This window comes from Nycticebus coucang, chromosome 7 (assembly GCF_027406575.1).
Source record: "Nycticebus coucang isolate mNycCou1 chromosome 7, mNycCou1.pri, whole genome shotgun sequence".
In the NCBI taxonomy this organism is placed as follows: Eukaryota; Metazoa; Chordata; class Mammalia; order Primates; family Lorisidae; genus Nycticebus; species Nycticebus coucang.
Genome location: NC_069786.1, coordinates 96915079 through 97059257, shown reverse-complemented (window position 1 = coordinate 97059257; position 144179 = coordinate 96915079). Strand labels below are relative to the sequence as shown.

General features: G+C 39.5%; 3 protein-coding genes, 1 long non-coding RNA gene and 1 pseudogene across 5 annotated transcripts in view; 3 read left to right on the top strand and 2 right to left on the bottom strand.

Annotated features, from left to right (window-relative positions):
- Positions 1-17722, top strand: part of LOC128590571 (uncharacterized) — a 17904-nt gene extending 182 nt beyond the window's left edge. Inside the window, exons 2-4 of the long non-coding RNA XR_008381294.1 lie at positions 14446-14712; positions 15823-16022; positions 16501-17722. This is a non-coding gene — a long non-coding RNA (uncharacterized LOC128590571). The remainder of the gene's footprint in view (positions 1-14445; positions 14713-15822; positions 16023-16500) is intronic.
- A 66175-nt stretch (positions 17723-83897) lies between these two features.
- On the top strand, positions 83898-85736 carry LOC128590707 (probable ATP-dependent RNA helicase DDX52; annotated as a pseudogene).
- Positions 85737-91194: 5458 nt separating this feature from the next.
- MAIP1 (matrix AAA peptidase interacting protein 1) lies at positions 91195-101525 on the bottom strand. The gene is made up of 5 exons (XM_053596852.1): positions 100897-101525; positions 95966-96037; positions 95409-95535; positions 93088-93235; positions 91195-91498 (listed from the first exon to the last, which is right to left on the bottom strand). The coding sequence occupies exons 1-5, from the start codon at positions 101344-101346 to the stop codon at positions 91420-91422; spliced, it is 876 nt and encodes a 291-aa protein (XP_053452827.1). The 5' UTR covers positions 101347-101525; the 3' UTR covers positions 91195-91419.
- Positions 101526-101600: 75 nt separating this feature from the next.
- TYW5 (tRNA-yW synthesizing protein 5) lies at positions 101601-128934 on the top strand. Of its 2 annotated transcripts, XM_053596850.1 has the most exons (8): positions 101601-101737; positions 106603-106757; positions 113502-113571; positions 116537-116581; positions 117302-117439; positions 119397-119484; positions 120873-120989; positions 122957-128934. In XM_053596850.1, the coding sequence occupies exons 1-8, from the start codon at positions 101660-101662 to the stop codon at positions 123211-123213; spliced, it is 948 nt and encodes a 315-aa protein (XP_053452825.1). In that variant the 5' UTR covers positions 101601-101659; the 3' UTR covers positions 123214-128934. The 2 variants fall into 2 exon arrangements, with proteins under 2 accessions (XP_053452825.1, XP_053452826.1); XM_053596851.1 differs by lacking the exon at positions 120873-120989.
- Positions 128935-129239: 305 nt separating this feature from the next.
- C7H2orf69 (chromosome 7 C2orf69 homolog) lies at positions 129240-141290 on the bottom strand. The gene is made up of 2 exons (XM_053596838.1): positions 140587-141290; positions 129240-131457 (listed from the first exon to the last, which is right to left on the bottom strand). Exons 1-2 carry the CDS (start codon positions 140917-140919, stop codon positions 130633-130635), a joined length of 1158 nt encoding a protein of 385 aa, XP_053452813.1. The 5' UTR covers positions 140920-141290; the 3' UTR covers positions 129240-130632.
- Between the last annotated feature and the right edge of the window lie 2889 nt (positions 141291-144179).

The window sequence follows — 144179 nt, the reverse complement described above, 5'->3', positions numbered from 1 at the left end:
ACCCTCAAGCTAATTAATGTTCAGATAAAGTTGTCATTCTAATATCAGGACAAAAGGCAAAGATGTTCATAAATAGAAAACTATATAAGTTATGGTTTGAGCAAACAGCTTTTCCTGACACCTATGAAAAGTCTTAAAACTTATTTCTTTATTGACTTTTAACATCTGGGAAGATATTTTATAGCTAATAAAGCAGTTTTCCAAACAGTTTTCTAATAAGGTCAAGTCCATTTCCAGGGCTTAAATCAGAATGTCTGCTAGAAAGTCGGAGAGAAAAGAAGTCTTAATATGAAAGCTATAACCCAGTTATAATCTAAGAATATGGGGCAGGGGGAGAGGGAGGAGAGGGAGGGAGGAGGATGGGTGGAGGGAGGGTGATTGGTGGGATTACACCTGCGGTACATCTTACAAGGGTACATGTGAAACTTGGTAAATGTAGAATATAATTGTCTTAACACAATAACTAAGAAAATGCCCGGAAGGCTGTGTTAACCAGTGTGGTGAAAATGTGTCAAACTGTTTATAAAACCAGTGTATGGTGCCCCGTGATTGTATTAATGTACACAGCTATGATTTAATATTAATAAAAAACAAAAATAAATAAATAAAAATAAAAATACATATATGGAAAAAAAAGAGTTAATTGGGAGAGCTCAAAAGGTCTCCAGCGACTAGACAGCAGGGGTCCACGGGCAGCTCAAGTGTAACTCACTTCACTTCGGTGCTCTGTGGAGTCAAAAAGGCCCGTCCAGCAAAATAGTCCAGGGGGCTGGTGCCTTCTTCCCCACCTTGCACCTCCATCACACCCAGGCACTGGTAGCCCCACGGGGCTGTGGCCAAGTTCCCTCCAATGAGCAAATGCAGCAGGGAGTTGGGCCTGCCAGAGTCAGTGGGAAGTCAATGCCTCTTTGGCCAGGCGACCACACTCTGCCACCTGCTGGCTAGGGGAGCTGCAGTCTGACTACCTCGGGTGCTCAATGGAAACTGGGGAGTGTTCCACCTGAGCTTGTTCCAAACCAGAGGTTAACAAAGCAGCAAATGTTTTTCACCCTCAGAGACTCGGTCTCTGCCCCAGCTGCTCTGCTCCTCTGGTATCCCAGCAATGCGAGGTCTAGCTCCCTCTGGCAGTCCACAGAATTGGGCAGATGTCTCTGCAAAATTTGACCCCGGTGGGATTGCTCTATTAATGCTGATGCTGGGTGGGAGGTGTCTCCGCTCAGGTTCCACGCCTCAACGTTCCTGAGTCTCCATCCATCGCATGGAGACCCAAGCCTCCACCTGCTGCTGAGTTGCATGTTCTCAGAGCCAAGCCAGACACCTTCCCCCTTATGCCTTCCTGCACTGTTACCAGATTCACAGATACAGCGTAGCTGTGCTGCCGCAGTCCATGCAATGCCCCGTTCTAACAAAGAACCGCAGACAGGGCCTTGAACAGAAGCTTCTCTGAAGAAGATAGGTACATGGCCTACAGACACATAAAAAAATGTTCATCATCTTTAATCATCAGAGAAATGCAAATCAAAACCACTTTGAGATATCATCTAACTCTAGTAAGAGTTAGCTCACATAACAAAATCCCAAAACTACAGATGTTGGCATGGATGTGAAGAAAAGGGAACACTTCTGCACTGCCGGTGGGAATGCAAGCTAATACGTCTCTTTTGGAAAGAAGTATGGAGAATACTCAGGGATCTAAAAGTAAGCCTACTGTTCGATCCTGCAATTCCTCTACTACGAGTATATCCAAAAGACCAAAAAATCACTTTATAACAAAGATATTTACACCAGATTGTTCATTGTGGCTCAATTCTTAATAGCCAAGTCATGGAAGAAGCCCAAATGCCCATCAACAGTGAATGGATTAATAAATTGTGGTATATGTATACCATGGAATATTATGCAGCCTTAAAAAAGATGGAGACTTTACCTCTTGTATGTTTATATGGGTGAAGCTGGAACTATCCTACTTAGTAAAGTATATCAAGAATGGAGGAAAAGTATCCAATGTACTCAGTACTATTGTGAAACCAATTTACAATCATTCACACTTTTATATGAAGAATAGTTCATAACTATGGCCCAGGATAAAGGCGGGGGGGGGGATGGAAGTGGAGGATGGAGGCCAGATGGAGGGAGGGTGAATGGTGGAATCACATCTATGGTGCATATTGCAAGGGTACATGTCAGATCTATTAAGTATGGAGTATAAATGTCTTAACAATAACTAAGCAAATGAGGTGAGGGATATATTAGCCAGTACAATGTAAACATTCTAAATTGTATATGAAATCAGCATATTGTACCCCATAAATGCATTAATGAATACATGATCTACCTCTTTATGATTTAATAAAGAAAAAAAGGAGAAAAAATTGGCAAATTTGCATGAAAAAAAGAGTAATTCCCTTTATCTAAGGTGCTGATTCATGTAGCTGATTCTCATTTGCAGCGTTTTTGAATTCAGCTTTATACTTACTATAAGGAAGCTCTTCTAAGTTGACTTATTTGCTGCTAAGTGGATTCCATGAACTAGTGTAGTAAGCACAGATTTTTAAATACAATAGAACTACCACTGAAGTGTAAGATGGTAACTTATGTTTAGCCCTCTGTGCTAGAGAGAGGGTAAAGTATGCCATTCTTTCAAGGCTATGACTTGACGGGATCTGTCATTTCCAGGACTTTGTCACAGTTTGGCAAGTGTTAGTATATATACAGCTCCAAAAACACATCTCCCATTGCACAACAAATATTTACAACATTTGACATGTCATTTGTATAACCGACATTCATATTTATTATTTATAAACAGAAACACATGCTCACAGTTATTTAATTTGTCTTCATCATAATTTCAACAAGATAGGCACTAAAATACATTATTGTGTATTCTAGAAAATGTTCCCCAAATCCACGGCCCTGCGATAATGTATGTGTCCTAAGAAATTGCTGTTCCTGCTTCCTTCAGACACTTGATTAATGGCACAGACTCTGAGTCACTCAAAAATTCTAGTTCTGTCAGTAATTGACTTCTCTAAATCTCAGTTTCATTTTCTGTAAATGAGGATAATCAGTCTACCTATAGAGTTGATAAAACAATTCAATGAGATAATGCATGTAAAGTGCTTTGTATAGTGCCTTGGAAAAAATAAGGGTTTAATATGTGTTGGTGTTATTGTTACCAAATTTACATCAAACCCAATATGCCAGTGATTATAAGATGTACCATTCTTGAATATACTACCATCAAAGGAGAAAAAAAAAACACTGCCAACTCAACTATACAACTTACGGTGTAAAGCTTTTGCTTTTTCATTACTTAGAATTTTATTTTATATTTATTGAGAAAGTTTTTTTAGATGGAAACATAGATTTTTGTTATATGGCACTCTTATGCATATATATAATCAGGAAAATGCAAGTGAAAAAATTGGTTCATATATTTCTAAACTTCTTCACATTCAAAGCCTGACTCCGTTAATCGCTTTTTGACTCCTAACTGTGGATGGCTGTGTTTTTGTACACAGTTCTCTTCAGACTTCCAGAGTGCTGGTGATGTTGGATAGTATTTTCACTCCCGACACCCTTGCTGCAGGCTTCATGCTGATGCTTCCCAGATCGTACCAAATGATGAGAGAAGGTTTTCATTCATAAGCCAGGAAGTTTAGCTCCTTCTCAGCGACCACTGAATCATCTGATGACTTTAATAGCAGAGAATTGCCTTTGTTTTGCTTTGCCATCAGGAATAATAATCCAGATGACATATGCACAGCAATGAGATACCAAAGGGGTATATTAGAATTGATAGGTACAGAGTTTTCCCTGTCACTGTTCCCCTCTCTCACATGAGTAAGGTAATACGTGTGAGCATCTATAGTCCAAATGAAAAGTGAAAGGTAGGCAATTTCCTATAGAATCCAGATACTGCTCCAACAGTTACCACGAAAACACACATTGTTATTTATTCATTTACCAGACATTTGTTATAAGTCTCTTCTATGGGTACATGTTAGGTAAGGTACAGGAATTTAAAGAGATTAAGGCTTGGTCACTAAAACAAAGCGATAGACCTAGCCCTCAGTTAGTGAGGGGAAGCAAATTTGTAAGTAGATGCTGCGTGCAATGACCCCAGAGACATGAGAGAGAGATACACAAAGGATCTTGGAGGCACAGAAGGCATCTCTGTGAGCAGGTGGGTCTGAGATGCAAAAATACACGAGCACTTTAGGACAGCAAAGGGGGACAAGGGACTGCAGGCACAGGGGGCATTCCTCCAAGGGATGTTTTCTTATGTTTCTTATTTTTTATTTTAAACCTCCTGCCTGTGTTAAATTAGAATGAGCCGTTTCTCTTGCTGCTTCTGGGAATTGTCAATTTATATAATAACTTTGCCTATTTTTCTCTTGGGTTATGTTCACTTATTGACTCATAGAAACTTTTTATATATTACAAATGTCAACCCAATATAAATTATGTATTTTGAAAACATATTCTTCCATTTTGCACTTATCTTTTAATGTTATTAATAGTAACTTTTATAAGTCAACAATTTAAAATATTTCCCCATTCAAATGCAGGGTGTCCATAAAGTTTATGTGCAATTTAAAAGAGATAATTGTTGGATGTGAACTTTATGGACTCCCTGTATATCAGCATTTTGTTCATGGTTTCTGGGTTTTAGATTAATTTATGAAGGCCTTCCATACCCTAAGATCATATTCTACAATTTCTTATATATTTTCTTCTCTCTTAAGGGTTTTCTTTGCAGAATTATTTAGTATTGTACTTATCACCAAATGTGTATATTTTTTAAAAAATTATATTGTAAATTCACAATATATACTTGTATATATTTATGGGGTACAAAGTGATGTTTTGATTTATGAATAAAATATAGAATAATTAAATAAAGCTAATTAATGCATCCATCACTTCAAATACTTAACATTTCTGTGGTGAGAACATTTGAAATTTGCCTTCCTAGAAAATTTGAAATGTGTAATATATTATTATTGACTATATTCACCACATTGTGGAGTATATTTAAAAAAAAAAAAACCACACACATTTAGTTTTCTTGTGTGAGGCTTTGTACTCTGTGACAATCATCTCCCCAGTTCCCCCAGCTTCCATCCCCATTCTGCCTCTATGAGTTTAGTTTAGATTTGACTATAAGTGAGAACAGGTGGTTTTTTTCTTTCTGTGTTTGGCTTATTTCACTTAGTGTTCTCCAATTCTATGCAGGTTGTTAGAAATGACATAATTTCCATCTTCTTAAAGGCTGAGTAATATTCCATTGTGTATATACACCACATTTCTTTATCCATTCATCTATTAGTGGACACTCCAGTGGATTCCCTAAGTTGGCTACTATGAATAGTGCTGCAATGAACATGGGGGTGGGGGCATCTCTTTAGCAAACTGATTTCAAATGATATTGCTGGATTATAATAATTCTATTTTAGTTTTTTGAGGAATCTCTATATGGTTTTCTATACTGTACTAATTTACATTTCCACCAACAGTAAACAAGGGTTTCCTTTCTCCACATCTTCACCAACACTTGTTATCTTTCATATTTTTTGTAATAGCCATTCTGGCAGGGGTAAGATAGTATCTCACCATTGTTTTAGTTTGTATTTCTCTAATAATTAGCAATGTTGAGCATTTTGTTATATGTTTGTGGGGCATTTATATGTTTTCTTTGAGTTTCTTGCCCATTTCTTCTCGCTATTAAATTGAGTTCCTTATATATTTTGGATAGTAACCCCTTATTTATGGCTTAAAAATATTTTTTCCCAATCTGTAGGTTATCTCTTTACATTGTTAACTGATCCCTTTGCTGTACAGAAGTTTTTATTTTGAAGTAATCCTATTTGTCTATTTTTGCTTTTATTGCCTGTGCATTTAAAGTCAAATAAAAAAAAAATCATTGCCCAGACCAATGTCATGTGGTTTTTCTATTAAGTTTTCCTCATAGTTTTATGGGTTTTTTTTCTTATGTTGACGTCTTTAATCCATTTTGAGTTTCTTCATATATTCTGTAAGACAAGGGTCCAATTTCATTCTGCGTATGACTATCCGTTTTCCCAATACCATTTGTTGAAAAGGTCATCCTTTCCAATTGTGTATTCTTGGCACTTTTGTCCAAAATCAATTTCCTTACATGCATGGGTTCATTTCTGGGCTCTATTCTGTTCCGTTGTCTGAGATGTGTATTTTATAACACCACCATGCTGTTTTAATTACTATAGCTTTGTGGGATAGTTTAAAATCAGGTAATGTGATGTCTCTAGCTTGTACTTTCACTCATGATTGCCTTAGCTATTCAGAGGTTTTTGTGGTTCCATATGAATTTGAGAATTTTTTCTATTTCTTTAAAAAATGACATTAGAATTTTGAATCAATAGATTTCTTTAGGTAGTATGGACATTTTAACAATATTAATTCTTCAAATCCATGAACACAGGGTATCTTTCCTTTTCTTCGTGTCTTCTTCCATTTCTTACATCAACATTTAATAGTTTTCAGAGTCCAAGTCTTTCATTCTTTTGGTTAAATTTATTCTTAAGTAGTTTATCTTTTGTAGCTAGAGTAAATGGGATTTAAGGAGCTTTTTTTGTTAAAGCCTATAGTTAAAATTTGCATTTGATTATTGCATGAGGTTGGTATAATTATTCCCCTTAAATGTGTATTGAATTTAGATTTTCTGTCTAAAGCTATTACCAGATTGTTATTAACTTAGACAATTACAAGCAGGCAAGTTACAATGATCCATGCCAACAAAGAAAAGTAGTATCACAAGTAAAATCAAACTATTCTTTTAGTTTTAAGCATCAGAAACTTGCATCAAAATAACTTTGGTAAAATAATAGGGTTTTTTTGGCTTTTGTAAAGGAAGAAAGGGGATGGATGAATCTATGTTCAAGAATATGTGGATCTGGGGATTGGGAAGTCATAAATACCAAGTCTTTCATTTGTTTCTGCTTCTCTCTTTGCATCGGTTTTACTTTTCTCCAACTGAAGATATAATTTTTTCCTATATGGTAGGAAAAATGGGTTCAGAGTATCCAGACATACATCCTCCCAATTCAATAGCCAAGGAGAGAAACATGTTCCCCATCACATCTAATAAAAAGTAAATCTCAGGAAAGGAGTCTAATTATATTACCATTTAGTCACTGGTTTTTTCTTTGTCAGGGAATAATAAACCCATTTTTAGACCCTTCTCCCTTGTGAGAGAAATCAGGTTCAATGACTGACCAGGCTGGGTTTTCCCAGCCCTGTTCCCAAAGCAGCAGGGCCTCATAGCAGAAAAAAGAGGGTGATGCTAGACATAGATACTGAGAGAATGACTAAGAGACAATCAATCCTTCCAATTTGTGATTTGCTACAATCAATAATCATAAAAGCAATATAAGCATTTACATTTCCCTATTGACCACATTAGATTTTTGGACATAAAAGTTGTCTTTCTTGTTTTTTATTATATCAGGCTTATTTTTTAAATTTTATTAAATCATAACTGTGTAAATTGATGCATTTATGGGGTTCAGCATACTGATTTGATATACAATGTGAAGTGTTTACATCAAACTGATTAACACATCCATCACTTCGCTTGCTTATTTCTTGTGGTAAGACAATTATACTCTTTTCTTAATAGTTTTGAAATGTACCATTGCATCATGCACATTGGGTGAGGTCCCCCCAAAATACCCTCCCTCCACCTAGTCTCTCCCCTCCCCTCTTTCTCCTTTTCCCTTTTACTTCTGGACTATAGCTCTGTTTTATCATTCATATGAATGTGTACGTGATTACATATTGATTTCATAGTAGTATTAAGTACATTGCATCTTTTTTTCCACATTCTTGAGATACTTTACTAAGAAGAATATGTTCCAGGTTCATCCAGGTAAACATAAAAAATGTGAAGTTTTCATCTTTTTGTGGTTGCATAGTATTCCATGGTATACATATATCACAATTTGTTAATCCATTCATGGGTCTATGGGCACTTGGGCTGTTACCATGTCTTGGCAATTATTAATTGGGCTGCAACAAACATTCTGGTGCAAATGTCTTTGTTGTAAAATGATTTTTGATCATCTGGGTATATACCTAGTAGAGGAATTGCAGAATCGAATGTTAAGTCTACTTTTAGTTCCTTGAGTATTCTCCATATTTCTTTCCAAAAACGCTGTATTAGCTTGCATTCCCACCAGCCGTGCAGAAGTGTTCCCTTTTCTCCACATCCACACCAACATCTGTAGTTTTGGGATTTTGTTACATGGGCTAATCTTACGGGAGTTAGATGATATCTCAAAGTGGTTTTGATTTGCATTTCTCTGATGATTAAAGATGATGAGCATTTTTTCATGTCTTTGTAGGACATGCACCTGTCTTCTTCAGAGAAGTTTCTGTTCAAGTCTCTTGCCCATTTAGAATGGGGTTATTTATTATTTTCTTTTTTTTTTCTTTTTTTTTTTTTTTAATAAATCATAGCTGTGTACATTGATATGATCATGGGGCATCATTCACTAGCTTCACAGACCGTTTACCAAGTTTCACATATACCCTTGTAAGATGCACCGCTGGTGTAATCCCACCAATCCCCTTCCCTCTACCCACCTCCCCCCTCCCTTAGTTTGAGTTCTCTGTGAATTCTAGTTATCAGACCTTTGTCAGAAGCATAACCTGCAAAAATCTTCTCCCATTCTGAAGGTGGTCTGTTTGCTTTACTTACTGTGTTCTTGGCTGTGCAGAAGGTTTTTAGTTTGATCAGATCCCAGTAATATATTTTTGATCTTGCTTCAATTGCCCGGGGAGGGGGGAGGGGGCGGGGGGCATCCTCCTTATAAAATATTCTCCCAGGCTGATTTCTTCAAGTGTTTTCCCTGAACTCTCTTTTGGTATTTTTATAGTTTCATGTCTTAAGTTTAAATATCTTTTCCAGCGAGAATCAATTTTTGTTAATGATGAAAGGTGGGGGTCCACTTTCAGTCTTCTACAGGTAGCTAGCCAGTTCACCCAGAACCATTTGTTAAATAGGGAGTCTTTACCCACTGAATGTTTTTGATAGGATTATCAAAGATCAAATGATGATAAGCAGCTGGGTTCATCTCTTGGTTCTCTGTTCTGTTCCATAAATCTATCTCTCTGTTTTTGTGCCAATACCATTCTGTTTTGATTACTATAGATTTATAGTATAGCCTGAAGTCTAATAATGTGATACCTCCTGATTTGTTTTTATTTCTGAGTAATGTATTGGCTACTCAAGGTTTTTTTTCTGATTCTATATAAAACGAAGCACTATTTTTTAAAGCTCTAAAGTATGACAATGGTGCTGTAATAGGAATTGCATTAAATCTGTAGATTGCTTTTGGTAGTATGGACATTTTAACAATGTTGATTCTTCCGACCCATGAGCATAGTATGTTTTTCCATTGGTTAACATATTCAGCTATTTCTTTTCTCAGAGTTTCTAATTCTCTTTATAGAGATCTTTCATGTCCTTTGTTAGGTAAATTCTCAGATATTTCATCTTCTTTGGCACTACTGTAAAAGGAATTGAGTCCTTGACTGTATTTTCAGCTTGACTATTGTTGGCTTATATGAAAGCTACTGACTTGTAAGTATTGATTTTGTAACCTGAGACACTGCTATACTCCTTGATCACTTCTAAGAGTTTTGTAGTTGAGTCCCTGGGATTTTCCAGGTATAGGATCATATCATCTGCCAAGAGTGAGAGTTTGATCTCCTCTGACTCCATTTGGATACCCTTGATCACCTTCTCTTGTATGATTGTGATGGCTAAGACTTCCATTACTATGTCAAATAGCAGTGGCAACAGTGAGCATCCACTAGTTCCTGATCTGAGTGGAAATGTTTTCAATTTTACTCCATTCAATGTGATATTGGCTGTGGGTTTGCTATAGATGGCCTCTATCAGTTTAAGAAATGACCCATCTAAGCCTATTTTCTTAAGTGTTCTGATCATGAAAGGATGCTGGACATTATCAAAAGCTTTTTCTTCATCAATTGAGAGAATAATATGGTCTTTGTTTTTTATTTTATTTATATGATGTATTATATTTATAGATTTATGTATGTTGAACCAACCTTGTAACCCTGGAATAAAACCAACTTGATCATGATGTATAATTTTTTTGATGTGTTGTTGAATTCTATTTGCTAAGATCTTATTGAATATTTTAGCATAAATATTCATTAATACTATTGGTCTATAATTTTCTTTCTTTATTGGATCCTTTCCCGGTTTGAGGATCAGAGTGATATTTGCTTCATAGAATATAATGGGAAGTATTCCTTCTTTTTCTATGCTTTGGAAAAGGTTATATAAGTACTAGTTCCTCTTTAAAGGTTTGGTAGAATTCAGATGTGAAGTCATCTGATCCTGGACTTTTATTTTTGGGGAGATTTTGTATAGTTGATGCTATTTCAGTGATTGACATAGGTCTATTCAAAATTTCTAATTCTTTCTGGTTGAGTCCAGTAAGGTGGCATCCTTCCGAGTATTGGTCCATTTCCTTCAGATTTTCATATTTTTCTGAGAATAGAGTTTTTTGTAGTAATCATTGAGGATTTTTTTAATTTCTGAGGTGTCTATTGCTATTTTCTCCTTGATCGTTTCTGATTGACAATTTTAGAGATTTTACTTTTCTGTTTCTGATTAGGTTGGCTAAAGTTTTATCAATTTTTTTTTAATTTATTGTTGGGGATTCATTAAGGGTACAAGAAACCAGGTTACACTGATTGCATTTGTTAGGCAAAGACCCTCTTACAATCATGTCTTGCTCCCAAAAGAGGTTTATCAATTTTATTAATCTTTTCAAAAAACCAAATTTTGTTTTGTTGATCTTCTGAATGATTCTTTTTTTTTTATTTCATTTAATTCTGCCCTAATTTTGATTATCTTTTTTCTTCTGTTGGGTTTGGGGTTGGAATGTTCTTCCTTTTCCAGTTGCTTGAGGTGACCCATTCAGTTGTTGGCTTTTTCTCTTTTTGTTTTCTCAATGAAGGCTTGCAACACTATAAATTTCACTTTTAGGACTGCCTTTGTAGTATCCCACAGGTTTTGATAATTTGTGTCTTCATTATAATTTAGTTCTAAACATTTGGTGATTTCCTTCTTAATCTCATCTTTGATCCAGCTATCATTCAGCCCAGTATTATTTAGTTTCCATGCCTTTGTTTGAGTATGAAGATTCTGTTGCTGTTGAGTACAACTTTTATTCCATGGTGATCTGAGAAGGTACAGGAATAATTTCTCTTCTTCTTCTTTTTTTTTTTTTTTTTTTTTTTTTTTGTAGAGACAGAGTTTTACTTTATTGCCCTCGGTAGAGTGCTGTGGCATCAAACAGCTCACAACAACCTCCAACTCCTGGGCTTAGGCGAAATTTCTCTTCTTTTAAATTTGCTAAGGTTAGACTTGTGTTCTAAGATATGATCAATTTTGTAGGATTATCTGTGGGCTGATGAAAAGAATGTTTATTCAGTATTATTAGGATGAAATGTTCTGTAGAAGTCTGTTAAGTCCATTTGTTGTAGGGTCAGGTTTAAGTCTAATATTTCTTTGATTAGATTCTTCTTGGAGGATCTATCCAAAACTGTCTGTTAAAATCTCCAACTATTATAGTACAAGAAGATATCAAATTGTTCGTATCTGTTAGGATTTGCTTTATACATTGAGGAGTATTCTAGTAGGGTCAATAAATGTTAATTATCAAAAACTCTTCATGTTGAGTGTTTCTCTTGACAAATATGTAGTGACCATCCTTATATTTCTTTATCTTTGTTGGTTTAAAGCCAATTATAACTTCAAATAAAATTGCAACCCCAGCTTTTTTCTGATTTCCATTTGCCTGTATTATAGACATCCATCCCTTCACCTTGAGTCTATTTTTATCCTTTAAGGTAAGAAGAGATTCTTACATGCAGTAGATATGTGGTCTGAGTTTCTGTACACAGTTAGCCAACCTATGCCTCTTTAGAGGACAATTTAAACCATTCACATTAATTGAGAGAATTGATAAGCATGGTAGTGTTTTGCATGACATGTTTTTCAAGTGTCCAGTGGATATTTTTAATCCTTTCACCACTGTGGAAGTTGGGTTTTGTTCAAAAATTTCTGGGTGAGTTTACTTCGGTGGTAGAGCATTGTGCTGGTCATTGTGGAGGATGGGTCAGAGAATATCCTGGAGAATTGGTTTAGTTATGGAAAATTTCTTCAACATGTGTATGTCATTAAAGTATTTGATTTCTCCATCACAAATGAAACTCAGTTTAGCTGAATAAAGGATCCTGGGCTGAAAGTTTCAGGAGATTGAAGGTAGATCACCATCCTTTTATGGCTTCAGAGGTTTCATCTGAGAGATCTGCAGTCATTCTGATATTTCTCTGTTTGAGCATTTGAGAACATTCAAAACTTTGTCTTTAATTTCAGAGATCCTTTCTTCTGCCAGGTGAACTCTATTACTGAGGTATTCTACTGTATTGTGGAGCTCCTTGAATAATTTTTTCATTGCCTTAAGCTCTGCTATCTTGTTTCTCATTACATCCATGTCTTTGGTGATTTTGTCTTTGAATTCATTAATTTCTTGAGAAAACTTTAGAACTATTCTTTGGATTTCAATTTCTAACTTTTCTTCCATTCTATTCATCTTTTTTGCCATCCATATTCTGAATTCTATTTCTGACATCACAGCCATTTGTCTATGAATGGCCTCTTCAGTAGTATCTCCTTTGTCATTCCTTGGAGGGGTTGATCTATTCTGGTTATTTATGCTGCCAGAGTTCTTCTGTTGGTTCTGTCCCATGTTTATTTTCCACCATTTGGTTATTAAAATTGGTAGGGTAAGATTGAATCGGGTGTTCCAGGTAGTAGAATTAATCAGCCCCTTATCAAAGTGCTAGGCTTTGTAATTGTGGCTTATCCCCTACAACCTTACAAAGGCCCCTTTCAGAGTTTTGGCAGAGACTCTGGGGACCTACTTGGTGAGATAGTGTAAGCTGACTCTATTTTGAAATCAGCCAACCTCTACCTTATCCTAAGAAGTCATGGTATTAGGTTTAAAACTCAGCTAAGGAGAGATACAGACAGCTGAAGTGCCCCACCACCACCATTCAGTTCTTTTCTGCTACAGAACTTCAAAGACCAACCTCAGAATGTCCCAGGTGGACAGCCCCAGACACAAGTTCCAATCAAATTGTCTTGGGCAGTACAAACCCTGCTCAACAGAGAGGGATCCAAGGGTGTCCAACTGCAGATAGAAATCCTCAGTCAGTTCTGTCCCTCAACCCCAAGGGTATGGCTCCCAGTCCCCTCTAGTTAGCCACCGATTGTCCATCAAAATCCCAATTGGGCATCAACTCCCCTGTTCCCTGGGCACAATCAAAGCTGGGATTCTGGGACCCCACCCACCAGGTTCAGTCCACACTGGCAAGCCTCTGCTAGCCAGCTCAGTTGGAGCCAGGGATCCTCACCCCCACCTGCCAGATTCAATCCACACTAGTGTTCAAGTCTCTGCCTGCAAGCTCAGTTGGAGCCAGGGATCCTTGCCTACCCACTGAGCTCAGTCCACACTGGTGACCATTTTCCTGCTTGTGGGCATTGTCAGAGCTGGGGGTTCTTTAATCTCTCCCACCAGACACAGCCCAAACCAGGAGTTAATGGCACTGCTGGCCAGGCAAAGTCATAACCAGGGGACTGCTCCTCCCCCCCAACCCTCTTTCTTCCCCACTACTCACAGAATCCATCCTGATGTTAGGCGGTCCACACTATGCCCAGATCTCCCAGGAACAGACCAAACATTCTGGCCTCTGCAGGGGACAGAACTTTAGACCACCATGGGATGGGGGAAGGGTAGACTGGGAGTTCAAAATTGTGGGGAAAATATTTGTTCAATTTTATGACGGGGAAGGGAGGGTGGTGCCTGAGTTCACAGTTGGGACCTCCCTGGAGAAGGAGACTTGACGTTTAGCAGCTCTCTCCAGTGAGGTAAAATGAGATGTCTTTTTTCCCCTTGCTCACTTGCAGAGAGCCCCCAGCAAGCCTCCCACTTGGGGGAGGGGGTCTCCGGTCCCCTGGACGATAGGCTTTGTACCTGTAATTTGTTTTCTTGAATGCTCTTCCTTGGAGTCACAGTTTGTCGAACTTCTTTCTTGGCTCAGCTCCCCACCTTTGGTTTCATATAGTCCGATTCTGTCCAGTTTTTCGCCCTCTGATAGGGAGCCTCTGTCAAATTTTGCTACTCATTAGTCATCTTCCATATCAGGCTTATATTAAAATTAATTTCTATAACCTCAGTACATAATAATTGATTCAAACCCTGGGTTTTAGCCATACAGTCTAAGACAAGCTGTTTAATTTCTTCCTGATTACAATTTTTCATGTGTAAAATGAGGGCCTTTGATTTTATGTTCTAGAGAAGTGGAAAGAAGACCATCTGAAAACAGAAGAAAGGAAGCTGGGATTCCATTTTTTGCCACAGTGATTCTTCACTGTGCAAGTGGAGAGCAGAAGTGGACTGTGCCCATGGTACCATGCCCCTCCATGCTGTGTGCTCTCCCTACTCCACTTATTACTTAAGGAAAACATAAAGTCCAGAGAAGAATGGAATTCTCTACATATGAATCAGGAGTTCTTTCAGAAACATGTAACAGAGACCTACTGTTGGGAACTCAAAGCTACAGGTGATCTCTGTGCCCATTTTGTTCACTGCTCTCTTGGCTTCTCTTTGCTTTTTGGTCTCATTATTTTGTAACAAAGGATGTGGCTACCAGAAACCCAAGGTTAGCAATGACAGAGCACATGTCCACCCAAGAAATGACTCTAGTTCTGGGTTGATGGTATATACTTGACTTGGACCAGTCTCTACTGGAATGGGAATTAGGTACATATTTACCTGTGGCCAGGGAGATGGTATCTGTTAAGTAAAAAATGAACTGGATGAGGAATAGGCCTTCCAGGCTTAGCAAATAAAAATTATGTCCTATATTTAACCTCACAACCCTAGGTAGAAAAGTTTTCAAAACTGAAAAAATTCTTACCCACCACAGTCCACTACATTGTTTCCTCAAGAACTTGCCCATGGGGCCAGGCATAGTGGCCCATACCTGTAATCCTAGCACTTTGACAGGCCATGCCCAGAAGATCCCTTAAGCTCAGAAGTTCAAGATCAGCCTGAACAAGAGCAATACTCACAATACTCTCTACTTAAAATATAAAAAAAACTAGCTGTGCATCTGTGGTGGGTACATTTCTTCCTAGCTAGTTAGGAGGCTGAAGCAGGAGGATCATTTGAACCTAGGAGTTTGAGGTTGCTGTGAGCTAGGTTGATGCCATGGCACTCTTAGCTTGGGGTAACAGAATAAGACTCTTTCTAAAAAAAAAAAGTTCTTTGTCATTTTGCTCACTCCAGTGGGCAGACAGACAAGGGTGGAGAGTGTACTTTTTTAATCCTCCTTGAGAAATGCCTTCTTAGCCTTTTTTTTTTTTTTTTTTGTAGAGACCGAGTCTCACTGTACTGCCCTCGGTAGAGTGCCGTGGCATCACACGGCTCACAGCAACCTCTAACTCTTGGGCTTCTTAGCCTTTTTTAAAAGTAACATGTCTCTTCCAAAAGCTTACAGACTTTGAAAGCTTGAAGGCTTTTGGTGGCTGGGAATTGTGTGTTCTCTAAGAGTCATAGAATCACATGCTGGAGGGAGGCCTGCAGATCTCGTCCAGTCTTCCTTTGTAATTTGTAACTTTGGGACACAGAGAATAAACTATCCGAGAATTTCACACACGGTCGTTTCTAGGTGATGAGTCCCTATAGACTATATGTGTTTCTGGAATGTAAGGAGAAAGACGGAAGAGGAAAGAGACAAAGTTGGAGAAAACAACACAAAAGGGCTGTGACCGTTCGTGAGCCAGCGGAGGTCCTCAGCAGAGTGGACATGAGCAGCCTGCATGGAGACAAATCATGGTGTGGAGGGGAGACCAGCGGGTACAACCAGAGGTGAGGAGCTGGATGGGAAGCAGAGGGGACTTGTCCTACTGAAAGGTGTTGAGGGCATCAGTTGGAGTTGGGGGGGATAGGAGAGAAAGGAGTAGAGTGGGAGATCCATTTCTGCAGTTCAGAGTGATAAGTTAGCAGGAACTGAAGACCACTATTGCCCGTGTTTAACTGCACTCCTGCTTTTAGCTTTAACCAGTGACAGATCAGTTTCTCCCACCATCAAGAATCCATAAGCAGCACACACCACAATATTTTTTTAAAGGCCATATTCAAATATTTGTGGAAGATACTGCCATTAGCAAGTTCATCATATTCTCACCATTTTAATGATATTTTCAAGTGAAAGTACTTCTCATACATCTGTCCTCTTGATGTTTATTTTTACTGTGGGAGTTATGTGCGCAAGGATGATTCGACCATGGTGTCAGTTTGGGTGATGTTTCTAAAACAATGAAACAATCCAAATTCGTTATTTCAGTTCATATGATTCCTGCTCTGATCATCTCTCCAACATGAGAAGATGGAGACAGCGTTGGATAGGATGTCAGCGGACGTGTGCCTGACTTGCCTCTTGCTTCCACAGGTTAGCCAAACGACCACAGGTTCCCACCTGAAAATAAAGTTGAATGAACCAGGTGATCTTTCGGGAGCCTTCTAAATTGAGATTCAGTGGCCAGGAAATTATAATGGAGACCAGGAAAAGTATGTGGCGTTTCACTGAGTGTGACCTCTTGTTAAGCAAGCAGCAGCCTCGGATGTGGGTTGAGAACACAGGCTTTGGAATCCAGCAGACTTGGGTTTGAATCCTGGTCCTGCCACTTTTCATCTTCCGGCTTAAGTCTTAGGCTTCGCATTTCTGAGACAGAAAAAAAGTACCTACTTCAACGTGTCTTCATGAAGAATGCACTAAGAGGGGCTCTGGGAGTACCCCGCCCAGGGCTAAGCACGGAAGGAACACTTCCTACACAGAGCTAGCCCTGCGGGGGGAGCGCAGGGGCAGAGCTGATGCGCTTGGGCACAGACTGCCTCAGTGCAGAACCGAAAAGCTTACTCCAATCATTTATTCTTCTGTACATTCATTCAATTCATCCTACATCTGCCCAGTGAGTATTCGCACGGGCATGCAGACAGCCATGACCTGCGGCTGCAGCCTCCACCAGGCGGTTTTTATATTCTCACTCCAGCTTCCCCCAAGGTGCTGGGATTGCAAGAATGAGGAGTGTTTGGAATAGTTATCATTATGTTATCTTTAAAAGTATCAAGCTCCTGGTTTTAATTAGTCTTGGCCCCCGGACTTTTACATGAAACGAAAAGTCAGTGAGCTCATGCTGTGGTGTCTATTTCCGGAGCTGATGTGTTTAGTCATTTGCGTGTGAAACTGCCAGAGGCAGACTGGGTTACTGTCCTATGGAGCATCTGCACAGTGTTTATCATTTTGGCATTTGCGAACTATGTAAATACGTGCAGACCCATGACAACCTCAGGATTTTGTTTCCAAATGTGCCATCAATGAAAAACGGTGCAAATGAGCAAAGTCATCTAGACACAATTTGGGTGGAGAGTAAGGATGGGAATTACAATGTGTTTCCAAGAGCTCTGGGAGTGAAAATCCGTTCCCATCATTGCAAAACAATAAAGTCTTTGGAAGCACAATAATGTGGAGAATGGCTTTAGAATCAGGCTCGCCTTTATTTTGGAAGCACAGATTTAAGTCTAGGATAATCACTGGCAGAGGCAGCTGGTTAAGACAGTCTCATGAAAGGATATGCATCTTTATTACAGAGAGCACCTTCTCCTGGTTTCTACCTTAGCAGCCAAGGTAGCTCACAGCTCTCTCTACCTAGGGCTCAGTCCCTCCATCTCACAAATTCAACTCCCACTGTCTCTGTTAGTCTAGTGATTCTGTCTCTTTTCAAATGACTTGATCTTTTGTCTTCAACTGATATCTCAGAGATGAGATGCAGAGGTGCTCAGGTGATTATTTTTGGTCATCTCCTTCCGGGAACTTCAGAAACTCCTTTATAGAAGGTTGAAACCATGCCTGGTCATTTAGTCTGACTAGACTTTAAAAGGCATCAAATACAAGTAGATTCTGGGAAATAAATCAACTTTAGGCCTTTTACTGCTGAAGGCTTAAAATAATTCCCAAAAAGGCTAATTATGTCTTTCTTTGCTCAGTAGTTGGGCTTAATAATAAGCACCAAACATATGGCAGAGATTGGGCTGCATAATCCATCATGGCCTTCTGTTTAGCAGCAAGGGTATTGGTCTTAAAGGAAATTATATCCAGAAAGCTTATACATATTAATAGTTGGAGTACCTATTACTGAAAACAGTAACTGCTAACCTGGCTTCTAAAAAAATTCTTTCAACTCACTAGTAATCAAAAGAGCATAATGTAAAATACACGTTGAGCATCTCTAATCTGAAAATGCAAAATCTAAAATGCTCCAAAATCTTAGCCTTTCTGAGTGCCCACATAACACCATAGGTGGAAAATTCCACACTTGACTTTATGTGACAAGTTGCAGCCAAAACACCACCAAAACTTTGTTTTGTGCAAAAATTTATTTAAAATATCATGTAAAATTATCTTCAGGCTACATGGATAAGATATATATGAAACATAAATGAATTGGGTCCCATCTCTAAGACAACTCTCATCATATTTAATCAAGTATTCTAAAATCCAAAAAATCCAAAATTCAAAACATTTCTGGTCCCAAGTATTTCAGATAAGGGATACTCAACCTTTAACACTAACAATCTATTTTTCTTTTCTTTCTTTCTTTTCTTTTTTTTTTTTTATTGTTGGAGGTTCATTGAGGGTACCAGATGTGTCACACACTGAGACCCTTAAGGAGAATTTGATAAAATAAGTATGTTTATACCTTACATTGAGAGCATAAATTTGGATAACTTTTCTGGACAGTAATTTGGCAAGAGGTATAAGGGCTGCAAAAATATTCATATATTTTGATCTAATTGCTGCATTCCCAAAAATCTATCTTAAGGGAATAGTATGAATTGTGGACAAAGATTTAAATATAAGCATGTTAATTGCAAAATTATTCATAAGAGTAAAATATACAATGAGAGAAAAATGATCGAACCAATTGTGTCCATCCACCACATAATGGGACATTAAAAGTCGTGTCTACAAACATTTTCAAATATAGAGAGGAAGTAAAAACAGGATATACAACAATGGTCTTGACTATGTAAAACAACATATCCAATACATACTGGAGATGAAAAGATGTTATTTTTAAAACTGGAGGCATTTCTGAATCCCGGGACAGAAGCAGGAATGTGTGTGTTAGGGATTTGGGGGGATGGAAAGGTACCTAGACCACTGGCCTTGGGCAAGCTCCAAATCAGCAGAATAATCCAAATCCAATTGCAAAAGATGGTCTGTGTGAAGTCTGCCTTCAGTGTGCCAGGGTGCCTCCATGCATTATTCACGTGACAGTATGGAGCCCACTTATGCCAAAGCACTGTGTTGGGTGAAGGGGGGCAGGGCCAGTGAAGACTCCTGTCTTCACTCAGTTGTCATCATCATGCTGTCTGCCCATATTTTCCTCTTGGTAGCAGCAACTGCTCAGGGTTTCAGAAAGGAAATGGCCAGTGGGATAGTGGACGCTGAGCACAGCAGTGTCAGGCGCTCAGCTGTAGGTCCCCTTTCCCACTCTGAAATTCCCTGTGTGAGCTTCATTGAAAGTCTGTCAGACATAACTGCCTGTGCCAGCTAGGCTCGGGGAATGCGAGAAGGAGCAAGTCCCACACTGCACTCCAGAGGCAGGAGCCTGACAGGCTCTCACAGGAGGTGCTGGGCGAGGGCCTGGGCACGGAGCGGCCCAAGAGGCTCGCACAGGAGGTGCCAGGCTGGGGCCTGGGCACGGAGGGGCCCGAGAAGCTCTCACAGGAGGTGCTGGGCCAGGGCCTGGGCACGAGAGGTGCCAAGTGAGGGCAGAGCTGGCTGATGACGAGGTGGGACACGCAGCTTCGTCTCCCTGGCCCTTGGAAATATTTAAGAAGAGACTGATCCTCTTTCATTCACCCTGACCGGAGCTCAAGTGATTATTTTAATATTAAAGGAAAGGCTGGAAACACATAGGAGGCATCTCCAGAACACATAGGCGGGGAAAGACATAGATGTAGTAATAAAATCATGAAAAGAAATACAGCAAGTATGCCCGAGGTACGTGAGCCCTAGGTGTGTTCATTTTGTCTTCACTTCATATATATTATCATTTTATGTAGGACATGTCCTGCCCTGACCTCACGCTTGTCATGTATGCATAATTCTACTCTGTCTCTTCCGCCTTCATCCTTCCCTCTGTTTCCTCTTCTCTTTCTTCCATTTCTCCTTTCCCTGACCTCTTTGATCACAGGTCTTGTCAGCCAGCCACATACAAGCAGCCTCTTTCTGCCATGACCTATCTTTGGTGTTAAAATAACACTCCTCTTGCCCTGTTCTAAGCATCTCACACTATTGATTGACTCCTTTCTTCAACAACCCTACTGGGATGTAAGATCACTGTCCCCATTCAGCAGATGGGGAGACTGAAATGCAGGGACACCAGCCAACCTGCCCAGGTGCCCGGTGCACCGACAAATGGCAGGACTGAGCTCTGCCCCTGGGCACCGAGAGGCTCAAAGCACCGCCACGCAGGCCACTTCTCCATAGAGCTCTGCACAAAGATGAAGGACACGAGTTACAATCCCTGTCCCAAGACTACTAGCATCTCTGCTCTCATATGAAATTGAGGGTACAATTACTGGGGTCCTGAGCTCAATGAGTTCCTTGTGGTGGGACAGAAACATAGACTACTGCTTCAGAGTCTTGTCAGCCAGCCATCACGCTACACTTTCACTAACACAAAGGCAGGGCACAGGGCTCCTCTGCATAGCTGTGTGATCTTAGGAAAGTTAGCCTTGTTTCTCAATCTACAAAATGAAGATTCAACCCCCACCTCATTAAACAGTGTTTGTATACCCTTAGCACAATGCCTAGCACATAGTTAAGTACTTTAAATAATGACAGCTATTATTTTCCATCAATCATTAGCACCCTACATGTTAGAGCAGTGGTTCTCAACCTTCCTAATGCCACAATCCTGTGTTAGAGAATTTCTTTGTCCATATGTAGCTTACACTCTAAATGGAATTCATAGAGGGTCAGCAAACTATAGCCCATTGATTAAATCTGGTCCACTGTCTGTTGTTGTAAATAAAGTTTTATTGGCACACAGCCATACTCATTTGTTTACATATTGTCTACGTTTTTATGTTACAGTTGCAGAGTTGACTAGTTGCAATAGAAACCATAGGGACTACAAAGCCTAAAATATTTATGCTTTGACCCTTTACTGAAAAAGTTTGTCAACTTTGGCTATAGATGGACACACTTATCAGATGAAGTAACCAAACAAACATATGAGTCAGTATTTTTGGTCCATTTTAGAAGATAATTGCTTTGCTTACTTTATTGGGAGCCAAAGTGGGAAGGTTTATTTTCTAGGCAAACACAGTAAACACAACATGGAAATAAAAAGTTATCTTTATAAAAAGTCACAAATACACAAAGTCATCTGGCAAGATGTCAAACAGTTTACAAACTCCCTCCATCATGTGTCCCTCCGTGTGTCATTTCAGCTTTGCTACCAAAGGCATCTTTCCCGGGTGCTGATAATCGTATCAGGGAGGCGATAATGTATGGTTTGGCTCTTTTGTTCATATGTTGAGGGTATCATATGCCTTGCTCTGAGATGAATCGAAATGAAACACTATAGGGACTAGAATGGTGGAAGTTATGACTTCCAGAATAAAATAGCAGCCTAGTGATCTATAGAGTGTCTCCAAAGGATATTAAATTAATCAGCCAAGGATTATTTGTTTTCCTGAACATCTGTGGGCCCTCTCTTTAGGGTGTTTTGAATGGAGTTTCTATTTTGAGATTGTGGCAAGGAAAGCATTGTTACTGTCACACAGATGAGACGCGGACAGAGACTCCGGGTGGGCAGCAGGGACTCAGCATTGGGAAGGCCAGTAGGTTCTCTGGGAATATGATTATATGTAGGCCCAAGAAAGGGAGCGTGTGCTCCAGCTGTGTTGAGAGAAGAGAAGGCTTATGTTGGTAGGAGTGGAAACTCTGTTTTCCCTATGTTATTCTTCAGAATCAAATGGCAGCCAAAAATCCCAGAAATAAAAAGGAGACCTCTTTTTAGAAAGATAATCGGGGGCCGGGGGGAGCAGACCAAAAATTGATGGCAGTCATACGTAGTTACCAAGAAAGTGAGAGATTCCTCCCGAATTAAAGTTCACATGGGCAACAAAGATCACAGATCCTAACCAACCAGGGACTCTGGGAAACAGTTTCGAGACAAAGCAATGGCTGCGGAGAAGGGGCAACAATTAAGTTTAATGTAAAAAGCTGTCGTGTCTCTATCATCTATCAAATTAATTGTGACAAAAAATTACTTTTCAAGAAGGGTACTTAAGTAGGAAGGCATAATATCAGAACTTGATTAGACAACACTGCGCAAAGCAAAGACAGTGGATGGCATCACTAAAGTCAGAGAAAGCTTAGAGAAAGGATGGCGACAAACCTGCCACTCACTATCCAAAAGCTCAAAGAAATTGTTTCCTCTCCCAGAACCTTCCACTCCTCACTCTCTGCATGAGCCCAGGCCCCATAGTCTATTCTGTTGAGAAATTGCCACCCACAGATGTGGCCTCAGGCTGTCTGGGTCTCTCTCCATTTTCAGGCACAACTGCATCCATGCCTGTGTTCATCCGCTTTCTTCCAGGGGATGGAGGGTCCCTCCTTTTGTTCCCCTCAAGCCCACCTGTGTCCTTGGCCTTCTTCCCTTCTACCTTCCCTGGAATTCCTGTTTCTCCAGTCCCTTCCTCCCTACCGAAATCCCCATTAATGTGAGTAAATACTCACCCTTGCTCCCCTAGAATTCCCTGACCCTCCATATACCTCCTAATTCTGGAGATGCTTCTCTGGATATTCTTTGGATGTTGTTCTAATTTAAATAAGCTATACTTGTTAATATTTTCCCTAGGTTGTTCATTTTAGGAGGTGTGTAAACACTTTTACACTTCCTGGATGTGTAAACATGAACACCGCGCCCCTTCTCCTGTGTCCGCTGCTTTCCCTGTTTGTAAATTTCAGGTAACAGGACCTACTTTGACTTCAGGGCTAATGAAAAAATATAGGCCAATGAGTAGATGTATAAAATCAACCAATATATGGCACTAAACTTGGACCAAAAAATGAAAGAAAGAGAAACCTCTTTCCACCATACGTATTTGTATAGGAAGACACTTTTTGGAGATTGTGTTTATAAAATACATGTAAACTTTCTCCTTTTGTTGACATGACTTTTGCCTTGTGAATCTTTTCTCTCCCTTTCTCTCCCCTTGCTACCCTCTCTCCTTGGATAATAGCACATTATAAATAAAACGATGATAGTTTTCCACCATGCCAGGAAGCATGTAGGCTGGGTGGAATGGATTCTCAATCTCATCACCAGGGATTCGGATTCAGTAGATCCAGAGTGGGCCCTGAGGAATTTTGTGTTTTGAAATTATTTTCAAACAATTCAAATATTTACTCTTTTCACCCTACCTTGACTCCTAAATGAAAACCAAAGCTTTGAACTGAGGTGGGTTCTCCAGAGCAGGACTGGAGTCATTCCCCAGACACCTGGAGTCCCAGCCATACCCATAAATACATAAGTGTATTTATGTCTAATTTCTCACTCTGATACAGTTGTAAATCTTTAATCCATGCTTACAGGTTCTGGCCCTCAGATCCCAACAAAATCCCTACCAAGGATCTCTGGGAATTCCCAGAGGTGACTCATTAGAAACTTCTGATACAAAAAAAATAGTCAGGCGTTACGGCAGGTGCCTATAATCCCAGCTACTTGGGAGGCTGACGCAAGAGAATTGCTTAAGCCCAAGAGTTTGAGTTTGCTGTGAGCCATGACACCATGGCACTGTACCAGGGATGACATAATGAGACTGTCTCAAAAAAAAAAAAAAGAAAGAAAGAAACTTCTGGTATTTTTGTTCTTTCTTATCCCCATCCTCTAGGCTCCCTCCTCTGAGAACTGCCATGTTCTTCAAACTGTCCTGAACCTGTTAGGCCTGAAGGCTTCCTCAGGACTCTGTTGTTTCTGTCCCCTCTACTGGGTACCCAGGCTGGATGCCACCTCCACTTTGACCATTCCCCCTTCCAATAGGCTCTGCTGTCCCCTTGGCCCCATCCCACCAAATCTCAGGCCTCCAGAGTTGATTCAAGGGGACCTTGATTCCCAGGCTGCTGTCAGGAAGTGGGAGGAAATGTTTCTCTCTCTTCCTTTGGTATAAGACTCTCTTACCAGGAACATTAGATCAATATGACTTTGCCAATTAGCATAAAAGATATTAGAAATAATTTTCAATAGTGAAATTAATGGTAGTCAATATGTGTGGTTGCCTAGATTTTGATGAGGATAGTTGAAATTCTTTCTTGGCTATTTCTGGAAAGAAGATTAAAGAATAGGGAATTTCAAATGCTAATCAAATAATATCTTAAACTTTATATGTAGGGTAAAACTAACTTAAATACACATTGATCACTTTGTTCATATTGAACTATTTCAAAGTAAAATACTACAGCGGTGACGTAGCAAACTCAGACGTGTTCCTAATGTTCCTAAAACTGAGACGCGTTCTCAGACGTGTTTCTCAGATTTGTCTCCTGATCCAGAATCTGTACTTAGGATTTAGGACCCTGATGTGGAAGCCTGACTTCTTCTGCTGCTAGAACACATTTGTTTTCTCTCAGATCATTTAAAGACAGCCCAGCACCCATCTACACGTAGATTGGAAATTTGGCTACCACATGAGTGTGTATATATTCCTCTTCTCTTTTTTTTAAGTCAGATTTCTTTCCTCTCAATAACTGGACTGGCCCCTTCTCCTTCTTGTTCAAGAGTTGTTTATCACATTTGGGGTTCAGTGACACTGCTGTTGGAGTTAAGGGGAACTAATCATTCATTCCTTCTTTTTTATCCGTTATAACCAATTTATAAAACACTCAGGGAGTCAAAGGAGGAATGAAGCACAGCTCTGGCAAAGTTAATCTGGGGAGTGTGCAGAGATGCTCCAGTTTGAACTCACACACCAGGGAGATGAAAACGCTGGAGAAATGCAGAGCTTCCCAGCAGCTGAAGATCTGAGGCAGCTGTGGGAGATCAGGCTGCATGAAGCAGCCCCGTCTGAAGTCAGGCAAATCCAAGAGAAGAAGAACAAGGGAGCCATTTAGCACGAGCCATTGGCACCTGACCCATCCGGTAGAGAACGTCCAGTCCCCACTAATACTCAGCTTCAGAGTGTTGAGGTATGAAAGAGCAGAGGAGGATGACGGGCCCCCCACCGTGTTCTCCTGATCAAATACTTAGACCTCTATGATGTGTCCATGACTTCCTTTCCCTCCAGACTCACTGTCCTTGGATCAGGGACAAAATAAAGTTCCCAAGAACACAGCAGGGGTCTTTCTGGTCTGAGAGAACAGAACTATCAGGAGGAGAAAAAGGGAGCTAACCTCCGTCTTTTGTTCCTCTCTGGCTTTCTTTCCTCCTAGGAAACTAGAGGGTATTTGGGGTCGTGGGAGGGGCTCCAACTGGACAGGCATTTCTCATTTCCTGAAGAGCTCTCTCCTCTGGGTGCTGTCTCATGGACAATGGGGTGGGGGTCCAGGAGAAAGGGGTCTGGGAGCTGTCAAGTCTGCCTCTCTAGACCTTAAGTTCATGGGGGTAAGCAGGGTCCATAAATTTCCCATGTCTGCTCACTCCCCCACCACTAGAAGTTAGAGAGGCTTGGACCTAAAGACTTAGATGAATATTAAAAGTTAGCATTTGCCAGTAATGATAACATTTAGGGATCTGCCTGTAGGACCAAGTGAAGTGTCCCAGTGGCCATTCAGAGAACAAGGAGCTCAGTTATCTCTTTGCTTTCCTTGGAGACCAGCATTTAACCACAAATGAGCCTTGTCTAAAGTGCTCGCTGATGTTTCCAAATATATCCCACATTAGCATTAACCCCTGCTTCCTTATCATAAGATGTAACTTGTTCTTCTGCCAAGACCATGTGCCATTTTCATCACCACACACTCACGTAACAGCAGTGGGTTTGAACACTTGCTCAATTGCTTCGAAAACAAATACTCGTAACTATTTTGGACACCTAACAGATGCCTTTCAGATTCTTCTCTAATGGCCTAACGTTGCAGTCTCAGAAGACCTTATTAAGCAATGATAACCTCATTTGAATCTTTAATAGTGTTTGACCTCTTTTTATAGCTATCAACATGCAACTCCATCATACGACTGTCATCATGAGATTATGTTCTTTAAGTCCAACAGCTGTCCTGCACCACTGAGAAATCTGGGGGCCAGAGGGCAGAACATTACCTTCCTGGTGTTGAGTTATCTGATTTATTTGATGTTTCCCCAAGCTATGAAGTTTTTACTACTGTCCTATTGCCCACATTGTCATCTAGGTACCTCATCAGAGTCCGCATAAATATTCATTCGGATGTGTGAAATTCTGCCTTCTAGTCACTTCCTCAGGGAGGTGGGGAGCAGAAAGAAAGGGGGAAGAGGAAAATCATTGCTGATTATAAATTGAGTTCTGTTTAATCAAATCCATATTCTGCCTTGATAAACTTTCTGCTAAAAGTCCTAATTAGCAGCACATGGTTCTGAGGTTCAGGTGACAAATTTACTACATAAATTCACATCACACATCAGTTGGGTTCTTTGATTTTTATCTTTCTCTTTTGCTTACTTGAATTTTTAACTTTTTCATAGAGAACATGAATTCTTTGTATAAGTCAAACTAGTGTGAAGAAGTTATTATTAATATTGTAAAAATTTTCAAATTTACATAAAAATATTGACTCCATAAGAGGACTTTCTAAATGAAAGATTCCTAGCACTGAATCTGAACACAGCTATAGGATTATTTTTGAGTGCTACAGTTTATAGAACTATCATAATAGAGTTACATACTATACAACGTCAGATAATTAAGTTCATGAACTCATCCCTCAGACTGAATATCACTATGGTTACCTATGAGGCACTTCTCTTGGAAGCTGTGCACGGAGGCCAGTGCCTAGTCCACCATTCAAAGCTGTTTGGGGGATTCTTTTTCTGGAATGGCCATCAGAGCTTTTGTCATACAAGGTCTGATAATTAAGTTCTCAAACTTGTCCTAGAAAAAGCGCTTTCATTTTTCAGCAAGGAGGTTTGTAGCACTTTTTCTAGGATGAGTTTGCAAACTTCATTGTCCAACCTCACGGATATGGCATTAAAGTGAAGAAGCTTGGTCTGCGAGACTAACAGGAGAGTGTGGATTTGTTTTTGAAAATTCATTCTGCTCCAAACACGTGCAATAATGGGTAAAATACAGAAATATGGGAAAAGAATACCAAGTAATCTAATGATTTAAAAGGTGATATTAATATCTTACTAGACTAGTCATAAAGAGATTTTCTTTAAACCTTCTGGACTTTAAAAACATACATGTTTGTATTTTGAGATAATTACAGACTGATACGCAATTATAAGGATACAGAGATATCCTGTATGTTATTTCCCCGATGATAACACCTTGCATGACTATAGGGCAGTATCATAAGCAGGCAATTGACATTGACACAATCCACCAATATTATTCATATTACATGAGTTTTACATGCATTTATTTGTGTATTTAATTCTGTATGATTTTATATTGTATGTGTAGATTCACAAACTCACCACCACCACCAAGACATAGAAGTGATTCATCCCCCAAAGACTCCTTGTACTGCCCTTTGATAACCAGAGCTCCCATCTTCCTCTCCATCTCTATTCCCTGGCAGCCACTAATCTATTCTCTTTCTCTAAAACTTTGTCATTTCAAGACTGTTATATAAATGGAAGAGTCACACAGTATGCAAACTTCTGGCATTAGCTTTTTAAACTCAGCATAATCACTTGAGATCCATCCAAGTCCATGGATCAATTTCTCTCTATTGCTGAGTGCTACCTCATGGTATAGATGGACCATAATTAGTTCATACACTCACCCACTAGGATGATGTAGGATATTTGTGTTATTTCTAGTGTTTGGCTATTATAAATAAAGTTGCTGTGAACATCTGCGTACATGTTTTTGTGTGAATATAAGTTTTCATTTCTCTAGGATAAATGCCCAGGTTTTTTATCTCCAAAAATAAAAGCATAATCAGATGAAATCATGTATCTCACATAGTTCTCACAAACTGGCCTATGAGTCTGGCTCAAACAATTGTATTCATGTTGGAGACGAAGAAACTGGAATTGTCAAAATGATTCATCAGAGTTATTCTGAGTATAAACTTGGAGTTGGAATTCTTTCTCAGTTCAGGCCTTATTTATTCTTTACAACAGCCTTTTTAGAAGGGAAAATTTCTCCATACCTTGAAACATTATTTGCTACCTCTGAGGTTTATCCAGATGCTTGGCATCCTGCACTTTTTTCTTAGCTCAGGTACTCATGTCTAAAGTAGCCAAATTTGACACACACTGAGATGCCTATGATTTTGAAAACTGATCCTTATGTCTATTCTCTTAATGAAGAGAGAAGTTCGGTGACCACAGATAATCAAGAACGGATTAGCGCCAACTGGGAGGAGCAGGGGTCTGCAAACCCCTCAGCTGAAGCCAACTAGCAGCCAGAAATTGTTTCTCCCCATAAGCTGGAAAATGGCTGTCTCAGAAAATTAGTGCTCCAGAGGAGGAATTACTGACACTCTTTCCCATAACTGAAGAGACCAAGGCCTGGCCAAATGCAAGGCTTGGCCATGTGTCTGTTCATTCACAAAGTGCAAATTTAGCATCCCCAACCTCCAACTAGCTATAGCTTGAAAAGATAAAACTGGAAACCAAGAACCACCAAACTCTAAGCTTCATTATATCCTTTTTTGAGTGTTTTATTTTATTCAAATGGGCCACTCCGTGTTTATATTTTGTCAATGCTTATTCCTGGAAGAGGAGATGAAAAGACTTCATAACTTAAACCTAGGGTGAGCAAAACTTGAAAGGAAAAACAATTATACTAAACCCATCAATCCCAAAATGTGTATTTCAGAAGATAGGGAACTGGCCTAATTCAACAACATGCTAAACAGGTGAAATATTTCCTCTTAGAATTAAACTCTCAGCAGTGAAACATGTGGCTTCTCCACTCTGTCTGGAAAAGACAAGAAACGCTCTGGTTCTACTGTGAGAGCCATGAACTCAGCCCAGGGCAGGCAGGGATTCAAATGACCTGAATTTGCCACTACCTAAAACTAATTCATGTGAAATTACTCTTCTACCTTTAATTGATACTGGGTAGGCTGTGCATATGAATAGAATTGATCAGTGTCAGTGAGACGGGGTTTCACATCAGTAATAAGCTGATGCCTCTTGTGCACCTTAGCAGGCAACTGTGTGAGAAGGCTGAATTAGCCTTGAGGGGGGTGGTGGAAAGAAGTAAGGAAAGTGATGGAATCAGAAATCAGTCAACACAAGGCCTTTACAGTCCCTTCTTTGGTGTGATTGTGCACGTGCCAGCCACAGTCAATAGACAGATGGCCTGGATTTGGAATCCTTATATCTTAGGCCAGAGATACATGCCCAAAGAGCATTCTAAATAAAGATATGTTTCCTATTACAACCTGGGTTTGGACCACAAAGCCCAATATGGTCTCTGGGTGAGGTGAGATGGGCCCCTGTGGGCCTTCTAGGAGCAGCAGGGCTGGGCACAGACCTGGGCCTTCTCCTCCCTTTGAAGCACATGAGGCATCCTTGGGATGGCCTTTATTAGCTTTTGTGTCTCCCGGTGGAGCTTTTGCTCTAATCCTTACTATAACTTCCTGAATAAATAAAAAGATGCAGAAGGGAACGACCGTGGCCAAGTTGCATCCTTGTCTAACACCTAAGTGCATTTCCCACGGCCTGAGAGGGAAAGCCTGAGCCCCGCTAGAGGTAGGCACTTTGATCATCCCTAGTCACCCCACTGATGAAGGAGGGATGCCGCTGTCTGGGTGATGGGAATGCTGAGCACAGAGCACTCAGCACTGCACAGGAGGGGTTGACAGCCGTTTACTTGTCACACATCCTGAGAGTCTGGAGGAAGACACTGCCCAACACCCACAGCCAGGCAGGGCTGCACCAGGGAACAAAGGGAACAGCCCCCCGGGCTGCGGGAGGTGGGCTTTGTAATGTCAAGAGGGCGAGAGATCCCCTGACCCCCAGGGGAAGATTCAATGGCCTGATGGAATAATTCTACGGTCTGGCAAGAAAACTGATGAGCAGGAACTGTGCCCAGTCCCTGTGATAAGAAGGGTCATTAGCCTAAGGAACTTTTTCCACTGTAGCAGAGTAGGGAGGGAATGTGTGGTTAGGCCATTTGAGGCCCCCCTGGTTTTCTTCAGATGTCAAGGCCAGCATAACACTGGGCCTTAGTTTTAGTCTTCATACCACTGTGGTACACACCAGTGGTAGAACAAACCAAGATAGAGAAGGAACTATAAAAGTTTTGATTTATGTATGTCCTATTCCTTCTTCACTTTTCATGCTCTTGAGGTTAAGACACATGCTTGTCCCTCCCCTTTGTACCCTTCATGAGCTTGGAAAATAGCCTGTCCTTTTTGATGGAAGATTACAATAACCAGAGACTTTGTGTTATTGGTTGACAAAGCCAATATTTATTTGAACAGAATGGCCATCCACATTCTTTACTAATTTATCAAATATTTATAGAAAATCTAAATACAGGCCATTTTGTATAGAAGCTGCATTTATCAGAGTTCGTTGGTTGCAGGCAACAGAAACTGAGTCTGGTTGACTTTAGAAAAAAAAATTTATTGGACTAGATTTGAGTAGTTCATGAAACTGTGAAAAAAAGCTTAAAGAACTCAGCCACAGGAAGAACAACAAGACAAGGAAGCTCTGGGATCATGGTCACAAAAATTAAAGGACATTCTATCAGAGGCAGCATAGGGGAAATACATTAACTCTGCTCCTTCAGTTAACTGGATTAACATTCAAACTCCAGGAAGAGTCTGACTGGCATGGCTTGAGTCTTGGCCTAGGGGGGCATATTGATTGGAAATTCCACCAAATCTGCAATAGGTAATTGATGGTTTCTCAAAGGAAAACCAAATGACTGTTTACCCAAAGAAAGGGGAAGGGATTCTAGTTAGACAAAAACAGGCATACATTTCTAGAGATAGGTTATTATGAATTAGAAAATCAATGATTTTTAAGCTTATATGAATTAGAAAATCAATGATTACTAAGCAAAACGGGTAAATCATATTTTAACTCACTCATTTGGTTGTGCTTTCTACGGTGTGTGTTGTTTTGTTTTGTTTTGTTTTGTGACAGGGTCTCACTCTGGTGCCCAGGCTTGAGTACAGTGGTATAATCACAGCTCACAGCAGCCTCAAATTCCTGGGCTCAAGTGATCAGCCTACCTCATCCTCCCAAGTAGCTGGGACCATAGGAACCCATCACTACACCCAGCTAATTTTTTTTTTTTAATAAAAATGGGGTCTCACTATGTTACCCAAGATGGTCTTGGCCTGAAATAAAGAATTTTTAATACTAGATTTGTTGTGTATTTAATCCTCAGACAGGCCAGTCTTGTCTCATACCCCAACCATGTATCTCACAAGAATGAGTCTTTCTTTGTTCACAAAGGAGAAACAGGGCTATAAATAGATCCATGAAAACACAGTATGTTAAGTGATTTTAAAACTATTTAATGAAACTGTATTATGTGCACACTGCAATACTACATTCATGGGCAATAAAAGAGAGAGACACACACACACACAAAAAAAATACAACTTTCACACCTAAGGAATTTTTAATGAACATATGCGCACACACAAGGAATTAAGTCACAGCTCAAATAACAAATATGTAACCCAGATGTCAGCAGAAACTCCGCATTCCTTTCCCTCCCAATGTTTCCTAAGAATCCCAGAGGTTTCCATATTCAATGTCACGTTTGAGTCTTAACTTTCTGCTGCTCCAGGAATCTTATTTTACTTTTATTTTTGCCTTATTGCTGCCTTTTCTGTTTTGCACCAAACCAGCAATATGTCCACTAAGAAAAAGGGCATGTTGAGTCTAGCACACTTCTCTCTAAAGGTTGGTAAAAAGAAGAAAACTCACATTGAAAAAGACCTAACACATGAGAAAGTGTTCAATTCCTGTACTCTTAAAAGTCCTTTAAGTAGGGCGGCGCCTGTGGCTCAGTGAGTAGGGCGCCAGCCCCATATGCCGAGGGTGGTGGGTTCAAACCCAGCCCCGGCCAAACTGAAACCAAAAAATAGCCGGGCGTTGTGGCAGGCGCCTGTAGTCCCAGCTGTTCGGGAGGCTGAGGCAAGAGACTCGTCCAAGCCCAGGAGTTGGAGGTTGCTGTGAGCTGTGTGACGCCACGGCGCTCTACCCGAGGGCGGTACAGTGAGACTCTGTCTCTACAAAAAAAAAAAAAAAAAAGTCCTTTAAGTATTTCCAACAATTCGGCCTGCAGCATCCTGTGTTGTGTTTCAGCCCTCTCCTTCTCTCTTTCTCACCAGTGGTTTTCCCATGTTACTAGGCAAAGTGATTCAGGTCTCCTTAACGCAGCTCTAGCACTCCCTAGCTATCAGACAATGGGCTACCTACGTCCTCACCAGTTTCTACAAGGGAAATGGACCAGCATATTTTTTTCCTCAGGGATATTAATCTTGCCACCCATCCTTGAGGGTTTTTCCAGGAAGGGGCAGAAATGGGTATAGTTAATTTGCATTTTATTCTTTTTTTTTTTTTTTTTTTGTGGCTTTTGGCCGGGGCTAGGTTTGAACCCGCCACCTCCGGCATATGGGACCGGTGCCCTACTCCTTGAGCCACAGATTAATTTGCATTTTAAATAACAGTCTCCCTTCTGTCACAAATGCTCTGTGTGAGCCTATGAGGGAGGGGAGACTGTGGGCCTGAGTGATAAGGAAGAGTTTTGAGGAAGGACTAGACTTGAATTCATGACTGGGATCTAACAATGTAGGGATAGAGTTTTAACCAGAAACTTCTTATTAAAATTTTCTAACTAGTACATATATTACTTTCACTGTCTTTTTCAACTCTTATCAAAAATTTCATAAGTAATATCAGCATGAGAAAAAAACTATTGCAGTACTGAAAAACCAAGAGGAGTACTGTCAGGAAGTAAAGAAATAAAACAAATGGCAAATGGCCCCAAAGCTGAAGAACCGGCAACTCTAAATAATTGAAAGAGTAATACTTTCTACTAGAAGAAAAAGGGAAAGGAGAGAGATAATAAAGAAAAAGAGAAAGGAAAGAGAAAAATAAAGAAAAGGGGGAAAGAAAGGAGGGAGGGAAGGAGAGAAGGAAGGTTGGTTTTCCAGAAGAACTTGAAATTCAAATATCAAGGTCAGTTGGAATTATTATAAAAGAAGGATCTGGATTTGGGGTGGTAAGCTGGGTGAATAATTAAAAGTCTGCGGAACAGCTGCACCAGCTCTGCTGTACCAGTAATTCTGCTCTCAGAATTACTGGCTGTGTTGTTTGCCTGCAAGACACAGTCTTCCATTTGGAAAATAAATGAAAAATCTGATACGGAGTAGTCCCAGGATGGTTGTTAGGACCAGAAATGCAGGGAGCTCCCTAGGTAATATATGATCACTATGAGATCCCCAGTGAAAAAACAAGCAACTTGAATAACTACTGGTTGTACATCTTTCTCTCAGTTTCTTTTGTCAATTGCCAAAAGAAAGCTTGCCATATTCAGAAGCTGACACTGGCAGAGAAGCAGGGATTTTTCACTTCAGCTGAGGAAATGTACTCCAGCTACCAATCCAGGTCAGTATAAGCCACTAATATAAATTAGTCACTAATTCACCAATCCTTTGAAGAAAATGAGTAGCAGGAAAGAGAGGGGCAAACTCAAATAGCAGAAGATCTAATTCCTGCAGGAGCAGAGATGACAGACAAAACAAAAGAGTCAAGAGCATATTACACCCCAAGGAAGAACACATGTCTGGCTGGGCGCATTGGTTCACACCCATAATCCAAGCACTCTGGGAGCCTGAGGCAGAAGGATCCCTTGAGCTCAGGAGTTTAAGACTAGCCAGAGCAAGAGTGAGACCCCTTTTATACTAAAAAATAAAAATAAAGAAATACATAGAAAAAGTGGCCAGGCATTGTGGTAGGCACCTGTAGGCCCAGCCACTCGAGAGGCTGAGGCGGCAGGATTGCTTGAACCCAGGAGCTTGACACTGCTGTGAGCTGTGCTGACACCGTCACAGTAGCCTTGGTGACAGAATGAGACTCTGAAGAAGAAGGAGGAGGAGGAGGGGAAGAAATGTCTGTGAAAAAGAATCTATTGGGCGGCGCCTGTGGCTCAAGGAGTAGGGCGCCAGTCCCATATGCTGGAGGTGGCGGGTTCAAACCCAGCCCCGGCCAAAAACCACAAAAAAAAAAAGAAAAAGAAAAAGAATCTATCAGAATTTTTAAAATTAAAAATATGATCACCAAAATGATGGCCCAGATAACAAAATTTACATAAGGGAAAACAGAATTAGTACATTAAAATATGTGGCCAAGGAACTCTCCTAGGGTATAGTAAAAAGTAGTGATATGAAAACAGTGAGTGAGAGTCAGGAAAGACATTCATGAGAACCAACATTGAGGTAATTGGAGTTCTAGAAAAGGAGAATGCCAGGACGAAATCACCAAATGAATAATTATGTAAGCATATGAAAAACTGCTCGGCATCAAAACCCAATGAAATGGCATGTTACTTCTATCATATTTGGATGGCTATTACAAAAAAAAAAAAAAAAGACAGAAGATGACAAGTGTTGGTGAGGATGTGAAGAAATTGGAATCCTTGGACATTTCTAGTGGGAATGTAAAATGGTACAGCCATTGTGAAAAACAATATATTATTCCTCAAAAATTTAAACATAGAATTTTGACATGATCCAGCAATTTCACTTCTAGGTAAACATCGAAAAGAATTAAAAGCAAAGATATATTCCTACATATTATGTCAGCGTTATTCACAGTAGTCAAAAGGTGAAAAATAACCCAAATGTCCATAGATAGGTGAGCAGAGAAGCAAAGTGTGATATAGCCAAACAATGGAAAATGATTCAGCCTTAAAAAGACATGAAATTCTGATACATGTTACAATATGGATGAACCTTGAAAACATGATTAAATGAAGTAAGTCAGACACAAAAGGGCAAATATTACATAATTCCACTTACATGAGGTATTTGGTGTAGTCAAATCCAGAGAGACAAAGAGTAGAATAGTGGTTATCGGGGGAAGACAAATGGAGGAAATGGGGAGTTACTATTTAACGGTCATAGAGTTTCAGTTTGGATTGATGAAAAATGTTTGGAGATGAATGGTGGCAATGATTATGCCACAATTAGAATGTCTTTAATGACACTGATTCTATACTTAAAATTAGTTAAAATGGAAAATTTTATGTTATGCTTATTTTACCACAACCAGAAAATTTTAAATTGAAGCAAAATGTATTATAATATTGCCTTTGCATTTAAATAAATAAATTAGACATTTTTAAACAGAACAAAAACTAAGCTGAGATGGGAGGATTGCGTGAGGTCAGGAGAATTAAAGACCAGCATGAGCAAGAGCAAGACTCTGTCTCTACAAAAAAATACAAAAATTAGCCAGATGGGGTACCACAGGCCTGTAGTCCCAGCTACTCCGGAGGCTGAGACAGGAGGATTGCTTGAGCCCAAAAGTTTGAGGTTATTGTGTACTGTGGTAACACTACTGCCCTCTAGTGGGAGAGACAGAGCAAAATCTTGTCTCAATTAAAAAAAAAAAAGTATGGAAAATTTCACTGAGAACTCTTTGAGTGATGAGTAGGAATAATTTTAAAATAAACCTAGACACCTCATGATGGATTTTCTGAATTCTAAAATTAAAGAGAAAATTCTGGGGCACCTTTAATCCCAGCACTTTGGGAAGCTGAGGTGAGAGGATTGCTTGAGGCCAGGGGTTTGAGACCAGCTTGTGTTACAAAAGTTCAACATTTGTCCCCCAAAGCTGCATCAAAAAAAGAGAGACAAGGGCAGTGCCTGTGGCTCAGTCGGTAAGGCGCCGGCCCCATATACCGAGGGTAATGGGTTCAAACCTGGCCCCAGCCAAACTGCAACCAAAAAATAGCCGGGCGTTGTGGCGGGTGCCTGTAGTCCCAGCTACTCGGGAGGCTGAGGCAAGAGAATCGCTTAAGCCCTGGAGTTGGAGGTTGCTGTGAGCTGTGTGAGGCCACTGCACTCTATGGAGGGCCATAAAGTGAGACTCTGTCTCTACAAAAAAAAAAAAAAAAAAAACATTTAAAAAAAGAGAGACAAGAAGTGTGAGAAGGAAAGAGAAGTTTATTACTTTGCTGGCAAAGGAGGAAAATGGTAGACGATGCTCTCAAAATCCAAATTCCTGCTTCTCAGCAGAAGCACAGAGCTTTTAAAGGTTCTGATCCCACAATCCCATCTTGGGATGAGACAATCTCACAGCCCCTGCAAGTCTTGTGATTTCCACCCAGATTAATCCCATCTTTGTCTATGAAGATTTTATGACCTCTTTCCAGACCTCAGTTTTAGTTCTCAAAAAGTTAGGGAGACAAAGTATTTTTGCCTTTTTTTTTTTTTCAGTCTATTCCCTCTGGAGCCCCCAGGCAACATATTGAGACCCTGTCTCTATTAAAAAAAAAAAAAATTAAAAATTAGCCAGGCATGGTGGTGCATACCTGTAGTTCTAGCTACTCAGGAGGCTGAAGCAGGAGGATTGCTTGAACCCAGGAGTTTGAGGTTGCAATGAGTTATGATTGCACCACTGCACCCTAACCTGGATGACAGAATGAGACTATGTTTCTAAATAAATAAAGAATCCTAAAAACCACAAAAAAAAAAAAAAAGAAAGAAAGAAAAAGGTTTACTTATTGCTGTGGACTAAATTTTTCTCTCCCCTCAAAATTCATAACCTCCAAGGCTATGGTATTAGGAGATAGGGCCTTGGGGAAGTCATTAGCTCATAAGGATATCCCATCATTTCTTGGATGGTATTAGCCTTTTTATAAAAGAGACCACAGAGAGGTCCCTTGCACCTTCTGCCATATGAGGATGCAGTGAGAAGACTTGTCCATACCAGGAAGCAAAAGATACCAAATCTGCTGGCACCTTGATCTTGGACTTCCAGCCCCCAAACTGTGGGAAATAAATTTCTGTTGTTTATAAGCTACCCATTCTTAGTATTTGTTACAACCATCCCCCAAATAACTGAGACACCTACCAAGGGGGGAAAAAATCATATTGGCATCTTATCTGCAATATATGATGCTAGGAAACAATGGTACCTTCAAAGTTCTGAAGGAAATCATTTTCAGCCTAGAATTCTTTCTTCAGAAAACTGTCATTCACAAGTATGTGGGGATAGGGCAAGTTTTGGACATGTAAGGTCTCAGTTTACCACTTACAGATCCTTCCTAGATTGATTAACAAAAGATATATTACAGAAAACTGAGAAATTAATTTCAAAAATCAAGTATAATTAAAGGAAAAGGACAGATGCTAATGGCAATTCTAAAGTTAAATAATTATTGGTAATATGCTATAAAACACTATAATTTTTAAGAAAAAATAAGCATAACAAAATAATTCATAATAAGAACTTAAAATTCAAAGTAGTTTTACCAAAACCTAGAAGAGGGAGAGTGGTAGAGAAAGGAAGTGAAAAGATTTATCTTGATTTGAGGGGAGTGAGATTTTTTAATACACATTAAATATCAATTTGAGAGAAAATACAAGTTTATTTATTAAAAGCTTAAGAATAACTGCCGGAACAATAAAAATAAGTTCTAGAACTTTCAAATACCATGGGAATAAAAGAATAACCACTGACTAAAACAACCCAAAACAAAAAATTAGCAAAATCAAATGAAGATAAGAAATCCTTACAAATAGAAAACACAAAATGAGAAGGCAGGAATAGGATTTATTTAACAAACGTGTATACAGCACTTGCTGTGTCCTAGTCACTGTTCTAAGTGTTTTACAAGTATTAACTGACTTAATCAAACATACAGTTATCTCAATAAACATGAATGGGTTAAATTCCTCAATTAAAAGAGATTCTTATGTCTTAAATTGTGTTAAATTAAGGGAACAGAGAAAGCAAGAGAAATAATACCTTTAAACAAAATGACTGAAGTTTGTTAAAATGAAGAGCTAGAGAGTTTATCCCAAAACAAAACAAACGACAACCACAACAAAAAAACAGGGATGACAATATTATTATTGAACACACTAAAAATGAAATTGAATAGAATTCAATGGAAGAAAAAACTCTTTTATAGTGACAAAGTTGTAAACTATAAAAAGTTATGACTTTCAGAATAATATTAAAATATATTCACTTAAAACTATTAGTAATAGGGATTGATTCAGGTGTTGAAAAGAGAAATAAATTTTTGACAAAAAAGAATGACTTAATCAGTGGGTGGTCAACTTGGTCATAATTTGGCAAAGCCACTTTGACTAAAATCAAGGGTCTGTGGGGAAGAAGGCTGAGGAAGAAACAAGATTGGAAAGGTGAGGCAGATTAGATGTCAGGTAAAAGGGTCTACATTTTACTTCCAAGAAAGAGATGTGATAGAAGGTGTTCTTTAGGAAGACAAATAAGGAAACAGCATGAGAGACTTGCTGAGGAAGCTATGGAGCACTGGCAACATAGGACAAGGTAGCATGCTCATACTTAATAAATCACTAGTACATTTCCATATTCTCCTTATGTTCTTAAACTATCACCAAAAAGTGTTTGCAAGTTGAAAAACTCTGGTAACATAAATAACCAGAATAGATCAACCCCCCACCCAAGGAAAGATATGGCAGATGTAACTGAAGATCCCATTCATAAACAGCTGGCTGAGATGTCAGAAATTGAATTCAAAATTTGGATTGCAAATAAGATTAATGGAATGGAGGAAAATTTGGAATTAGAAATTCGGGGAGCAATTCAAAAGTTGGAATTAGAAATTTGAGAAGAAATTCAAAACTTGTCTCAAGAATTTAACAAATTTAAAGACAAAACCACCAAAGATTTTGACACACTGAAGAAAGAATTTGCAGCCTTCAAAGATCTGAAAAATGCAGTAGAATCCCTCAGTAACAGAGTGGAGCAAGCAGAAGAAAGGATTTCTGACGTTGAAGATAAAGCCTTTGAACACTCCCAAACTCTCAAAGAGGAAGAGAAATGGAGAGCAAAAAATGGATCATTCTCTCAGAGAGCTCTGGGATAATTAGAAGAAGGCTAATATCCGCCTCATTGGAATCCGTGAAAGTGATGAAGTGGCCTCGCAAGGCACAGAGGCCCTTCTCCATGAAATTATGAAAGAGAATTTTCCAGACATGCCGAGAGATTCTGAAATTCAGATAGCAGACAGTTTCAGAACCCTTGCATGACTCAACACGAATAAGACATCCCCAGGCACAACATAATTAACTTCACTAAAGTTAATATGAAGGAGAAAATTCTGAAAGCAGCAAAACATAAGAAATCCATTACCTACAAAGGGAAGAATATTAGAATGACTACAGATCTCTCTGCTGAAACTTTTCAAGCAAGAAGAGGGTGGTCATCGACTTTTAATCTCCTAAAGCAAAATAACTTTCAACCCCAGATCCTGTATCCAGCTAAACTGAGTTTCATTTATGGTGGAGAAATTAAATACTTTAAAAACATTCATATGTTGAAGAAATTTGCCATAACTAAGCCAGCTCTTCAGTATATTCTCAGACCTATCCTCCATAATGACCACCCCAATCCTCTACCACAAAAGTAAACTCACTCAGAAACTTTTGATCAAACTCCAACTTCCACAGTGGCAAAAGGATTAAAAATGTCCACTGGACTTTCGAAAAACTCAATACCCAAAATTTTACCAAACTTATCAATATTCTCCATTAATGTGAACAGCTTAAACTGTCCTCTAAAGAGCCACAGGTTAGCTGACTGGATAAAAAAACTCAGGCCAGATATTTGCTGCATACAAGAGTCACATCTTAACTTAAAAGATAAATATAGACTCAGGGTAAAAGAATGATCGTCCATATTTCAGGCAAATGATAATCAGAAAAAAGCAGGTATTGCAATTCTATTTGCAGACACAATAGGCTTTAAACCAACAAAAGTAAGGAAGGATAAAAATGGTCACTTCATATTTGTTAAGGGTAATACTCAATATGATGAGATTTCAACTATGAATATTTATGCACCCAACCAGAATGCACCTCAATTTATAAGAGAAACTCTAACAAACATGAGCAACTTGATTTCCTCCAGCTCCATAATAGTCAGAGATTTCAACACTCCTTTGGCAGTGTTGGATACATCCTCCAATAAGAAGCTGAACAAAGATATTTTAGATTTGAACCTAACCATCAAACATTTGAATTTAGCAGACATCTACAGAACATTTCATCCCAACAAAATTGAATACACATACTTCTCATCAGCCCACGGAACATACTCCAAAATCGATCACATCTTAGGTCACAAGTCTAACGTCAGTAAATTTAAAAGAATAGAAATTATTCCTTGCATCTTCTCGGACTACCACGGAATAAAAGTTGAACTCAGAAACAACAGGAATCTGCATACTCATACAAAAACATGGAAGTTAAATAACTCTATGCTGAATGATAGCTGGGTCACAGATGACATTAAAAGGAAATTGCTGAATTTTTGGAACAAAATGACAATGAAGACATGAATTATCAGAACCTCTGGGATACTGCAAAGGCAGTCCTAAGAGGGAAATTTATAGCACTGCAAGCCTTCCTCAAGAGAACGGAAAGACCTTGGTGTGTGTCACACAAAAAAAAAACTAATAAAAAAAAAAAAGAGAACGGAAAGAGAGGAAGTAAACAACTTAATGGGACATCTCAAGCAACTGGAAAAGGAAGAACATTCCAACCCCAAACCCAGTAGAAGAAAAGAAATAACCAAAATTAGACCACAATTAAATGAAAATGAAAACAAAGAATTATACAACAGATCAAAAAATCAAAAAGTTGGTTTTTTGAAAAGGTCAATAAAATAGATGAACCTTTGGCTAACCTAACCAGGAAAAAAAGAGTAAAATCTCTAATCTCATCAATCAGAAAAGACAAAGACGAAATAACAACAGACTCCTCAGAAATTCAAAAAATCCGTAATGAATATTATAAGAAACTTTATTCTCAGAAATATGAAAATCTGAAGGAAATTGACCAATACTTGGAAGCACGTCACCTTCTAAGACTTAGCCAGAATCAAGTGGAAATGATGAACAGGCCCATATCAAGTTCTGAAATAGAATCAACCATACAAAATCTCCCTAAAAAGAAAAGCCCGGGACCAGATGGCTTCACATCAGAATTCTACCAAACCTTTAAAGAAGAACTAGTACCTATATTACTCAACCTGTTCCAAAAGGTAGAAAAAGAAGGAAGACTACCCAACACGTTCTATGAAGCAAACCACCTTGATCCCCAAACCAGGAAAAGACCCAACAAGAAAAGAAAATGATAGACCAATATCACTAATGAATATAGATGCAAAAATATTCAACAAGATCTTAACAAAAAGAATCCAACAACACATCAAACAAATTATACATCATAACCAAGTCAGTTTTATCCCAGAGTTTCAAGACTGGTTCAATATAAGTAAATCTAGAAGTATAATTCAGCACATAAACAAATTAAAAAACAAAGACCATATAATTCTTTCAATGGATGCAGAAAAAGCTTTTGATAATATTCAGCATCCCTTCATGATCAGAAGACAAGAAATTGGTATAGAAGGGACATTTCTTAAACTGATAGAGGCCATCTACAGCAAACCCACAGCCAATATCATATTGAATGGAGTTAAATTGAAGTCATTTCCACTCAGATCAGGAACCAGACAAGGCTGCCCATTGTCTCCACTGCTCTTTAAGATTGTAATGGAAGTTTTAGCCATCACAATTAGGGAACAAAAGTTGATCAAGGATATCCAGATAGGGTCAGAAAAGATCAAACTTTTGCTCTTCGCAGATGATATGATTGTATATCTGGAAAACACCAGGGATTCTACTACAAAAGTCTTAGAAGTGATCAAGGAATACAGCAGCATCTCAGGTTACAAAATCAACATTCATAAATTGGTAGCCTTTATATATACCAACAATAGTCAAGCTGAAAAAACAGTTAAGAACTCTATTCCATTCACAGTAGTGCCAAAGAAGATGAAATATTTGGGAATTTACCTAACAAAAGATGTGAAAGATCTCTATAAAGAGAACTATGAAACTCTAAGAAAAGAAATAGCTGAAAATGTTAACAAATGGAAAAACATACCATGCTCATGGCTGGGAAGAATCAACATTGTTAAAATGTCCATACTATACAAAGCAATATACAATTTTAATGCAATCCCTACTAAAGCTCCACTGTCATACATTACAGATCTTGAAAAAATAATACTTCGTTTTATATGGAATCAGAAAAAACCTCGAATAGCAAAGACATTACTCAGAAATAAAAACAAAGCAGAAGGAATCATGCTACCAGACCTCAGACTATACTATAAATCGATAGTGATCAAAACAGCATGGTACTGGCACAAAAACAGAGAAATAGATGTCTGGAACAGAATAGAGAACCAAGAGTTGAATCCAGCTACTTACCATTATTTGGTCTTTGACAAGCCAATTAAAAACATTCAGTGGAGAAAAGATTCCCTATTTAACAAATGGTGCTGGGTGAACTGGCTGGCAACGTGCAGAAGACTGAAACTGGACCCACACCTTTCACCATTAACTAAGATAGACTCTCACTGGATTAAAGATTTAAACTTAAGACACAAAACTATAAAAATACTAGAAGAGAGTGCAGGTAAAACCCTTGAAGAAATCAGTCTGGGTGAGTATTTTATGAGGAGGACCCCCGGGCAATTGAAGCAGCTTCAAAAATACACTACTGGGACCTGATCAAACTAAAAACCTTCTGCATAGCCAAGAACACAGTAAGTAAAGCAAGCAAACAGCCCTCAGAATGGGAGAAGATATTTGCAGGTTATGTCTACGATAAAGGTTTAACAACAAGAATCCACAGAGAACTCAAATGTATAAGCAAGAAAAGAACAAGTGATCCCATCGCAGGCTGGGCAAGGGACTTGAAGAGAAACTTCTCTGAAGAAGACAGGTGCACAGCCTACAGACATATGGAAAAATGCTCATCATCTTTAACCATCAGAGAAATGCAAATCAAAACTACTTTGAGATATCATCTAACTCCAGTAAGATTAGCCCATATCACAAAACCCCAAAACCAGAGAAAAGGGAACACTTCTACACTGCTGGTGGGAGTGCAAACTTTTGGAAAGATGTTTGGAGAACACTTAGAGATCTAAAAATAGATGTGTCATTCAATCCTATAATTCCTCTCCTAGGTATATACCCAGAAGACCAAAAATCACTTTATAACAAATATATTTGTACCAGAATGTTTATTGCAGCCCAATTCATAATTGCTAAGTCATGGAAAAAGCCCAAGTGCCCATCGATCCACAAATGGATTAAGAAATTGTGGTGTATGTACACCATGGAATATTATGCAGCCTTAAAGAAAAATGGAGACTTTACCTCTTTCAGGTTTACATGGATGGAGCTGAAACATATACTTCTTAGTAAAGTATCTCAAGAATGGAAGAAAATGTATCCAATGTACTCAGCCCTACTATGAAACTAATTTATGGCTTTCACATGAAAGCTATAACCCAGTTATAACCTAAGAATAGGGGGAAGGGGCAGAGAGAGGGGAGGGAGGGGGGAGGATGGGCAGAGGGAGGGTGATTGGTGGGGTTACACCTGCGGTGCATCTTACAAGGGTACATGTGAAACTTAGTAAATGTAGAATATAAATGTCTTAATATAATAACTAAGAAAATGCCAGGAAGGCTATGTTAACCAGTGTGATGAAAATGTGTCAAACAGTCTATAAAACCAGTGTATGGTGCCCCATGATTGCATTAATGTACACAACTATGATTTAATAATAATAAAAAAAAAAGAACCTGCAAAAAAAAAAGAAGTGTTTGCAAGTTGAATTTAATAATGCACATGAAATTCCTCTGAAAATTGAGGTGCTATAAATATGTAATATTAATATTAATTATTCTCGTTCATTCCATAGTATTATACTTAAATACTTAGAGTCTTTAAATCATAATCATAAATTTGTATCCATAATCCTTCTTGAATTCTTTCACCAAGGATCTAAGAAAAGCCAGAGGATGAGCAATTATGACAGGGGCTGTCCGAGCAGTGATGGATGCGATGCTTTTCCTCTGCTTTCTCTCTTTGCACTGCATCCCACTCAAATTTCTTGAGATGGAGTTAGGGTATAGAAATTTTGGAAGGGTCATATTAGCTATGAGGACGTGGTCTTCTATGAAAGAATTTGAGTTTTTATGATATTAAATCAGATTTATAATTTTAAGATACCTACTTTTTTTAAGGAAATATAATTCTTGGCTTTATAGTGCTTAGGATATGTACAGGAGCAGGCATGAAAAACAGATTTTCCTGGTTTGGGGAACTGTTGTTAATGATGCAGTCCCCAATCACCTGCATCAGTGGAGGGGAGCCAGAGTGGAGATAATCCCAACAGCGGATCATTCGGGCAACACAGTGCTCTTTAGTCTGGGAGTACATTCAATTACTTTCTTTTCTTGCAGCTAGGACTTTCTAATTGTATGTTCCCCAGGTTAATGTTCAAAGTAATTTGCTATCCCTGACCACACACTAATTTATAATGGGAGGAATGGCCCAGGGGTGGGTGGTTGGCAGTGGTGCATCAGCCTGGGATTTGGCACAGATAATTACAGATGAGTAATTTGCAGCCAGAAAATTGAGAGTTCTTACATACTATATATTTTGTCTTAGGAGTCACTATAAAATTTTTATAATTCTGAGTGTGTGCGTGTGTGTTAGAAAGAGAGAGTGAGAGAAAGAGAAATTAAGAAGACTTTTATGGTAATTTTATGGTAATCCTTTAGCACTAAAAGGGAATTACTAAAGTCTTGCTTTTAGTAATTGAAGTAACTATCTTTAGCCCCTTTCTAACTTTGAAAATAGCAGGATTTTTATTTTTAAAGGAAAAAAGACAACCACAATCTTTTAAGTAAATGATTTTAATGTCACATACTAGAAAAAGAACATATAAAGATGAGGTTTATCCTTTCTCAACTATTTTCATCAAGAATTATAATCTTCAACTAGTAAATTTTGAGAGAAAATATACTGTTAATCATTATATTCAAGATTTTTAATCAAACTCTCAAATAATTAGCACTGGCAACAACAATGTTGGGGTATACAGCACACCCCCTGGGTGAAGGGCTCAACTACAACTTAAACTTTACGTTGGAAATGAAGACTATGTAACCTAAACATTTGTACCCTTATATTAACCTAAAATTAAAAAATGAAAATAACACTGTGCCCTTGCCTGTCTGACACTATGAGCACCTGTTACACTGAGGTTGAAATCTCACCAAAGCTCAGTCCATCACATGCTCTTTTGGGGTTTTGGATATGCAGACTAGAGCACCATTTGTAGTTGGTGTCTCACAATCATAATGGATACCTTTCCAAAGACAAAATAGACAAGAAACCATAGGCTAGAGGGACAGGGAGAGAGAGAAAAGTGAGAGTAAAAGAGAATTTTACTGATAACTTTTTGGTTCTATAAAATTCTGCAGTACTTGCTAAAATTGGATACTTTGGGATACTTTTGTGTCCTTATAATAAACTTCTCTTCAATTAGCCTAGCCTAAGTAGATCTCTTCTTGCAACCATGCATAAGAAAATGCTCAACCACTATGTTAATTTTCAAGACTTCTAAAGATGGTAACAACTTACATTTCCCTGCCAGAATTTCAGAAAGAGAGACAAACAAATTTGTCATCAGAAATGCAATTGTCTCACTTTTGGTTTAAAGCCCAAATCAGTTTAGGGAAACAGGGAGTGAACATTAGTTTTACATGGCCCATAGTCGATTTACCCTACTCAAAAGTATGACACAATACTATAGAGACTGAAGTGGTCAAAAATTTAAAAAATTATTTTCTGTTAAGTGGTAGTAATTTTGAAATAAAATAATTACTATATGAAAATCTGTTGAACCATTATGATTTGTATTGACTGCCACATAGAGAGAAAGAAAGAAGAATTGAGAGAACGTACATGTGGTCCACAGCATGAATGGAAAATCAAAAGATTCTTGAATTAAGGGTCTATTCTATTCCTGAGATTATGTGTTGGTTTTAAAAGACCCCTGCTTAGTAAAAGAAAGTGTTGATTAAGCTGTGTATGGGTCACAATAAGAGACATAAACCTTCATTTTGACTCATTAAAGTAAAATGGGGAATAGTTCAAGTCAATAATACTTAAGCAACCTATCAAATAAGAAAAACAATTAGGAGTTTGGGGTGAGATTAACAAACTGAGGTCAGAGCTGCCAAGGTCAGAATCCAGAGGGAAATAAAAAGGTTTTTAAAAAATGCATGAGGAGAGAGCTAAGATGTGAAAAGACTCAGAAGACCTTCATTCTTATGCTAACACCAGGAAAGTTCTAATAATCTGAACTTATACTAAGCTATGGAACAACAAAAGAGGAGTAGAGAAAAGAAAACCTTGACAAACTTATTTTAACAGAGCAAAGCCCTTTGTGGATGAGCAGAAAAGTACTGCAGCTTCTAGAGTAAATACTGGGTTGAGATACAAGTGGGCAGATAAGAGGACATGTTGAAAAACCTGATGTAGTTATCAGGCAAGAAGAGGCCAGCTGAGCTATTGGCAAGGGTAGGGCAAGGCAGGATGGATTAGGGTCTGGAAGACTTTTAAATGCAACGTACATTTTTTTGGCATAATAGTTTTTCTAAATCTTTTCTCCCACAATTTTTCTGAGAGAAGCTGGGCACAGGAACTGAGGTAAATTGGTCATTGAGTTTAGAATTTATGGTAATCTGGCTAGGAACTAGACCGTTTATTGTTTTCTATGTAGATACCAGAGACTTCAAATTCCTCTGATGTCTTCATTTTTGTTTTCCTTCCTAACTTTTAGCTTCCCTAAGTATTCCTCCTCAAAGAGAATTGTGCCTTATGGCTCTTTTAGCTGTGATCCATAATTATACTGGAGCCCCGCTGGTGTGGTGGTAAACCATGTAGAATGAGGACTATGCTATAATCTTTGGATTAAATTTCTGTGTATTATTGGGCCTGTGTCTTTTATGAGAATTTTTGCCGAGGCACAGCTTTCCCCCCTCTTCTGACTCCCTTCCATGACTGCAGCATATTGGAAAACTATAGGGGGCTTGAGTGGGAGGAATCCATATGGTTGTAACCCACGTTGTTCAAGGGTCAACTCAACTGTACTAAACAATATTGAAAAACAAAGTCAAATCTGGCAGACTTATATTGCCTGAATGTAATATTGTCTATAAAGCTACAGTGATTAAAGCAGTATAATACTGATGGCAGAATAGACTATTGTTCAATAAAAATGGTGCTAGAACATTTAGGTATTTATATAGAAAAAAATGAACCATGATGAACACTTTACAACATTCCCCAAAACTAAGTCAAGATGTATTTCACAATTAAACTTAAAAGGTAAGGTGTCAAGTTCTTAGAAGGAAACATAGCAAAATACCTTTGTGACCTTGGAGTAAGCAAAGTTGTCTCAGAATGTGAAAAGCACTAATTACCAAGCAGATAAAATTTTTAAATTCTTCTTATCAAAAACACTGTAAAAAAAAATAAAATCTGAGCCATAAACTTGGAGAAAATATTCATGATATGTATATCTAACCCCCCTTGAACAAATGTTGCATCACCCAGACCCCTATTTCAGACTGAGGGATTTATTCCACTAGCTCCTTAGAAAGTTGTTGGCTGACAGCCCTCAGTTGACATCTCCTTTTGGCATTTTTGTGGAGATCCAGCAGTGATGGTTTCTATTAGGGGAAGAAGCAATTTTGAGGTCAGTAATGCTGTTAACAGGGAATCAAGAGGGTGAGGATTCTAGGTTTCACTGTGGTGCCTACCAAGGTCAAGTGGTAGAGGATCTATTGTGAGTAAAAGCATTTCTTCCTACACCAGTGATTGACTCAAGAATGTAAAGGTTTGATTGTTTGCTGTAACTCAGGGCAACCCTGAAGAACCAACCCAGCTTTACAACTTTCCATGGTGTTGGCTGACAGTATGCTGTGACTGCACAAATGCCCAACTTTTTCCTCTTACCAATCTTCCTTCTTATAAGTATTGATCCCCAAAGCACTCCCTAATACTTCCCATATACTCTCCTCTCTGTGGGTTTCCTGAGAGACCCATACTGAGAAACACTGACAATACTGTGTCCCTAATAAATAAATTAATAATTTTAGGGCAGCGCCTGTGGCTCAGTCGGTAGGGCGCCGGCCCCATATGCCAAGGGTGGTGGGTTCAAACCCGGCCCCGGCCAAACTGCAGCCAAAAAATAGCTGGGCATTGTGGCGGGCGCCTGTAGTCCCAGCTACTCGGGAGGCTGAGGCAAGAGAATCGCTTAAGCCCAGGAGCTGGAGGTTGCTGTGAGCTGTGTGAGGCCACGGCACTCTACCGAGGGCCATAAAGTGAGACTCTGTCTCTACAAAAAAAAAAAAATAAATAATAATAATAATAATTTTAAAGAAAAACAACCAGTTTTTTAAATAGACAAAACTCTTGAATAGACATTTCACAATAAAGGATGTACCAATGGCCAAAAATTCATGAAAATATTGTAAATATTGGTGATCGTCAGGAGACTGCAAATTAAAGCCACAATGAGACAGCATGGCATATATAACTAGAAAAGTTAACAAATAGAAGGATTCACAATACCAAGTGTGGGAGATAATGTGGAGCAACTGAACCTTTCATACATGGTTGATGGGATTGTAAAAATGACACGATCACTGCAGAAAACTACTTGAACGTTTCATAACATTCACAGTGTACCTACCTTATGATCTAGTAATTTCACTCCTAGATACTTACCCCTCAAGAAATAAAAACATACATCCATTTGAAAAGAATGTTCATCATGGGTTTATTTATGATAGCATAAATTTGGGAACTACCAAATTGCCCATCAAAAAAAGGATAAACCACTTATGGTATATTCATGCGATGGAATACTACTTGGCAATAAATAAGAAGAAACTGCTCGTACCTGTAACAGCCAGAATGAATCTCAAAACCACTTTGTTGAGTGAAAACAGCACATCCCCCTTCCACCAAATTACATACTGAGTATTCAATAACAGGCAAAATTAATGTATGGAAGCAGAAATCAGAGCAGTGGCGATCTGGAGGGAAAGGCTATAGACTTTGAAGAGAACTCTCTAGGGTAAACATTTTCTAGGGTGTTTTATAACTTGATTGGGATATTGGTTTACAGGTGCATATACTGGTCAAAATTCATCCAACTGTGCATGTGACATATGTGCACTGTACTATGAGGGGAAAGACATTATTTGATAAAAAATGTATATGTAAGAGGGCAGAAAACCATTAATAAACAAAGCCAGTAAGACAGGGGAACAGAGTGGGGGACACTCAAAGGAATGTCCTCTGCTTGCTGGTCGGTTCTGACTTTCTGACATGTCTGCTTTCCCTGGAGATTCTGGTAATAGATACTTTCTATGACATTTAAGAACACAGGAAAATTCAGAACCTTTTTATGTTTATCAACAGGCAGAATAAGCATTAGAGGGCAGCGCTGCACTTAGGAGTGTGGTCCCAGCCCCCAAAGCCGGGATTCAATCACCAGCTCTGCCATTATTTATGAGACACAGGCAAGTTAGTTATCCTCTCCTCTATAAAGCGAGGATGATAATAACTGCATCCCTTAGTGGAACCACCTTGATGATTAAATTACTTAATATATACAAAGCTCTTAAAAATTCTTGATAACTGTTAATATCTTCTGGTTTCCTTTCTGCAAAGAAAAAAAGAACTTGAACACTAAAGTGGGCCCTTATTCACTGATTTGCCATAAAAATAAGTTTTAAGCTATATAAGTAGATAAAGATACATAAACCTTTGAATACTTGAATCTGTCTGTATATTTCTCTGAAAATATCCTTGGCACTTGGCACTTCTGGGAATCCAGTATTGAGGGTTTCTATTCACAGAAGTATTTCTGAACTTAACAATGTTGTTTGCAGAAACCAAAGGATGTGGATTCTAATAAAAGTTTGCTGCAGTTCCTACCAAGGTCAGGTGGTAGAGCCATCTACAATAATGGCCAGGAATATTGTCTCTTCTTCCCAAAAGAGAAAGGGCATATTCTTAAATCCATATGTTTCCATGGCTTTAAGAACATTATTTGGTTTACCTTGACAAGGCAAAGTACAAAGCTATCACTGTGGCTAAAACCATTTCTTCCCACATCAGCGACTACAAAGTGAACATCTCATTAACCTACTTGGCGACAAATGTAGCCACTTGTTTTCACAAAATTGCATAAACCACAACCAGTCAGAATAGTCGTGAAATACTGAATAGCGGATTTGCTCTTATTGGTTCATCCTTCATTCAATCAAAGGCTACGGACATCTTCATTTCACTTCAGATTTTATCAGAGTTACTGGTGAATCAGACCTCAGAGTGACTACCTTGCTACAAACTAGCTTATGTTAGGTGGCAGTAGTTTGTCTTTGTTCTGAGATAAATATACAGTACTTTCCTAAACTCTGATTTAACTCTCCTGAAAAAATTGATGAATTCCCTACAGCAATCCAGAGACATTCCTTACTAAAATGGATGCTGCTATATCTTATTGAATCAGAAATGTTCCCCGTTGATCACTGATACATAAATTCAATCAAAATTATCACCTATCGAACTAAAAACATTAAACTTACAAAGCCAAATGGATTATCTGGCAAATCATAAATATTGCCATGGCACCTACGGTACAGCTAGGCACTCTGTTGGCTTGAGTCTAGACTCAAGAAGAAACGTTAACTCTTTCAGTGGCTGGCAGACTGAAGCAGCTGCATTCTGCAGAGAATTAGGTTTCAGAAGCCAGCTGCCCTTCACATCTGAAAAGACACCCTTCCAAACAGTGCATGACAAGAAGTTTCCTTCAGTTTCCTTGTCCTCTCTCCCTGGGAGCCAGCAACCTCCAGAATCGTACACAAAGCAGCTTTTCTGCCGTATTAAAAACAAATAGCTCAGGAAGGTGACCCAGAGTGACAGAGAATTGTAGGCAGTTCTTACTGATTAGAAGAATGTAAAGTCGGACTCGCATTAATATGCTGTTCCTGCTTCCCTCCTGAGAGAAAGCTGAATTTGGGGTTAGCAGGAGAAGGCAGTGCTGTCTCGGAGCAAAGCAAAGTGGGTTTTATGTTTTACTTTCATTCAGAGTAGCTTGTCGAGTCATTTATTATTCCTCTTCTCTCTGTGCCCTGTTGTGTTTTTCTTTGCCCTGTATGTTTACTTAGAGGGAGTTACCACATAGCTTACATATTTCTAGACACTTCTGCTTTCAGATATATTATGCTATTTTCCCCATAAACATATTCATACCAATCGGATCATGATCCCTACTTTTTAATTTGCAAGCCAAGGTCACTAAATGCCCATGATGAAACCCTGCCTTGCTCTGTGCTGGCTGTCTTCATCCTCCTGTCATTAAGTGTGCCATGATTTTGCTACATTGGTATTCTCTGCCATGGTCTCTATGTTAGTTAACATTCTTCTGGATGCCAGTGATAGAAACAATCTCTGGCTTAGTATAGAAAAACAGTAATTCATTGAAAGGACATTAAGGCAGCTCCCAAAATCTGAGGACAAGGGGAACAGCCAAGTCTTCTGGCTGAAACCTTAGCAGCAGGAATCTGTGGGCCTTCTCTCTAGAGCTCTCCCATCGATGTGAGTCACCTCCAAGTCGGCCCATTTTTATGCGTCTCAGTTCAAAATTCCAAATTGCAGATCCCAGAGAGAATCCGATTTGCTCAGCTTCGATCAGGTTTCCACTGCTGTGTCCATCAGCTGTTGATGGAGATGAAGACCAGTTGATGAGACACAGCTGCCCCAGAGCTCTCCTTAACCCATCTGGGCAGTCTCCCTTCAAGGAAGGTGACACAAAGAGGCATTCGAAGCTCAGGAATCACTCCTCGGGGATCACCTGAATAGAACCTTGCCAGTGACATATACTTTTTTTTAATACTTTGTCATAATACTTCCAACAACTGTCTCTTCATCACAAAAGAAAGGCTTGTTCTTAAGGCCAAGTGTTTCCATGGCTTTAAGAACATTATTTGGCTGACCTTGACAAGGCAGAGAAAGTACAAAGCTAGCGATGGGTTACAATATCCCTACTGAGCATACCTGACCCTGCTTTGAAAAAGAAAACTTCTATAGCCAAGGAAGATTCATCCACCTACCAAGGGATATAATTTAGGATGGAAGGAAAAAGGTCTCTTTTAAAATGCCAACTGGTTAGTTTATGGCCTCAATCAGTGCTGCAGAGATGGAAGAGGAAAGTGTCAAAAAAGCAAAATAGCTGATTTACTATCTGCAAAAGATTAACAGCTGTGCCAGGCCTGGGCGAGGATGGAAGTGGAGCTGAGTGAAATGTTCCTGCTGGACCCTCACTGATGAAAGGTGTTGGTGAGCAGATCCACCAGCTTCTTTCTGGGTGAGCAAAAAACTGTCATTCATCATACTGAATCTCATCAGTCTAGGGGAGGAGCTGGGATCCCAGGTTGCTTAAGGTTCATTCACAAGTTGGGATAAATTATTCTGGACTGAATGATAACCAGATTTCTACTTCCTATCTAAATTAGAGTTATCACTAACCATCGATCTCCTTTGAGTATTTGTTCAAGTCCCCCTTTCTGAGGTAGAGGATGCCAAAATGCCAAAGGGAGGTTGTAATGGGGTGGGTTGATACAGCCAAACTGTGGGTCAAATCCAGGAAACAAGATCTTGGCCAGGAATGGAGGCAAGCCAGTTTCAGAGCCAGAGTCCCCTTGTCCTGGCAGCAAATTGATTTATCTGTCCGAACGCTGAAAAGGCTAAGTGCCCTGCTGAGAGTCACAGCTCCCCCTGGCCAGAGGCAGGAGGCTGAGGACAGACACCTGGAGTGGGAGTGGCATCATCCCTTACAACCAAGCCCAAGTTGGAACCTGGGGAACAGAGCCCAAGACAGTTGCTTCCACACATTTACAACCCAAAGCTATTAACTGGAATAATCTAATGAGGTCATAAAAACATGGCTAAATTCTTAGGCTAGGCATGGTGGTTAAAGTCTGTTATCTTAGCATACTGGGAGGCTGAGGCCGGAGGATCACTTCAAGTCAGCCTGAGCAAAACGAGACCCCATCTGGGCGGCACCTGTGGCTCAAGGAGTAGGGTGCCAGCCCCATATACTGGAGGTGGCGGGTTCAAACCCAGACCCATCCAAAAACTGCATAAAAATAAAAAAAAGAGAGAGAGACCCTGTCTCCCCTAAAAATAGAAAAACTAGCTGGGCATTGTGGTGGGTGCCCGTAGTCCCAGCTACTGTGGTGGCTGAGGCAGGAAGATTGCTTGAACCTAGGAGTTTGAGGTTGCTGTGAGCTAGGCTGAGGCTATGGCACTTTAGCCCAGGAGATAGAGCAAGATTATCTCAAAAAAGTTTTTTTAAAAGGCTAAATTGTAGAATATATCAAAAGCAAATGTCTTTCTAAAGCCATGAAAAAGAAAATCACATACTTAACTAGCATGCTGTGAAAAAGAGAGTCTCATTTAGTTTGTTCGGGTTTTTTTTTGTTTGTTTGTTTTTTTGAGACAGAGTCTCACTCTGTTGCCATGAGTAGAGTGCCGTGGCATCATAGCCTATAGCAACTTCATCATAGCTCTCAGCAACCTCAAACTCCCAGGCTAAAGCAATCCTCTTGCCTCAGCTTCCCAAGTAGCTGGGACTGTGGGCACCCACTACAATACTCGACTAATTTTTCTATTTTTTTTTTTAGCAGAAATGGGGTCCCACTCCTGCTCAGGTTGGTCTCGAACTCCTCATGTGATCCCTCCACCCCCACCTCGGCCTCCCAGACTTCTAGGATTACAGGTCTGAGCCACAGCACCTCACCTCATCTAGTTTCTAAGTAAACAAAGTACATTATCTATTTTCCAACATTAAGTCTATCTTTCTGCTTACCCATGGCCTGGGTGTGAGTTCATGGAATGGGTAACCTCTCTCACATTTAATTGTGCCCCTCAGCCCTCTGAGATATTCTAGCCAGGTAAGTTTGTATGAGGGCAGAGCTTCCAAACACCACCAGACTCAACATCTCATTTTGAGCAAGGCTTGTATAACACCTTCTTTATTATCTTGAGAATAAAATCACTGATAATATACTTTACCTTCATACTTACCTAATATTTTAAAAATCAACGTAATGCCATTACTGTAGTTTAAATAAGAAATAAAAGGAACATAATTTATAATAAAATAGCATATTTCTAAACGTAGAAGCCCAGATATGACTTTGTTAGAAGGCAGAATGAAGTCAAATATTTGTGCCTATATGTAGAGTTACTAAAATTATAAGAGCTAAAAATTCCAGCCGATATAGGTGCAGTTTGGCAATTCGAGTGCCCAAGCAGTATTGCTGTCAGGAATACAGTTTTCTGAAGTGGCTAAAAACTCTTGGTTAAGTTCCCAACAAAGCAGAATATAATCTTCTCTCCACTTACATGGTAGTTGCACTCACGGAAAATTCAGTATATATTTAAACTGTACCCAAAATAGCCTGTGTTTATATAGAAGTCGAGTTAGGCTTTAAGCTTAGATAATTGCAAACAGGTTTTTCACCTACACACTGTCTTCTGGGATATTTAAAAGTCACGTAGATAATGCATCAATTATTCTCTCTGCGAGGCCGTTCTGCACATTGCAGAACACACAGAATCCATGACACCCGCCTAATCAATAGCAATTGCACCCCTCAAACATTGTGACAATCAAAACTTCTTCTCCACATTTCTGAATGGCCCTTACGGAAAGCTATCCCTGAGAACTGCTATATGAAGGCATCTTATTATGATATAGCATTTAAAATATAAGGGTCACTAATTAGCCCTATTTGCAGTAGGAAGACATCATATTATTGAAAACCAAAGTACAGGTCAAACTTACAGGTTTTAATCAAAAGCTCAAAATGGAAAGTGTTCACCTATTTTATGCTGCTCCATCCACCAGAGAGGTCAGTAGCATGTTATCAGATCCTAACCCTGTCCTGTGCTTCTGACCTTTGAGAATACTCTGTCTGCAGTTAACATTTATCATTAACTATCCATAACTTATGTATAATGTAATTGTTAAGCCCTTTTCTAATGTATCTTGTGCTTCCTTGGAGAAACTAAGACAAGACAATGGACTGGTGAACTACTAGGAAGCAAGAGAGAAGAGGGGATGGGAGGAACAACTCACGGCATAGAACCAGAACTAATTAAGAACTCCTGCTGCTTCCCGGGAAGGGAGGCCTGGCAAGAAGTGCCCAGCTGGATTTCAGAATTGCTATAAACCAGTGACTGCTACTTACCTCCCATGTCTCTCCTTTCCTCATATCACATTGGCATCAGGTATGTGTAAGTGTGGGGCAGGGGCAGTGATCACTTATCTTTGAGTGAGGTACACTTGAGAGTGATACTTTGTCTGCAGTTGGACCTGATTTAGATAATGCAATCCTGGAAATCAGATCTAATGCTGTAAAGAGATGAGACTTAAGAAAGACCTGTAAAGACAACAGTAGATTTGAAAAAAAAAAAAAAAAAGCCACAATTTCTTTGAATGTCCTCCCATTTCCACTTGGTCCTATGACCTGCTTTTGTCAATAGGGTATTAGCAAATGAGATGTAAAGAGAAGCATCCTTGCATATTGGGGTTTGGAATCATTGCTTGGAAAAATGCAAGCAACCTTGAACTGGCCTCTTAGAGAATAAGGGTGTAAAAATGGACCACAGCCACCTAGCCAGTCCACAAGTGGACTGAAGCCCAGTGAGTGAGCCCGGGTCGGACCAGCAGAGTCCAGCCCAGATGGCCAACTTGCAGAATCATGAATTACTCAGTGATTGTTGTTTCAATCACTAAGTTTTGGGAGTTGGTTTGTTACACAGCATAGACTAACTGCTACAGTAACTCTACAGCACCTAGCTATAGGAACCTCAGCAGCATGAACAGTCAGAGGGAAGTTCCTGGTGATTACTACCCTGTTTCCCCAAAAACAAGACATCCTCCGAAAATAAGACCTACTTACAGGAAAGATAAGACATCCCCTGAAAATAAGACCTAGCGCATCTTTGGGAGCACACCTTAAAATAAGACACTGTCTTATTTTCAGGGAAACGGGGTACATAGGAGCCCATTGTCTGACTCACTGAAGATGTCAAAGATACTTACCGACCAGAAGGGGCACAGGCAACTCTTATTACTGACTTGTTTTATATATCCAACTTTCAAATGTAAAGTTTTCAATCTTGCTAAGTTATCAGATTCTGAAACCACCTGAGAAAAGAGAAACTGCATGGCCCAGTACTCTGATTTTTAGGCAGTTTCTCTAACTTTAATTTTACCTTTGGCTTATGAAGTCTTATATAATGGATCAGTTGTGCTCCATAAAAGCTTTAGGATTTCATCCAATTACGTGTTGTTAGTTGACCCCTAAGCATCTCTCTCCATTATCCCAGCCTACTCCAAGGTACATGTGATTAAATATCATTAGCCAACCAGAACCAGAGAAGCCTCATAAGTAGACAGCTAACCTTTGGCTAAATACAGTTCACACACTCTTTCAGAGAAGAAATGCCAGAGGTTTCTTTTGGCATTTCTGTTTCTGAATTAAAATGGGACCATGTGCAGTGAAAAGGGCACCAAACCAGGTGTCAAAAGGCCTGGCTTCTTGTTCAGACCCTTCCTTTTATTTGCTGTGAGATCTTAAAGTTGCTAACCTCACTAAGCCTTGGTTTTTTCATCTGCCAATGGGAATGGTGAAACCTGCCCTGGCTGCCCTCATGGGGTGGATGTGAGGAATAAACAAAGTGATGCTTTTGAAGCAGATTTTGAAAACTGCCGGATGGTCTGTGCGCATCAGCATTAGCAGGTGCTGTCCAGCCGCAGAGACCTTGCTTTCAAATAGTTTGTCTCCTGATACTTCTTCACCCGCACACAGCACTGTGCAGGAGCAGCCGCAGTGCAAACCAGAGAGAAGAGAAGCCGTCGGAAACGCCACCCAGGCAAAGACTCCATGTGTTGGTGCTAATTGCAAGAAGGGCAGGCGTCCCCTCCTCTGGCCGTGCTGTGTGAGGTCATTCCCTCATTGGGTCAGGACTGAAACCCCCATTGCTGTGTCTGCGGGATGCACCTCTACCAAAAAGGCTCCTGCGCTCCTTCCTTACACAGCCCAACATTTGTGTGGCCTGGAGCAAGAGGACAGATGGAAACCCACATACCCCACATCTAAATACATAAAAGCATCAGGGAAGCTAATAAAGCAGCTAAAGAAAATACATTGTGGTCACACATCTTACACTGACCTTGAAGGCTAGTTTCAAATTTAGGATTCCTGAGACTTCTAAGAGTTGCTCTCCAGGACTTGGTGGCCCTGGCCTGTACTCTCTTCCATCCTACACTATGAGGGGCCCCTTTCCCTAAGTCCAGGCTCCAGTCACACTTCCCACACATGCCTGCCTTTTGGCCACTGTCAGGCCGATGAGAGTCCTGGAGCAGCACAGTCCACGCGCGGGAGGACAGACCTGGGAGAGGCTCTCACAGGCCCAGAAATGGGCTTGAGGCCATTGGGCAGAGATGTCGAAGGTCCTGCACATTGGAGCTTGGTCCGGAAGAGGAAGCATGGAGTCCTCAGCCCCCTACTTACTGGAAGTCCCTGAGGCCTTCAGCGCTCACATCACTACCCCTCTCCCTTCAACTTTAAAAGCAAGCCATGACCCGAGCAGAAGAGAGTGGATTGGCAACCATTAAAAGGGGTGACATTAAAAGATATTTTAGAACAAGCATGGCATGAATACCATCCAATCATCCAAGCATTCCACCAGTAAAAATAGACTCAGATTATAAGCAATTGCTATGGCCATAGTTCTACCTAGAGCTACCATTGCTGTATATCTGATATTTATCCCTCTCCCGGCTACATTGGCAAAATCCACAAAACTGATATTTAGCCTCAGTGGACTTCCTGAGACTGGAAGCCTTTTCGGACCCTCAGTATCTTTGACCACGGCAGGCTCTGACACCTTTCCAAGTTCTCCCCAGCTCTGTTTCCCGAGATCCTCAATCAATAACTTGATCTACACACTGTCACTACCTAGCTCTGATAAATCTGCTTCTTAGATCTCTCTGCCACCCCACATGCATAAGCAGGGGGACTAGGAATACTGAAATTATTCCTCCTGTCACTAGGAATACTGAAATTATTCCTCCTGTCACACCCCGGGCCCTGGGCAACTGTTGACCCAGCTGGATTGAGTCAGATGAGATGCTAGCACAGAGCAGAGGAAGCGAGGGTGTGGTGCATTCTGGCCTCTGTCCCCTCTGCCTCCAGCTTCTGTGGCCCAGTGCTCCTCGTAGTCTGTCTGTCAAGCCTGGAACCTCCCCATGCAGCATCTCCCGCTCCACCCTCTTTCCATCCCAGGTTTTCCCGCCCGGTGTGTTCCTCCTGCTCTCCGCTCCCAGCAGAAGCTGCCCCTCACAGCTGGCCCCCGCCCCGGCCCAGCTGGCATCCCTGACACCCTCCCTAGAGCAGACAGCTCTTTTGTCCTAGGCTGTGTCATACAGAGCACCTGCCCTGGATAGAAGTACAAACAGAGGCCCACAGACCATATGGCTAAATATTTTAAAGTTATACATTAAGCCAACCAACTGTTAAATAAAACATGTCCTAGTGTCTCCTACTTTGACAAATGTACCTTCATGGTGTCCTTGAAGTTAGGTTGAAATTTGGATTCGTGGGACTCCTCAGACTTTTATGCCGGAACATAGAGGCAGTGAGAGCCAGATCCCAGCCTTTAGCCCCAACCTGCTGCATGTCCCCCTTTCCTCCTGATCTGGCTTTGCCCACACAGTGAGGGGTGTTGCAAAGACAGGAGTGGACATCCCCATCCTCACACCCACTTCCCATCCACACTCCCTGAAAACAGCTGCCGCTTGCCCACCCTGCCTGCAGAGTGACCAGCCCAGGAAGCAGGCCGGAGGCTGTCTGGACAGGGAGTCTGGGGTCCCGGGTCCCCAGAACGTGGTCTGAGAGGGAGGGTGCAGGGTTTGGGATGGGGACACTCTCCAGCCCATGGATTTGGTGGCCGTGGGGGCTGGCGTGGCTGGGGGTAAGGGATGAGGCCCTGTCCAGCTGGAGGTCTGGAGCAAGCACTCCTCTTTGCAGGTCTGAACGCTGCTTTGAGAGAGAGAATGAAGGGATTGGGTTTTAGATGTGTCAGGTTTCTGGTGGGAAACACACGTGGAAATGTCCTGCAGGCCTTTGGAAATGTGAATGTAAAATTTGACCAGAGAACCACACACAGTGGAAACCTGAATAGTGCCAAGCTAAAGAAATGGAAATGGACTATGTGGGTTCCATATGCCAGCTGCCATGGTAGAGAGCTGCTACAGACAGCAGGGCTTCCAGGGCCCTGGCATCACCACCCCTCATGATGCAAAGGTCATTGCCTCGCCCTCTCTTGGGAAGGCTGCTTTAGTAAAACACATGGCTTTCAAGGGCTCATTAGGGACATTTGAAGGTACCTAAGGCGGAGGTTGTGTATCAGATAGATTATTGTTAACAGTGAATACCAAAACTATTAATGGCTTATAGTGGCAGTTGAGGCTGCAATCTTGGTGCTACAATCTTTAGTAATCCAGGCTTCAGGATCCTTCTAGCTGAATAATATCTTTTATTTATTCTGAATAATAGTTCTGACCTCCTGGTTCAAAATAGCTGCTCATGCTCCAGTCATCACTTCTGCATTCCATCCAGCAGGAATGAAATGAACTACATACTTCCTCCTACATACACATTGAAGGATGTTTCTTAGAAGTTTGACATGGTAATTCTACTTTCATCTCATTGTCCAGAACTTAGATACATAACCACATCCTACTGGAAGAGGCTGGGAAATATAGAATTTATTTTAGTCAACCAGAATTCCACCCACCCTAAAAATTAGGGTTTCTATTACTAATATAGTAGATAATGGAAACTTAGGGACAATTATTCAGCTCTGCCACAGGTTGGAAGAGAAGAGATGATAGAGTTGCCTTAGCAACGTGCTCTCTCACTTCTGATACACTGAAAATTCCTCAGTGCTCTGCTCACCTTTAGGCCCTGGTCTTTCTGCCACTATTTAGAAGGGTGTGGCTGAAGCCTCCCCAGTCCTCCCAGCCCCATTTTTGGGGCATAAAGCCTGGAGCAGCCGGCCATGATCTAGATGCCGGGTGAGAGTCACATCTTAATCTGTCCTTGCACAGCTCATCAAAGGCTGTTTCTCTCTTTGAATAAGCTGTAGCTGTGGCCATTATTATGCCCAGAAAGGCTGTGAAGTTTGCACGGATCAGCAGTTTTGGTAGTTGACTCTGCCTGATCAGATGTAGAGCAAATCATAAACTATTCAGCATGTAAACACTGGAGGACGTGCTCTGCATGGCTAACGCACATGAGGTTTGGTTTGGCTACATGGGTCCTGGGAGGGCTTTAACCTGGCCCAGCCAGGGGAGGGGTGGCTCTAAATTCTCTCAGCCCGATGTGGCAAAGTTGGGGAGGGAGAGGATGTTGAGACAAGGGGAAAGCAGAAACGTAGGGGCACAGTGTTTATACGTGTGTTTTACAGACGGGTCTTGTCTGTGAGATCTGCCCTCTTCCTTCCTGATTAGCGCCTCGAATTCAAGGACTTCCTGCTGAGGGAAGGGTTGTGAATGCTGTCATACAGCAGTCCGGGGAAGAAAAGATGGCATCACAGGCCCCTCGGAGAGCAAGCAAAGGCCCCACTCAAGGCCAGATGCCAGCACCAGCTTGCCTCAGCCTCCCTGGCAACTGTTTTACCAGAACGGCTTTCCAGGTGATCTGCCCTTTCTACCTGTTACCACTCACCGCCGGCGTCCTCAAGGGAGAACACCATTCTGACAAATGTGTGGGATCTGGAGTCAGATAGACGATCCTGGTAAAATTGCAGACGTGCTATGCACGGCTTATGTCGTCTCACACATAGGAACTTTCTAAGCCTCAATTTGCCTACCTATGAAATTAAAGGGGGAAAAGGAAACTACCTCACAGGATTGCTGTGAGGCTTACGTGAGATAATACACATAAAACCCTTGGGCACACACCTGTCATTTCCTTCCATATTCTCTGTGGGGAGCACTGACTCACACACAGACCGGGCTTTGGAACCTGCCGTGTCTGACAATCCTCCCCTGATCCCAGGCCCCCACAACAGAGCCCCTTTCTGTTGCTATTCGGACTCCCTGTTGATTCTTGCCTCACCAGCTACAGAATATCCTGTCTCAACAGCTGCCTGGCCTTCATCCATCCCCCCTTATCCCAGAGAGACTTAGCAGGGAGGTCTTCTACTTCTCCCACCACAAGAACACGCTAGTTGGCAGAGTGATACTTCAGTCCAGAGGACCTGAGCCTGGCCAGTCCAAGGGTCAGTCAGTCCACAGTTGTGAAAACATGTTATTCCAGTGGCCGAATATTCCCGACCCCAAAGGACCTCTAGAAGATGCCACTAAAATCTAGAGACTAAACTGAAATGGCTAAAATCTTCTTTTGGATCAGAGCAGGTTGAGGGATGAAATGGAGAGACCTGAACTCTCTTTCTGAACTGTGGCTTCTGTTGACAGTTATCACCCTCCCTGGGCTGGTGCAGTCAGCGGGAGCAGAGCAGCCTGGCCACACTGAGGTCAGTTAACACTGGACACCTGAGAGCAGCAGAGATAAGAGAACTTTCTCCTGATCCTGACTTGTCGCAGCGTCTTCCTCCTGCTCTTGTCATGGTGGAAAGCGCCCCAAGGCAGCCCTCAGCCCACGGGCAGCTTCCAGTCTTTATGCTGTCTCCTTCCATTATGCCTTCTCTCTTTTTCACGGTCAGTGCTTCCCTCCCAACAGGATCATTCCCAACACCACGTCACAAGCAAACAAGCAAGACCGGAAGACCCTGTCCCACTACAGTCCATTCCTGAAAGGCCCCTCCCCAGAGCACTGTCGGTCCTGTCTCTGCTTCCTCACTCCGTTCACTGGGATGTGATTTCCACTCCCTCCTCTCTGCTGAAACTATTCTCGTCAAGACCCCCAGTGATCTCCACGGACCCCTGGACGATGCCTTCAGTCTTTGTCTTACGTGACAGAGCACGAGCTCTCAGGGACGTGGGCCGCCCGGCTGCTGTCAGCCCGTCCCTCTGGCTGGCTTTCTTCTCTGTCTCAGGCCCTTTGCCATCACAGCCCTAAATACTGGAATTGCTCACTGTTCAGCTCAGAGCCTTATTTGCTTTGTTGATCTACAGTCTATGAGCAGCCAGATATGTCTTGTTCATTGTCGTGGGTTTAGAGATCTTACCATTCATAAGTTGACCACTCTTCAATTCATAAATATCCCCCAGACTTCCCTTCTGAGATCCAGACTCAGCCAAACGCTAGAATTCTCCACTGGATGTCTCACAGATATTTTCAAATAGCAAAAAATGGATTTTTTGATTCCCTTGAACTCTCTTTCTTCCTCTGTCTTCTTCAACCAAGAAAAAGGAATCCCAATTCTACCCACGAGCTGCTTGGGTCAATAGTCTTCAATTAATGTAAGTGCCACAAGGGAAGGGATCTTTGTATTCACTGCTGACGGTCCCAAACAGGTAGAGCAGTGCCTGCCACGTAGTAGTTACTCAGTATTTATTTTTTGGATGAATAATTCCCTTAATTTCCCTCATGTCCCACATCTAATCCACTACCACATCTGATTAATGACATTACCAGCCACATCCCTCACTGCCCACCCTCTTCATCTCCATGGCTGTCATTCTAACCGTCTCTCACCTGAATGTCTGACGTAGCCTTTCTGCTTGTCGTGTTGCTTCCACCTCTGCTCCTTGACAATCTGTTCCCTCCACAGCATCAGATGAGCCATTCCTCTGCTTAAAATCCTTTACAGCTTCCACCGGGCTTAAAAAGATATTTGAACTCCATGTCTCAGCCTCCAAAGTCTTTACTGGCTATTGTCTAACTCTTAAACTTCATCTCATGATCCTTTCTAACATTTTCATTAAGTTTTAATCATTGGGATTCCATGAATTCCTGAATTCCCCATTTCTCTTTCCTCCACAGGGCCTTCGTCCTTGCCACTACTTCCCAGCAGTGCTCTTCCCTTTGCGAACTCTGTGGAAGGTTCTTTCTCAGTCTTAGGATCTCAACTTAGAGGTCACTTTCTTAAAAGACCTCGCTTGGTATTTCCTATCATAGCACCCCATGGTTAGCACCTAATAGACTCTATCATTATTTTGACCACTTAAGTGTTTAAATGGTCAAAATAATGATAGATTGTGTTAAATGTCTATCCTTAGCTAGGTAGTGTTTAAATGTTCATCATCTCTCCCCGCTTTTCCTCCTACTCATGGTACTCGCATAAACTGAATAAAGTCACCACGATATCCCACTGGATCCGGTATTATCACTTGCTCTGTATCTATTGAATAATGAATAAATGCCTCAAATGTGCTTTCCCTATCAAGTAGCAGCAACCTCAAACTCTTGGGCTTAAGCGATTCTCTTGCCTCAGCCTCCCAAATAGCTGGGACTGCAGGTGCCCACCACAATGCCCAGTTATTTTTTGTTGCAGTTTGTCATTGCTGTTTAGCCGGCCCGGGCTGGGTTCGAACCCAGCAGCCTCAGTGTATGTGTTTGGTGCAGTAACCACGGTGCTACAGGTGCCGCCAGCACAAGCTTCCTTGAAATGTCTGGTCCTCCCTTTATAGTCACATGAGTGTTAAATAACCCAGACATCCGCAGAAATACCCATTCTTTGAAATTTACATATAATTGAGAAGAAGAAGTTTTCCTACAATGGTACAGGACCCTCTTCTGGGTGTTTGTGAAGTCTTGGTGTCTGAGGTTCTCAAGAGCACGTCTGATTTTAATTTGCTGCTCCTGTAAATCCTCAGTCTCGATCACATCCTTAGCTTTCTGCTCCAACACAATCCATAGGTGTCTTTTTCTTTCTCATTGGCCCCAGATACCAGCAACCAGGAACTTGAGGATGGAGCAGACTTTCGGGAAGTGTCGGAGCATTGGTGGGGATGGAGAAGAGGCCGCCCGGAGACAGTGTCTGTCCCACAACCAGGACAACTTTAAATTTTAATGTAAAACTTTCCCCATCTTTAACGTCCTTTTGTTACTGCCACAATCACCTTCCACTGGTGATTTTTCACAGGTGACATTTCTCATCCCTTTTTCTCCTTTCCATCCACTTTTCATCTTACTTCTCTCAAACCAGAGGGGCAATGGGAAGGGGACAGTGAATGGGAGGGGAAAAGCAGCCACTCATCTTTCAAATGACAGGAGGCGAGCCTAGAGGAATAGCCCAATCCCCTAGAAACACAGTGACTTCGGGCTGCCATGGTTTTAAAGAGCACTTTTTAAAACTCTTCTTTACCTACACATTCTGTGCAGCAGTTGAGGGAAGTATATTTATTACTCTATGTTCCCCTATAAACAGTTTTATATATATATATATGTGTATATGCATAGTCATGCATTGCTTAATGATGGCGACACATTCTGAGACATGCGTCATTAGGCAATTTCATCCTTGTGCAAACATCATAGAGCGCTTCACAGAGCAAGCTTTCATAGACCGAAACATAGATGGTACAACCTACTGCACCCCTAGGCTACACAGCACAGCCTGCGGGCTACAAACCTAGACGGCAGGAATAGTGTAGGCAACGATAACACAGTGGTAAGTGTTTGTGTATCCACATCCAAACATAGAAAAGGTAAGATAAAAATGGGGTATTATAATCTCATCAGACCTTCTTCACATATGTGGTCCATCCTTTACTAAAAGAAAGAACTCCCATGGACAGGCCAGCACCCGGTGGGCCAGTTCTCCATCAGTCATGACTTCAGAGTCTAAGCAAAGATTCTTCTTGATAGGGTCTGCCTCCCGACCCTCACGTGGTTATGCTGTTAACTGTACACGTTGGGTGCTTGGATAGAGCATGTAACAAGCCTGGTAGGGTGATCTGGGGGAAATGATTTAAAGATATCAACACATGTTCTAGTTAAGTTCACAGTCACAGAAGAATAACATTCTCATTTGGATATAAAGTGTTTGACACCAATCAGAATGGTCTGACTTGATCTCCATAAAACAATTTTGAGCCCATAGGAAATCTCACGCATCTCAGAAACAGTAAAAAAAAATTGATAAAAGGAATGTTTCTCTCCTGAAAGAGATTGAAATAATTCTCTCTAGATGAAAACATTTGGAAAAGTCCTGCTTAGGTTACCCAAGGATCATAATAGCTGACTCCCAGAGCTCAGAGCAGAGTACAACCTCGGAATTCAAGGTTCTCTTTTACTCTACATACAAGTTGACATATTCTAGACCTTTGAGGCCAAAAAACTTAGTTTCTGAACACAGAAGAATTTACACTTTAGAGAGACCTCTAATCCATGGCTGGCTCACTCAAATTATAGGAAATGGGGGCATAAATGGAGTGATCCAATGTTATTTTTCTGTGGGTTACTGAGGAAGCCACACCTAAGCATTCCTAAAAGGCTAGAGGTAGAACCATCCCCTATTCTGCAGCAACATGGGGAAACAAGAGGCCACTGCTGTCCCTTCCCTACAGCATAGCTGGTGGATAAGACCACTTTTCACCCCAGAACTTTCCTTTGGAAGCAGAGTCTGAGAGAAATAGAGAAATGGATTCTATATCTCTGAAGGCCGCTGGGGCTGTCCACAGGGGCTGTCCCCAGCCCCCCTGCTAAGGAGTGCCATATGCTCATGCTGTGTGACTTTTCCTGCCAGCTATCCACTGCACCCTCCTGTGTCTCTTGTCTTGGTGAGTACAAACTCCCCAGCTTAGGTCAGTCAGGGTTCATGGCCAAAAGAAAGATTCTTGCTTCTTCTCTTCTCGCCTTCAGGCGTAACTTGCTGGGGAGATCTAGAAGTAAGGATTTAGGTGGCTTCTGTTTGTGCTTAACAGGTGACCCAAACTTTATCTCCATTATCAGGTATTTTGTGATTCAGGCATTGATGGGATTCCTCCTTTTCCTAAAATCCCTCCAAATTCAATCCATGGGCAAGACGTGCAGAGAGAGCCCTCGCAGCCAGCTCCTCCCTCCACCTAACCAGCCCAGCCCCAGACTGTGGCAGCAACCCATTCCAGCCTCTTCTTCATCTTATCTGTTCTCCCTCTGTTTTCCACACACCAGCCAGACTGATCTTTCAAGTGCTGATCAGAGGGTCCCACTGCCCCCCTAAAGCCTCTTGTGCAGCAACAGTTTCAGAATTTCTATACAGGTAGGCAGAAGGACTGTTGTGTATCGTTGAGGAAACAGCAACTAATGAACGAGGATGAGGGGAGAAAGGGCCGAGGTAGATCACAGGATGAGGGAGGCCCTACCTCCCTTCAAATAAAACCTGCTGTTTTCTGTGGCTTTAAATGACGTGCCCAGGAGGGCCTCCTCTTTCTCTCTGCCCTCTTGTCTTCACTCACGGTGGATGACGAGTCCCACAAACCAGGCTGGTTCTGGCCGAGGGCTGTCCACACACTTCTCCTCTGTACCCCTGCTCCTGCAGGACCACCTCGTCCTCAGCCTGAATGGCCCCTACTCAAAGAGGTCTTCTCTTGCCTCCCTAAATTAGGAACCGGTTCCCATCCTCCACCCATTCTATTATTCTGTACCGACAATTCCTGCTCTTCATAACACGGTTCTCAATTTGATCAGTCTCCTTCATGAGGCTGTTAGCTTCAAGAAGGCAAAAAGCAAATTTATTTTGTTCATTGCTGTCCCCCAGGACCTAGATACTGGTGTTCATAACAGACATTCACAAAATAAATGAATGAATTAATTAAATATGGATTGGCTGACTATATTCTTTTTTGTATGGGCAAAAGAATGATGTATAACTCAATTTTAAAAGCAGCAAATGTTAGGCTGGGCACGGTGGCTCATGCCTGTAATCCTAGCACTCTGGGAGGCTGAGGCAGGTGTATCGCTTGAGGTCTTGAGTTCAAGACCAACCTGAGCTAGAGTGAACCCCACTCTCTGAAAAATAGCTGGGCATTGTGGTGGGTACCTGTAGTCCCAGTGACACAGGAGGCTAAGGCAAGAGGATCACTTGAGTCCAAGAATTTGAGGTTGCTGTGAACTATGATGCCACAGCACTCTACCAGGAGTGAGAAAAATGAGACTTTGTCGCCAAAAAAAAAAAAAAGTAGCAAATATTGATAGAATTTGAGCTCTGCAACATCACTGACTCAGATGCATAATTCTAAAAAACGGAGTTGAAATACAGCTGAGTCATCAAAGGATCATCTCTGGCCGTGCCATGGACCTGAAGACCGTGTGTGGGCCATGGGAGGGGCATGTGCAGATGAGCTATTACACATTTCCCTGCATCTAGAGGCGTTTGTCTTAGTGTGGAGTTTTCTCAACATAGACACCACAGACATTTGGGGCTAAGTAATTTGTGTCATGAGAGGCTGCCACGTGTATCACAGGACATTCAGCACCGTCTCTGGCTTCTACCTACTACATAACACCAGCACCCCACCCCCAGCTGTAAATAGCATAAAATGTCTCTAGAAATTGCCAAACATCCCGGGGAGGAGGAGAAATAGTCCCAGTTAAAAACCACCGCTCTAGAGGAACACCTACCATCTTCAAATGGGTTACACGATCTGAGAAGTCTTGGGTACCACAAGACAAAGAGAAAAGTAAACTAGACTGGTAATAGATGGCATTTCATTCCTGGCATGAGGACTAGCACAGAGTAGTCAAAAAATCAATCCAGCTTCAGCTTCAGAAATAGACAAAAGATCCACAGGATAAAGCCTGACGCTCACCAGAGATTTCCAAAAGAAGAAGGAGGTGAATTAAATATGACTAGATAAAATAATCCATGCAACAGTGACAGGGTTTAATTACCGGTGACTGCAGTCTGTGAATGTGAATCAAAAAAGTGCCAAAGGCACATCGTGCAAGGATGACTGAAATGACGCTCATCGCAGATGACTGGCTTGTGAACCAGGTCTTGCTGGACCGAGCTTGTGGGCTGAGCCACACCTGGCAGTGACCTCCGTCAGCAGGCCAGTCTAGGGAAGCAGCTTGGAAGCTGCTGAGCTGATGACATCACTGGTCCATGGCGCTGGCACGAAAGTGCTTTATAAATTATCCTGACATCCATCTAAGCACTAGAAAACCAAAACAGGTTTCAGAGCTCAGGTTTGGAAGAATGTGGCAAGTCCTTAGATAAATTGAGGAGAGAGAAATGATAAGGATGAAACGGAAGTGAATCAGGCTCTGCCCACATCAAATAAACTACAAAATTGCATTGCCAAAATGCAAATTTAGACACAGTAAAGATGTCAAAACAGTTAAGTAAATCAACCTAGAAGGAACGGGAATGGAAAAATGATTACAGTACAGAGCTCTCCCGATGAAGACAGGAAACACACATCACAGGAGGGAGAGCACAGAACCTTTTGCAGACCATCCTACATGCAAGGGGAAACTTAAAAGAAGACAGAGAGCCACAAGCTCTCACACAAGCACTCAGCAACCATAGCAGCTGCCTGATGCAGAGCAGAGTCGGCGAATATGTCTTTGAAATTAGCAGTGGAAACAGCTGAAGAGGACAGAAACGGCAAGGGCTTCTTCTCTGTTGAGAGAGACTTCTTAGGAAAAATCTGGGAGACCCCAGCCTTCATGATTTCAGCAGCAGGGGAAAAGTGTTTTGAAGCTGTAAGCCACAGCTTGCGTGTAAGAATCTGTAAGAAAGCCATGTTTAATTACAAAGAGATGAGCACAATCTTCAGTGGGGAAACTGTCCTGCAAACCTGAGAGGTTAAACTGCAAAGGAAAATGTTAATGGATGAAGCAGCCTCTCCAAATAATTTTAAACACCTTTCCGGAAAGCATTTGACACCGTTCTTTGTAAAAATTCTAATCTGCAAAAGTATATTCCGGCATTTACAAGTCAAGCTATTTTAACCACAGTGATAAAAAGAATCCCCCAAACCAATTTTGAGATAGACTATCGCGTTACAGTCAGCCCTGTGGCACGGCAGGATGAACATGGAGGCTCATCTGAAATGCCGTGTGCAGCTCTGATAAGGGCATAAATATGGAGAAGGTGGAGCAGAGAGCAACCAGGTGATAAAGAGACTCCAAGGAGACATACTTTACATTAGCACGTATCTTGCAAAATCAGCAACTACACAGCACTTGGTCAGCAAAGAGGGGGATTTATGAGAGAATCTCATTGAGATGTTAAGAAAAAGATCTAAAGGGAGTACAAGTGATAATGCGACAGGACTGTTTGACTTTGCGCATAAGACTGGGGTCTGCAAAAACAGGTAGATAAAAAAATAAATTTATAAACATTTTGTTTGTTTGTTGGGAGAGTTTGGAATTTTTGAGGGGAGGAAGGGGCCTCAAGCAGTGTTGAATGGGAAAGAGGTGTCAGCGGAAAAGAACCTAAATTCTGTAAAATTGTTTTAGTTCTAAGCCTAATGTGTGTGATCATGGTCCAGAGAGCCACACCTAACAACTGTTGAGCAAGTGGTCTTGTCGTGGTTGGGTTATGGTTTGGTTTTACACACTTTGGGGAGAGGGGAAATTACACATTCATTTATAAAGCAATACATGGAAGGGGTACATTGGTTTAGCCCCAAAGGCAAGGCATGTCGAAGCTGGGGAAGGCAAGGGGTTGGGGCACCGAGTGAAGGTTACAGGTCATAGCAGGGGGTTAAGGATTCTTTGATTTGTAATTGGTTAAATGAATGAAACCTTTAACCAGGCATTATGGCAGGCACCTGTAGTTCCAGATACTTGGGACTACAAGTAGAATAATTGTCAGAACTGTGGAAAGGTTAAAAAAAATTTTTTTATAGCATCTCAGACATGGCTATATAGAATCATCATACCTTAGGTTACAGCAAAAGACACTTCCTTCTCACGTCCCCTCTGAGTTCTATGCACAAATATTTCCCTTCTTGGCTCCACCTGATAGTGGATTTGTGCATTCCTGCTCAGCCAGGAAGAAAGGAACTTGTTTCATCATAATAGAGAGTCTAAATCCCACGGGGCAACATCTCAATGCTCCTTCTATTAGTTCAAGTCCAAGCCAACCTTCAAAGCTCAGTCCTCTGTGATGTCTTTGCTGGTTTCCCCAGTTGGTGTGAACTTGTCCAGCATGCACCTTTCGTATTCATTTGGCACTGTTTAAGTGCCAGGGAGAGAATTTTTAAGGGCAGGAACACTATTATGTTTATTTTTGTGTTTTCCCTTGATACCTCTCATTGCACTTTTTGATAAGGGTCTCAAAAATGAATTGGGGCTTGGTGAGTGAAGAACATACAAGCACCTTATTGTTTATTACTTATTAGCTCATTATACCTCACTATCCTAAGGCTTGACTTTCCAAGAGAGGCAGGCAGGTCAGTTCTGTTGTGGTATTGACAATGGCTACCACTGATCGGGCACTTACTATGTACCTACCATGAGTTGTATCAAGAGCGAAGAGAAAAACAAAGAGTTGATGTGAAAGTATGGCCTTGTAAGTGGTGAAAAGGAGCAGGAACTGGTTAAAAACTAGAGAGCAAAGATCCAATCAAATTAAGATAAGATTTGAAAAAGGAAGAAATTGATTTTCTCAAAAAAGAGAAAAAAGACTTCAAAATGCTAGCGTATAGTTGCATTTATTTTAAATGACTTCATTATGTGATCATACTCTACAACAGCGGTTCTCAACCTGTGGGGCTCAACCCCTTCGGGGGTCGAACGACCCTTTCACAGAGGTCACCTAAATACATCCTGCATATCAGATATTCACATTACAAATCATAACAGTAGCAAAATTACAGTTATGAAGTAGCAATGAAAATAATTTTATGTTTAGGGGTCACCACAACATGAGGAACTGTATTAAAGGGTTGCAGCATTAGGAAGATTGAGAACCACTGCTCTACAATCTATGAGGGTGTATACACACACACACACACACACACACAATCACACACACATACACATGTAAATGTATTTTTTTTTTTTGAGAGAGAGAGTCTCACTTTATCGCCCTCAGTAGAGTGCTGTCGCATCTCAGCTCACAGCAACCTCTAATTCCTGGGCTTAAGTGATTCTCTTGCCTCAGCCTCCCAAGTAGCTGGGACTACAGGCACCCGCCATAACGCCCAGCTATGTTTTTTAATGCAGTTTGGCCAGGGCTGGGCTTGAACCCACCACCCTCAGCATACGGGGCCGGTGTCCTACCCACTGAGCAACAGGCGCCACCCCTAAATGTATTTTTTTTTTTTTTTTCAGTTTTTTGGCTGGAGCTGGGTTTGAAAATGCCACCTCCGGTATATGGGGCCAACGCCCTACTCCTTGAGCCACAGGCGCCACCCTTAAATGTATTTTTTTTTTAATTCTGGAGGAACAGATGCCTGCTGATAACTATGGTTTCCTCCAAGGAGAGGAGTAAGTAACTAAGTAATAGACTCTCCAATGAGAGGCAATTTACATAACCGCATCCTGTATACAGTGGGAAAAGGGGCAAGATGTTATCGAGGACTTTCTATTTGCCTCTATTTATGTATTGTTTTTAATTTTATAAATGTAAAATTCATATGTGTACCACACATACATTCATGTGTGTACCAGTATGAAGTAAATCACCCCAGGTATTAATATTTTACGAGAACGTAATATGAAGAATCTGTATCTAGGTATTGAAGAACTGTAAAGTGTAAAAAGGCGCCACTCAAGTATCAACAGAAGCAATGACAGCAGAAAGTAGCCCCCGCTGTGGACTTAGCAGACTTCACACGCTTAGAAAGCTGCTTGGCTGTTGCTGGTGCCTCAGGATCTCCAGCGCAGATTCAGATCTCTGATCAAAAGGTGTCTGTAAAGGCCGGGAACCTGCAAACTGGAACCCCCTGCCTCTGCTGGGGTGAAGAGCCATTACTGGGAAACCGTACCAGGAAGGAACGGGAAGCAACCAGATTCTTCTTCTCTTTGCACACTTAGGTGTAACTAGGTACGTTGGTTTGGTAACAAGTATTCATGGTTAGGAGTCAAAATTTTTTTATGCTATTTCCAGCTGTGCCACTGCCTAACTGGGCAATCTCATAGAAACCCCAAAATCTCTTTCAAAATAACCATTATTAGAGTTTCTCTGTATAGCACTTACCATAAGCCAAGCACTAAGGGTTTTACATGTATTAACTAATTTAATCTTGCAACAAATCTGTGAGGAATAGGACCATTCAGTAACTCACCCAAAGTCACAAATAGTACGAGACTGGCCAGGAAATGAACCCAACAGTCTGATATAGAGATCATCTCTTTTTATTGCCAATATTTCTGCCTCTCAATCACTTACATGGGGCTTCTCATGTGCCAGGCATCATTCTCCACCCTGAAAACATGGACCAACCTCCAAGGTAAGGACTTTCATCCCATTTTACAGATGAGGAAGACAAAGCCTGGAGAGGCTGTGAAAACTCTGGGCTCTGTCACCCTGTCTGCCAAGACAGGAGGTTGGACCAGCTGGCGCTGACGGCTGCTTCTGTAAGACACCAGGACTCCAATACCAAAGAGCTGGAGTATCTTGGCTCAAACACAACCAGAATAAAAGACTCCACTTACATACTTATAGACCCCCTGACCTCACAGGATTTATAATAAAACAGTCTTGTTATATGAGCACTAAAATTGCCAACTCAACACAGGTTTTTATTTCCCTCTGTCTATTCTCCTGCCAGGAATTAGATGAGAACTAAAAGGAAGGGAATTAACAGCTTTTCTTAAAACTCATTTAGGAAAATCTGTTTCTTGCTTTTGGCAAATAGCATTCTGGTCATATGCACATCTGACTATGGAGGGGAAGAGATTACACACACCTTTTTTATTGCTTTGCTTTTCCTTCTTTTTATTTTGTTTGACTTTAAAACTTCCAGTCGACCACGAGCCTTTGAGATGGGTTTAGTATTGTCACAGTGGAAAGGTCCAGAGTCCAGGAAGCTCATGAACTTGCCTGAGGACACCCACCTGGTAAGAACTGAGCTGGGATTTGAGCTTGTGGTGAGTTTTACCTAAAGTGACAGTATCAGGACTGCCAAGACGAAACTGATCTTGTGTTAGAAATTCCTATTTTTTTTTAATAAAACTTTCCCTTCAGTGTGTAACCTTGTAACTGTTAACAAGGCGTGGATAGAGACACTGATTAATTGCCAGCCCCTCGACTAAGAGATCTGATATCACTGAATCCCTGGCAGCACCACCACAGCCAGTCACAGGCCGGCCATGTACCACGCACCACAGGGCCCTGCACGCCACAGTGAGGGGCTGGGGAGGTGGAATGTGGCAGTATCTGCAAGAGCCATAGGGATGGAGTCATTTTGTAAGGATGGACACCCACTTCCTTAGAATTATTCCTATAGGGAAAATTGTGCATCTAGGCAAAAGCAAGTCATCTCTGTTTTCTACTAACAGATGACATTAGCTAACACTTTTACAGGGCCACTTTGGGCTTGTAAAAAATGTTCCTAATTTAATCTGCTGGGAAATTGAGGGCTTACGGTAAAGACAACAGGCCGCAAAGAATAATCTTTTTTTGTGTGTGTGTGATTTTTGGCCAGGGCTGGGTTTGAACCCGCCACCTCCGGCATATGGGACTAGTGCCCTACTCCTTGAGCCACAGGCGCCGCCATGAATAATCTTAATTCCTCATTTTGAACATCTGTAGAAGTCCCTAAAGTACTTTGGGTAGGAATGAAGGCAGGACAGCAAACCTTCCCAGAGAGAGGCCCTGGGGCACGGATGCTCTGAAATTTCCTCTAAGAGTAGTTAAGCAGAAGGGGTGGGGCAGCTGCTCCCGTTCAACCCTTCCTCTCCTCAGAGAAGTGAGAAGTGCTTAGAAAATCTGCACTCTTCTTTATAACACAACCACCAGGGATACACCCAGAACTTGAATATGAATTACTTTAATCAACAAAGTTGACAAGTAATCAACTGCAACACTACGGAAGGGAGATTGGAAGGCTCTGGGGTCACTTGAGTTCCAGGTCCTACAGAGCTATGAAAGCTTTTCAGGTACTCAGCCCTTAGGCCTGGGTTTGTTGTTTGACATAGGGGGTAAAAGTGCCCATCTTCTTGGCTGGTGTATTTCGTTTCCTGTGGATGTTGTAACAAAGTACCACAAACTGGGCGGCTTAAGACAACAAGAACCTCTGAAGGCTGGAAGTCTAAAGTCAAAGTATCATCAGGGACTGATTCCCCTCTGAGGGAATCTAAGAAAGAACCCGTCCGGCTTCTTCCAGCTTCTGGTGGGCAGCATCCCTCCAGACTCTGCCTCCTCCTTCCTGTGACCTTCCTCTCTGAGTTCTCTCCTCTTCTTAAAAGGACACCTGTCATTGGATTTAGGGTCCACCCTGATCCATGCTTATCTCTTCATCATCCTTAAGTAATTATATCTGCAAAGGCCCAAATAGGGCCAAATTCTGAAGTTCCAAGTATAAATGGACTTCAGGAGGACACTATTAATCCCCAAGAGCTGATTGGGGCAGAGTTTAAAAGCCTCACACACACCTGCATAGTATAGGTCTTTACGAAATAGAGGGAGTGGCTACTTTTGTTATTTATCGTTGCTGCAGTGGGGCTGTCACTGTTTTTCTAGGGAATGGAAGAAATGGGTTGGATTTGGAACAGAAAGGCAGCCCAGAGTAGTCATGGGGGCCATACCGAGAGATCTGGCAGAGACAGAGCAGGGTGCTAAGGGGACAGTCCTGGTCTAGATTTTCTCAGCCCCTATGCCCTTGAGATGGGTCCAGGAAGACCTAACAGGAGTGGTTGGGAAAACTGGACCATCAGCCTGGCCCAGCCGGGCTCTACCCACGTGTGTAGACAAGAATATGGGGAAAGGAGCTATGGGTAAGTTTCACCTCTTCCTCACCTGTTACAGGTATTTCAGAGTTTTTCTTACAGGAATGGGAGAAGAGTAGATTCTGGAAGGAACACTCTCAGAGTCAGCTATGGAATAAAGGAATTGTAGTGCTGAGCCTGGAGAATAACTCCCATGATTTCAGAAGATTCCTGAATCCTAGAAGTGAATCAAACAAATAGCAAAACTATGAAAGCAGCTGGAAAAGCTGGGCCTCTTCCTTCCCAAGGCCAGGATGACAGGAGTCCTGGGTGCACTAAAATTGAGTCAGTCAACGTAATTCTGAACACACCAAAATTTCACCGTGATATTGTAAATTATGTACTGCCAAGCATTGTGGCTAAGTTTTTATGTAAGTGTGGCATATGTTTATGTCACTAGAAAAGAGGGAAGGACAAAAGTTGACTCATGACTAAAAATATTTGAGAACAAAGATTACCTTTTAGATCAACGTCTTTTCTCCAGAGACCATTCTAGTAGTCTCTCAGCTAGGTGTTCTTAATGCTTTTTTGTACCAGAAACCCTTTTGACAGTCTGGGGAAGTCCATGGGATCATTCTCAAAATAATGTCTTAAACAAAATTGTAAGGGAGCCAATCATCTCAAAGGACAGTTATTAAAATGTCAACAACAAAAACAACAAATTCGTGATACGGTCCTATAGGTGCTTCTTACTAATGTATTAAGTAACAAGATTTAGCAACAGGCCTACAGCTCCTGTAATTTTTGAAGTAACATAGGATGTAAGTGGCATTTCAAGACCTCTGCAACTGCAGTAGGATCTGCAAGTACCAGCAATTTGTTGCCTATAAGAATGTGAAACTTCAGTTGTAAGTTAGAGAAAATAAACACTTAGTATTTTCCCAACCAGATGTACATAATTCTATCCATGGAGATTTGTGCCCCCATATTTAGAATTCCTGTTCTAAGCAAACTTTTCAAAGGGACCCAGTTTTTGGTGGGGCTGTGCCTGCTACGGTGAGCACCAACTTACACATAGTATTATAGTTTTGCAAAGGTCGCCACCTGCTGGCCAAAAGGCTCGTGCTATTCGCCAGAAACCTCGTTTAACTGGCGTTGTTTGAAAACAATAGGTCAGGCCAGTAATTCACTGACAGAGCAGGAAAACTACCCTACCGGTCAACCAGGCCCAGGGGCATCTAAAAGCCCCCTTTTGGCTTAACAAAGTGCTGATGGTTTGTGCTGTTGGTCATTAGCAAAGGACAAAATACCATCCTGCCAGGCTATTTCTAAGGGCTGCTTTCCCAGCTTCTGGTCTGCAGGGAGGAAACTGCAGACTGCTGAAAGGTTAGATTTCCCTGAAGGCTTGTGGGACCAAGGTCTGTAGGATAGGCTGTCAGTGCTTGGAGCTTGGAGCCAAGTGGAAAAGGAGAAGGCAAGTTATCCAGATCTTACAATGGGCCACAAATGGACTGTTTTTCACATATGCCATTGCATTGAATTCCTAAAGTAACTCTATATGGAATTTATTATTATTATGATGATGATGATGATGATGATGTAAAGAAACAACTGAGACTTGGGGAGAAAAGTTGTCACTTGACCATGATTGTTCCAAATATTTGCTGTCCAGTCTCTGCCACCAGGGGTGGAGCAAAGAGATTCCCATAGCTGCGCCCACTCCGTTTAGCACAGAGTGAGTTCTAGAGCCTGTCCTCTGGTTTGGATCCTGGGATTCACCACTTACTAATCATGTGAACTTAGACAAGCTTATCTAAATTAAAATGAGGCTTTATGTCTCATTTTCCCTGTCTGTAAAATCAGGATAATCATAGTACCTATTGTGAGAGTCATTATATAGATTAAATGCAAAGCCCCTTGAATATGCCCAATACCTGGAGGCACTGATAAATAATAGCTAGTATTACTCCAAGACAGTGTTGCCTTCTGAGAACCAAACAGGCTGAACCAGTACTTCTCAATCACATGAAGATTTGTCCCCAGGGGGCTTTTGGCAAGGTCTGGATACATTTTGGTTGCCATCACTAACTAGAAAGGAATCTAATGGGCAGAGGCCAGAAACATTGTTAAACATCCTCCAGTACACAGGATAGCCCCCCTACAACAGAGAAGGATGTGGCCCCAATGTCAATAGTCTGGGCCAGGAAACCCTGGGAAGTAGAGAATATTTTGCCAGATACAATGATTTGCTAAACTGAAACTCTAATGGGGGACGGGGGCAGCAAGAAAAAAAGAAGCAAACAAGAAACTATTAGATAATAATTGATGCTGTGATAAAAACAAAGCAGGGCAGCAAGATAGAGAGGAGCAGGTGGGGTCACTGTCTGTTAGACGGTCAGGGAAGTCTTCGCACAGGAGCTGGCGTTTAGACTGAAACCTGAGAGTCGGGATGTGACCAGCCATCGAAGAGCTGAGAGCAGAGCTGGGAGAGGAAATAATTCCCCACAAAGGTGCCAAGGAACAGAAAGAAAGGGGGTCAGAGAGCAGTGGGAGGGAGGGAGATAAGGAGGCCTCACAGAACGGCTCCCTTTGGACAAGGCTTCTTCTTGGTGTACATTGCCTCAACGTACAAAAGTGGAATCAAAAAGTTTTCTCTGCGGTGCTCTATTTCATTTAGGTTTTAAAAATTAGCTGGGCCATTTTTAAGACTATTAACCAGAATCTAGTTCAAAACCAACATGGGCTCTCTGAAAGCTATCTCTCAGGGAAGCTGGGGCAAGTGAGCTGCCCAGCTATTTGTCAGTCTGTACTGCTTTGAGACCCTAGTAGCCCACCGAGGGCAATTTTTCCAGTTGCCCACACCCAATACCCATTCTCCCCCTCCTCTTTAGTTTTAAGACCTCAAGTTTTACTTAGGGCAACAAATTGTACCCAGCTAAAAGACTTTATTTCCCTCCACTTCCTATTTACCTGGGACCATATGACTAACTCCTGGTCAGTGAAATAAAGTGGAGATGTTTTGTGTGACTTCTAGGAAAGCTTCTTAAAAAACAGCTGATGTTTATTCCCTTTTTCTATCCTTCCCTTTCCTCTATTATGCTGCATAGAATATGGATATGGTGGCTAGAGCTCTAGTAGCTATTTTACAATAGGAGGATGAAGGTCACACTTGAAGGAAGGTGTTTGTGACTAGAAGCAGCCTGGATCCCTGAGGATTTTGTCAATGTGGCATTCCAGCTCAAAGCATCATACTGTTAGATTCTGTTAGCACAAGAGAAATCAATTGCTTCTGTATAATTTAAGCCACCATTTTAAGTTTTTGTTTTATATAGTCAATTAATCCTAAATGATACATCGGTCCAACTGCATAAACTACTCACACTGTGAGATTAAATGGCCAAGGTGAAGATCAAATGCTCTTCTAAGGTCTTATCTAAGTTTCTTAAAGGTATTATTTTGAAACAATGAACAATTTAAAATAAGATTGACATCACAGTTCTTAAGGGATCTGTTTTTTATAGGCGAGGTCTCGCTATGTTGCCCAGGCTGGCCTCAAAGTCCTGGACTCAAGTGATCTTCCTGCCCTAGCCTCCCAAGTAGCTGGATCTACAGGAACGTGCCACTGTGCCTTGCTAAGTCACCCCATTAATCTAAGAATATTTTAAGGCACCTTGGCAGATCTTATCAAATGAAGATAATGGAAGTCAAGGGCGGCGCCTGTGGCTCAAGGAGTAGGGCGCAGGTCCCATATGCTGGAGGTGGTGGGTTCAAACCTAGCCCCAGCCAAAAACCAAAAAAATAAAAATAAATAAAAAGAAGATAATGGAAGTCAAGTACTTGTCTTTCTCATTTAAAACTGCTTTAGACAGCTGCAATCTTTGGTAAAGACAAAAAATGACTCTCATCTTCAAGGTCCTATAACAGAAAAGTCAGTGCTTCTCAGTCAATGGTATGTAACTAAAAGATCTGGAAAGTCCCTCTTTTTCTAAGCCTTTTGATCTCTCCAAGGTAATAGTGTGTGCTGACTAGCTCTAAGGTAGCCATTTCTAAGATTAAAACAAAGAAACAAGCAAAACAGTGGCTTTCTGTATGTGGTAGTCAGTATTGCTTCTCGCCTAACACTTCCCACTCGCTGCCTTCCAGGGAGATGGCAGAATTGTACTTCCTGGACCCACATGGTTGAGAAGGTACGTGTTATGGCCAATTAATTGTATCACTTGCAAGTTCAATCTGAGGCCTTTCCGAATTGTATTTTTCCTTTTCCCAGGTGGTGGCTGCCCATCAGGCTGTGTCTAGGGAGGGAGAGGTGAGCCACCCTGCGCTGAGTCCCTGGCTGCCTCATCCTGGACACGTAGTATGAACAAGAAATCTCAGTTCACTGAGATTTGAGGTTGTTTGTTTGAAGCTTAATCTGTATTATCCTAAGTGATACATCTCATAATCTAAAAAAAACTTCTTTGGATGGGAGTAATCACAGAGGTATTGAGTGATAGCATCTATGGTTCCAGCAATCAAAAAGATGTGGGTAAAAGTCCCCTCCAATTTGACCCAAACACTTAACCCTTTTAACATTCACAAACGATATTCATAAAACTTTTTTTCGCAGAGCAGTTTCCTATACCAAATCTGTTTGAAACTCTGTCAATTAGCAAAGCAAATTTCCCATTCCTCAGCGGCTTCAGACCCTATCAAACTTCCTGCTAAGACTGGTGTTTAGATTCTACATACAATTAGCTCCACCGTGTGGTACTTAGAAAAATGACATCTGTTCATAGGACCATAAAAGCAAGGTCAGGTAGCCACTAATACCATATGCCCCTTGAGAAAAAGACTGTACCTGATTAAAAAAAAAAAAAAAAAGTCATATCCAGCTTGCTAGAGTATAAAAATCAAAAGCAAAAAAGAGCCATTTGTGATGGTGGATTCCTGTAGTCCTAGCTTCTGGGGAGACCAAGGCTGGGGGATTACTTAGGAATCTCTTAGGAACCTGAGAACAGCCTGGACAACATAATAAGACCCCACCACTCTAAAAAAAACAGGAGGGAAAACATTCCTGTTGCATGAACTAGCAAGTTACACTAATTTATTTACTTATTCAACTAATATTTTCTGAACTCTGTTATGTATCAGGTATCGTTCCAGGTCCTGGGTATACAGCAATGAACAAGATACACAAAATTATTCCTACACAATGAAACAAATAAACAAAATAAACGGGTTATTATAAAACACGTCAAGTTGGCTTTGGGCCATGATAGAGTAAAAGGACTATTTATCCTGGTTCCCTAAACACTAGAAAACTGAAGAGATGACGTGTGACTACTGTGCTCAGACACCAGCCGGAAGGAAGCACAATGCTGTAATGATTTGATGTATGAAGGAAGGGGAACAAACAAGGCAGGTTCGATGATTACCCCCAGATTTCTGCTTGGGGCACTTTCTGGACCACCCAGCATGGAGAGAAATACAAAGCATGGTCAACCTGCTGAGTTGAGAAAAAAGAGGTGGAGAGTCCATAGAATCCAGAGAGACCGGCAGATATAAGGCAAAGTCTCAGAGAGGAGCAAGCTATGCAGAACATAACTCCAGAAGTTTAAGTAGGAATTTCCTTGAGGGTCCAGTGAATACTATAGCACGTGACTCCATGAAGTCAAGCAAAGAGTGACTAAAGTCTGTAAATTACACAGTTCCCAGAGATCCTACCGTGCTGGGAATTGATTTGAATTCCCTCTAGTCAGTATGGAAAGTTCTGTCCTGTTTGATCACTCAGGACCTTCAGTAGACACCCCGTCAAGTGTCTTCCTAAGTAATAAAACTACAGGTTTTAGGAAAAGGCCTCAAAAGGACCAAATTGAACCACAAGTGACTCAATTGCTTACCTACCAGAGAAAGCTCAACATTCTTTTCAAGAAGGACAATAGCCAGATGCTCCCTGATGTAAAATTCATGAAGCTCGGCATCCAATCAAAAATTACTGGCTCAGCCAAGAAGCAGGAAAATGTGCCTCACCACCAAAGGAAAACTCTGTTACTAGAAAGAGATTTAAAAATGAATGAAATGGAGGCATTAGCAAAAGAGCTTTGAAGCAACTGTTACAGCCATGCCCAAGAAGTTAAAGCAAAATATGAACGCAGAGAGGACTGAAATAGAAGATCTGAGAAACGCCAAATAGGACATCTAGACAGGAAAACTACAACATCTGGAAAAAAAGCTGGCCTAATCCCACTTATGCCTCTTAACTGACGCAACAAACTCGTCCCCCAAACCTTCTGTAAAAGCAGAGGTTTGCTTCATTCAATAAGAGTGTGTCTGACCAGCATATACCTCCCTTAAATAAATACGTATTTGGGTTTTATATAGATTTGTGAGAAGTGGTTTCATGTTTTGACAATTAAGAGTTCCCCCTGAGGTTGAGGACTCTAACTTAACAATATTCAGGTGTGCTCACAAGGCCTCTTGTGCCTAGATTTCGTTGATGATTTGGATTTGTTCCACATTTTACTTTTAATACTGATCTGTGCTCTGACTCTTTCAGTGAGCACACTTTGTTGAATATATTTTGTTAAATGAAGAGTCCTATGTAAACTGGTCTTTGTATATGGTATTTAGAAATTTTGGTTTAGAGATACTTTTTTTTCAGTTTTTGGCCGAGGCTGGGTTTGAACCCGCCACTTCCGGCATATGGGGCCTGCGCCCTACTCCTTTGAGCCACAGGCACCGCCCTAGAGATAAATTCTTTTGTAAATAATTTGGCCACTAACATCATTATTCTTCAAGTGTGAGCATCTATTAGTACAAAGGCTTGGCTCAAGACTTTTTTTTTCCTGTTACTTTTGTTTCTAATAGCCTTCTATCTATTGGATATATAAGGGAGACTGCCAAGGGAGTGGGTGGAAGAATAGGTCCATTCAGTCTTCAATCCAAGTCAAGTCCAAGGTCTATGCACGGAGTCCATTAGACAGTGACAAGTTCATGATCAAACATTGCCCTTTGTCCTCAAACCCTTCATTGAGACATTCCTATCAATTAATGATACCATTTTGTTTAGCTCATGTACCAGGATAAAAGCTGTCAGATCATTTATCATGTAGTCCCTTCTTAGCCTCTGGTTGGTTAGGTAACCTGAGACATCATTCTTCAGCAAATATTCTTGATTGACTATAATTGCTTCTTTCTTATTTGGCATGGTTTTTAGTTTTTTAAAATTATCTTCATAGATTTGGGGGTACAAATAGTTTTTTGTTACATGAATGAATTAAACAGCAGAGGAGTCTAGGATTTTAGTGCACCTGTGACCTGAAACAGTGTAACTTGTATCCAACAGGTGATTTTTTATCTTGCACCCTTTTCTCGCCCTCCCCCTTCTGAGTCTCCAATGTCCATATGTCACTCTATATGTCATAGTTATTTCTAAGAAGTCATAACTTCTTACTGGCAGAACTCCTACTTCTTACGTGAATTCTCACTATAACACCAACTCATGTGCTCACCCTAGTATGGGAAAAATATTTTCAACTTAAAGTACAATGTACACAGCCCTACTATGAAACTAATTTGGGACTCTCACATGAAAGCTATAACCCAGCTACAACTTAACAATAGGGGGAAGTGGGAAAGGGGGGGGTGGGTAGAGGGAGGGGAATCGGTGGGATCACACCTGTGGTGCATATTACAGGGGTATTTGCGAAACTTGGTAAATGTAGAATGTAAATGTTTTGGCACAGTAACTGAGATAACGCCGGAAAGGCTATGTTGACCACTGTGATAAAAATGTGTCCAATGGTTTATGAAGTGAGTGTATGATGCCCCATAATCATATCATTGTATACAGTTATGATTTAATAAAAAAAAAAAAAAGAAAAAAAAAAACTTAAAGTAGCACTATCTACTTTGGGGAAAGCTGTGATATTCAGAACTAATACATTTAAGCAGAGCTCTAGAAAAATTAGGAAAACTAATAATATTCACAATTCAGTAGTCAACTTCTTTGGTATGTTAAGGCCTGAAAACAAGCACTGATTACAAAATAGTCTCTCAAAGACTCTTTAGTTCACTATCATTCAAACCTTCTGAAATGACCCTCCATGAGTATATGTGATATAGAATGTTTGCTACCCACTCACATTCTTTCTGCTCCTTCAATCGTGGTCTGGTAAATGTGATACCCTTTACATGGGGTTTTTCTCAGAAAAGGCCATTGTACAATAGCTCCTTAAAATTACCAGACCAGAAGGCATATCAATAAATGTTGAATTTAAACGTTGGTCCAGAGATGGATTAAGGGATATAACTAAAGAATTTTTAAAGCATCACTGTGACCAATGCAAATTTACTGCCGAATTTGGGATTTGGTTAGATACATATTATCCTAGACTATCTAATTTATATAGTTGGCTTGCTTAATCACTAGCCTCTGCTAAGAGAAAAATGGGTCAGTCGCAGGATTAGAAACATCAGGAGAAAATTTACATAACTTAAATATGGAAATATAAAAAATGGCTTTGAGAGGGCCAAAAATGATACACATGAAATTTTTTATGGGGGGGGGCCCTTCTGGTAAAAGATGGACATCCACGATCTCTTTCGCCGGCTCGGAACCAGGGCTAAATTTGACGTGAGACGCTTCTCGGCAGATGCAGCCAGATTCCAGATAGGAAAAAGGAAGTATGACTTTGATTCTTCAGAGGTGCTGCAGGGACTGCATCACAAACACATCAGGAGCTCCAAAATGAAGAGAAAAAAGAAGAGAGCCTAACTGAAAGGAAGAGGGAGCAAAACAGGGAAAAGAGGAAGAAGATAACTTCAGAAATTATTTCTGAAGAAGAAGGTACTACTGTACAGTGGATGTCATCTGTGGATGCAAAGATTGAAGATAAAAAAGTGAAAGGAGAAAATAAGTTCAGAAAAATTGGAGCATCTCAGAAAGGAAAAGATAAACTTCTTCTGGAATAAGCACAAAATTCACAACCAAGGAACTGATCTTCCTGACCCAATTATTACATTTCAGCAACTTGATCAGGAATATAAAATTAATTCTTGGCTGCTTCAAAATATTCTAGATTCAGGCTTCCAAATGCCTACTCAAATCCAAATGCAAGCTATTCCAGTTACCCTGTTTCCCCGAAAATAAGACAGTGTCTTATTTTAAGGTGTGCTCCCAAAGATGCGCTAGGTCTTATTTTCAGGGGACATCTTATCTTTCCTGTAAGTAGGTCTTATTTTCGGGGAAACAGGGTATGTTGCATGGTCTGGAACTTCTGGCTTCTGCTCCTACTGGATCTGGAAAAACTTTGGCTTCTAGTATTCCTATTTTAATGCAGCTAAAACAACCTGCAAATAAAGGTTTCAGAGCCCTGATTATATCACCAACATGAGAACTTGCCAACCAGATTCACCGAGAGTTAATAAAAATCTCTGAGAGAACAGGATTCAGGATACACATGATCTACAAAGCAGCAGTTGCAGCCAAGAAATTTGGACCTAAATCATCTAAAAAGTTTGATATTCTTGTGACTACTCTAAATCGACTGATTTATTTATTAAAGCAAGTTCTACCAGGAATAGCCCTAACAAGTGTTGAATGGTTGGTAGTAGATGAGTCAGACAAACTATTTGAAGATGGCAAAACTGGGTTCAGAGACCAGCTGGTTTACATTTTTCTGGCCTGCACATCTCACAAGGTCAGAAGAGTTATGTTCAGTGCAACTTTTGCCTATGATGTTGAACAGTGGTGCAAACTCAACCTGGACAACGTCATTACTGTATCCATTGGAGCAAGGAATTCTGCAGTAGAAACTGTAGAACGAGAGCTTCTCTTTGTTGGGTCTGAGACTGGAAAACTTCTGGCCATGAGAGAACTTGTTAAAAGGGGTTTCAATCCACCTGTTCTTGTTTTTGTTCAGTCCATTGAAAGAGCTCATATATGAAGGTATTAATGTGGATGTTATTCATGCAGAGAGAACACAGCAAAAGAGAGATAACACAGTCCACAGCTTCAGAGCAGGAAAAATCTGGGTTCTTATTTGTACAGCTTTGCTAGCAAGAGGGATTGATTTTAAAGGTGTGAACTTGGTGATCAACTATGACTTCCCAACCAGCTCAGTGGAATACATCCACAGGATAGGTCGAACTGGAAGAGCAGGGCACAGGGAAAAGCTATTACGTTTTTCACTGAAGATGATAAACCAATGTTATACAAAAGGCTGGGTGTCCTGTACCAGAATACATAAAAGGATTCCAAAAACTACTAAGCAAAGAAAAGAAAAAGATGATTAAGAAGCTATTGGAAAAGGAGAGCATTAGTACGACTCCAAAATATTTCTTGGAAAAAGCTAAGGATAAACGGAAAAAGGTCAGTAGTCAGAATAGCAAGAAGAAAGTAGCTCTTGAAGATAGAAATTAAAAACAGACTTTTTAAAAGATTACCCCAGAAATATAATTTTATGATCCCAGTTTACTATCATGGATTATTTCAAGTCTTACAGTCCACTTACACCAAACATTCTTGAATCAACTACAAGCACATGGCACTAGTGAATGATTCTAAACAATCAGTGCATCATGTCAAATTTCAATTTATAGGAGACTTTTAAATAATTATACAATGTAAGTAACATTCATTGACATTTCTGTGATTTGGATCCAGAGAGATACTTCTTATAGAAGAACAAAAGCTTATGCTAAAAATAACAACACCCAAATGTGGTGAACTCTTAAGGATTTTTCCCTTCAAGTATGAAGGAAGATGTGCTGTATGCTGTGGAGTGGCATCTGGAACAGAATTTCAAAATAAAACCATGACATGTACTCTAAAAAAAAAAAAAATTTTTTTTTATGGAGACTTGTAAGTTTTCCTTTCTGGATAATTGAAAAAATACTCAAAATTGGCTGGGTGCAGTAGCTCACACCTGTAATCCCAACATTTTGGGAGGCTGGGACAGGAGTACCCCTATGTCCTAGAGTTCTATACAGGCCTGGGCAACACAGCAAGACCTCATCTCTACAAAAAAATTTTAAAAATTAACCGGGCATAATGGCACAAGGCTGTTGTCTCAGCTATTAATACTTGGGTGGCTGAGGGAGGAGGATCACTTGAGCCCAGGAGTTTGAGGCTGTAGTGAGCTATGATCACAGTGCTGCGCGCCAACCTGATACAGTGAGAATCTGACTCAGAAAAAAAAAAAAGATTCAAAATTGTAAATAAAGTAAAGATAATTAATAAAAGGCTTTAAACGTGAACTTCAGGAAACTTTTAGTTTGAGTGGACAAAGTGGACTCAGAACCTGAAATGAAGGGAGGCTTGTTACTTCTCATACTAAATAGGCTCAGATTGCAATTAGAGACTTAATCAGAAATAATACAATGGAATGGAAAATTCCAAGTTAGGAGCATTCCCACATGTAGCCAAACATTTTCAAAATGCTTTAAAAAGTAAACGAGCTAAGAATCGAACCAAACTTATGACCCTTCAGATAAATTCCTCTGTTCTTCAAGAGTAAAAAGCCTACGGGCGGGGGCACCTGGAGATGCTGTAAGCAGAAAGGCCAGTGAAGGAAATAACGGGTCATATCTTCCAGGAATTAGAAGGATAAGTATCCAAGATTCGTCTAATGATAATGCGCTGAAGGAAAACCTAGCACCCAGGAATTCTCTGTTGTTCCTCTAAAGCCCCAAGGGGAACTGTCTATAAAGACATATACGAATGAACAAGAATGCAGCTTTAGGTTAATGAACATGCCACCGTACCTACTACTAATTCTGCTAGAACCTCTGGTCTCTCAGAATAACATTTAAAGCTGAAAAGCAAGAAGAAACGTGAATTGACTGGTAATAAGTACAGAAAAGTGGGAAAAGAGTTTTGTCTTAGAGTAAAAATGTCTTGTGCAATAACATGAAAGAAAATAGTGAAAACACAAACTTGCAGGTATGTATAAGTTTTAGAAGAAAAAGGCAAAAGGGAACTTTTCTTACCTTGTCTTCCTAAAGCAATTCAGAAGTGGGAGTTTCTATAAATACTAAATCTTTTCACAAGACCCAATAGTTTGAGGCTATCAGGAGACCCTTTCTTTTTGTGATATCAGTTCCAACTTACATGGCACTTCCAGATAAAGTATAACAAAAGAGTTATTTTTAAAACTCCCTAAAAGGTTCCTATGTATGTTCACATAATAACTAGTCTATGCATAAAATCTTGACCATGCATAATTCAAAAACTAACTGAAGGATTAGCTCTGATCCAAAGATGTGTGCTCAGAACATTCACAACAAACACCATAATAATCCATTGATTCTTTCAAGATTATCCTAAAAATTCAGTTTTGTAGTATATGAAAAGATGGAAGGCCCCCTTAGAGGCCCTGACTGTTCATTCTCCTTGTTTAAATCTATTGTAGCTTCAGCTAATTTTGTTAAAACCTCTTCAGATCACCTTAAATTATGATGTTATTACATGCAGTATATATATATATATATATTTTTTTTTTTTTTTTTTTGAGACAGAATCTCACTTTGTCACCCTTGGTAGAGTGCAGTGGTGTCACAGCTGACAGCAACCTACAACTCCTGGGCTTAGGCAATTCTCTTGCCTCAGCCTCCTGAGTAGCTGGGACCACAGGCGCCCGCCACAACGCCCGGCTATTTTTTTTTTGGTTGCAGTTTGGCCAGGGCCGGGTTTGAACCCGCCACCCTTGGTACATGGGGCTAGCGCCCCACCCACTGAGCCACAGACGCTGCCCAAAGTGTAATTCTTGTTGATAACTAAAAATATCCAACATTTTTCTGCTAGTCTATAAACTAATTTAAAAAGTTTTATTTTCTTTTTATCACATTGCCACCAGCTAGTTAATAAGAGAAACTCTTATTTCCCTTATCTGATGAAAAAGTATCTCATGATAATGTTTCTGCGGTTCAAGAAGTGGTTTTGTCACAACAGATCTTTTGAAAACCACAAATTTAGATAGTATACTTTGCTGATGTGTCTTGTTTTAAAAATATATTACGAAGATACAATATAAGGCTGGCTATGCAAGTCTGTGTTACAGAATTCAACTTCTCGCCAGAAGCCAAATCAGTTGAAGCTATGAAACTTGTGGGTGTCTTGAGGACTAGTCAAATTGCTAAAAATGAAATGTAACATATACATTGATATTTTCTATGCTTATGGATTTATTCACAACTTTGGAATTCTATGGAAGTAAAAAGATCTACTCAATGAAAATTTTGAAATATGAGTAGAGGCCTATATCAAACATTCCTTAGAAGCTAGAAAAATGATTAAGCAGATCATCGTGGCTGCTTTAAGACTGAAGTTTTTTCTTTGCAAAGACTGCTAGGCCAGAAAGACAAATTGATAAAAACATAGGAGTAATCAATCGGGTTTTATAGATTCATAGAGGATATGTACTTTATAAATTCAAACAGGCAAAATTTTTTATGAAATAACCCATTAGAGTAGGAACAGATTGACCACATTAAATAACACAAGATTTTTTTTTTCTGGGACAGCAGAGGACATGCCAATTTATATTTCATCTGTGACCAACATAATTTGGAGAAAAAAACTTAAAGATAGGTCACAGGCCAAAGCGACCTAGTTATACCCAGCCATCTGGCCATCCCCAGATGAACTGAATCCTCCTTAGGAACTTAGCCTTTAGCTGAACATCCCCAGGTGACTACAGAGAAAAGTCGCCAAGCCAGACCCTGCCCAAATTTTTCCAGCAGATTAATGAAGAAATGATTATTGTTTTAAGTTACTAAATGTTGTGTTTGTTTATGCAGCAATAAATAACTAGAATTTTTTTTACATGAAAGGCATGATACTTGATTTTTCAACCTTATCAACTTTTAGAATAATAAAATGAGTTAGTGCCCCCAGAGACTTCTAAAGTTATTCAATAATGTTTTTGGTTGTTTAGAGTTTCATCAGAAACTAATGGCTTTTTAAAATACATGCTATGTTTTTAGTCTCTGTAGCCATCACTCTGTCAATGTTCACACTGGCCCGTCTTACCCCTGTGGAAGACCCTTCAAGCTGTCCCTTCTGTCCTTTCAATATTATTCCAGCCTTCTTTAAGTGTCCTTGCTTTCTAGTCCAAGAATATTTCTGCACAGACCTGACCTTGCTCCCAAAGCCAGCGGAGTCACAGCTGTATGAAGCCACGTAAACAGTACAGTCAAGATGTATACAATTTTTATCTCCCTCAAAACTTCCTCTGTACAACTTTGCAGTCACTACTCTGTCCCTACATTTCTCTACTCTCTACCTCAGGTCCAGGCAACCTTTGATTTACTTTCTGTCATTATAGACTAGTTTATCTTTTCTAGAATTTCATAGAACTATGCAGTAAGTAAAATAAGCATTGTTTTATAACTGGCTTCCTTTAACAAAATTCAGTTGTCCTTACATGCACAGGCCCATTTCTGAACATTTGTTAAAAATATCTAATATCCTAAACATTCCTTATTTAAAATGTCTATTGGCATCACATTCTCTAATCCAGTGGTTCTCAACCTTCCTACTGCCGAGACACTTTAATACAGTTCCTCATGTTGTGGTGACGGCCAACCATAAAATTATTTTTGTTGCTACTTCAAACTGTGATTTTGCTACTGTTATGAAAATAATCTGATGTGCCGGATGTATTTAGGCGACCTCTGTGAAAGGGTCATTCGACCTCCAAAGGGGTTGCGACCCACAGCTCTAATCTCTTCTCCATTGAAAGTCGTCTCTCACCTTCATATTTGAAGGATATTTTTGCTGAATATAGAATTCTAGGTCAACAGACAATTTTTTTCTTTCAGCAATTTAAAGATAATCATGCCAAGGTCACTACCTTGAAGTTTGAGAAAATAAGGTTATATTCTTATCTTGGTTCCTCTCTATGAAATGTCCTTGTTCTCCCTCCAGTTTTTACCATTTTCTTTGGTTTACAATTACATTATGATGCACCTTGATTTTTTTTTATGTTATTTCACTCATTGGATTTCTTTGATCTATTGCTTATGGTTCTCGTCAGTTAGGAAAAATTTCAGCTATATTTCTTTTCTTTTTTTTTTTTTTTTTGTAGAGACAGAGTCTCACTTTATGGCCCTCAGTAGAGTGCCGTGGCCACACAGCTCACAGCAACCTCCAACTCCTGGGCTTATGCGATTCTCTTGCCTCAGCCTCCCAAGTAGCTGGGACTACAGGCGCCCGCCACAACGCCCGGCTATTTTTTGGTTGCAGTTTGGCCGGGGCCGGGTTTGAACCCGCCACCCTCGGTATATGGGGCCGGCGCCTTATCGACTGAGCCACAGGCGCTGCCCTCAGCTATATTTCTGAACATAGTGTTTTTGTCTCCTCTACCCCAACTTCTAGGACTTCAAATACAAGTATATCAGAACAGTTATTATTATCCCACAGGTGGCTGAGGAACTAGTTTTTTTTTTTTTTTCACTTTAGGCTTTAGTATGCTTCAAATCACCAATCTTTAGTTCTGAAGAGAAATCTACTATAATTCCATCTATTCCTTCTCATCTACCTAGTGACCAATGGGGACAAAATAGCAGCAGTGAAGTTTTTAAAATAAATCTTACACATACTTGAATAATGGTGTAAAAGTAATGGACACAAATATTTAAGGACTATTAATTTTGGTGTGTGTCACACTTTATGGGGGCAAGACATGATTGCAAGAGGGACTTTACCTAACAATTGCAATCAGTGTAACCTGGCTTATTGTACCCTTGTATTGTTATGAATCCCCAACAATGAAAAAAAAAAAAAAAGAAATGTGTAAGAGTTTTTTCAACACATTATGTTCATAAAATGATAGTTTGTGTGTGTATGTACATGTATATACATAACGCGACACCAAAAATGTGTTGTTATTGTATTTTTTATTGTGACCTCTTTTAAAGACGGTATTATTACAATCTGTGGAAAATACTTTATTATATCATGCCAATATATTGCAATGAGTATTTCAAAATGATACAAAATTCACAGACTTGATTAAGTGAAGATCCAATGATCCAAAAATTTTTCTTCCTTAGTTTTTCACAGCAATTGCTAAAAGTCTATATGTTGATTTTTCCAAGAAAGATTATTCTAGTAACTTTGAGTGTTCAATCCGTGCAATGGTCCAGTCAGGCTTTACTCCTTGTGTAAACTCCCTCTGAAATCTAGGAAAAACGTTGCAAATAATATGAATGGTACATCAGCTCAAACACTTCCTAGATAACTAAAAACATACCCACAAAACTGAAGTATTCTCAACTGAGTATTTTTAATAAACGAATCTACATTCAGCATCTGCCAGTCTGAGAGAAACTTGGCTATTATTCTATTTAAGTCCTAGCTAATATAAGGAGAAATAAATTGGACTTGGGTGATGCAAATAGCATTTCAAACATATGTATGACTAAAATACAGGAAAAAAGTTTTTCAACACTGTTACCAGTTTAAAAATAGTGGAATTTGGTTTAGATACATTAAGTTAATCATGAAAATAACAGTGTTCATGAGCTGCCCATGGTTTTAGTAAGGAATATCAGAAGGGACAAAATTTAGTACTGATGACAGTGATCTTTAATTATAAATGATATCTTAAAAAAATAATTTAGTAGATTTAAATTAAGTATTTAAATATATATTTTGGGTAATTACAAAGAAAAGCAAAATTGAAAAATAACATATTTCTTTTAAGAAGACTCAAAAGACGAGGATATAATTCTCCTTTACCTTACGGAAACAGATTACATATTCTTTCTTAGGACATTTTTGGAATTTATCATTTTAAAGAAAATTTTGTATAACCTTAGCAACATAATAACAGTATTCTCTTTTAAATATTAAATTATGTCTCTACTGACTTGCTCCAGTTCACTGTTCTAAATTTTGTCATCACAAAAACACAAAATGCAATATAATGCCCCTTTTAAGTAATTTAACTCCCAACTATGCATTATGTCCATAAGGTCAGAATCCCTCTAATTTTATCTCTAAACCCTACCAGATTACTTGGAGCACAGATGATCAGTAGCTGTCTACTGAATGAATGGCCATTTGCCAATTATGGCAGATTATATTTTCCAAAGATGGCCACAACTGTCCCACATGCTCTTTTACAAGGGGCCCTGCTATTTGTTACCTCATAAACCGGTGGAGTCACTCCACACCCTTTAACTGTGCAGTTCCTGTGACTGCCGTCACTAATAAAACTATGGTGGCAGTTCTGGGCATAGCCCTCTCCTGGTCTAGCAGCTTCCATTTTCTGCCTCTTAGAATCCAACCACCATGTAAGTTTATGTGACTTGTCCACAAGGAGAGATCTCAGAGAGTGAGACACAGTGGAAAAGCAAGGAGCAGCCAGGTGCCACACGAGTGAAGAAGTCACCGTGAAAACAAACCCTCCAGCTGTGACACTCCAGCGGACACCAGGTGAAGCAGAGAAAACCCACAACTCAGCCTATCCGAAACTCCTGAACAGACAAACAGCAGGCAAAATAAATGGCTGTCTGAAGCCACTGGGTTTTGAAGTGGTTTGCTATACAGCAACAGACAGCTGAACCACCACTTAATTAAACTCAGCAACATTATCTCTTTCTAATTTCTTACCTCCTGTTTCATATCCAGTTAGTCTTTATGACTTTTTCATACATAAGGTGTCAAATTTCAATTCTTTTCTTCCAAAAATCCCTTTTGTTTCTATACCTTTACACTACCTTCCATTTTCTAAAGAAAGGAAACAATGAAATGTGATTACACTTACTCATAGCTTGCACTAAGAAGTTGTTTAGTTTCCACATTCTGATCTCCCAACTTAACCTGGAATACACTGGCTCCTCTTAAAGTTTCATTGGGGATGTTGGCACTGGTTAGATACCAAAAGCACATCAGGATATTAACAAACTTCCTTCCTTAGAGGAAAAAACACACACATACAAATACAAATAACGATAATCCATCATCCATATATCCAAAATAAAATCAGAAATTAGCAGTAGTTACACAGTGGTTACAGGTTAAAACTTGTGCTTATGTTGGTCCAATGTACGACTCCTGTATTCATACTTTCTTACTTTTAGAAAATCTCTTAGGATTTATGGCATGCTTGTCCTCTTCTCTGAATCTCAGTAACAATGCTACTCTTACTGAGCACATACTTTGCTAAGTATACTCGGTGGATTACTTTCAATTTGTGGCATTTTCTTCTTCTTCTTTTTTTTTTTTTTTTTTGTAGAGACAGCGTCTCACTTTCTCGCCCTCAGTAGAGTGCCGTGGCATCACATAGCTCACGGCAACTCCAACTCCTGGGCTTAGGTGATTCTCTTGCCTCAGCCTCCCAAGTAGGTGGGACTACAAGCGCCCGCCACAATGCCCGGCTATTTTTTGTTTTTGCAGTTCAGCCAGGGCTGGGTTTCAACCCACCACCCTCAGTATATGGGGCTGGTGCCCTACCCACTGAGCCACAGGCGCTGCCCAGTTTGTGGCATTTTCTAAAATTATAATAATTTTATGAGAATCTGTTGTCAAACCTAAAATAAGGAGGAAAAAAATGACTTTAACTCCAACTGCCCAAAAGAATATAGCCTTTTATTCTACCCTAATTCACTTTGCTGTGCCTGGAGATTCCGACAACTTCTTGTATAAAAAATCTGTTAGTGACCATAGTGCTGAGGTGCAATTTGAAATATTAGGGAAGGAGAAAATACTTATCACTAAAAACACCTTTACAAATGTTTCAAACTAAGATTTCCATGGAAAATTTTCTAACCATTAAGAGTCTTTTGAAGCAACTTGGATGGAACCAGAGACCATTATCCTCGGTGAAGTATCTCAAGAATGGAAAAATTAATACCCCATGTACTCTCTAATAACTGGAGCTGAACGATGGCACACACAGGCACAAAGAGACATAAAAAAAATTAGAAACCATCAAGGGGGAAAGAGGTGTGGTGCAATGTACTGGTTAGATACCAAGGGGTAAAAACTTACCTATTGGGTATAATGAACACTATTCTGCTGATGGGTACACTAAAAGCTTGGACTTAAGCCTTATCCAGAGTATACATGTAACAAAACATTTGCACCCCCTTAATATTTTGAAATTAAAAAAAAAAAAATGCCTTGGAAAGTACATAAGCATAGGCTACATTTCCCACATGGCTGGCAACATAATACTTATGCATATGCGAATATAGCTGTCTTTTAGTATCCACAGAAGACACCAAAATCCACAGATGCTCCAGTCCCACATGTACAATGGTACAGTACTTACATAACCCACACCTTCCAGTATACTAGAAATCATCTTTACATTACTTGTAATACCCAATACAATGTAAATGCTATAGGAATAGTTGTTATACTGCATTGCTTAAGGAATAATGAAAGAAAAAAATCTGTACATGGTAAGTACAGAGCAACTATTCTTTTTTTCGCCAAATATCATTGATCCAAGGTGTTGAATCCATGAATGCAAAACCTATTGATACAGAGAGCCGAGTGTACATATGGAAGGAATAAATCATCAGTGAATTTTCAGGAATGCTATATGGAAAAGATATACACTGATCAAGGAGAAGAACTACATAACCATTAAATTTCGCTCTTTTTTCATTATTCTCAAATAAATTTGATTTAGGAGTCCTACAATTAATCTCATTTTCAAATCAGTCTTTAGCTGACATTATCTACTTTGATTTTCTTTTAGTCTTTACATACAAAGTGCAGCTTGAAATTCAAAATACTTATTTGTTTCCCTCCATTTAGGAAATCTAAGACATAAATATTTTCAAATTGAGACATGGAAATAGCTCATCCTAAACAGATTATTTTCATCAACATAAGTGACTGGTATTCTCTCCTATGAATTAAATATTAGTAGGGAAAAGTTCCAGATAGGCATAAAGAACCATTACTATCTATTAACTCTTTCACAGCTAGGTCTTCAAAAATAAGTATCTCACTTTCTTTGAAATTCTATAATACCCACCTGTACAGACAAAAACCCACTATTCTGTGATTATCCACTACGTTAGCTTATCAGGACAACAGGACCATTTAAATTTGACTATGCTCCAGCTTTACCTTTCTCATCATAGTAAATGGAGATGTCGCCTGTTGATGTATATACAATTTCATCTACATCAGCAGCAAGGGCATTTTTATGGTCGTCAGGGAGTGAAGTAACCTTTTCTTTCAATACATGTAGCACCTAAGTTTGGAAAAAGCAAACCACTAGTTCACCAATTCAGTTTTCGAAGTCTTTCGAGAAGTGATATTTATCATGTAATAAATTTTTCTACATCTATTTTTAAATTTACTGCCATATTTACCCATCCTCAAAGCAAGACTGACAAGTATCTCTTCAAAAGTAAGGCTGAAATGTTGAACTATTCACCTAGAAAATTCCTGTATTCTGTATAATAGCAACTGAAAGATATTTACTTACTAGGCCTTACATGGTATGAATCATTCTCCACGCTTTTATATGGCCCAAAGTACTCATAAGGACAGATACACAGATTCTACTTTGGCCGCTGGCACACACACTATTTTCAAGTATAAATAAAGAGAATATATATCACTCTATTGAATGGGAGTAATGCATTTATTTTTAAAGGAAACTTAAAAGTATGCTTTACCTCTTTGGCCACAAGTTCTTCCAATAGATCAAATTTACACTGTGACAGCAACGTGGATACATGAGCAAAAGCCTTTAAAAAAAGTGAGAACATTGTGGCAATTATTATTTCAAAATACCGTGCAAAATACCATACAATGCTCATAGTTAAATGGCTAGGTGTAATAGAGACTATTTCATGGTAAAGGTGATAAACAATATCAAATACTAATATAGCAACACTAGGAATGACTCTTTCAAAGTTGGTTGGCTTTTCTAAGAGTCTTCTCATCCACATAGCAGTAATTGAGTTGACTGCTAATTAAGCATTCACTCTCAGGACCTGGGAAATGATAGTGTGTGGTGTCCATAGTAGATGCCTCAATAAAAATCCTCTTTTCCTTTTAAAATAAGGAAGTAAACAACCATCCCACTGTTATGACCCACCTTTAATCAGCATAGATCCCAGATGGAAAACAGCACAGTCTACACTGCACTGGGAATATGGAGATCAGGGTTGCAAACTGAACCTCGTTAAGAGAGAGAAGGCAAGTTTGGGGAAAGTAGGAGAAAAGATTATGGCTTATGGGTGGGGAACTTGTGGCCTTGGGGATCCTTAAGTATAGCTTTCTGACTGAATCCAAATTTTACAGAACAAATTCTTTTAATTAACACATTAGCTGCCAACTGAGTTGTATTTAACCTAGTTTTGGGCCGATGGCCTTGTGAAGCATACATAACTTACAGGTCTCTTGACCTATCTTGACCTAATAAAATACTGTGGCCCCAAGGAAAAAAACCCAGCTTTTTCCTAAAATGGCAGTCAATGCGTATAGTAAAGGGATTTGTTCTGTAAAGTTTGGATTCAGTTGAGGGGCCATACTTGGGGATCCAGAAGAACACAGGTTCCTTGGATTAACTTTGAAACATGAAGTCCTATTTCAAAGGGCAGGAAACCCCAAATGTAATTCTCTACATTCCTAGCAATGAGAAATGAAACTATAAATGAAGATCCTGTCTTCAAGGAGTTTTCAGTCTACTTGGAGAACGAGACAAACTAACAAATTCAAGAATTATGACTAGGGAAAGAACAAAGTGATTTCTTTTTTTGGAGACAGGGTCTATGTTGCCCAAGCTGGAGTGCAGTGGCACAATCACATTCACTGCAGCCCTAAACTCCTGGGCTCAAGTGATTCACTGCCTCAGCCTCCCCAGTAGCTGGGACTATAAATGCGTATCTAATTTGTTTATTTTTTTGTAGAAATAAGGTCTCACTATGCTGCCCAGGCTGGTCTTAAACTCCTGGCCTCACACAGTCTTCCTATTTTGGCCTCCCAAAGTACTAGTATTATAGGTGTGAGGCACCATGCCCAGCCGTGGGAGCACACAGAAAAGCCACCTAATTTAATCTGGGAGGATAAGAGGCTTCCTAAAGTAACATCTAAGCTGAAATCTGAAGGACTGGCAGAAGGAGGATGCACAGGCTCATCAGACAGAGAGTACTGCATAACTGTTGTGGACTGAATCATGCCCTCATTTCTCCAAAAACATTATAGCGAAGCTCTAACCTCCCGTAACTTGAAGATAGGACTTTTAAAGAGATGAGTAAGTTAAAATGAGGGCATTAGGGTGGGCTCTAATCTAGTATGACTGGTCTTCTCATAAGAAAAGGAAATGTGAACACACGAAGAGGCACCAGAGGCATCAGTGCACAAGAAAAACCATGCAAGAATGCAGTAAGAAGATGGCCACCTGGAAGCCAAGGACGTAGGCCTCAGGAGGAACCAACCTTTCCGCACCCTGATATTGAAGTTTTGGTTGTTCCTAGTCTGTGGTATATTGTTATGGCAACCCTAGGACACTAACATAGTAATAAGCTTGAATTTTGAGAATATGTACACGCCAAAATGGATTCAAGGACTCCTTGCAAACACTTTAAAGGCATTCAGGGCTGAGACAGATTGTATGTTTTGGTAGGCCTTCATGTGCAGATGGGTTGTAATTTGAATAATTAGCCATCATGTTGAGATTCAACCATTAAACTCTAGTTTGTGTGGCCACAGATGATCACACCTAAGCAAATTATCCTAAAAGGTAATAACGAACCATCAAGAGGCTGCTCTGGCAAGGTCTTTAATACAAAGATGTGTTCTACCTCCAGAGGTTTCTAGAAGATAGCCTTTTTTCCCATAGGATAGGCTAAAATGTACAAGATATTTTAAATCATATAGTTTGATGGCAGTAATAAGGAAAATATGTCAGGGTTTGAAGAGCTAATATAAGGCTTATATGGCATCAAGCAACCTATTCCTCTGGCTCATGTGATGACTAGAAGGCTTGCCTAGCTTGCATTTAACCATCTCCGATCTCCAACGACTCTGGAGGGCCAAGACCAGTGCAGTTTGGCACTTACTAGCTATATATCCTTGAGGTAACAATTTCACTTTTCCGGTGCTTGGTTTCATCACCTATAAAGAAGGTGTTTATGTTTTCATGTTCTAGGATTAAAAAATAAAAATCCTAATGGATATGACCTGATATTCACAACCTAAGATAACATTTTATTGCTGGCAGATGAGCCTAAAGAGAAAGGAGAAGTGAAGCCCACAGAGTTAGATAAACTAGCTGATGTTTTTGCACCAAATTATTACTAAACCCTAGGTTTATGCTCAGAAGGGAAGGTACAGTTACATCAGGACAGTTAGAAGGGAGGTTTTGAGGGGAGATTTGGCCAACAAATCTTAGGTATCAAAGAATTTGCTTGATCTGAATTGTATGTTTAGTAACTGCTAGTTTAAAGGAATCATTAAAATTTGCCACAAAATACTCCAGGGATTCTTTTTGGAAGTCAGAAAGGTTAACTGCACAAAAACTGAAGTACACAAAGCAAAAGTAAATACAGATTGGCCAATTAAGGGGTGGAAATACTGCAAGTAGAGAGAAGGCTAAAATAGCTAACAACTGGAGGCCTATTAGGATCTGAGTGTGAACCAAAAAGTGCTCTCTGCTCCTATGTTGAGAGTAAACAGGGATAGAGGTCTGATTCCTGCCCATGTTGGGGAGATGATCTCCTTTCCTTGCTGACCTTAAATAAGTTGGTACAGTCACACATATGTTATAAGGTGGACAAGCTCATGCCATAAGCAGGTATTATAGAAGATCACACCAATTTACCTCTGCATGGACAAAAGATTTTGACAACTGATGTGAACAGAGGCTTATCCCTTAATTATGATGCTGAGTTAGGTAACTTGCTTTTTGATTTTTAATTTTTTCTTTTTTTATGAGACAGAGTCTCATTTTGTCACCCTGGGTAGAATGCCATGGCCTCATAGCTCACAGCAACCTCAAACTCCTGGGCTTAAGCAATTCTCTTGCCTCAGCCTCCCAAGTAGCTGGGACTACAGGTGCCAGCAACAATGTCCGGCTATTTTTAGAGACAAGGTCTCACTCTGTTCTACAATGAGTGAGCTCAGATAATCCACTCATCTTGGCCTCCCAAGTGCTGGAATTGCAGGTGTGAGCCACTGTGCCCGGCCCTTGATTTTTAATTTTCTTATAAATACATGTATAGTCAAGAGTTGTCTCAGGGATGCAGGAAACAGGAGTTAATATTAATACTGATTACATACAATTGAAAACATTTAACTTACAATTTTTTTATTATTTGACATAGTCTCACTCTGTTTCCCTGGTTAGAGTGCCACGGCATCATCATAGCTCACCACAACCTCAATCTCTTGAGCTCAGGCCATCCTCTTGCCTCAGCTCCTGAATAGGTGGGACTATGGGCACCCACCACGATACCCAGCTAGTTTTCCTATTTTGAGTAGAGATGGGGTCTTGCTCTTTCTCAGGCTGGTCTCTAACTCCCAAGCTCAAGCACTACACCTGCCTCAGCCTCCCACAGTGCTAGGATTACGGCTATGAGCAGACTACCCCCTGCCCATTTACCTTACAATTCATATATTTACAAATAATTATGGGAACAATCTTAAATAAAGAGTAAAAATATCAATACTAGTTCAGTAGTACTGTTGTATTAGTACTACAGTAGTAAAATGATACAGGATTAGTAAGTAAATACTGAAAAATGATACACTGATAGTGCAATTTTAAGGTATATGTAGGTGAACTGGAAAACAAATTATGACTATTGTTTATAAATAGTTCTGCAATGTTTGGAAATAACACATTAAGAAGGTCAAAAGTAAGGTATAGTTGGCCCTTTACCATAGAAAAAAAGCATGTAAACATAAAATCTGCAAATAATCTTAGGATCCAAAGTGACCGTTGTGTGGCAAGGGTAAGGCAAAGTGTCATCAAGCCATTCAGGCACAAAAACGTGAGGGACAGAGTCAGGGCTGTAAGTCACCAATGGCTAAGTATTCTTGGTGTGCAGGTGCTGTGCACTTACAAGCCACCAGGTAGTCAAAGCAAATTCTTTGAAAAGGTAAAAATCTCCAAGTTATACTCCAAGGAGTACTGGAGTTGAAGAGGAAGAATGTAAAATCGCTGGCAGGAGATGATACCACGGCACTTTGGAAATGTTATCCTATTTATTCTTCAATCTTATCCGTTCATTAATTTATTCACCATTTATGAAATGCCTGTTTTGTTCCAGGCACTATCTTCCCCATTTTGCATATTTGGAAAATCAGGCTCATAAAAGATAAGGCCGTATAGCTTTTCAGTGGTCGAAATAGGCTTTGAATGCATTTCTGTCTGATTCAAAACCTGCACAGAGTGAAAAAAGTAAATGGAGGACTTCATCCTTATCTCTAAATGAAACCCTTCTTCTTCAGGGACCTTGGAAAAACATACCCGGAAGCTTACTTTAAGTCACTACTACCCATGTTTGATCACTTTGGTGAAGAAATTTCACCGCTAAACAATTCTGCCGTGTAACAACAGTTCAATGTCTTCTCAGGTCAACCAAGGAAATAAACAAACCTGCTTTGCCCCTTCAGAGAACTCTGCGATGCTAAACTCTTTGTCGAAATAGGCCCAAATAAGGAAAGCGTAAATTCGAGTCCGAACCCAGTTGATGGGGTTGGAGAATCCCAGAATGATCATCTTGGTTTTCTGGCGCTGCTGGGGCTGCTCCTCCGTGCTGTAGCTGCGCTGGGGGCCTACAGGGAAAGAAGCAAGGGCTGCGGGGAGTCGCGTCGGGTTGAACACCGGCCGCTGGAGGCATCGGGCGGACTGTGCAGAGGCCGCTGTGGCCCAGGTGCTTCGGGGAAACGGGGCCGCTCCCGAGCTGAGGCGGCGGCGGCAAAGGTAGCAAAGCCTGGCCAGTGGCAGCCTCACCCAGCTGGTAGTACAGGACCAAGCGGCCCCTCGGTGCAGCGACCGAGAAAGAAGCAATTTTGGTAGCAGACGAGAGGCCAGCGCCATTTTCATGACCTTTCACCCCCTCTGTGCTCTATCGAAAGGAAGTCGATGGGGAACCACTGCAGAGGTGTAGGAGAAGCGTCTGGAGAGCAACGCTGGCCTGCTGCTGCCACCTCTGGTGAGTCCGCCGCATCCTGGCTCTCCACGCAGGCCATGCAGAGGCTATTTGACTCTCCGCCGCGCGCCGGGAACCAGCCCCTCTCGAGTCCTCTGCTCTCAGGGACCTTTTCTCCCATGGTCGTGTTTCCGGGAGGATCGCAAGCTGACGAACGTGCTGGAGCCGGAGCTCCGAGACCCGGAAAGAGGGCGGGCTTGAGCAAGCATGGCCGGGCAGCGCCTCCTGGTACCCCGGCTGGAGGGTGTTTCGCGGGAGCAGTTCATGCAACACCTCTACCCACAGGTGAGGCTCTAGCGGGAGGCCAAATCGGAGGAATCTGCGGGAAACCCCTCTCTGCTGAAGTGGTTTCTTAAGACCCAGGGTGTAGGGTAGAGACAGCAAGAGAGGGCACATGGGGGATGTCGACTGGATCATCTAAAAATTCCGGAGAAAACAGATCCACTTTTCTGGGGAGAAAGATGACCGTGGAGAGCTGAGTGCGAGAGGCATTTTGCCTAAGCGCTTTACTCGCTGTGAAGTGTAGCCTTGCAGAGAGCACTCTGTTAAAGACCTTATGGCAACAGAGGCAGGTTCCCTCCACCCTTGCCCATTAGCCCTGCCTCTGGGTTTTCTGCCTGGTTTCCAAAAGTTTAGTGCAGGATTCCCGGACTCCCTTAGTGGTGCAGACCGCACCTGTCAGTCTACTCTGACTTAATGGATTTGGATGCGCTGCTTTTAACTCCCCTGAGCCAACAGGGAAGGCAATGGGATTTCCCCGGAACATTTCCTCTGGTCTTGGATTTTAACTAACCTGGTTCTAGTTCGGTTGTTGGAGTCTTTTAAATGTGTAATTCGAAGCTTAATTCTTTAAAAGAAAACTCACAATTTTTTTTTTTTTTTTTTTTTTTTTTATTGAGACAGTCTCACTTTATGGCCCTCGGTAGAGTGTCGTGGCCTCACACAGCTCACAGCAACCTCCAACTCCTGGGCTTAAGCGATTCTCTTGCCTCAGCCTCCCGAGTAGCTGGGACTACAGGCGCCCGCCACAACGCCCGGCTATTTTTTGGTTGCAGTTTGGCCGGGGCTGGGTTTGAACCTGCCACCCTCGGTATATGGGGCCGGCGCCATACCGACTGAGCCACAGGACAGAATCTCACTGTGTCGCCCTCCGTAGAGTGCCGTGGCGTCACAGCTCATAGCAACCTCCAACTCTTGGGCTTAAGCGATTCTCTTGCCTCAGCCTCCCTAGTAGCTGGGACTACAGGCGCCCGCCACAACACCCAGCTATTTTTTGGTTGTAGTTGTCGTCGTTGTTTGGCAGACCCAGGCTGGATTCAAACCCCCTAGCTCTGGTGTATGTGGCCAGCGCCCTAGCCGCTGAGCTACAGGTGCCGAGTCAGAAAACTCACAATATTAATAGAACAAATAGAAATATTAATAGAACAAAAAGTGTTTTTACTTAAAGTGCTTTGCAAGGGAGTCCAGCGTTAAGAAAAATAGAATAAGGAGCCCAGTAGGTATTTAAAGAAAAAAAAAACTACATGGTTACAGTAAATCTGTTTGTGGTAGGAAAAACACATAAACACACACAGCAGCTTTCTTACTTAATACATTCATAGGGTGGTTGGTCATAGAACTACAGTTCCTGAGTGTTACAGAATTCAGGGATGAAGTCTTGTTTTTTGGTAGATAGCAACCTACAAGAGAGGATTCAAGTCTTCATGTATTTTGGGAACTATTACTAAATGGATTGTTCTTGCTCTCCCTACCCATGAACACATCTCAGGATGTGTGAGTTGTAAGATGCCTACAGGGCAGTGTTGTGAAATTGATGTATGTGGAAATGGTTTATACAGTGGTTCTCAACCTTCCTAATGCCCCAACCCTTTAATACAGTTCCTCATGTTGTGGTGACCCCCCCAACCATAAAATTATTTTCGTTGCTACTTTATAACTGTAATTTTGCTACTGTTATGAATGGTAATGTAAATATCTGATATGCAGGATATATTTAGGCGACCTCTGTGAAAGGGTCATTGGACCCCCTAAGGGGTCGCAACCCACAGGTTGAAAACCCTTGGTTTATAAGATACACAACAAAAGATATTTTGTAATCTAATCCTTCCAAACAAGACATACGTTACAAAGAAAGGATCACTAAGTTTTTTTTTTTTTTTTTTTTTGTAGAGACAGAGTCTCACTCTATTGCCCTCAGTAGAGTGCTGTGCCATCACAGCCCACAGCAACCTCCAGCTCCTGGGCCTAGGCGATTCTTTTGCCTCAGCCTCCCCAGCAGCTGGGACCACTGCCTGCCACAATGCCCGGCTATTTTTTGTTGCAGTTTGGCCGGGGCCGGGTTGGAAGCCGCCACCCTTGGTATATGGGGTGGGTGCCCTACTCACTGAGCTACAGGTTTTATAAAGTAGAAAATTACCACTTTGTAAAGAGAAGTAAAACTAGGAATAAAACTAGAAATGAATAACAAAATTGGAAAAAAAACCCCTATCTGGAAAAGTATGAGGGGGCATAGTTCTAACAGATTTTTTAACATGTATTAATAACTCCAAAATTAATGCTATAGACCAGAAGAATAGAATTGAAAGTCCAGAAATCAAGTCTCTCTCTTTCTGTGTGTATACATATGATATATTACATACATGTATGTTATATATGTATATGTATGATACATATGTATATTATATATAATGTATGTACATTATATACCTATATATACACACATAAATACCGATAGTATATACAATTTATATACCTGCATATATAAATTTACTCCCGGAAATTTAGTATATAATGAACATGATTTCAAAAATCATTTGGGCAAAAGTGACTTTTTGGCATACTTTTACACAAAAATAGAGTATTTTTTTAGAGCAGTTTTAGGTTCACAGCAAATTGAGCAAAAGATAGGGCGATGTCTCAGGTACTTCCTGCCCATTCATATGCATAGCCTCCTCCATCATCAGCATTGCCCCACTAGAGTGGACATTTGTTGTAGTTGATGAACCTACATTTAAACATCATTTTTGCCCAAAGCAAGAGTTTACATTAGGGCACGCTTTAGGTATTATATGTTTTAGGGGTTTAGGCACATTTATAATGAAATATATCTACCATTATGGTATCAGAGTCATTTCACTGCCCTAATGGTACTGGGACAACAAGATAGTCATTTAGAAAATGATAAAATTAGGGCGGCGCCTGTGGCTCAGTGAGCAGGGGGCCGGCCCCATATACCAAGGGTGGCAGGTTCAAACCCAGCCCCGGCCAAACTGCAACAAAAAAATAGCCGGGCGTTGTGGCGGGCGCCTGCAGTCCCAGCTACTCGGAAGGCTGAGGCAGGAGAATCGCCTAAGCCCAGGAGTTGGAGGTTGCTGTGAGCTGTGTGACGCCACGGCACTCTACTGAGGGCAATTAAGTAAAACTCTGTCTCGACAAAAAAAAAAAAAAAAATGATAAAATTAGATTTATGTCTCATACCACACAGACGAATAAATTCTAAGTTAATCAGAAAAATGTAAAGAAATGAAACTATATAAGTATTAGAAGAAAATATGGGTAGAGTCCTCAATATGTACAATCTAGGTCAGTGTTTTTTGACCTTTTTTATTGCAGCACACTTGAACCTATGGTGAAACTTCCACTGCACATTTAAATCATGTTGATCAAAAAAAAAAAAAGTAAAGAAAAGAATATACTTAATGTGTTTTGAACTTCTTTTGAAAATAATTTTTTAATGATCTCCTCATTGGCATTATAGTGAAACATTATTTGAGAACCTGCTGTAGACTTTGTTTTTTATAGCAGTATGATCTAGCAGTTGTGAAAGTGAATTCTGAGAGGGTGGTGCCTGTGGCTCAGTGGGTAGGGTGCTGGTCCCATATACCAAGGGTGGCGGGTTCAAACCCGACCCCGGCCAAAACTGCAACAACAACAAAAAAATAGCCGGGCGTTGTGGCGAGCACCTGTAGTCCCAGCTACTAGGAGGCTGAGGCAAGAGAATCGCCTAAGCCCAGGAGTTGGAGGTTGCTGTGAGCTGTGTGATGCCACAGCACTCTACGGAGGGTGAGAAAGTGAGATTCTGTCTCTACAAAAAAAAAAAAAAAATTTTACTAGTTCTTGCATTCTTCCTAGCATTACTTGATTCAGACAGGAATTACCAGTTGACCAAAGTTAGTATCACAAATACTGGGGCAAATATCATGTGCTACCTAACGCAGGACTCTGAGAAGGCCACAACATTCCTTCTGTGGCATATTCTTTCCTAAGAATGTATAACTTGAATGTAATTATCAAGAAACTTTAGATGAACACAGATTGAAGGGCATTCTACAAAGCAGCTGGCCTGTATTCTTCAAAAATGTCCAGGTCTTGGAAGAAGGCTGCGGAACTGTTCCAGATCAAAGGAGACATGACAGCTGAATGTAGTGTGTCATCTCAGATTGAATGCTGGGTCAGGAAAAAAAGTAACTCTAAAGAAAGTTTGTAGAGCACTTAGTGAAACTTAAATATGGACTGTGGATTATTAATATTATGTGAGTGTTAATTGTGATCATTCTGTGATTGTATGACAGAATATCCATGTTATCAGAATACACTCAAGTTTTTAGCGATAAAGGGTCATGATATCAACAATTTAACCTTAAAATGATTCAGAAAAAATAAGTTATGTTTAATAATATGTCCTTTTGAAAGTGAAAAGGAAGGATAAAGCAAATAGAGAAAATGTGAAAAGGCAAATAATGAATCAGAACAAAAGGGATGTGGAATTCTTTGTAATGTTCCTGCAACTTTTTTGTAAGTTTGAAATGGTATCAGAATAAAAAGTTACAAAAAATATTTAACTATAAAATACACTTTTTAATCATTTTTTCATAAATAATATGAAAATATGTTAAGCTCAGATTTCTTTATTATCTATTGATGGTATTTATTGCTGTTCTGTTTTCCTGTTGTGAAAATTTTATTATAAGTAGATTAAATGGGTCTTCTTCCTATTTTAGTGACAGCATGAACAGTCAAAAGCTTTGACTTTGAACATCTTAAGATTAAGAATCCAGTTTTGTTTTTGTCCCTTTGTTGCCAAATACAGCTCCTGATACATTGTTGGATCTCACGAATTTTTTTGTTTGTGCTTTTATGCCCACTTACAGAGAAAACCTCTTGTGTTGGAAGGGATTGATTTGGGGGCCTGTACAAGCAAGTGGACAGTGGATTACCTAAGTCAAGTTGGAGGGAAGAAAGAAGTAAAGATTCATGTTGCTACAGTTGCACAGATGGACTTCATTAGTAAGAACTTTATATATAGGTATTTTCTTCTGAGGTTTATTCTGGGGATACAAATAACTTTTTAAAAACTTTTAAAATATTTTTGCAGTATTACACGAAGACCATATGGCATTTCATCTTTGGCTGGTTTGATGTAATCACAGAATAGCTTACTAATTTTTAAAGTGGTTTTTGAAAGAAAAGAATTCTGAGTTTACTTAATTATACGAAGACATTTATAAAGGCACTTTAGGGTGTACCTCCAACACCTGGAATCATGGAAGGAAGAGAAAATTTCTCTAACTAGAATTAGATTACATGTAAAGTTGAGTTGCTGTAGGTACTCAATGCTTCATTAATTGATTGATCCTTACCACATTAGTAACTGCTATCTAGAGTAAGAAATTCTAAAAAGCTCATTTTCTTCTTTTGTGCTCTTCAGAAATATAGGACAAGCTATGTTTGGTAAACTCCTTCACCAGCTTGAATTAAATATAGAAATACTTAATTTTCTCTTTTGATAAAATAATCTTTAATAACTTTAATTTCTCTCATGTTTGTCATTTTGTGCTATGGAATCTTTTACAAGTAAATAAGAGATGGTCAAAAGCTGTTGATGGTCCAAAGTTGAAAGATTTAAGTGCTGTCATCTTATAGATTTCTTTTTTTTTTTTTTTAAGAGAGAGAGAGTCTCATTTTGTTGTCCTTGGTAGAGTGCTGTGACATCACAGCTCACAGCAACCTCCAGCTCCTGGGCTTAGGTGATTCTTTTGCCTCAGCCTCCTGAGTAGCTGGGACTACAGGCACCTGCCACAACGCCCGGCTATTTTTTTGTTCCAGTTTGGTCAGGGCCAGGTTCAAACCCGCCACCCTCAGTATATGGGCCCAGTGCCATACTTTCTGAGCCATAGATGCTGCCCCTCTTATAGATTTCATATGCTATTTATTCCCATTTTAAACTTAGGAATAAATAAATAAATCACACAATAAATATGCTATTTATTCCCATTTTAAACAAATGGGAATATGCTGTGTATTATGCTATTCACATTTGTTTAAAGTTGTTTAAAATTGTATTTGTTTAACATTTTTAAAAATGTTAAAAAAACAAACAACTTTCAAATGCTGAGCACGTGCAGGTCCCAGCAGATTCAGTCTGTTGAAAAACCGTGTAGTTCACAGGAGACTTCAACTTAAAGATGAGTTAAACAGAGCTGCTATGTCCACAGTCATTCCTTTCTCATTAGAGTTTTCCAAGCTCATGTAGCAGCTGCCAAACCATCTCTCAGTTTTTGATCCTTTGAATGGTCACCATTATAGTTTCGGTTGTTAATAGACCGTGATTTAATTGCTGTAAGTTTCCAAGTTTAAGAACTTTTCATTTTTAATTAAATTAAGAAAGTGGAAGAAAGTGCTGGACTGATAAGTGCTGTTCAGCCTGCAGTTAATGATGTTTATTTTCCAGAGAGTCCAATGCCATAACAAACGGGTATTGAAACTTCATTGTGAATTGCCTTGATGGTTTGTTTGTCTTTAAACTTTTCAAAACTTGTTTTTGAAGCACATACATTATGTAATAGTTCCTATCCCAGCTTCCGCCAAACCTTTTCACTAGAGCTACTAAAAAGTTGCAAGTTCTTTTTTAGTGCAAGAAAGAAAATAGATTTAGTCATTTTTCATTTGCCAAGCAGCAGGAAAGAGGGGAGGCATCTAGGCCAAAGAGAGCATAGGAAGTAAGAAATCCTACATATACATATAGAATTATCACTTTGGTTTGGTTTGCTTTTCTGCTTTATTGAAGAAGAAAGAAGATTGATACATTAACAGATATTCACGTTTACTTCTTTCTTCTCGGTAGCTTTCATTGTTCCTTTCAGAAAGTCAGGATAGTCTGAATATCAGGACCCTGCGTGATAAAAGGATATTGTTCATATTCTTCTGATCGTAGATTTAACGACAACAACCAAAAGGAGAGTCTGAATCTTATGTAAACTCTGCTGTATCTACCCATCACATTACGTAGTTATACTTTCTTCAGTCCTGATCTTGATTTTGTAAAGCAGCATTTCCAAAATGGGGAACAGGACTGTGAGAGGTTTTGTTCTCCTTTTTTAATGTTGATGACTACTTGCATTCTTCTAACAACATTATCATTGTTGTTAACCCTACCATCTGTCCTGTATTGAGAACTAACTGGGGTAGAACCTTTGTAAGTTGACCACCCAAGAGATTATAACAAACTGGTCAACACACAGAGGTAGTCAACATAAGGAACCAGGCCTACTGTAGTGACAGTAGTACTTTATACAAGTACTTTATTTTCTTGTACAGCTTTTATTAGAGAATATCATAAGAAATAATATGTAATCAAAACAGTAAAATTATACGTATAGTATTATACAAAACAATACATTCACTATTTTCTCATGGTTTATTCTTTCTGAAAAAAGAGTCAGTCTTTGTTTCTCATTCTTATTACAAACTTAAGTGGAGAAAGCACTCTTAATGCTGACTACACCACTCAATGTACCTAGGCAATTTTCCACAGCAGGTGACTTCAACTACATTGTCAGATGCCTGACATCCTCTTCTTTTGGAGTCTCTGCAATTTCTGTGTCATTGTCACTTGCTTCTTTCACTTCCTCAGCTGCTTCGTCCACTTTTACTCGTACTTCAGTCAGTATCACTTGGAAAATTTCTGGGTCACATTCATTACAGGTTGCCACCTCATCATCCATTGCAACAAAACTTTCAAAATCAATCGATGAACTCTTTGAATTCTACCATGGGAGATAGACTGATGGGGCCAAACATTATGTTCTTGGGTTGTGACAAATCCAGCTTTCTTGGAACACTGCTGTGTCATTTCTGGCTGAACTGTATTCCAAGCAGAACTGACCCTGAGGACAGCGTCAAGAGTGTTAACTAAAGCAGCAGGTGAAGGTGCCTCAGAGGCAGGCCCCAGGTTTGTGTTTCAGTCATGACCCATTCCAGGAGCTGGGCTCAGTAGTGCATTTTAAAGGTTTTGATGTTGCCTTGGTCAAGAGGTTGGAGTTTTGAGGTCATGTTTTGTGGCAGAAATCTCAGTGTCATGTTTGTGAGATGATTGATTTGCGGCTGGCCAGGACCATTGTCTACCATCAGTAGAATAGACCATTTCTTCTTCATTTCTAGATTGATACCCCTTACCTGCTCCTCCAGTAGGGCACCAGTTATCCAGGTGCGCTTGTTTGATCTCGAAGTGATGGGGAGGTCTTTAGGCTTCAGGTTCTTGAATATGCATGTGGCTTTCCTGATTTACCAGTCACCAAGGGCTTTAGTTTCTCACCAGTTGAGCTAGCACAAAGGAGAACTATGAAATGTTCTTTGGAAAGTTTTCTACGCTTACATCTGTCACCCCTCATGACAAGGCTTCTGCCGTGCATCACCTTGAAAGAGAGTCTGCTTATTGGAGTTAAAGATGTCATTATCTCTGAAGCCTCTGGCAAAGTCCAGGGACATTTGATGAACTCTTCCACAACTTTGACTGGAACTTCATTGGATTCACCACACAAGTTTTTCTGGGAGATCTTATGTTACAGTTTAAATTTCTCGGCAAACCACCTGATGCTTGGAAATCAGCCACCCTGAATTCCTGTGCAAATTTTTATAGCAACTTCTTGGATCATCAGCCTGGAGATTCTGGCATTAACTGCCCTCATTTGTTTGAACCAGCTTAATGTGGCTTCATCAAAGGACGTTTTCCTCCTTTTCCATTGTAGGTCTCTTCATTTCCTACCGTGTCTCTCCAAGTACTCATGTTTATGTTTTTGGATGTTGCTAACTATGGTCTTGCTAACACCAAAATGTTCTGCTGTCTTTCTTTGGCTGCTGCTTTCCAGAAAATGTAGAAGACCAACCTTTTCCTTCAGTGTCAGCTTTCTGAGTTTTTTCCTTTGGACCATCATGTCTCAATTAACTGTAAAATTTTTCAGTAATTGTAGGATGTACCTACAATTCAGACCATTCCTTCACTTTGAAAAATATCTTCCAAAACACGTGATAAACAATAGGACGTTAGGCCTATTCCAATCACGTGATCATAATAAAACATGAAAAAAGAACTTACACTAGAGAAAGCAATACAACCAAGAGGCAAAGTGCACCCCTTCTACCACTTGGTGTAGAGTGGACTCAGCTTATCGAGTTATACATTAATGCTGTGTGGCACAGTCCAGGTGGACAAGATACAACCTATAGAGGCGTCTAGTACATAGAAGTCAGTCTTCCATTGAGCACGTGTGGTGCACGTCCGGTCTGTGAAGATTAGGTCTACTTAAAAAGGTGATCAGTGTAGGAAGGTGGTCAGCTATGGAGGTTCTACTGTGTATATTAGGGACTGTGCCAAGCACCCCAGGTTATATTGCTCATTTAAACTTGTGAAATATTTTTATAATGATTTTACAGATGAGAAAACAGAGGTTTAAAAATACTAAGTAACTTACTATTATATTGCTCAAAATGATGGAACCCAGGATGTATAGTCAAATTCGCCAGATTCCACAAGCCCATGATTAAGCCTTCTTTGATACTATGTCCCTTTCTGGTCTGTATGTTATTCTAGATAAATGGCACTTTAACAGCAGAGGCCTTCTTTTTGAAACATGCAAAACCTCAAGGCCAAGAACATAACATCGTTTTACCGCCTCTGGACTTACCAGGTTCAAACTACCTAAGAGAAAATGTTACTGGTGACACTCTGGACTGAATATTCTTGTCTGTTCTTCCAGATCTCTATTCTGCCCTATTTCTGTACAAGTTTTGAAACATTTCTGTGATCTTCCTGGGCATCTATACCAATAGCAGAGGTAGCTATGAGCAGATAAGCTTCCTCACTGACTCAAATTCTTCAAAAATGCTTTGGTAGGAATGAAGGGTATATGGTGAAGTCAGAGATGGAAAACATTCAGTAGGAGGATGCCAAGTAGCTGTGTCAAAATACTTGGTCAGAAACTGTTTATAGTAGGAGACACATAGTCTGCACTGGTCCGTGTAGATGGCGGACTCCTTTTCTCTTCTGCAGTGCTCATCGTGCATGTGCATCATTTCCAGCGGTGGAAATTGTCACTAAGTTCATAGTGACATTAGCCTACAAACTGGTATCAGATTCACTTAGCTTTGCAGGATACAAGGCAGGAAACAGCACTCTAGTAGGACAGTATTAGTGGTCCATTTTTTTTTTTTTTTTTTTTTTGCAGAGACAGAGTCTCACTGTACCGCCCTCGGGTAGAGTGCCGTGGCGTCACACGGCTCACAGCAACCTCTAACTCTTGGGCTTACGCGATTCTCTTGCCTCAGCCTCCCGAGCAGCTGGGACTGCAGGCGCCCGCCACAACGCCCAGCTATTTTTCTGTTGCAGTTTGGCCGGGGCTGGGTCCGAACCTGCCACCCTCGGCATATGGGGCCGGCGCGCCTACTCACTGAGCCACAGGCGCCGCCCTGTGGTCCATTTTTTGACCCATCAAATGAGAGCTAAGTTGCATGGGAATAAGACTCTGAAGGTGGTACAGAAACACTCTAGCTTAGATAAGCCACATGGTCTGCAGATACTAGTAGCTTAAAATCCTCCATGAACTTAGCTTCTAGGTTCCTCTGAGGAACGTACTCAGTCCCTCACTGAGTTACTCTACACATGGGAAAGTCAAATCTGCTTCCTAACAAGTGTTTATAGTCTACTCACTGGCCTTCTAGTGCGGACGTACTTTACCAGTCAAGGGTCAGTTTTACAATCTGCCTGATGGCACAGCTGACATTCTGCATTTATCTAAACAGTGCTAGGGGAAAGTAAGTTGGCCCAAAGTCATTTTCTGATAAAGAAGGAGAAAACATTTTGCTAGCCCTTTCTCTCACTTTAGTACAGATTTCAAGAGGGAAGACTGAAAAGATTTTATAACTCTGAGAAGGCCGGAGTGCAGTTAGGGTGCAGAGGAGAGACTTTTAAGACCTAAGTGTCTTGTTACAGATACAGTATCAACTTCATGTACAGGGCAATACTTTGGATTCTAGGAAGTTGAAGGGATAGGTGGGGACCCAGAGAGAAAATAGCTTTCCAGACTCAAGAGTGTGATGTAAAGGAAACAAACTTTGCTTCTATAGTGTTCAGCCCTGTTCACTAAGATGGAAAAGGCAGAAATTTTGAAGAATAAAAAATTGGTCATTTCACTGGAATTCTGTGAGCTGTTCCTTAGAAGCCTTAAATGACCGGGGGTGGTACGGGAGGATGAGAGTAGTGTTACTGGCTTCTGTGTTCTATGATAGTGCCAAAAGGCAAGAAGATGGTGAGGTGGGGACTTTATCTTCATTGGATTATTTGCATACTATCTCTTCCCAAGTAGCACTGGTGATTTGCCCCACTCATGACAAGATTTGTTTTGCTATGATACTTGAAAACAAGTAGCAGACAGAGCCTGAAAATGGGTATATTTCCAAAGGTAATCAATACTGTAGAAATACTTTTCTGTTACTGACTTAAAATAGAAAGATACTGACCTATGAAAAGGATCCATCTGTTCCATAGATTTAAAAGTCTTTGATTCCAAAATTTCAATAACTTATGTCAAATAAACATACCACTAAATGAATTTTGAAAATTTAGAATTCCACATAATAGGTTATAATAAAAATTATGGATATTGTAAAACAGAAGACTATATCCAACTCCAACATACCTTTATGTGTAGTGAGAACATTATTACTAGTTGGTCTGTTATTATTAATTCTAAATATTGTTTTTTGTTTATTTCAGAACTTTACCTTTTGAGGAGTTAGTTCAGAGGGCAGCTGAAGAAAAGCATAAAGAATTCTTCATTTCAGAGGTAATTTTAATTTTTTGAAGAAATAACATCTGTATACTAAATGGTTTTCTTATAAGAAAGATTAAATGTACAAGAACTATAACCCACTTGGATTTTGTTGGATATACCATAGATTCTAACTCCAGTATTCATTAGCTTTTAAAACTTAGCCAAATTGTTCTTCTGTACCTCAGTATACTTACCTACAAAAGGTAGATAATAACGGTACCTATTTCATAAAGTTTTTGTGAGGATATAAATAAAGCTTGTAAAGTACTTGGCAGTATGCATAACACATAGAAATTTCTCTTTAAGTGTTAGTTGTAATACTACTTCCTTTGAAAATGCTTTGGTCGGGCACCTGTAGTCCCAGCTACTCGGGAGGCTGAGGCAAGAGAATCGCTTGAGCCCAGGAGTTGGAGGTTGCTGTGAGCTGTGTGATGCCACGGCACTCTACCAAGGGCCATAAAGTGAGACTCTGTCTCTACAAAAAAAGGAAAAAGAAAATGCTTTGGTCTGATATAGCAAGTTCAAATGACAGTGGGGAACTTTATTTTCATATCCTATTGACTATTAGACTTTTGAAATTTTATATATAATATGGATAATATATATTAATGTGATTTCTAATGTGTACATTTACTACTATAACATCTGTTCAGTACTAAATGCAGAAGAGTTGTAGTTATTTACATTGTAGTCCAGCTTTAAGTAATTCAATTTAAGTACCTTGAGATAAGACAGTGAGGTCTTATAAATAAATAAAATAAATAAAATATATTTATACATAAATATATTTTTAAAATTTCACTGTTACCCAAAAGCACATTTTAAAAATAAAGTGCTTTTTAAGCTTTGAATAAAACTGTTGTCAGCATTTAAGCCAGCTTGGGCTAGGCAGTTTGATCCCAATAGGTGTTAACATTTTCTCAGTTCTCTTATCAGGTGACAGTTATACGAGATTACCACCAAGATGCACATAAACTCTGGAGGTCCATGATTCTGCACTATAAGTGGATTCTCTTTTAAAATTGATTCCATTAACTGTACCTGAGAGCTGTTTTTTAACTTTATAGCCATGCTTTGAACATGCATATTCAGTTGCCCTTTGGCACTTTCCTGTCTAAGGATAATGAATGACACATTTAAATAGCCGTGAAAGGCGAAGTAAAAGATTGAAGTCTAAAAATTAGGGAAAGTGTGTAAATAAGATAAACATGAACTGCCAGTTCGGTCCTGTAGGAAGCAGATGCTGAGATGTAATCAGGAGTAGGAAAGGTTTATTGGGGAGTGATAGCTATGAAAGGAAAGCAGGGGAAGCCATCAAATGTAGATACGCACCTGACAGCATCTCTGCCCCTCACTGCGGAACTCCTGAGCAAAGGCTGCCTGTCAGAGGAGTCCTCCATGGGTGGCAAGGGGAGGCCTGTCAGCGTCTTCCGCAGTCATTGATTAGGACCACCCCAGCAACTGCATGGCTTTACTTCAAATGCTGAGGCCGCCTAACTTAATCACACTCACTGCAACTAAGCAGCGAATTCTTTCTTGAAGGAGATTCTGAACAGTGCATCTCTGTGTCTGCCACATGAATTTATTTTTTAAGTCCTGAAACATTAGAACTGATAGAACATTAGAATTTTGAAGAATATACCTTGAAACCTATTTAGCCAATAAATAGGTTTATAGAATTTATCTGATGTGGTACTAGCTAAAAATATAGAAATAGTGAATCTGGGGCGGCGCCTGTGGCTTAGTCGGTAAGGCGCCAGCCCCATATACCAAGGGTGGCAGGTTCAGACCCAGCCCCGGCCAAACTGCAACCAGAAAATAGCCGGGCATTGTGGCGGGCGCCTGTAGTCCCAGCTGCTCGGGAGGCTGAGGCAAGAGAATCGCTTAAGCCCAGGAGTTGGAGGTTGCTGTGAGCTGTGTGAGGCCACAGCACTCTACTGAGGGCCATAAAGTGAGACTCTGTCTCTACAAAAAAAAAAAAGAAAAAAGAAATAGTGAATCTGAGCACTCAGTGAAATTCATGATCATAGATTTATTACATCTTAAGGTTAACGAGACAATCTTTTGAAGTTTGTGTTCTAATGGCAGCGAAGTTGGATTGCCTATATGTTTGACTCAGTATACCTCAGTTTTCTAATTCTCATAGGAAATTCAGGCAACAGTGAATGTTAACAGTTCCCCAGGTACTCACTGAAGCATAAATGATAATTTTTAAAAATATCAATTTAAGTTTACTCCTAGGAAGTGACAGAATTCTAATTCATAAGGGTACATGAGCTGACTGTTAAGCATTTGGCTCGAGAATTTATCTTATCAGGGATAGACTTAGCTTGATAAAATCCAATGTCTCAGATTTTTTAAAAATCTGTTATTAAAAGCATAAGGCATTTTATTTATCTGTTAGTCTACACTTGAATTATATTGAGAAGTTTGTTCTTAGTCCTCAACAATACTATAAGATAAAATATGCTATACAAATGGGAATTCTTTGATTAAGTAGTAAGACACTATTTCAAACTCCTCCTTCAAAGCAAACAAACAAAAAAGATACCATTAAAAGTGTCTAAATAACTTGGAAGTATAACATCTAGATTTATATTACAGATTTAGTTTACATAAACATCGTAGCTTTAGGTATGGTACAGGTGTGCTGCCTCTAGAATTTATTTCACTTAATGTTCTGTGGATCCAGTCATGATTTTGAGCAACACATGAAGCCATTGCTTCATATGGCCACCAGAGAGCATTAGCAGGAAGGGTAAGATGATAGAACTTTTTAGAAAACAACTGGGTCAAATTTGAAGACTTGTTTCTTTCCTTCTTTACTTTCTAATATTTTTGAAGTTGAGATGTTTTCCTGTTTCTTCCTATAGTTCTCTTTTCTTAACTTTTTTTATTTATTATAGATACATAATAGTTGTATAAATCTTAATATATTTCAATGAATGCTGACATTATTTTTTGGGGGATGTTTAAGGATGAGAAATACTACTTACGGTCACTTGGAGAAGACCCTAGAAAGGTAAGAATTCTGAATATAAAATAATTGCTTAAAACCTATGTAGATGTATATATGTTAGCTGGCACTATACTTTTTATACTTCCTGGCTGACATATAAGCTGTTTTATCGTTTTCTATTCCTTTGTCAATGATCTGTGCTCCTGAATAAGTAGTAAGATTACTAAAGATGATTACTTAGTTCTCAGGTAGGCCCACAAAATTTTAGTGTTTATGGGAGGCTGAGGCAGGAGAATCGCTTAAGCTTAGGAGCTTGAGACCAGTCTGAGCAAGAGCATGACCTCATCTGTACTAAAAACAGAAAAAATTAGCTAGATGTTGTGTCAGATGCATGTAGTCCCAGCTACTTAGGAGGCTGAAGTTGGAGGATCACTTGAAACCACAAGTTGGAGGTTGCTTTGGGGAATGCTGACACCACGACACTCTAGCCTGGGCAACACAGTAAGACTGTCTCAGAAGAACAAAAGGAATTTTAGTGTTTAAAATCGTCTAATCTCTAATCTCTGCAAAGGGAATCTCTTATGTATCTTATACAAGAGCAGCTAATAAATATGAATCCATAATAGTTACAAAATTCTGAATAATTATATGAAGCTCTGACATGTCAGTCAGATAAATTTGGCTATAGTGGTAAGGAGTGGTCCCTAAAATGATCAAATATTGAAATTCTTTCCTCAGATCGTTTTTCATCAAATTTTTTATTTTTATGTTTCTGTCATACAGGATGTTGCAGATATCAGAAAGCAGTTTCCTTTGTTGGAAGGAGATATTAAGTTTCCAAAATTCTTCAAAGAGGAGCAGTTCTTTTCCAGTGTTTTTCGGATTAGTTCACCAGGATTACAACTTTGGACTCACTATGATGTATGCTACATAAATGAGAAATTTAAAGCGACAGTAGATTTATAGATTTAACATTCATGATTCTGTGGGCTACCCTTAAGGTCTTTACTATGTAATCTGCTAAAACATGAGCTTCAAAAATAGGTGCTTTGCAGGGCAGTGATAAGGGAGTGAATTACTCTTCTAATGACAAAGCCTCATTAGTTCCTCACACTTGTATTTCTCTGTCTTCTTATTCTTGACTCTGATCATCATACATACACTAAGTTTTATGAAGTTTTTTTTTTTGCATGTGAAAAATGGCCATCAGATAAGGGGGGGTATCTTATATCTACTGGATTTGTAGAGCAGCAAGATGTGTAGAATATTGATCATTTTTTTTTTTTTTTTGGCCAGGGCTGGGTTTGAACCCGCCACCTCCAGCATATGAGGCCGGCGCCCTACTCCGTTGAGCCACAGGCACCACCCTAGAATATTGATCTTGATTATTTATGGTGTAATTAATTTGGGGGGGTTATAACTTGTTTTTTAAAATTAACTTCCCCACTCTTGAGATATGGTAGTATAGTTTTATTTCCTTAAATATATGTACATATATATAAGAACTTTAAATTAAAAAAATTTAAAAATACTAGGATTGTGTATGGTTAATGTCAGGAGGTAGAAAAACTAAGGAAGCTAAAGTAATACCTAATGGATTTCTGAAAATTAAAGGAAATTTTTAAGTTCTAAATCAAACTATTATCTTTTATACATGTATTTTAAAATTCAGTTAAGGATCTCTTGGGAGGATTACAGCATAGTCAGTGAATCTGTACTTAGATAGACATGATATCTTAGCCTTTTTTTGTTTTTTTTCTTCATAGAGACAGAGTCTCACTTTATCACCCTTGGTAGAGTGCTGTGGCGTCTCAGCTCACAACAACCTCCAACTCCAGAGCTTAGGCAATTCTCTTGCCTCAGCCTCCCGAATAGCTGGGACTAGAGGCACCTGCCACAATGCCCGGCTGTTTTTTTGTTGTAGTTTGGCCGGGGCCGGGTTTGAACCCACCACCCTTGGTATACGGGGTCGGTGCCCTACTCACTGAGCCACAGGCACCGCCCCCTTAACCCCTTTTTTTCAAGTTGTACATGAATGAAATGTAAAGAGAATGAGAAAATGATAATGGTTTAAATTGTAAATAGTAACCCTTTTACCTTGAGTTATAAAAGAGTATAATATATAAAGCTCTTCTTAAAAATAGAGGAATGCTAATTATAATTATATAATTAAAGTTTATATAAGTAAAGGATTGGTGCCAAAGGCAAAAATGCTTAGATAAAAGTGATATGTAAATAACCACCAATATCTCTTGCTTAGTGTCTATCTTAATTCCTTAGCTGAGAATTATGTGGCTCTGCCTTTAACCTTTTTCACAATCTGTGCCAAGAAAATATACTACTGTATACACGGAAAAGTTAAAATTGCCCTGGGTATATATACCAGTATATAAAGAAAATCTGCTATATTATATTTCTGTAGCAATCATTTGAAAATCAAGATACCTATAGCCAATACATGGTTGGACATACACTGAGTTTAGCAGTTGCTGCAGTACCCTGTATTTTCCTAGCGTTTAATTTTTATAAGTGCTTCCCATCTGCTATCTCAGGTTGGCCTGATATAATTCCTTGACAGTTGAGTAAAATATCAACCAAGGGGAGCCTCAAATCGGTTTAACCATGCTGTTAGTGACAGGAAGAGGATAAGTAGTTTCCTGACTGCTCCTTTCCTAAGTTGCCAATCATTCCCATTTTAATGCAGTATTCCCAGAAGTGATCTAAGGCACAATTGTATGTGGAACACAGATGTTTTCAGTGTTAAATTGGGTTATGAACCCCAGTCTTATTGAAGAATGGGGTTCACAGTTAACTGTTGAGAATGCCATTGGTTCTATTTATTTGAATTTTACATACATAAGTTCTCATTGGTCTTCAGGTAATGGATAACTTCTTAATACAAGTGACAGGAAAAAAGCGTGTTGTACTCTTCAGTCCTCGAGATGCCCAGTACTTATATTTATCAGGTATGGTATTTTTTTTTAATTTATATTTCTAAAGTCTGTTCAGTTAATTTTTGAGCAAGCTCTTGATTCTTAAAGAAAAAAACAATTAGGACTTCTTCCTAATGATGACGTGTTGTATCCTCCATTGTGCATGCGTATACAGCAGAACCTCTGTACGTTGACCACCCAAGGGACTGTAACAAACTGGTCAACATACAGAGGGGTCAACATAAGGAACTAGGCCTGCTGTACTGATACGTATGTGTGGTACATGTCCAGTTACGAAAATTAGGTCAACTTGAGGAGGAGGTCCGTGTAGGAAAGTGGTCAACAGTGGAAGTTCCACTGTATATGTAGTAATATGCTCAGGTTTTGAGAGTATCTTAATTACATTACATGGCTATCAGATCATATTTATAGAGTGAGTCGCTGAAAATTAAGTTTTAGTAGAATAGTAATTCTTTTAGTGTGGGTATAATAAGTATAATAATTGTAGAGAAAAGAATAAATTTTCAAATATATATTTATGATGATTTTGTTAAAAAGCTAACTTTGGATAGAGGTGGAACACATTATTCTTGGTGAGGCCTCACAGGAATGGAGAAGTATGAATCCTATGTATTCATCTTTGATATGAGGACAATTAATGACAATTAATGACACGGTGGGGCATGGGGGAAGGGGAGACTAGACTGAGAAGGAGGAAGGGGGTGAGGGAAAGGAAAGAAGAAAAAAAAAAGAAAAAATAGTGACTAATTCTCACATAAATTGGATTTAATTTTGACCAAAGTACATTACTTAAACATTAATTTCATTCAACTTGTTAATATGTTGTTTAGGATATCGCATCCTCATTTATAAGTGAAATATGTCTGTAATTTCCCCTTTATAATAATATATTTTCTACAATTTTAGTATCAGGTGTATCCAGATTAAGTAGAATGATTTTGAAGTATTTCTTCTTTTTCTATTGTCTATAAAATTTGGCATGATCTGTTTTTTGAAATTATCTTTTATTTATTAATATTAATTGTCTATTTTTTGAGACTTTGGGGAAAAAAAATAAGAAGTTAACTGATGACTCCATACTGAACCTCAGTCATAGCATTCTATAATAGACATACTCATTTGATAATGTGAATGTTACTTTCTTTGCATTATCATTATTATTGCCTAATATTTCGATGCAGCAATCTTCTGATTTCTTTTCTGAATGTATTTATCTTCATTCTTTATGAGGTTTTTATTTCTAGTCCTTATCTTAAACATTATTGTTATTAAATTTTAAGCCTTTTTAATTTTGTGAAGGCAAAAAGTGGAAGCCTAATAAACACATGTATATGTAAAAAATAAATAAATAAAAAGCTAACTTTGCTCCATCTGTATTATCACTTTTTGGAACTTTTCAGGTACTAAATCAGAAGTTCTGAATATTGATAACCCAGACTTGACTAAATATCCACTCTTTTCTAAGGCTAGACGGTATGAATGTTCCCTTGAAGCTGGTGATATATTATTTATTCCTGGTAAGATTTCTAGGCTTCACTAATGTGCTACTTATAAAATCTATACTATGTCACTCATTTTTATGTGATTTTTTAAAATACAAACAAGTACTTTTTATGTGTATCCTGTCCTGTACACAATTTTTATATATAACTTTGTGTGTGTGTGTTTAAAATATGACTAGGCAAATGCTTATAAAATTAACAGTCTTGTTTGTCTAGAGTAACTTATAATACTGTACTCTGAATTAGTTTATTAAATGACATCAAGTATGATACTTTACTTCTGGGAGAAGATTATACCTAATTGGTTTTATAAATTATTTTTAAAATATTTACATATATATATTTTAGTAACTATGTCAGATAATTTGCCAAAAGATGGTATATTTTTTCAAAGCCAAAACTGATTAAACATTTTTTTAACTATCAAAATATAATCTCAACACCTATGATATCTTTGGTGTACCTTATTTTTCTATACACAGTTTGAATTCATTTCCCTTAATATTTTTGTTCAATAAACAAGCATTAGTCCATAAAATTTCCACGTTATTAGTAATCACAGCAGTGTAATTAACATTTGCAATTAATACTTAAAAGTGAACTCTAAACATTATAAAAATCATAATTAAAGTTATAAGGATGTAGTAACACATTTTATTTACATAGTTATATTTCCCATATCTAAATTAATATATGAATAATCCTTAACTCCTCATTTAAAGGTTTTAAGTAAGAAAAATTAATAAAGGTAAAATATGATTTCATTTGGGACAAGATTATAAATTCCTTCAGGAAAAGGAACCATGTCTTCATATAATTGATCATCTATGAAAATTTGATGCATTTACTTTTTATTCTTATATTCATTGAAAAAGCCCACATATTAATCTTTAAATCCATTGCCATTTTTAAAAATTCATATTTAAACTTTTGGATTTTGGAGCATGGTTAAAGGCTATGCAAAACAGGAAAAAAAAACATAAGTACTGAACATTTGCATATATTGTGAAACAAAAGCAAAAGCCTCATCTTTGAATTTAAATTTAACAGAATGGTTAGCTTTTTATTCCTATTATACTGAATAAGAGGGAAAAAAGATTCTGAAGAAAGTTTAGTTAAGATTAAAACCATGTTTGAAACTGGTTTTGCAAATCAAAATATTTTAAGCTTTGTTTTTCCTGGAGCACCCTTAGAATGAATGTGTTTCTAAAATTTAAACCTTCCTTTCTCCCTTTCACAAAATTAAACACTTTTGACATTAGGATTCCATCTTTGTTACATTGTGGCTTTAGTATTCCTCTGGCACCTATATTTTGAAAATGTTTAGACTCAATTGAAAACAAAGTAAACTAGTAAAAGTAAAAAATAGGTCTGTCCTAATCCACCACCAAAATATTTGCTGTAGTTTTGTATGCTTATTATAACAGAGCTGTAAGAAATATAAGGCAATTATAATTGTGTTAGAAATATAAAACTGAGAAAGCTGCAATGAATGCAAATTTAAGCAAGTTAGAAAACCAAATTGCAACTGGAACATGAAATCTTTGAGGACAGAAGTACTGTACTGAATCACAAAAGGTCAAAGATACTTTTCAAAAAATTGAAATGTTCTGTGTATAAAAGATACACACTTTTGATGTGGTTGTATGACTTAGGAAGTGTAGACAAGCAACACAAAACATAGCCAAATTAGAGAACATAAAAAAATATGTATCTTTATTATGTCTTTCAAGTTAAAAGAAAAATTGTAATTTCTAAAGGTTTTAAAAGTAAGGGTTGTGCTATTGACACTTTAAATTTGTTGGCAATTCATAAAAGTTAAAATGATTCTGTTAAAAGCCGAGAGTGTGCTAACGAAGGGATCTGGTTACAAGAATTATTTCTTACATTGGCTATATGCAATTCGTGATATTTCACTGACATTTTGGGGTTTATTTTAACTGTAGGTTTTATTTTTAACTTGTTTTTAAATTTTTTTCCAGCATTATGGTTCCATAATGTAATTTCTGAAGAGTTTGGAGTGGGAGTGAATATCTTTTGGAAGCACCTTCCGTCTGAATGCTATGATAAAACAGATACCTATGGAAACAAAGATCCTGTAGCAGCATCAAGAGCTGCACAAATTTTGGACAGAGCCTTAAGAACACTGGCTGAATTACCAGAGGAGTACAGGGACTTCTATGCAAGGCAAATGGTCTTACACATTCAAGAGAAAGCCTACAGCAAGAACTTTGAGTAAATGATTAAGTGAATGCAATGCATATAAACATTTTAATAAATGTTATACATTTCCAAATATTGGAAAAGTATAACAAGATATAAATTTTTAAAGATTCATTCTTTGTTAAAATAGGAAAGATAAAGATAAATCAATTTCAGATTTACAAATTAAATAACTTTGAAGGGGTATGTGTGTTATCTACTTAATACAGATTATTATAGATTTAAAAAAACTTATAGCTTTCAGTTACAAGTCACTAAAACTCCAACTTAAAATGACTTAAACAGTAAGAAAATACATTGTATCGTGATCCATGAAATCTGGTAGAATGGACTTCAGTGTCTCTAATCCACAGTAATGTTGTCGAGTTTTTTCCCCCCTTTCAACCATGGCATTGGCATCATCCTCAGGCTGGCTACCCTCGTGGTCAAGGGATGACTGCCAGCAGCAGTTGGGGCCTTGTGCATCTTCATTTACATGCAGCAGAAGAGTCAGGCTGGATTCCAGGGGCCCTGTCTTAACATCAGAAAGCTTTCCCAGAATTCGCTTTCAAATGTTTGGGTCTCCTTGCTCAAAAGTGGCTTATACCTATCCATTTACACAAAGCATTTGGGTCTAGGGGAGCTAAGAATAGAATCCTGTTCCTTTGAAGTGTATATAAATGGGGGTAGAATGGATAATTTTTTTTTTCTTTTTTCTTTTTGAGACAGAGTCTCAAGCTGTCACCCTGGGTAGAGTGCTGTGGCATCCCAGCTCACAACAACCTCAAACTCTTGGGCTTAAGCGATTCTCTTGCCTCAGCCTCACAAGTAGCTGGGACTACAGGTGCCCGCCACAACACCTGGCTGTTTTTTGGTTGTAGTTGTTGTTGTTTGGCAGGCCTGAGCTGGATTTGAACCTGCCAGCTCCGGTGTATGTGGCCAGTGCCCTAGCCCCAGGGCTACAGGCGCCAAACCTGGATAATTTTTTTTAAATCAGGGTTCTGATAGGAAAGGAAAAGGATGGGCAACCAATAATGTCTACTAACTATATTTGCCTAGAATCAGAATCTTTTAACAAACTTTTTGAAACCTGCAGATGCCTAAGCCCCAACTTTGTAGAGTTTGATTCAGCATGTTTGGGATTTGGTATAGATACCTAATATCGATGTCATAGAATGTTTCGATGTAATCAGAACTGAGAATTACTAAATTTAATAGCAGTGATTTGGACTATTAGTTGTGTGATTTGTCCAAAACAAATGTTTGATCTGATCTTAGTCTTTCTTGACACCCAGTGTCAGATCTTTTGTTGTTTTTTTTTTTTTTGGCCAGGGCTGGGTTTGAACTTGCCACCTCCGGCATATGGGGCTGGCGCCCTACTCCTTGGAGCCACAGGCACCGCCCAGATCTTTGGTTTTTGACTATCAGAAAATCAGTTTTAATTTATACCTGTGTCTAAACCTTGACCTAATTCAAAATTTTCCCCACTAAATATTTTTTTAACCTATCCCTTTTTTAAAAGATTTTTTTTTTAATGAATAAATGAGAGATCCTGATAATGTCATTGAAAACAGTGAGCTGTTGTGTGTGGATCTGTGCTATTGTTTTGCCCCTAGTTATTATATTGTAATGCCACCAAAGAAAGAGCAAATGTATTTACTGAACACAAATGTACCCATCTAAAGCCCTCTCTGAATACCATCAATTTGGTGCATTTTAATTATGAAGAACATAATTGTCCCTATTGAAGATAATCCATCTACTTAAGTCCTGTGTTGGATTAATTTCAGGTATAAAAAGCAAATTACATTAGATAAGAAAGGAAAGTATATACAAAATTGTGAATTTCCTAGGCATCTTTAGAAAGAGATAATGAAGTTAGGTCAACAACGGTGAAAAAAGAGTCCCTTAAAAAAAAAAAGAATTGTTTAAGCATATTACGTAGAGCTAATTGTCAGATTTTTATCTTTGGTTGCTTCTTAGGCTCAGCAAAGAACTTTAATGATTCCTTTTCCTTCAAGAAAGAAAAAGATAAAATCCCTCTTAGGTTACACAGTATTTATAGTCAGCTTTTAATAAATCTTTAGTTTTTTTCTTTGTTTCTTAATCAGTAAGAGAGAATCGGTACAAAGTATAAATAAATCCAGTCATAGAAAACTTGAAAGTAAAACAGATTCCAGTTTGCCCACTGTGGATTTCTATTGTAATTAAGTTGTTCAGTGGGGAAGTAAACTTATTTTCATCTTTAAAATAGAACAAATAGTGTATTTCATAGAAGATAGTTGAGGACTATAAAAGGCAAGGGACAATTCAAGGCCAGGTACATAGTTGATGGTTGGTGCTAGTTAATCCATTTAATAATATTCCTTCTTTGCTGAGAAATTTGAAGTAGCTCCTGTTGCAAACTTGTAATACAGTAAAATCTCTATTGTTGACACCTCCCTACATTGACCACCTCCTTAAATTGACCTCATTTTCATAGACCAGACATGCACATGGATGTATCAGTACTGTGGTTTATGTTGACTACCTCCGGATGTTGACTGGTTTGTTACAGTCCCTTGGTTGGTCAACTTACTATTTTTAGAAAACTAAAAATGAACCCTTTGAGAAGTTTTAAAATTATTTCCCTGGCTATAATTTTTAATGTTAAGAGTTTATGTAGTTTAGACACAAAGTACTTAAAATTCTTTTGCTTACTGGGTTAAGGCCAAATGAGATGTTTATTTTTAATGTGTAAAATATTATATACTGTGCATGTTCTCAGGAATTCCAAATCTCAAAAATTCTTTTTGCCAGAAGGAATTTTAGAAACCATGTAATCAACCCAGATTGCTTAAATGAGTGTCTGGGCTCACAAAGCTGTGGGACATAGAAACTGAGATTACAGTTGTGGTGACCAATAATCCTCCATCTTTCTCCCTTGTGGGGAGAACATCTCAAATACTTCTTTGGCTAAGTGTGGGGGCTTGACCTGATGTACAAAGACATTTTCTGCTTTGCCAATAAAACTTCTCACTGCATTGCTTGCTAGACAAAATTCAAAGAAAATTATGAACAGGTAGCAGTAACATAAGAAATGTTACATACTATGCAGTCATGCAGAGAATGAGGCAAAAGTATATGTGTATACAGGCATAGGATTTTTCCAATGTAATTTCATAGGTTTGAAACTATACTGCCATTGTGTAAAACAAAGTATGCTGTATGTAAACATTTATTTGCACATGCATAGAATTATCTCTGCAAGGATGCACAAGAAACCAGTGATAGTGGCTGCCTCTGAGAAGAGGCTGAACAAATAGATGGGTAGATTGGAACTGCAGTTTGTAGTATTTGAATTTTTGTTCACCATATCCTTTCAAAATATTTTTAAAATACCATGTGTAGTATGTAATTATTAGCTTTTTGTGAACATTAAAAGTATAGCAGAACCTCTGTAAGTTGATCACCCACAGGACTATAACAAATTGGTCAGCATACAAAAATGGTCAACATAAGGAATTAGATCTACTGGACAGGTAAATGTGGTGAATGTCCAGTTTATGAACAATTAGGTCAACTTGAGGTGGTCAACCATGGAGGTTCTACTCTATTTCTTCTGATATATGAGTATATTGGAATCCTATTTACTGTTTGTGTTCTTTTTATTTTTATTTATTTTTTTTTTTTGAGATAGTCTCACTCTGTCACCCAGGCTAGAGTGCCATGGTGTCATAGCTCACAGCAACCTCAAACTCCTGGGCTCAAGCAATTCTCTTGCCTCAGCCTCCCCCCAAGCCTCCACCACCACACCCAGCTAGGATTGGAATTCTCCTTATTCACTAATTAATTTCAAACTTTTCACTTTCATGAAATATCAAATTGAGAAGGGAAACAAAGTTAACGAGACTTAATTTTTATCCTTCATCCTTTTGAATAGGAGCTATGTGAACATTTGGAAAGAACCTTAGTAAAGAGGCTTTTCTATCACCTATCAACACCTGCCAACAGACATCAAAGCAGAATCTAAGAAGTTGACAAAAAGAAAAAAAACACAGGAAGCTGGAAGGCAGGTCTGGATGGAATTAGAACTGTACTACTGTGACTCTTGTCTCAGCGTTAAAAAATAGATGTAGTCAGGAGGAACTAAGAGTTTGGCATTCATCCACACATCTCCAGAGTTAACCTTAGTCTCATATCAAGCACACAAGGTGTGTGGGTGTCTTAAATATACCTAGTTGTATTCTCTTTTGAAGTTCATTAATTGGGATACTAAAATGACCACCTAAGTGACTGCCTGTCTTTACTAGAGGCTGCTAGTTCTCTCTGCCTTTGTAAAGAGCAAAGAGTTTATGGGCGAAGTCTAGTAGATCTTATCTTCTAGTGTATGTTCCTCCTAAAGTCCCCAAAGTGAAATAAAACAGAATAGCTCTTTTATGAATACCTTTTATTTCATATTTTACCTCTTAAGCTTTAGTATATTACACATTTCCATATTAACATGCTAGGACTTTTGTCCTGTATCCTCATTGCCTAGACCCTTCTTACCTTTGGTGGATGTTTAGATATTTATTACATGAATGAGACAAAAAATAGGTCACACCATATTCTAACCTTTTTTTTTTTTTTTTTTTTGGCCAGGGCCAGGTTTGAACCTGCCACCTCTGGTATATGGGGCAGGCACCCTACTCTTTGGGCCAAAGGCGCCACCCTCTAACCAAGTCTCTTAAGAAGCTAAAGGAACACCTGAGATGATTAGCATGGAAAAGCAAGAACATAACTTGTTAGAGATTTTATTCTCTAGGAAATCCAACAGAAGAAATGCATATTTAAAAGGGCAGAGAGAAGTATTAAGTTGCTCACTTGAAAAACATGGAGGTTAATGAAAAGAGATATAGTAAGTCCTCACTTAAGGTTAATAGGTTCCTGGAAACTGACTTAAAGAAAAAAGACATACACGTTCTTGCATGACATTATTTTGTTCAATGTTGTTTGGTTACAACATTGATAGGGGAAACAACTGGTTTAATTATACATCATTTCTCCGAAGGTTGCAATTTCCAAGAATCTACTGATGAGGTTTAAACCCAAAGGGGCAAAATGGAGAGAAACAGCTTCCTTTCAAATAATGATCTGAGGATTTAACAATGCTAATAATATAAAGCACATCCAAATTTACTGGAATATTAATTTTAATACAATTATACATTCATGCTGTGGTGATAACTTTATTATTTGTATAACTATGTTTCTCAATTGACTCATGACAAAAGGCACAATCCAAAAGGATACACCAACATTTACAGTAACAGTTTTAAACAAATGTGGAGAAAGGACCAATTTGAAGTACTGAACAGAAAACATCTGAATATTGATCAACTTGAATAAATTTTCATTCCAGAAAATATTTTTACTTTGCAACATTGTTTCATCTTGCTCTGATGGCAGTTCTAGGTGCCCAGTGAGTTATTCTTAATATCCATTCATCATATAACAAGCATTTACATAGCTGAATAGCTGAAGAACTCATGATTTTTTTACATGAATTCTTCAGCTAAAAAGTCTGTCTTTTCCATTTTAGTTAATCCTATGAAAATAAAAGTTTATCGCCTTCCGCCTTTACAGCATTGAGTATCTCAGCTATTTTTACATGAGATACATGTGAATTTAGCCAAGCATTATAAAACAAATTGAAAAACACCATCCGATCATGTGCTTAAAGGAATCAACCTATCTTGTTTCCCTGAGAGGAATTTTTGGTCTCAAACAGCAGGTATTTAAAGAAAATGAAGCAATATAAAACTACTTTGTCTTACAAAAAAAAAGAACCAAATATTTAGAGATACTGTAATGTGGTTTATAGAATTAAGTGTTAAAACACCAAAAAGGGATGTTATTTTTAAGCATTTGCTAAGTGAGAATCCTTTCTCATGAAACTCTGAATATTTGGAATGTATTTATAGTCATTAAAATATAATTCAGGAAAGAAATCAAGAAATTGACATTTTTTATTCTATGTGGCTTTACAAATTTAGGTCTTCTGGATCATTAAGATACTAAGCTTCAATGTCTTATTTTTTCAGTTGTAAAGCAGCATGTTACTCCCTTGCTTAGCTATTTCATGACCTGCCAAAGCTAAGTATTAATAAAGTGACTGCTCATCTTTTACTGTAAACACACAATTATGTTTCAACGTTGGTTGACATTCATTAGATATTGGTTTCTCAAAATGTATTTATGTAGGTCATGAAAAATGGGCAGAAGGAAACTTCACCCAAATTATGTAGCAGTGTTAAGCAAATTCAGTTTGTGAGCCAAAATTAAATCATTTGTGTCTTAAAACTTTTCCTTGTAACTTTTCTTTTAGCAATATAATTTTGCATTTTGGCCAAAGAGAGCTGTTTTCTTCTGGCAGATAAAATCATGCTTCTGGAGAAACATTGCCTTAGATCTATTAATCTGTTTCCTGCTCAATAGAGCACAAACCAACAGAGCATTATATATTTATTTACCTAAGTTGATCTCTTTCAAAAGACTGATACAATGAAAAACTTGAAATTTGCCTGTAGAACATTTTTATCCAATGTGCATAATTACTCAATTTAAACCAACTTTCCAAAACAACTGGTTTTCGGCCAAGATTTAAGAAACTCCAAAATGTCTTACCCAAAATAATCAATTAAAACTGTCAATTAAAAATCATGCCACAGTGCTTAAATGTAATTTTTCTAAGAGACGGGGTCTCACTGTGTTGCCCAGGCTGTAGGGGAGTAGCTATTCACAGGCACAATCCTTGCACATTATAGTCTAACTCCTTAGCTCAAGCAACAGCCTCCCAGGTAGTTGGTATTGCAGCCACATGCTACCATACCAGCTATATTTTTAAAAACCAGCTTTACACTACTGGACATTCTTGAATATTTGTAAACAAATACATTTTGACTCTCCAGAAAAAAGTACTTGTGGCACATTAAAGAATTAGTCCGTAAGTTTAGAAACATAAGAGGCAGAGTACAGTTACTGCAAAAAGATGAAAAACGTGTCTTTGCTTTGTTTGAAGAAAAAGGAAGGGTTTCCATTCAAGTTTTGAGTGCCCATTAGCTAACCATGGTGAAAATGTCATTAAAATTAGTTTAAAACATTACTCAGAAAATCAACTTCCAACAAAAACAATTTTAGTTACCTTTCATAAGAATTGTATTATAACTTTCACTTTTAATGGTTCTATATCTCATTAGATTATCACAAACCATCTTGTTAGATTTCTAATTAATTCTAACCAAATCCAAATTAAAAACTGTTCACATTCACAAGAATACCACTGCACATTACACTCATATTTTAGGAATGTATGCCTCTCCCATATCCCTCAAACTGACAATACATCTATGAATTACATCTCATTACTTGAATTTATAGCACTCAAAGTGCTTATGTTCTTCCACTAAACAAGCACATTAATATTCTTGCAATCTCAAAATACTTCATGAACTCTGAAGTGATTTTCTATGGAAGGAGATTCCTTTGTAAAATGAATTTGGCTCGTCACCTGCATACCAAAATCCCCAAGTATCTGAACAAATTTCTTGTGCTCCTTTCCAATCCAAGATCTCATTGGATCACGTACTTGGTAAGGTGTTACATGGGTGTGAACAATAATCCCTGTTTGGGCAAATTCTTTCAAGACTTCTGGATGAGTAACCCAAGTATTGCTTCCTCCAGAATGACCACCATCTAGCCAGTACATTGTTCTTATGTTTTTGATAAAAGCATCTATGTTCTTGTCTTTCTTGGCTTCTTTCAATTCAAAAAGCAACTGATTCAAAACCACACAACCTTTACTGAATCCAATCAAAGTAAAAGATGCGTCATTTAGTGATGGTGGATAAAAACTCATGGCAGACTCATCAAAATTTTCACAGGTCCTCTCCTTGTCTTCCTGGCAACCGTTTGTAGTATGAGAGGAATTGGACCTACAATTAGATGCTGTGGAGTCCTTATTCCAAATACTGGTAATTTTCTTGGATAAACTATTCTGACTTAAATTAAAAGCATTAACTAATAACATATAAAGGTGCTTAAAAGCTCCAAAGTCAGTAGTGTGTTCTGGAGCACCAAACATGTTGCTTTTCACAAAATTGTCATAGCAGCTGAATTTGTGCAGATGCATTCGAGAACACTTTATCACCCAAATATAGCTACTGGGGAACCGGTGGGCTAAAATGGTGGCAACATTTTCTAGACTCCAGTTTTCCCACTGATAATTCTCAGGATGACGAGTCATAATTTCATGGTAATTCTGAAAGGTAAGAGAGATGAAATAAGCATTAAATACATATTTAAGACTATTTCTAACAAAATAGTTTCCCCTTTTTATTATGGTGGAAGTTCAGATTTATGGTTAATGTACTAGATATGAAAGCTGTCATTACTTTCCTATTACAAGATTTTGAACTTCTTCAGTTTAAGCATCAAATGCATCAAGATACAGGGAAATAAAACAGTCCTACATAAAACACTAAGAATTTTTAAAATAAAGCAATTTAGAAGGATTATTGATATGTTTAATAAATTTTATTTAGTATGTACATATGACTGATTTTCCTAACACATCAACTAAAAATATAAATTTGGGTCATTATAAAGACTTTTTTTTGTTCGTTTTTGAGACAGAGTCTCACTTTCTTACCTTCGTAGAATGCTGTGGCATCATAGCTCACAGCAACCTCAAACTCTTGGGCTAAAGCAATCCTCTTGCCTCAGCCTCCCATGTAGCTGGAACTACAGGCACCCACTACAACGCCCAGCTGTTTTTAGACAGCTCTTGCTCAGGCAATCCACCTGCATCAGCCTCCTGGAGTGCTAGGATTACAGGAGTGAGCCTACCATGCCCGGCAATAAAGACTTTTTGAGCAACAGAATTTTAAATTTTCCTTAGCTGCCATCCTGCAATCCTCCCTCCCTCTTTGGATTGCTTTAGCAACATGAACAGTATGTATGATTTCAATTCTGGTATTACAACCAAGCTGAAATGAACAGTACAGAAAAGTCTTTGTACATACCAGTGATTATATCCTTAACACTAAACTCCTATGGTCATGTGGTGGCTCATGGCTATAATCCTAGCACTCTGGGAGGCTGAAGTGGGGGTATCACTTGAGCTCAGGAACAGCCACAGCAAGAGAGTGAGACCATCTCTACAAAAATAGAAAAATTAGCCAGGCACTGTGGCAGCTGCCTATAGTCCCATTATTCAAGAGCCTGAGGCAGGAGGATCACTTCAACATAGAAGTTTGAGGTTGCTGTAAGCTAGACTGACACCATAGCACTCTAGCCTGGGCAACAAGAATTAGATTGTCAATCAAACAAATTCATGGAAAAACTAGGTCAAAGAATATTCATAATTTAAGACTGGTAATGGAAACTACACAACTGCCTTTCAGAGACGTATGTATAATTTTTTATTTTCATAGGTATATGAAATTTGATGATTCATTCAATTTTGAATTTATTGAAAACTAGGATGAAGCTGAAATTTTGTAAATATGCTTACTAGCCAACTGGTTTTCTACTTGTCTGTTCATAACCTTTGCCCTTTTGTATTTGGATCTTATTTATAAGCACTCACTCTATATAAACAACTTTTTTTTAGTTATTAAGATATATGTATAAATTTTGTTTTCCTCTTAATTGTTATTCATAGTGGCTTTAAGGGGGGCAATTCATTAAAATTTATTTCATAGGCCTTTTTGCCTTTTCCTTGTGACAATCATGGTCTGTTTGGTGTCTGGTGAATGTATCCTGCTCTATAAGCCTTTTCTTACTCTTACACTGTAAATCTACCCTTATCTTTTTCAATAAACTTTGCTTCATGCTTCCCTAAAAAAAAATTCTACTGGATGCCAACTGATTGGGCAGGTAATAAAACAGACTAAAACTCTACACACATGGAGCATATTCATTTTGAAGGGCCTAGTGGCACATTTGCTCAAGCCTGAAGGAGGACCACTTGAGGCCAGGAGTTCAAAAGTAGCTTGTGAAACAAAGCAAGACCAAACAATGGTTATACACTCAACCAAACAATGAATCAATCAATAAAAGTGGCCAGGCATAGTGGCATGCACCTGTAGTCCCAACTACTCAGGAGGCTAAGACAGGAGTATTGCTTGACCTCAGGAGTTTGAGGCTGCAGTAAACTATGATCATGCCACTGGCCACTGTACTCCAGCCTACGGAAGTAAAAGGGTGTGTGGTGTATGTGGGAGGAGGGTTTATAGCAGAAACACAATAAATAAATTCTACAAGTATATACAGCAGCTGCACTATTTAACAAATATAACTGAACCACACGTAAAATTTTCTAATAGCCACATTTAAAAAAAGGTTTTATACCTTTTTTTATACCTTATTAAACGGTCACTTTTATTAAGTCACATATATTAAATAATATCAAATTATTAAAAGGACTTTTATTAAGTCATATATTAAGTAATAGCAAAATAATATTTCAATGTGTAACCAAAATTAAAAATCAGTAAGAGATTAACATACTGCTTTCTTACTAATTTCTTGAAATTCAGTGTGCATTCACTTGCAGAACATCTCAATTTTGATGCTAATTTTTCACTGGAAATACTTGATCTGAATTTAGCTTTCACAAAATTTACAGTTGAAAATATACATTTACATACACAAGTTGTTTTAAATATACTTAAAAGTTTTCCAGGAACTGAACTGAGTATCAGTTTTTAAATTTAAACTAACTGAAATAAAATACAATTAAAAATTTAGCTCCTTAATTGGACTAACAATATTTTTTTGAAAGGCTAGTCAAATGAAGCTGTGAGACTAACATTTTAAATGGTCAATAACCACAAGTTGTTTGTGGCTCCCACACTGGGCAGCTCAAAACATAAATTAGATGGTGGTTAAGTACAAAGGAATACAATAAATAAAGCAGGGTAAAAGAAGTGTACAGTTTTGGAGGGTGGAAAATTACTATTTAACACAGAATGGTCAGAAAAGGCTTCTCCAATAAAGTGTTAGTTAAGAAGGACCCAAAGGAACTAGGGAGTGAGCAATGTGGACATATTTCAAGCAGAAGGAACTGCAAGTCTGCTGGACATAACCAATAGACACCAAAGAGGCCCATGCGCCTCTAGTGGAATGAATGGAGCAAAAGTGATCACAAAGGATTGCAGAGAGAGGTGTTGAGAGCTCTGTCAGACACCATGGGGACTTCAGCTTTCACCAAAAAGGGTTTGGAGCAGAGGGCTAATAGACGTTTTGAAAGGATTATTCTGACTCCAATGTGTGCAAGGGCAACAGATGAAGCAGGGAGACCAGTAAGAAGTTACTGGAACATAATTCCAGTGAGAGGAAAAGGTGGCTAGGACCAGAATTGAGTAGCAGAAGTGGAGGTGCTAAGAAGTGGTTAGATTCTAATACATTTTAGAGGTAGAAACAACAGCATTTATAAAGACTAAAGGACTGGATATACAATGTGGAGAAAGAAAAATAATGTGAGTCTTCCTTATTTCCAACAGTAACAAACTGTATCAGTTTTAAATACACCTCTCTTTTGACCTAGTAATTCCACTTCTAGGTATTTTATCTCACTGATATAACGGGATATACACACAAATAAATATGTGTAAGAATATTTATTTCTGATTCAAAAGAAAGGAGGCAGCTCTGAGTACTCGGGTTAAACAAGGGCTAAAAATTCAGTATGCTATGCTACATTTGTGTTGGAAAAAATTATTTTGCATATGCATTAATTTTTTAAATCTTTGCTACTGGGGTAAAATGATGTTCTACTCATGACTTAATGTGCATGTTTTGATTCCTCATCAGGTTAAATGTTTTTCTGTTTATTGACAATTTTCATTCTTTTATTTTCTTTTTTTAAATTTCAGATTAATACTGAGGATACAAATGTTTAGGTTATCTTGTTTTCAATGCTAAGGTAAAATTCAAGTTGTAGCTGAACTGTTCACCCAGGGGGCACGCTGAACACCCTCACATTGTGAATTTTTTTCTTTTATTAATTATCTGTTTCATGCTCTTTGATAATTTTCCCATTCTGATGTTTAACTCCTTACAAGTTATATTTAAGATTAATAGTTTGCCATATATGTTACAAATTTTAATTTCCAGAAGGCTATCATTTGATATTTTATGAATTCTGCTGTTACCATTTACATATCCAGAATTATAATACATTCAATTATCATAAAATCTTAGGAGCTTGAGTCAGGAAGGACTCCTGTAAATCCTTTTTTTAGTTAAAAGAAACTGGTCCCAGAAACTATAATAATTTCTATCATATGTATAGTGATTTAGCTAATAAGCCAAAATGAATCCAGATTTTGACTCTCAGTTTAGTCTCTACCACTGGAAGGTGCTCTAGAAACCTGGTGTTTTCCTTATGAACTCCAGGTTACATGATCAGAGGAGAGAAAATGCTAACACTAAGAAACTGTATGTACTAAAATATAAAAATGGGATCATTACTGTTGTGTCGAAGCCCAGATCTGAGAACAACAGAAATGTATTTCAATATTCTAAAATGAAGCACCAGATATCCCCACAGGACTTACTAAAACTGGTTCTACAACCCAAGCTATTACCCATGGTCAATCTGCAGTTAAAGACTAAGGGAAGACAGGGATTCCCTTTGGAAAGAGTTTTCATCCTAGTTGGGAATGCAATACATTTGCTACCCCTATATCCTAAAGGGATAAAGGTAATGCTTCTTCTCATCCCAGTGAGGCAGGTGGCAAGAGAATCAATCTCTTGGAGAGATTAAGGGATGCTTATTACTCCAGTTAGATTTTTACTGACCCATAAAAATTTACAGGTCCACTCCATACCACAAGTGAAGTAACATGCAAAACAATTTTAGGAAAACTTGACATCCTGGAGACTTGCATGATAAATTTAAGCTAGATGGTCCACACTTACAGCAGAAAAAAAGAGAGCTATATTGGGTATAAGCTATACTTCTGGTATGATTTGAACATGTCCCTGAAAGTTCAGGTATTGAAATCGTAATCCCCACACAACAATGTTGAGAGGTGGGAGGCATTTAAGAGGTGATTATTAGGTCATATGAGTTCTGCCCTCATGAATGAATTAATGCTGTTATCTTGGGAGTAGGTTCCTAAAAAAAAGTATGAGTTCGGACCCTCCCTCTCTTTAATGCTCTCTTGCCCTTTTACCTTCTGGCATGGGATGACACAGCAAAAAAACTATCACTAGATGTGGGCCCCATAATGTGAACACCCCACACTGCAGGAGAATCACGAGTTAAATAAATTTCTGTCCATTATAAATTACCCAATCTCAGGCATTCTGTGCTAGCAGCACAAAATGGACTAATAAATCTCTACCAAAAATGATCCATGGGGACATATTTGCTGAGCAAAAAATACACATACCAAATAAGCAGGCTAGAATAATCAGAAAAGGACCCAACTGCCTGATGACAGCATAGGAGGCTCCAGGGTACATAACCAGGATGTATCACTTAGAGTATGATCATCTATATGGTCTACCCACCCTTTAGGAAAGCAAAATATTTAAAAGTTAAAATTAAAAATGAGCCAAGTTTATAACCTGCTGAATGATAAATTATATATTCATACATAGAATACTATGCAATAAATAAAAGGAACAAACTACTGACACAGGCAACAATAAAGATGAATTTCAAAAACACTGTGTTAAGTGAAATAAGACACAAAAGCCTACATACTATAGGATTCCAAATTAATGAAATTCTAGAAAAAGCAAACTATAATGAAAGAAAGTAGATCAGTGGTTACTTGGGGCTAGAAAAAGAGAACTGACTACAAAAGGGCACAGGGGCTACTTTTTAGGGTGATGGAGATGCTCCTCTAACATGATTACGGTGATGGTTACGTAATTGCAACACTTGGCAAAATTCATCAAATTGTACTCTTAAACTGAAAGGACATTAATATAATTCTGTATATCCTGAGGCTTTAAAAAGACAACTCAAAATCGGGCTAGGCATGATGGCTCATACCTGTCATCCTAGCACTCTGGAAGGCTGAGGTGGGTGGATTGCTTGAGCTCAGGAGTTCGAGATCAGCCTGAGCAAGAGTGAGACCCTGTCTCTAAAAATAACTGGGTGTTATGAAAAGAACCTGTAGTCCCAGCTACTCAGGAGGCTGAGGTTGAGGCTGCTGTGAGCTATGACGCCATAGCACTCTACTGAGGGTGACAAAGTGAGACTCAAGAAAATTATTTATTTTCAATAAAATAAAATAAAATAACAAGATAAAAAGATAAGTCAAAATTGGAAAGCACCTACTTAAAAAAAAATCCTGATCTCCCTTCAAAATAATTACTGATGGACAAGAAAAACAGTGATTTAAAGAAATATAAGTTACCGTGGCCTCAGCTCTCCTGCAATTTAAATGATGAAGGGCAAGTACAGAAAAAAAAGTAACATACAATAAAAGATAACTGCAAAAGAAAGATCAGGAAAGTAATTAGGATTTAAAATTATATTGACAACCAGATTCAATTAACACCAAACAATGAATCAATGTCAAGATGAAGCAAAGTCGCTAGTATTTTACAAGTCTGTTTAGCTCTATTCTGGTCAAGAGTTATTCACATTAAAAATAAGCCTATAAAGAATGTTTCTTTAATCTATATATGATACAAACCTAAATAAAGTTTCTCAAAGGATCAAGGCTAAATGATGGACTGTATCTATCTAACAGGGAAATTTTCATTAAGGATAAATATTTGGCTCAAAAGAACCAAGTACAAAAATATAGATAAGGAAATCAGCCTAACAGCATTTTGCATAATAGCAACACATATCAGGTACTTCATGCAATTGCCGTATTTTCATTCATGCAACAAAGTTATTTACTGAACATCTATTATGTGATAGCCATAAACATTACAGATACACCAATGAACAGATGTGAGCTGACATTTTAGTAGTACAAGGGTAACAAAATCCAAAATGAAAAATGACTAATATAGTAAATGAAATAGGTAAAAGTAAAGAAAAAAAGTTGAGAGGAAGCCTGTGTAAACTATGATTATTTAATAAAATAGAAAAAGCCTCAGTGAGAGGCTTACTCTTGAGCAGACCTGTAAAAGGTAAGGTAATGAACATATGGATATATATAGGAAAGTTGTTAGGAAGTAGTTCAAAGCTTTTGTTTGAGATGAAGTGTGCCTTGAGAAATACAAAGGTCAGTGAGGCTGCAACAATGTAAAACAGAAAAAGGAGACAAATTCAGATAGGAAACAGTGTGGGGAAAAGTAGAGACAGTGAAAAGCCTTGTAGGATATCCACAGGACTCTGGCTCCTACTCTGAGAGTCATTAGAAGTCACTGAAAAGTTTTAGGCAGAGGTGTGGCATGATTTGATTTGCACTTTTAAAGAATTATTATCAGTTTAGGTGGAATGAGAAGGTGAAGCCACTAGATTTGTTGATATGAGGTATGAAAGAGAAGTCTACAAGGATGACTTCAAGATCTCTAGCTTGAACAGCTGTAAAGGTGGTTTCCATCAACTGAGATGAGGAAGACTGCACAGGGGTAAAGCTCCAGAGATTTTACATTTAAGATATCTCTAAGGAAATAATCATGCATAAGATTAGTAAATCTAATGTTTGGTGTGTATGTTTAGGCTGGACAAACAATTGACATGGTTCAGGTAGTACTTCAAGTCACTGCTAAGGGACTAATAGTGGACAGAGGAAAAGTCCAAGAACGAAGAGGTAGGGTCCTCCAATAATTTAAAAAATCACCAGAAAGATGAGACAAGACCAGAACTCATTGAGTATTCCCATACATAATCTACACTGACACACCCTATAAACCATTATTTCCATTACAGAGTTGAGGGAGCTGCAATACAGAGATTTAAAAATTGTCGAGAGATTTTATAGCTAGTAAGTTCAGAATCAGAATTCAAATCCAGGCAAACAGGCATCAAAAGCCTTTGTATACATTTTCTTCTCTAAAAGACTTAAGGTTTCTAGAGCACTCTTATCACTGTCCAAAGGCTAATAGAGAAATGAATGATATAGAAACAAAAGAATGTAACACTCAAAGTGTATGTAGGATTTTCTAGACTGCTTCTAAAGACTTCTGGTATATTCTGGATAACACACTTTAAAGACACTCAGTAAGTGCTCAATAAATGTTAATTACCATTACTATCACTACCATCATCATTATAGGAACACATTCAGTATTTGGTCCATAGATCTCTGGAGGTCATTGTCAGAAATGCCACATCCTGTTTTCTCAATCTGAGCACAACAGCACCAAATGAGTAAATTATATTTTTTTCTTAAATACTAGTTTTTTTCATAGTTTTTATTAGCAGTCAACTAATCATAAAAATCATAGAAAATAAATCAATTTTCTATCTCTTACCAAGTTGTGATTTGATAGTCAATTATTTTATCATTTGACAGAGCACAAAGTTTCTAAGCATATCATTTTAAAACATCAATTTCAAAAAGAATAGTGTTTGTATAAGAAACACATCTAGCTATGTTCTAGCTTTTCCCATCTACACTAGTGCTAACAGAACTTTTTATGATGATGGATTTGTTCTATGATAATGCTTTATATCTGTGCTGTCCACTACAGTACACACAAGCCATTTTGTAGCTACTGAGCACTTGAAATACAGCTAATATGACTGAACTAGATTTTTAACTTTAAGATAAAGATATTTAATTTTAATTTAGATAGCTACATATAGCTAATGGCTACCATATTAGACAATGCAGTTTTAGATTAACATCCAGCTTCCCGGTCAACATAACTGTGGATATTTGCCCACAGCTATAAAATCAATAATAAAGATCACACACAAAAGCTAAAGTACAACATTTAGGTTAGCATCAAAATACTGACATGCTTAGCAATTACTGTTCTACTTCCTTCTACACATACTCCTTTCTTAAAGAGTTACTGAGTCATACCTTTGCAATTGTGTTTGCTTTTTAATTACTGCCCACGTTTTTAAACACTACGTGCTAAGTTAATTTAATTCCTTTCAACACACACACACAGATTCCTCTGAGAAACCATGTAATAGAATGAACACACACAATGTGTCTCACTCCCTGTGTCTCAAATTCCACCTCTTCGAAGCTGGACTGACACCTGGCTTTTTCCGAGAGGTCAGCCTTTCCAAAACACCTATCCCCTGAGGCTCCAGAAAGAAGGGGTCAGGAGTGTGGAAAAGATAGCTTCGGATTTCGTGGTGTAACGAACGTGCCACCCCCGTGAATGCATGTGGAGCTGTGTACAGGAGAGGCAAGGAACCCGGCAGCAGCCACGAGAAAAGAATTAGGTGACCGCATATTTGCACCAGAGGGCAGGGATGCCAGATAGGCCCCCCCCCAGTTACCTGCACATCCCCAGGGAAATAGAGGACGTGATGCTGGGGCGGCGGTTTCAGCTCCTCCTTCGCCCGATCCGCAGGGAGGTCCCGCCGTTCCAGTCCCTCCCCCGCCACTGCCAATAGGAGCAACTCATTGCTGCGCAGCGGATCTGCTCCCGGCACAGCGGACAGCTGCACAAACTGCTGGCGGCGTCCTTCAGTCGAGGGGGAGCATCGCGCCCCGCCGCTGCCGCCGGGGTTCATGGTTCTGGCCTGAGAGCAGGTCGAGGCGTCTCCGATTCCGAGCTGCGGCAGCAGAAGCAGCAGCGGCGGCGACCGCAGGAGCCTGAACCCCCACATGGGTCGCCGCCACAAGAGCGGTTCGACGGCTGGGGAAAGTCCTGAAGGAGGGACTTCAGTAGGCCGCCAACGGTTAACGGGAGCTGTCTGGGCGGGAGCCGGCGCGGGCGGTGACGTCAGAGTCTGACGTCCACGCGTAGCGTGCGTAAGGAAAGGACGGGGGAGGGCCGAGATGGGGGCGTGGCTCGAAGGAGGACGTTTGTGATTGGTGGAATCTGCCGCAACCGGGAAGTTCGAAGAGAGAGAGAGAACCGAGTACTCTTGGCAGAAGGGGGCGATAGTTGTGGCTGGAGCTTGCGCACCATCAGGAGCGGCCTGATAGTTGCTGTCCAATAATCTCAAACGTAAACCAAATTTGGGGCATACCAAGTTTTCTGTTTCGGTACGTTCACCTTTCAGGTGGAGTTTATCTAGTCTTTCGAGCCTTCAAAGAGAGGCGGTTCTAAAAATGTAAGTAGAGGAATTCTGTAGGGGAATTCCTGGGGAGTCTTCTACATACCCTGGATAAAGGGAATCTCTCTCTTCTCAGACCTTGAGTTTCCTGAGCTTCCCCTGAAGTAGTTCCTAAAATCCTCACATGCAAGATGCCCTTCTTTTTCTAGAGGAAAGAGGGACACAGGGAAGAATCTGAACAAACAGGCCTTGCTACGGTCCCGCCAGTTTGTTACCATTAGATCATACCTCCTATGTCCAATGATACCTCTCACAACTATCCAGTTCATCAAATATAGCATAATAATACACAGGTTTCCTTTTTTCTTCACGTCGTCATTTCTGAAGTCACCAGTGTCATATTAAACTTACATTAAATAAATCTATATGTTTTCTCATTAGTCTTCCTTTTGTTATACGGGCCTCAGCCCTGAATCTGGCAGTGTGTAAGAACTCTTCTTTTCCTCTTTTCTCCTGCACTTATACAAAATACATTCACTTCTATCCCAAGACATCCTAATTCTCATCCAATCATGGTTTTACTCTCTTAACTTCATAATCTCAAGTTCTACATCAAGTGCAGTTGTGGCAGATCATCTTGTTCTGCAAATCTAGGAGTAAAAGGACAAGTTACCTGTCCCTCATACACCTAATATTCAATGGTGAAACAAGGACAAGAAAATCACATAAATACCAGTGTTCAAACAAACAAAAAAAAAGATTTGTTCACTGGAGTTGTTCCAAGAAATTCTGAAATTCATCTCTAGACATGTTAACAAATCCCCCTACTCCTGGGGAAGGTAATATTTCTTGGTTGAGACCCACCCAGCTCAGCCCTCTATGAGTGGCTCCCTGGTCCACTGCATTCTGTGACTTTTAGTTCTGGATTCTGGGCAATGCACTCGGAGACACCGTTTCTTCTCCATTAACCTTGAATACCTCTGAAGAAATAGGTCACGTTGGCAACTGACTAGTTTTCTTAGCCTGCTTTCTGCAAGAGAAAGTTAGGGATCCCAAGGTCTTTTTCCATTTTTAAATACTCTCAGTTCTTTTTCAGGTGTTCTAACAGCACTATACCTATACAATTTACTTACTCATTGTGTTTCCTATGTATTTGATTATAGTCTATGCTATGCTCCTGAAGTCACAACACACAATTGTTTTTAAGACATGCCTCTTTGTAATATAGACTTTTACTTTGAGAACAGATTTCTGTGAGAACATGACCTTAAAATTCTTCAAAACCCTTTGTCCACCTGATAAGGGCTAATGGTTATCACTTTAATTCTTTCAGAGACCTATGTGAAGGATCTTACATTTATACCCTTGATCTTTTGTGTGTGTGTAGAGTTCTATGGTGTCACAGCTCACAGCAACTTCCAACTCCTGAGCTTAAGGGATTCTCTTGCCTCAGCCTCTGGAGTAGCTGGGACTACAGGCACCTGCCACCATGCCTGGCTATTTTTTGTTGTTGTTGTAGTTTGGCTGGGGCCGAGTTTGAACCCGCCACCCTTGGTAGATGGGGCTCGTGCTGTACCCACTGAGCCACAGGCGCTGCCATCTATATCCTTGATCTTATCTATACTACCAGGCTATATTTTATGTGGAGAGACTAGAGATGAGAAAGTTTTATTTTCTTTTTTTTTTTTTCCTTTTTTTGCAGTTTTTGGCTGGGGCTGGGTTTGAACCTGCCACCTCCGGCATATGGAGCCAGCGCCCTACTCCTCTGAGCCACAGGCGCTGCCCTGAGAAAGTTTTATTTTCTAACGCAAGTACTAGGCCCTCTGTCTTCCCTGTAAATTTTGCTTTAAACTGGCCGTTTTTTACTTTAGTTTAGCTCTGTATCTTTCCATACAAAGCTAGAGCTGATCTTTTCAGCATCCTTACCATAGGTGAAATGCAAAAAGTTCAATTAATGCTTCTGGGAAGATAGAATACCTAGATATTTATTTATTCTTCTTGCTAAGTACAAGTAAAAACTTGACATTATTTATAAAGTAAACATAAGACCTGAAAGGTGGCAAAGGAAGCAGACCAGCAGCAGACCTCAGGACTCAAAAGAACAAGGTAGTGCTGAACACCCTCAGCTTTACATAGACCAGTAGAAATTAAAAGGATAGAGGAAGATATATCATGCAAACGCTAAAAAAGGAAAGAAGGGGTGGCTAAAGGAGTTAATACCCAATAAAGCAGATTTCAGAATAAGAATAGCACTGTAGGGCGGCACCTGTGGCTCAGTCGGTAAGGCGCTGGCCCCATATACCAAGGGTGGCGGGTTCAAACCCGGCCCCAGCCTAACTGCAACCAAAAAATAGTCGGGCGTTGTGGCGGGCGCCTGTAGTCCCAGCTACCTGGGAGGCTGAGGCAAGAGAATCACTTAAGCCCAGGAGTTGGAGGTTGCTGTGAGCTGTGTGAGGCCACGGCACTCTACCGAGGGCCATAAAATGAGACCCTGTCTCTACAAAAAAAAAAAAAGAATAGCACTGTACTCCTGCAGGATGTTACCATTCAAGGAACTAGGTAAAGGGTATACGAAATCCTCCTGTATTCTTCAACTGCACATGAATCTATAATTATTTGAAAGCAATTTAAGTTTTTAAAAATTTCACTAGGCATTGTTTTTAGTGTCTCCTGAGTTACTGCAAGCAGCAGTTTTACCAGTTGTTTTGCTGTCATACAACATAGGTCACTATTTTTTAAGCCTTCAGTAACCATTTCCTATTTGACTTGGTACCCCAATTTCCCACACTGCCACCATCCTCAGATATCAATATAGGCTTAAAAAAAAAATTGGTGGTGGTGGGAGTCAATATTCCTGACATGTCAAG

Coding starts and splice junctions, on each gene's coding strand:
- MAIP1 (XM_053596852.1), bottom strand. CDS start 101,346: ATGAAAATGGCGCTGGCCTCTCGTCTGCTACCAAAATTGCTTCTTTCT. Junction 96,038..100,896: donor TCTCTGAAGGGGCAAAGCAG/GTTTGTTTATTT, acceptor CTTTTTTTAAAG/GCTTTTGCTCATGTATCCAC. Junction 93,236..95,408: donor CATTTACTATGATGAGAAAG/GTAAAGCTGGAG, acceptor TTTTCCTCTAAG/GAAGGAAGTTTGTTAATATC.
- TYW5 (XM_053596850.1), top strand. CDS start 101,660: ATGGCCGGGCAGCGCCTCCTGGTACCCCGGCTGGAGGGTGTTTCGCGG. Junction 101,738..106,602: donor TGCAACACCTCTACCCACAG/GTGAGGCTCTAG, acceptor GCCCACTTACAG/AGAAAACCTCTTGTGTTGGA. Junction 106,758..113,501: donor AGTAAGAACTTTATATATAG/GTATTTTCTTCT, acceptor TGTTTATTTCAG/AACTTTACCTTTTGAGGAGT.
- C7H2orf69 (XM_053596838.1), bottom strand. CDS start 140,919: ATGTGGGGGTTCAGGCTCCTGCGGTCGCCGCCGCTGCTGCTTCTGCTG. Junction 131,458..140,586: donor ATTTCCCTGGGGATGTGCAG/GTAACTGGGGGG, acceptor CTTACCTTTCAG/AATTACCATGAAATTATGAC.